This window comes from Triturus cristatus, chromosome 10 (assembly GCF_964204655.1).
Source record: "Triturus cristatus chromosome 10, aTriCri1.1, whole genome shotgun sequence".
Classification (NCBI taxonomy): domain Eukaryota; kingdom Metazoa; phylum Chordata; class Amphibia; order Caudata; family Salamandridae; genus Triturus; species Triturus cristatus.
In genome coordinates, this window is record NC_140593.1 from 720,397,347 (window position 1) to 720,536,380 (window position 139,034).

Sequence of the window (139,034 nt, forward strand, 5' to 3'; positions counted from 1 at the left end):
AGCTAAGACAGTAGCTATGAGGCCAGAGTAAGAGTCCAAGACCTTAACCATTAGGCCAGAGTAAGAGTTAAGACAGTAGCTATGAGGCCAGAGTAAGAGTTAAGACAGTAGCTATTAGGCCAGAGTAAGAGTTAAGACAGTAGCTATGAGGCCAGAGTAAGAGTTAAGACAGTAGCTATGAGGCCAGAGTAAGAGTTAAGACAGTAGCTATGAGGCCAGAGTAAGAGTTAAGACAGTAGCTATGAGGCCAGAGTAAGAGTCCAAGACCTTAACCATTAGGCCAGAGTAAGAATTAAGACAGTGGCTATGAGGCCAGAGTAAGAGTCCAAGACCTTAACCATTAGGCCAGAGTAAGAGTTAAGACAGTAGCTATGAGGCCAGAGTAGGAGTTAAGACAGTAGCTATGAGGCCAGAGTAAGAGTTAAGACAGTAGCTATGAGGCCAGAGTAAGAGTCCAAGACCTTAACCATTAGGCCAGAGTAAGAGTTAAGACAGCAGCTATGAGGCCAGAGTAAGAGTTAAGACAGTAGCTATGAGGCCAGAGTAAGAGTTAAGGCAGTAGCTATGAGGCCAGAGTAAGAGTTAAGACAGTAGCTATGCGGCCAGAGTAAGAGTTAAGACAGTAGCTATTAGGCCAGAGTAAGAGTTAAGACAGTAGCTATGAGGCCAGAGTAAGAGTTAAGACAGTAGCTATTAGGCCAGAGTAAGAGTCCAAAACCTTAACCATTAGGCCAGAGTAAGAGTTAAGACAGTAGCTATGAGGCCAGAGTAAGAGTTAAGACAGTAGCTATTAGGCCAGAGTAAGAGTCCAAAACCTTAACCATTAGGCCAGAGTAAGAGTTAAGACAGTAGCTATGAGGCCAGAGTAAGAGTTAAGACAGTAGCTATGAGGCCAGAGTAAGAGTCCAAGACCTTAACCATTAGGCCAGAGAAAGAGTTAAGACAGTAGCTATGAGGCCAGAGTAAGAGTTAAGACAGTAGCTATTAGGCCAGAGTAAGAGTTAAGACAGTAGCTATTAGGCCGGAGTAAGAGTTAAGACAGTAGCTATGAGGCCAGAGTAAGAGTTAAGACATTAACCATTAGGCCAGAGTAAGAGTTAAGACAGTAGCTATGAGGCCAGAGTAAGAGTTAAGACAGTAGCTATGAGGCCAGAGTAAGAGTTATGACAGTAGCTATGAGGCCGGAGTAAGAGTTAAGACAGTAGCTATGAGGCCGGAGTAAGAGCTAAGACAGTAGCTATGAGGCCAGAGTAAGAGTCCAAGACCTTAACCATTAGGCCAGAGTAAGAGTTAAGACAGTAGCTATGAGGCCAGAGTAAGAGTTAAGACAGTAGCTATGAGGCCAGAGTAAGAGTCCAAGACCTTAACCATTAGGCCAGAGTAAGAGTTAAGACAGTAGCTATGAGGCCAGAGTAAGAGTTAAGACAGTAGCTATGAGGCCAGAGTAAGAGTCCAAGACCTTAACCATTAGGCCAGAGTAAGAGTTAAGACAGTAGCTATGAGGCCAGAGTAAGAGTTAAGACAGTAGCTATGAGGCCAGAGTAAGAGTTATGACAGTAGCTATGAGGCCGGAGTAAGAGTTAAGACAGTAGCTATGAGGCCGGAGTAAGAGCTAAGACAGTAGCTATGAGGCCAGAGTAAGAGTCCAAGACCTTAACCATTAGGCCAGAGTAAGAGTTAAGACAGTAGCTATGAGGCCAGAGTAAGAGTTAAGACAGTAGCTATGAGGCCAGAGTAAGAGTCCAAGACCTTAACCATTAGGCCAGAGTAAGAGTTAAGACAGTAGCTATGAGGCCAGAGTAAGAGTTAAGACAGTAGCTATGAGGCCAGAGTAAGAGTCCAAGACCTTAACCATTAGGCCAGAGTAAGAGTTAAGACAGTAGCTATGAGGCCAGAGTAAGAGTTAAGACAGTAGCTATGAGGCCAGAGTAAGAGTTAAGACAGTAGCTATGAGGCCGGAGTAAGAGTTAAGACAGTAGCTATGAGGCCGGAGTAAGAGCTAAGACAGTAGCTATGAGGCCAGAGTAAGAGTCCAAGACCTTGACCATTAGGCCAGAGTAAGAGTTAAGACAGTAGCTATGAGGCCAGAGTAAGAGTTAAGACAGTATCTATTAGGCCAGAGTAAGAGTTAAGACAGTAGCTATGAGGCCAGAGTAAGAGTTAAGACAGTAGCTATTAGGCCAGAGTAAGAGTTAAGACAGTAGCTATGAGGCCAGAGTAAGAGTTAAGGCAGTAGCTATGAGGCCAGAGTAAGAGTTAAGACAGTAGCTATGCGGCCAGAGTAAGAGTTAAGACAGTAGCTATTAGGCCAGAGTAAGAGTTAAGACAGTAGCTATGAGGCCAGAGTAAGAGTTAAGACAGTAGATATGAGGCCAGAGTAAGAGTCCAAGACCTTAACGATTAGGCCAGAGTGAGAGTTAAGACAGTAGCTATGAGGCCAGAGTAAGAGTTAAGACAGTAGCTATTAGGCCAGAGTAAGAGTTAACACAGTAGCTATGAGGCCAGAGTAAGAGTTAAGACAGTAGCTATTAGGTCAGAGTAAGAGTCCAAGACCTTAACCATTAGGCCAGAGTAAGAGTTAAGACAGTAGCTATGAGGCCAGAGTAAGAGTTAAGACAGTAGCTATGAGGCCAGAGTAAGAGTCCAAGACCTTAACCATTAGGCCAGAGAAGGAGTTAAGACAGTAGCTATGAGGCCAGAGTAAGAGTCCAAGACCTTAACCATTAGGCCAGAGTAAGAGTTAAGACAGTAGTTATGAGGCCAGAGTAAGAGTTAAGACAGTAGCTATGAGGCCAGAGTAAGAGTCCAAGACCTTAACCATTAGGCCAGAGTAAGAGTTAAGACAGTAGCTATGAGGCCAGAGTAAGAGTTAAGACAGTACCTATGATGCCAGAGTAAGAGTTAAGACAGTAGCTATGAGGCCGGAGTAAGAGTTAAGACAGTAGCTATGAGGCCGGAGTAAGAGCTAAGACAGTACCTATGAGGCCAGAGTAAGAGTCCAAGACCTTAACCATTAGGCCAGAGTAAGAGTTAAGACAGTAGCTATGAGGCCAGAGTAAGAGTTAAGACAGTAGCTATTAGGCCAGAGTAAGAGTTAAGACAGTAGCTATGAGGCCAGAGTAAGAGTTAAGACAGTAGCTATGAGGCCAGCGTAAGAGTTAAGACAGTAGCTATGAGGCCAGAGTAAGAGTCCAAGACCTTAACCATTAGGCCAGAGTAAGAATTAAGACAGTGGCTATGAGGCCAGAGTAAGAGTCCAAGACATTAACCATTAGGCCAGAGTAAGAGTTAAGACAGTAGCTATGAGGCCAGAGTAGGAGTTAAGACAGTAGCTATGAGGCCAGAGTAAGAGATAAGACAGTAGCTATGAGGCCAGAGTAAGAGTCCAAGACCTTAACCATTAGGCCAGAGTAAGAGTTAAGACAGCAGCTATGAGGCCAGAGTAAGAGTTAAGACAGTAGCTATGAGGCCAGAGTAAGAGTTAAGGCAGTAGCTATGAGGCCAGAGTAAGAGTTAAGACAGTAGCTATGAGGCCAGAGTAAGAGTTAAGACAGTAGATATGAGGCCAGAGTAAGAGTCCAAGACCTTAACGATTAGGCCAGAGTGAGAGTTAAGACAGTAGCTATGAGGCCAGAGTAAGAGTTAAGACAGTAGCTATTAGGCCAGAGTAAATGTTAAGACAGTAGCTATGAGGCCAGAGTAAGAGTTAAGACAGTAGCTATTAGGCCAGAGTAAGAGTCCAAGACCTTAACCATTAGGCCAGAGTAAGAGTTAAGACAGTAGCTATGAGGCCAGAGTAAGAGTTAAGACAGTAGCTATGAGGCCAGAATAAGAGTCCAAGACCTTAACCATTAGGCCAGAGAAAGAGTTAAGACAGTAGCTATGAGGCCAGAGTAAGAATTAAGACAGTAGCTATTAGGCCAGAGTAAGAGTTAAGACAGTAGCTATTAGGCCGGAGTAAGAGTTAAGACAGTAGCTATGAGGCCAGAGTTAGAGTTAAGACCTTAACCATTAGGCCAGAGTAAGAGTTAAGACAGTAGCTATGAGGCCAGAGTAAGAGTTAAGGCAGTAGCTATGAGGCCAGAGTAAGAGTTAAGACAGTAGCTATGCGGCCAGAGTTAGAGTTAAGACAGTAGCTATTAGGCCAGAGTAAGAGTTAAGACAGTAGCTATGAGGCCAGAGTAAGAGTTAAGACAGTAGCTATTAGGCCAGAGTAAGAGTCCAAAACCTTAACCATTAGGCCAGAGTAAGAGTTAAGACAGTAGCTATGAGGCCAGAGTAAGAGTTAAGACAGTAGCTATTAGGCCAGAGTAAGAGTCCAAAACCTTAACCATTAGGCCAGAGTAAGAGTTAAGACAGTAGCTATGAGGCCAGAGTAAGAGTTAAGACAGTAGCTATGAGGCCAGAGTAAGAGTCCAAGACCTTAACCATTAGGCCAGAGAAAGAGTTAAGACAGTAGCTATGAGGCCAGAGTAAGAGTTAAGACAGTAGCTATTAGGCCAGAGTAAGAGTTAAGACAGTAGCTATTAGGCCGGAGTAAGAGTTAAGACAGTAGCTATGAGGCCAGAGTAAGAGTTAAGACATTAACCATTAGGCCAGAGTAAGAGTTAAGACAGTAGCTATGAGGCCAGAGTAAGAGTTAAGACAGTAGCTATGAGGCCAGAGTAAGAGTTAAGACAGTAGCTATGAGGCCGGAGTAAGAGTTAAGACAGTAGCTATGAGGCCGGAGTAAGAGCTAAGACAGTAGCTATGAGGCCAGAGTAAGAGTCCAAGACCTTAACCATTAGGCCAGAGTAAGAGTTAAGACAGTAGCTATGAGGCCAGAGTAAGAGTTAAGACAGTAGCTATGAGGCCAGAGTAAGAGTCCAAGACCTTAACCATTAGGCCAGAGTAAGAGTTAAGACAGTAGCTATGAGGCCAGAGTAAGAGTTAAGACAGTAGCTATGAGGCCAGAGTAAGAGTCCAAGACCTTAACCATTAGGCCAGAGTAAGAGTTAAGACAGTAGCTATGAGGCCAGAGTAAGAGTTAAGACAGTAGCTATGAGGCCAGAGTAAGAGTTAAGACAGTAGCTATGAGGCCGGAGTAAGAGTTAAGACAGTAGCTATGAGGCCGGAGTAAGAGCTAAGACAGTAGCTATGAGGCCAGAGTAAGAGTCCAAGACCTTAACCATTAGGCCAGAGTAAGAGTTAAGACAGTAGCTATGAGGCCAGAGTAAGAGTTAAGACAGTATCTATTAGGCCAGAGTAAGAGTTAAGACAGTAGCTATGAGGCCAGAGTAAGAGTTAAGACAGTAGCTATTAGGCCAGAGTAAGAGTTAAGACAGTAGCTATGAGGCCAGAGTAAGAGTTAAGGCAGTAGCTATGAGGCCAGAGTAAGAGTTAAGACAGTAGCTATGCGGCCAGAGTAAGAGTTAAGACAGTAGCTATTAGGCCAGAGTAAGAGTTAAGACAGTAGCTATGAGGCCAGAGTAAGAGTTAAGACAGTAGATATGAGGCCAGAGTAAGAGTCCAAGACCTTAACGATTAGGCCAGAGTGAGAGTTAAGACAGTAGCTATGAGGCCAGAGTAAGAGTTAAGACAGTAGCTATTAGGCCAGAGTAAGAGTTAACACAGTAGCTATGAGGCCAGAGTAAGAGTTAAGACAGTAGCTATTAGGCCAGAGTAAGAGTCCAAGACCTTAACCATTAGGCCAGAGTAAGAGTTAAGACAGTAGCTATGAGGCCAGAGTAAGAGTTAAGACAGTAGCTATGAGGCCAGAGTAAGAGTCCAAGACCTTAACCATTAGGCCAGAGAAGGAGTTAAGACAGTAGCTATGAGGCCAGAGTAAGAGTTAAGACAGTAGCTATTAGGCCAGAGTAAGAGTTAAGACAGTAGCTATTAGGCCGGAGTAAGAGTTAAGACAGTAGCTATGAGGCCAGAGTAAGAGTTAAGACCTTAACCATTAGGCCAGAGTAAGAGTTAAGACAGTAGCTATGAGGCCAGAGTAAGAGTTAAGACAGTAGCTATGAGGCCAGAGTAAGAGTTAAGACAGTAGCTATGAGGCCGGAGTAAGAGCTAAGACAGTAGCTATGAGGCCAGAGTAAGAGTTCAAGACCTTAACCATTAGGCCAGAGTAAGAGTTAAGACAGTAGCTATGAGGCCAGAGTAAGAGTTAAGACAGTAGCTATGAGGCCAGAGTAAGAGTCCAAGACCTTAACCATTAGGCCAGAGTAAGAGTTAAGACAGTAGCTATGAGGCCAGAGTAAGAGTTAAGACAGTAGCTATGAGGCCAGAGTAAAAGTTAAGACAGTAGCTATGAGGCCGGAGTAAGAGTTAAGACAGTAGCTATGAGGCCGGAGTAAGAGCTAAGACAGTAGCTATGAGGCCAGAGTAAGAGTCCAAGACCTTAACCATTAGGCCAGAGTAAGAGTTAAGACAGTAGCTATGAGGCCAGAGTAAGAGTTAAGACAGTAGCTATTAGGCCAGAGTAAGAGTTAAGACAGTAGCTATGAGGCCAGAGTAAGAGTTAAGACAGTAGCTATGAGGCCAGCGTAAGAGTTAAGACAGTAGCTATGAGGCCAGAGTAAGAGTCCAAGACCTTAACCATTAGGCCAGAGTAAGAATTAAGACAGTGGCTATGAGGCCAGAGTAAGAGTCCAAGACATTAACCATTAGGCCAGAGTAAGAGTTAAGACAGTAGCTATGAGGCCAGAGTAGGAGTTAAGACAGTAGCTATGAGGCCAGAGTAAGAGTTAAGACAGTAGCTATGAGGCCAGAGTAAGAGTCCAAGACCTTAACCATAAGGCCAGAGTAAGAGTTAAGACAGCAGCTATGAGGCCAGAGTAAGAGTTAAGACAGTAGCTATGAGGCCAGAGTAAGAGTTAAGGCAGTAGCTATGAGGCCAGAGTAAGAGTTAAGACAGTAGCTATGAGGCCAGAGTAAGAGTTAAGACAGTAGATATGAGGCCAGAGTAAGAGTCCAAGACCTTAACGATTAGGCCAGAGTGAGAGTTAAGACAGTAGCTATGAGGCCAGAGTAAGAGTTAAGACAGTAGCTATTAGGCCAGAGTAAATGTTAAGACAGTAGCTATGAGGCCAGAGTAAGAGTTAAGACAGTAGCTATTAGGCCAGAGTAAGAGTCCAAGACCTTAACCATTAGGCCAGAGTAAGAGTTAAGACAGTAGCTATGAGGCCAGAGTAAGAGTTAAGACAGTAGCTATGAGGCCAGAGTAAGAGTCCAAGACCTTAACCATTAGGCCAGAGAAAGAGTTAAGACAGTAGCTATGAGGCCAGAGTAAGAGATAAGACAGTAGCTATTAGGCCAGAGTAAGAGTTAAGACAGTAGCTATTAGGCCGGAGTAAGAGTTAAGACAGTAGCTATGAGGCCAGAGTTAGAGTTAAGACCTTAACCATTAGGCCAGAGTAAGAGTTAAGACAGTAGCTATGAGGCCAGAGTAAGAGTTAAGACAGTAGCTATGAGGCCAGAGTAAGAGTTATGACAGTAGCTATGAGGCCGGAGTAAGAGTTAAGACAGTAGCTATGAGGCCGGAGTAAGAGCTAAGACAGTAGCTATGAGGCCAGAGTAAGAGTCCAAGACATTAACCATTAGGCCAGAGTAAGAGTTAAGACAGTAGCTATGAGGCCAGAGTAAGAGTTAAGACAGTAGCTATGAGGCCAGAGTAAGAGTCCAAGACCTTAACCCTTAGGCCAGAGTAAGAGTTAAGACAGTAGCTATGAGGCCAGAGTAAGAGTTAAGACAGTAGCTATGAGGCCAGAGTAAGAGTTAAGACAGTAGCTATGAGGCCGGAGTAGGAGTTAAGACAGTAGCTATGAGGCCGGAGTAAGAGCTAAGACAGTAGCTATGAGGCCAGAGTAAGAGTCCAAGACCTTAACCATTAGGCCAGAGTAAGAGTTAAGACAGTAGCTATGAGGCCAGAGTAAGAGTTAAGACAGTAGCTATTAGGCCAGAGTAAGAGTTAAGACAGTAGCTATGAGGCCAGAGTAAGAGTTAAGACAGTAGCTATGAGGCCAGAGTAAGAGTTAAGAGAGTAGCTATGAGGCCAGAGTAAGAGTCCAAGACCTTAACCATTAGGCCAGAGTAAGAATTAAGACAGTGGCTATGAGGCCAGAGTAAGAGTGCAAGACCTTAAACATTAGGCCAGAGTAAGAGTTAAGACAGTAGCTATGAGGCCAGAGTAGGAGTTAAGACAGTAGCTATGAGGCCAGAGTAAGAGTTAAGACAGTAGCTATGAGGCCAGAGTAAGAGTCCAAGACCTTAACGATTAGGCCAGAGTAAGAGTTAAGACAGCAGCTATGAGGCCAGAGTAAGAGTTAAGACAGTAGCTATGAGGCCAGAGTAAGAGTTAAGACAGTAGCTATGAGGCCAGAGTAAGAGTCCAAGACCTTAACCATTAGGCCAGAGTAAGAGTTAAGACAATAGCTATGAGGCCAGAGTAAGAGTTAAGACAGTCGCTATTAGGCCAGAGTAAGAGTTAAGACAGTAGCTATGAGGCCAGAGTAAGAGTTAAGGCAGTAGCTATGAGGCCAGAGTAAGAGTTAAGACAGTAGCTATGTGGCCATAGTAAGAGTTAAGACAGTAGCTATGAGGCCAGAGTAAGAGTTAAGACAGTAGCTATGAGGCCAGAGTAAGAGTTAAGACAGTAGCTATGAGGCCGGAGTAAGAGTTAAGACAGTAGCTATGAGGCCGGAGTAAGAGCTAAGACAGTAGCTATGAGGCCAGAATAAGAGTCCAAGACCTTAACCATTAGGCCAGAGTAAGAGTTAAGACAGTAGCTATGAGGCCAGAGTAAGAGTTAAGACAGTAGCTATTAGGCCAGAGTAAGAGTTAAGACAGTAGCTATGAGGCCAGAGTAAGAGTTAAGACAGTAGCTATGAGGCCAGAGTAAGAGTTAAGACAGTAGCTATGAGGCCAGAGTAAGAGTCAAAGACCTTAACCATTAGGCCAGAGTAAGAATTAAGACAGTGGCTATGAGGCCAGAGTAAGAGTCCAAGACCTTAACCATTAGGCCAGAGTAAGAGTTAAGACAGTAGCTATGAGGCCAGAGTAGGAGTTAAGACAGTAGCTATGAGGCCAGAGTAGGAGTTAAGACAGTAGCTATGAGGCCAGAGTAAGAGTCCAAGACCTTAACCATTAGGCCAGAGTAAGAGTTAAGACAGCAGCTATGAGGCCAGAGTAAGAGTTAAGACAGTAGCTATGAGGCCAGAGTAAGAGTTAAGGCAGTAGCTATGAGGCCAGAGTAAGAGTTAAGACAGTAGCTATGCGGCCAGAGTAAGAGTTAAGACAGTAGCTATTAGGCCAGAGTAAGAGTTAAGACAGTAGCTATGAGGCCAGAGTAAGAGTTAAGACAGTAGCTATTAGGCCAGAGTAAGAGTCCAAAACCTTAACCATTAGGCCAGAGTAAGAGTTAAGACAGTAGCTATGAGGCCAGAGTAAGAGTTAAGACAGTAGCTATGAGGCCAGAGTAAGAGTCCAAGATCTTAACCATTAGGCCAGAGAAAGAGTTAAGACAGTAGCTATGAGGCCAGAGTAAGAGTTAAGACAGTATATATGAGGCCAGAGTAAGAGTCCAAGACCTTAACGATTAGGCCAGAGTGAGAGTTAAGACAGTAGCTATGAGGCCAGAGTAAGAGTTAAGACAGTAGCTATTAGGCCAGAGTAAGAGTTAAGACAGTAGCTATGAGGCCAGAGTAAGAGTTAAGACAGTAGCTATTAGGCCAGAGTAAGAGTCCAAAACCTTAACCATTAGGCCAGAGTAAGAGTTAAGACAGTAGCTATGAGGCCAGAGTAAGAGTTAAGAGACAGTAGCTATGAGGCCAGAGTAAGAGTCCAAGACCTTAACCATTAGGCCAGAGAAAGAGTTAAGACAGTAGCTATGAGGCCAGAGTAAGAGTTAAGACAGTAGCTATTAGGCCAGAGTAAGAGTTAAGACAGTAGCTATTAGGCCGGAGTAAGAGTTAAGACAGTAGCTATGAGGCCAGAGTAAGAGTTAAGACATTAACCATTAGGCCAGAGTAAGAGTTAAGACAGTAGCTATGAGGCCAGAGTAAGAGTTAAGACAGTAGCTATGAGGCCGGAGTAAGAGTTAAGACAGTAGCTATGAGGCCGGAGTAAGAGCTAAGACAGTAGCTATGAGGCCAGAGTAAGAGTCCAAGACCTTAACCATTAGGCCAGAGTAAGAGTTAAGACAGTAGCTATGAGGCCAGAGTAAGAGTTAAGACAGTAGCTATGAGGCCAGAGTAAGAGTCCAAGACCTTAACCATTAGGCCAGAGTAAGAGTTAAGACAGTAGCTATGAGGCCAGAGTAAGAGTTAAGACAGTAGCTATGAGGCCAGAGTAAGAGTTAAGACAGTAGCTATGAGGCCGGAGTAAGAGTTAAGACAGTAGCTATGAGGCCGTAGTAAGAGCTAAGACAGTAGCTATGAGGCCAGAGTAAGAGTCCAAGACCTTAACCATTAGGCCAGAGTAAGAGTTAAGACAGTAGCAATGAGGCCAGAGTAAGAGTTAAGACAGTAGCTATTAGGCCAGAGTAAGAGTTAAGACAGTAGCTATGAGGCCAGAGTAAGAGTTAAGACAGTAGCTATGAGGCCAGAGTAAGAGTTAAGACAGTAGCTATGAGGCCAGAGTAAGAGTTAAGACAGTAGCTATTAGGCCAGAGTAAGAGTTAACACAGTAGCTATGAGGCCAGAGTAAGAGTTAAGACAGTAGCTATTAGGCCAGAGTAAGAGTCCAAGACCTTAACCATTAGGCCAGAGTAAGAGTTAAGACAGTAGCTATGAGGCCAGAGTAAGAGTTAAGACAGTAGCTATGAGGCCAGAGTAAGAGTCCAAGACCTTAACCATTAGGCCAGAGAAGGAGTTAAGACAGTAGCTATGAGGCCAGAGTAAGAGTTAAGACAGTAGCTATTAGGCCAGAGTAAGAGTTAAGACAGTAGCTATTAGGCCGGAGTAAGAGTTAAGACAGTAGCTATGAGGCCAGAGTAAGAGTTAAGACCTTAACCATTAGGCCAGAGTAAGAGTTAAGACAGTAGCTATGAGGCCAGAGTAAGAGTTAAGACAGTAGCTATGAGGCCAGAGTAAGAGTTAAGACAGTAGCTATGAGGCCGGAGTAAGAGTTAAGACAGTAGCTATGAGGCCGGAGTAAGAGCTAAGACAGTAGCTATGAGGCCAGAGTAAGAGTCCAAGACCTTAACCATTAGGCCAGAGTAAGAGTTAAGACAGTAGCTATGAGGCCAGAGTAAGAGTTAAGACAGTAGCTATGAGGCCAGAGTAAGAGTCCAAGACCTTAACCATTAGGCCAGAGTAAGAGTTAAGACAGTAGCTATGAGGCCAGAGTAAGAGTTAAGACAGTAGCTATTAGGCCAGAGTAAGAGTTAAGACAGTAGCTATGATTCCAGAGTAAGAGTTAAGACAGTAGCTATGAGGCCAGCGTAAGAGTTAAGACAGTAGCTATGAGGCCAGAGTAAGAGTCCAAGACCTTAACAATTAGGCCAGAGTAAGAATTAAGACAGTGGCTATGAGGCCAGAGTAAGAGTCCAAGACATTAACCATTAGGCCAGAGTAAGAGTTAAGACAGTAGCTATGAGGCCAGAGTAGGAGTTAAGACAGTAGCTATGAGGCCAGAGTAAGAGTTAAGACAGTAGCTATGAGGCCAGAGTAAGAGTCCAAGACCTTAACCATTAGGCCAGAGTAAGAGTTAAGACAGCAGCTATGAGGCCAGAGTAAGAGTTAAGGCAGTAGCTATGAGGCCAGAGTAAGAGTTAAGGCAGTAGCTATGAGGCCAGAGTAAGAGTTAAGACAGTAGCTATGAGGCCAGAGTAAGAGTTAAGACAGTAGATATGAGGCCAGAGTAAGAGTCCAAGACCTTAACGATTAGGCCAGAGTGAGAGTTAAGACAGTAGCTATGAGGCCAGAGTAAGAGTTAAGACAGTAGCTATTAGGCCAGAGTAAATGTTAAGACAGTTGCTATGAGGCCAGAGTAAGAGTTAAGACAGTAGCTATTAGGCCAGAGTAAGAGTCCAAGACCTTAACCATTAGGCCAGAGTAAGAGTTAAGACAGTAGCTATGAGGCCAGAGTAAGAGTTAAGACAGTAGCTATGAGGCCAGAGTAAGAGTCCAAGACCTTAACCATTAGGCCAGAGAAAGAGTTAAGACAGTAGCTATGAGGCCAGAGTAAGAGTTAAGACAGTAGCTATTAGGCCAGAGTAAGAGTTAAGAGAGTAGCTATTAGGCCGGAGTAAGAGTTAAGACAGTAGCTATGAGGCCAGAGTAAGAGTTAAGACAGTAGCTATGAGGCCAGAGTAAGAGTTATGACAGTAGCTATGAGGCCGGAGTAAGAGTTAAGACAGTAGCTATGAGGCCGGAGTAAGAGCTAAGACAGTAGCTATGAGGCCAGAGTAAGAGTCCAAGACATTAACCATTAGGCCAGAGTAAGAGTTAAGACAGTAGCTATGAGGCCAGAGTAAGAGTTAAGACAGTAGCTATGAGGCCAGAGTAAGAGTCCAAGACCTTAACCATTAGGCCAGAGTAAGAGTTAAGACAGTAGCTATGAGGCCAGAGTAAGAGTTAAGACAGTAGCTATGAGGCCAGAGTAAGAGTTAAGACAGTAGCTATGAGGCCGGAGTAAGAGTTAAGACAGTAGCTATGAGGCCGGAGTAAGAGCTAAGACAGTAGCTATGAGGCCAGAGTAAGAGTCCAAGACCTTAACCATTAGGCCAGAGTAAGAGTTAAGACAGTAGCTATGAGGCCAGAGTAAGAGTTAAGACAGTAGCTATTAGGCCAGAGTAAGAGTTAAGACAGTAGCTATGAGGCCAGAGTAAGAGTTAAGACAGTAGCTATGAGGCCAGAGTAAGAGTTAAGACAGTAGCTATGAGGCCAGAGTAAGAGTCCAAGACCTTAACCATTAGGCCAGAGTAAGAATTAAGACAGTGGCTATGAGGCCAGAGTAAGAGTCCAAGACCTTAACCATTAGGCCAGAGTAAGAGTTAAGACAGTAGCTATGAGGCCAGAGTAGGAGTTAAGACAGTAGCTATGAGGCCAGAGTAAGAGTTAAGACAGTAGCTATGAGGCCAGAGTAAGAGTCCAAGACCTTAACCATTAGGCCAGAGTAAGAGTTAAGACAGCAGCTATGAGGCCAGAGTAAGAGTTAAGACAGTAGCTATGAGGCCAGAGTAAGAGTTAAGACAGTAGCTATGAGGCCAGAGTAAGAGTCCAAGACCTTAACCATTAGGCCAGAGTAAGAGTTAAGACAATAGCTATGCGGCCAGAGTAAGAGTTAAGACAGTAGCTATTAGGCCAGAGTAAGAGTTAAGACAGTAGCTATGAGGCCAGAGTAAGAGTTAAGGCAGTAGCTATGAGGCCAGAGTAAGAGTTAAGACAGTAGCTATGTGGCCATAGTAAGAGTTAAGACAGTAGCTATGAGGCCAGAGTAAGAGTTAAGACAGTAGCTATGAGGCCAGAGTAAGAGTTAAGACAGTAGCTATGAGGCCGGAGTAAGAGTTAAGACAGTAGCTATGAGGCCGGAGTAAGAGCTAAGACAGTAGCTATGAGGCCAGAATAAGAGTCCAAGACCTTAACCATTAGGCCAGAGTAAGAGTTAAGACAGTAGCTATGAGGCCAGAGTAAGAGTTAAGACAGTAGCTATTAGGCCAGAGTAAGAGTTAAGACAGTAGCTATGAGGCCAGAGTAAGAGTTAAGACAGTAGCTATGAGGCCAGAGTAAGAGTTAAGACAGTAGCTATGAGGCCAGAGTAAGAGTCAAAGACCTTAACCATTAGGCCAGAGTAAGAATTAAGACAGTGGCTATGAGGCCAGAGTAAGAGTCCAAGACCTTAACCATTAGGCCAGAGTAAGAGTTAAGACAGTAGCTATGAGGCCAGAGTAGGAGTTAAGACAGTAGCTATGAGGCCAGAGTAAGAGTTAAGACAGTAGCTATGAGGCCAGAGTAAGAGTCCAAGACCTTAACCATTAGGCCAGAGTAAGAGTTAAGACAGCAGCTATGAGGCCAGAGTAAGAGTTAAGACAGTAGCTATGAGGCCAGAGTAAGAGTTAAGGCAGTAGCTATGAGGCCAGAGTAAGAGTTAAGACAGTAGCTATGCGGCCAGAGTAAGAGTTAAGACAGTAGCTATTAGGCCAGAGTAAGAGTTAAGACAGTAGCTATGAGGCCAGAGTAAGAGTTAAGACAGTAGCTATTAGGCCAGAGTAAGAGTCCAAAACCTTAACCATTAGGCCAGAGTAAGAGTTAAGACAGTAGCTATGAGGCCAGAGTAAGAGTTAAGACAGTAGCTATGAGGCCAGAGTAAGAGTCAAAGACCTTAACCATTAGGCCAGAGAAAGAGTTAAGACAGTAGCTATGAGGCCAGAGTAAGAGTTAAGACAGTATATATGAGGCCAGAGTAAGAGTCCAAGACCTTAACGATTAGGCCAGAGTGAGAGTTAAGACAGTAGCTATGAGGCCAGAGTAAGAGTTAAGACAGTAGCTATTAGGCCAGAGTAAGAGTTAAGACAGTAGCTATGAGGCCAGAGTAAGAGTTAAGACAGTAGCTATTAGGCCAGAGTAAGAGTCCAAAACCTTAACCATTAGGCCAGAGTAAGAGTTAAGACAGTAGCTATGAGGCCAGAGTAAGAGTTAAGAGACAGTAGCTATGAGGCCAGAGTAAGAGTCCAAGACCTTAACCATTAGGCCAGAGAAAGAGTTAAGACAGTAGCTATGAGGCCAGAGTAAGAGTTAAGACAGTAGCTATTAGGCCAGAGTAAGAGTTAAGACAGTAGCTATTAGGCCGGAGTAAGAGTTAAGACAGTAGCTATGAGGCCAGAGTAAGAGTTAAGACATTAACCATTAGGCCAGAGTAAGAGTTAAGACAGTAGCTATGAGGCCAGAGTAAGAGTTAAGACAGTAGCTATGAGGCCAGAGTAAGAGTTAAGACAGTAGCTATGAGGCCGGAGTAAGAGTTAAGACAGTAGCTATGAGGCCGGAGTAAGAGCTAAGACAGTAGCTATGAGGCCAGAGTAAGAGTCCAAGACCTTAACCATTAGGCCAGAGTAAGAGTTAAGACAGTAGCTATGAGGCCAGAGTAAGAGTTAAGACAGTAGCTATGAGGCCAGAGTAAGAGTCCAAGACCTTAACCATTAGGCCAGAGTAAGAGTTAAGACAGTAGCTATGAGGCCAGAGTAAGAGTTAAGACAGTAGCTATGAGGCCAGAGTAAGAGTTAAGACAGTAGCTATGAGGCCGGAGTAAGAGTTAAGACAGTAGCTATGAGGCCGTAGTAAGAGCTAAGACAGTAGCTATGAGGCCAGAGTAAGAGTCCAAGACCTTAACCATTAGGCCAGAGTAAAAGTTAAGACAGTAGCTATGAGGCCAGAGTAAGAGTTAAGACAGTAGCTATTAGGCCAGAGTAAGAGTTAAGACAGTAGCTATGAGGCCAGAGTAAGAGTTAAGACAGTAGCTATGAGGCCAGAGTAAGAGTTAAGACAGTAGCTATGAGGCCAGAGTAAGAGTCCAAGACCTTAACCATTAGGCCAGAGTAAGAATTAAGACAGTGGCTATGAGGCCAGAGTAAGAGTCCAAGACCTTAACTATTAGGCCAGAGTAAGAGTTAAGACAGTAGCTATGAGGCCAGAGTAGGAGTTAAGACAGTAGCTATGAGGCCAGAGTAAGAGTTAAGACAGTAGCTATGAGGCCAGAGTAAGAGTCCAAGACCCTAACCATTAGGCCAGAGTAAGAGTTAAGACAGCAGCTATGAGGCCAGAGTAAGAGTTAAGACAGTAGCTATGAGGCCAGAGTAAGAGTTAAGACAGTAGCTATGAGGCCAGAGTAAGAATTAAGACAATAGCTATGAGGCCAGAGTAAGAGTTAAGACAGTAGCTATTAGGCCAGAGTAAGAGTTAAGACAGTAGCTATGTGGCCATAGTAAGAGTTAAGACAGTAGCTATGAGGCCAGAGTAAGAGTTAAGACAGTAGCTATGAGGCCAGAGTAAGAGTTAAGACAGTAGCTATGAGGCCGGAGTAAGAGTTAAGACAGTAGCTATGAGGCCGGAGTAAGAGCTAAGACAGTAGCTATGAGGCCAGAGTAAGAGTCCAAGACCTTAACCATTAGGCCAGAGTAAGAGTTAAGACAGTAGCTATGAGGCCAGAGTAAGAGTTAAGACAGTAGCTATTAGGCCAGAGTAAGAGTTAAGACAGTAGCTATGAGGCCAGAGTAAGAGTTAAGACAGTAGCTATGAGGCCAGAGTAAGAGTTAAGACAGTAGCTATGAGGCCAGAGTAAGAGTCCAAGACCTTAACCATTAGGCCAGAGTAAGAATTAAGACAGTGGCTATGAGGCCAGAGTAAGAGTCCAAGACCTTAACCATTAGGCCAGAGTAAGAGTTAAGACAGTAGCTATGAGGCCAGAGTAGGAGTTAAGACAGTAGCTATGAGGCCAGAGTAAGAGTTAAGACAGTAGCTATGAGGCCAGAGTAAGAGTCCAAGACCTTAACCATTAGGCCAGAGTAAGAGTTAAGACAGCAGCTATGAGGCCAGAGTAAGAGTTAAGACAGTAGCTATGAGGCCAGAGTAAGAGTTAAGGCAGTAGCTATGAGGCCAGAGTAAGAGTTAAGACAGTAGCTATGCGGCCAGAGTAAGAGTTAAGACAGTAGCTATTAGGCCAGAGTAAGAGTTAAGACAGTAGCTATGAGGCCAGAGTAAGAGTTAAGACAGTAGCTATTAGGCCAGAGTAAGAGTCCAAAACCTTAACCATTAGGCCAGAGTAAGAGTTAAGACAGTAGCTATGAGGCCAGAGTAAGAGTTAAGACAGTAGCTATGAGGCCAGAGTAAGAGTCCAAGACCTTAACCATTAGGCCAGAGAAAGAGTTAAGACAGTAGCTATGAGGCCAGAGTAAGAGTTAAGACAGTATATATGAGGCCAGAGTAAGAGTCCAAGACCTTAACGATTAGGCCAGAGTGAGAGTTAAGACAGTAGCTATGAGGCCAGAGTAAGAGTTAAGACAGTAGCTATTAGGCCAGAGTAAGACAGTAGCTATGAGGCCAGAGTAAGAGTTAAGACAGTAGCTATTAGGCCAGAGTAGGAGTCCAAAATCTTAACCATTAGGCCAGAGTAAGAGTTAAGACAGTAGCTATGAGGCCAGAGTAAGAGTTAAGACAGTAGCTATGAGGCCAGAGTAAGAGTCCAAGACCTTAACCATTAGGCCAGAGTAAGAGTTAAGACAGCAGCTATGAGGCCAGAGTAAGAGTTAAGACAGTAGCTATGAGGCTAGAGTAAGAGTTAAGGCAGTAGCTATGAGGCCAGAGTAAGAGTTAAGACAGTAGCTATGCGGCCAGAGTAAGAGTTAAGACAGTAGCTATTAGGCCAGAGTAAGAGTTAAGACAGTAGCTATGAGGCCAGAGTAAGAGTTAAGACAGTAGCTATTAGGCCAGAGTAAGAGTCCAAAACCTTAACCATTATACCAGAGTAAGAGTTAAGACAGTAGCTATGAGGCCAGAGTAAGAGTTAAGACAGTAGCTATGAGGCCAGAGTAAGAGTCCAAGACCTTAACCATTAGGCCAGAGAAAGAGTTAAGACAGTAGCTATGAGGCCAGAGTAAGAGTTAAGACAGTATATATGAGGCCAGAGTAAGAGTCCAAGACCTTAACGATTAGGCCAGAGTGAGAGTTAAGACAGTAGCTATGAGGCCAGAGTAAGAGTTAAGACAGTAGCTATTAGGCCAGAGTAAGACAGTAGCTATGAGGCCAGAGTAAGAGTTAAGACAGTAGCTATTAGGCCAGAGTAAGAGTCCAAAACCTTAACCATTAGGCCAGAGTAAGAGTTAAGACAGTAGCTATGAGGCCAGAGTAAGAGTTAAGACAGTAGCTATGAGGCCAGAGTAAGAGTCCAAGACCTTAACCATTAGGCCAGAGAAAGAGTTAAGACAGTAGCTATGAGGCCAGAGTAAGAGTTAAGACAGTAGCTATTAGGCCAGAGTAAGAGTTAAGACAGTAGCTATTAGGCCGGAGTAAGAGTTAAGAAAGTAGCTATGAGGCCAGAGTAAGAGTTAAGACCTTAACCATTAGGCCAGAGTAAGAATTAAGACAGTGGCTATGAGGCCAGAGTAAGAGTCCAAGACCTTAACCATTAGGCCAGAGTAAGAGTTAAGACAGTAGCTATGAGGCCAGAGTAGGAGTTAAGACAGTAGCTATGAGGCCAGAGTAAGAGTTAAGACAGTAGCTATGAGGCCAGAGTAAGAGTCCAAGACCTTAACCATTAGGCCAGAGTAAGAGTTAAGACAGCAGCTATGAGGCCAGAGTAAGAGTTAAGACAGTAGCTATGAGGCCAGAGTAAGAGTTAAGGCAGTAGCTATGAGGCCAGAGTAAGAGTTAAGACAGTAGCTATTAGGCCAGAGTAAGAGTTAAGACAGTAGCTATGAGGCCAGAGTAAGAGTTAAGACAGTAGCTATTAGGCCAGAGTAAGAGTCCAAAACCTTAACCATTAGGCCAGAGTAAGAGTTAAGACAGTAGCTATGAGGCCAGAGTAAGAGTTAAGACAGTAGCTATGAGGCCAGAGTAAGAGTCCAAGACCTTAACCATTAGGCCAGAGAAAGAGTTAAGACAGTAGCTATGAGGCCAGAGTAAGAGTTAAGACAGTATATATGAGGCCAGAGTAAGAGTCCAAGACCTTAACGATTAGGCCAGAGTGAGAGTTAAGACAGTAGCTATGAGGCCAGAGTAAGAGTTAAGACAGTAGCTATTAGGCCAGAGTAAGACAGTAGCTATGAGGCCAGAGTAAGAGTTAAGACAGTAGCTATTAGGCCAGAGTAAGAGTCCAAAACCTTAACCATTAGGCCAGAGTAAGAGTTAAGACAGTAGCTATGAGGCCAGAGTAAGAGTTAAGACAGTAGCTATGAGGCCAGAGTAAGAGTCCAAGACCTTAACCATTAGGCCAGAGAAAGAGTTAAGACAGTAGCTATGAGGCCAGAGTAAGAGTTAAGACAGTAGCTATTAGGCCAGAGTAAGAGTTAAGACAGTAGCTATTAGGCCGGAGTAAGAGTTAGGAAAGTAGCTATGAGGCCAGAGTAAGAGTTAAGACATTAACCATTAGGCCAGAGTAAGAGTTAAGACAGTAGCTATGAGGCCAGAGTAAGAGTTAAGACAGTAGCTATGAGGCCAGAGTAAGAGTTAAGACAGTAGCTATGAGGCCGGAGTAAGAGTTAAGACAGTAGCTATGAGGCCGGAGTAAGAGCTAAGACAGTAGCTATGAGGCCAGAGTAAGAGTCCAAGACCTTAACCATTAGGCCAGAGTAAGAGTTAAGACAGTAGCTATGAGGCCAGAGTAAGAGTTAAGACAGTAGCTATGAGGCCAGAGTAAGAGTTAAGACAGTAGCTATGAGGCCGGAGTAAGAGTTAAGACAGTAGCTATGAGGCCGTAGTAAGAGCTAAGACAGTAGCTATGAGGCCAGAGTAAGAGTCCAAGACCTTAACCATTAGGCCAGAGTAAGAGTTAAGACAGTAGCTATGAGGCCAGAGTAAGAGTTAAGACAGTAGCTATTAGGCCAGAGTAAGAGTTAAGACAGTAGCTATGAGGCCAGAGTAAGAGTTAAGACAGTAGCTATGAGGCCAGAGTAAGAGTTAAGACAGTAGCTATGAGGCCAGAGTAAGAGTCCAAGACCTTAACCATTAGGCCAGAGTAAGAATTAAGACAGTGGCTATGAGGCCAGAGTAAGAGTCCAAGACCTTAACTATTAGGCCAGAGTAAGAGTTAAGACAGTAGCTATGAGGCCGGAGTAAGAGTTAAGACAGTAGCTATGAGGCCAGAGTAAGAGTTAAGACAGTAGCTATGAGGCCAGAGTAAGAGTCCAAGACCCTAACCATTAGGCCAGAGTAAGAGTTAAGACAGTAGCTATGAGGCCAGAGTAAGAGTTAAGACAGTAGCTATGAGGCCAGAGTAAGAGTTAAGACAGTAGCTATGAGGCCAGAGTAAGAGTTAAGACAGTAGCTATGAGGCCAGAGTAAGAGTTAAGACAGTAGCTATGAGGCCAGAGTAAGAGTCCAAGACCTTAACCATTAGGCCAGAGTAAGAATTAAGACAGTGGCTATGAGGCCAGAGTAAGAGTCCAAGACCTTAACTATTAGGCCAGAGTAAGAGTTAAGACAGTAGCTATGAGGCCAGAGTAGGAGTTAAGACAGTAGCTATGAGGCCAGAGTAAGAGTTAAGACAGTAGCTATGAGGCCAGAGTAAGAGTCCAAGACCCTAACCATTAGGCCAGAGTAAGAGTTAAGACAGCAGCTATGAGGCCAGAGTAAGAGTTAAGACAGTAGCTATGAGGCCAGAGTAAGAGTTAAGACAGTAGCTATGAGGCCAGAGTAAGAGTTAAGACAGTAGCTATGAGGCCAGAGTAAGAGTCCAAGACCTTAACCATTAGGCCAGAGTAAGAGTTAAGACAGTAGCTATGAGGCCAGAGTAAGTGTTAAGACAGTAGCTATTAGGCCAAAGTAAGAGTTAAGACAGTAGCTATGAGGCCAGAGTAAGAGTTAAGGCAGTAGCTTATAGGCCAGAGTAAGAGTTAAGACAGTAGCTATGAGGCCAGAGTAAGAGTTAAGACAGTAGCTATGAGGCCAGAGTAAGAGTCCAAGACCTTAACCATTAGGCCAGAGTAAGAGTTAAGACAGTAGCTATGAGGCCAGAGTAAGAGTTAAGACAGTAGCTATTAGGCCAGAGTAAGAGTTAAGACAGTAGCTATGAGGCCAGAGTAAGAGTTAAGGCAGTAGCTATGAGGCCAGAGTAAGAGTTAAGACAGTAGCTATGAGGCCATAGTAAGAGTTAAGACAGTAGCGATGAGGCCAGAGTAAGAGTCCAAGACCTTAACCATTAGGCCAGAGTAAGAGTTAAGACAGCAGCTATGAGGCCAGAGTAAGAGTTAAGACAGTAGCTATGAGGCCAGAGTAAGAGTTAAGACAGTAGCTATGAGGCCAGAGTAAGAGTCCAAGACCTTAACCATTAGGCCAGAGTAAGAGTTAAGACAGTAGCTATGAGGCCAGAGTAAGAGTTAAAACAGTAGCTATTAGGCCAGAGTAAGAGTTAAGACAGTAGCTATGAGGCCAGAGTAAGAGTTAAGGCAGTAGCTATGAGGCCAGAGTAAGAGTTAAGACAGTAGCTATGAGGCCATAGTAAGAGTTAAGACAGTAGCTATGAGGCCAGAGTAAGAGTTAAGACAGTAGCTATGAGGCCAGAGTAAGAGTTAAGACAGTAGCTATGAGGCCGGAGTAAGAGTTAAGACAGTAGCTATGATGCCAGAGTAAGATTTAAGACAGTAGCTATGAGGCCAGAGTGAGAGTTAAGACAGTAGCTATTAGGCCAGAGTAAGAGTTAAGACAGTAGCTATGAGGCCAGAGTAAGAGTTAAGACAGTAGCTATTAGGCCAGAGTAAGAGTTAAGACAGTAGCTATGAGGCCAGAGTAAGAGTTAAGGCAGTAGCTATGAGGCCAGAGTAAGAATTAAGACAGTAGCTATGCGGCCAGAGTAAGAGTTAAGACAGTAGCTATTAGGCCAGAGTAAGAGTTAAGACAGTAGCTATGAGGCCAGAGTAAGAGTTAAGACAGTAGATATGAGGCCAGAGTAAGAGTCTAAGACCTTAACGATTAGGCCAGAGTGAGAGTTAAAACAGTAGCTATGAGGCCAGAGTAAGAGTTAAGACAGTAGCTATTAGGCCAGAGTAAGAGTTAAGACAGTAGCTATGAGGCCAGAGTAAGAGTTAAGACAGTAGCTATTAGGCCAGAGTAAGAGTCCAAGACCTTAACCATTAGGCCAGAGTAAGAGTTAAGACAGTAGCTATGAGGCCAGAGTAAGAGTTAAGACAGTAGCTATGAGGCCAGAGTAAGAGTCCAAGACCTTAACCATTAAGCCAGAGAAAGAGTTAAGACAGTAGCTATGAGGCCAGAGTAAGAGTTAAGACAGTAGCTATTAGGCCAGAGTAAGAGTTAAGACAGTAGCTATTAGGCCGGAGTAAGAGTTAAGACAGTAGCTATGAGGCCAGAGTAAGAGTCCAAGACCTTAACCATTAGGCCAGAGTATGAGTTAAGACAGTAGCTTTGAGGCTAGAGTAAGAGTCCAAGACCTTAACCATTAGGCCAGAGTAAGAGTTAAGACAGTAGCTATGAGGCCAGAGTAAGAGTCCAAAACCTTAACCATTAGACCAGAGTAAGAGTTAAGACAGTAGCTATTAGGCCAGAGTAAGAGTTAAGACAGTAGCTATTAGGCCAGAGTAAGAGTTAAGACAGTAGCTATGAGGCCAGAGTAAGAGTCCAAGACCTTAACCATTAGGCCAGAGTAAGTGTTAAGACAGTAGATATGAGGCCAGAGTAAGAGTTAAGACAGTAGCTATGAGGCCAGAGTAAGAGTTAAGACAGTAGCTATGAGGCCATAGTAAAAGTCCAAGACCTTAACCATTAGGCCAGAGTAAGAGTTGAGACAGTAGCTATGAGGCCAGAGTAAGAGTTAAGACAGTAGCTATGAGGCCAGAGTAAGAGTTAAGGCAGTAGCTATGAGGCCAGAGTAAGAGTTAAGACAGTAGCTATGAGGCCAGAGTAAGAGTTAAGACAGTAGCTATTAGGCCAGAGTAAGAGTCCAAGACCTTAACCATTAGGCCAGAGTAAGAGTTAAGACAGTAGCTATGAGGCCAGAGTAAGAGTTAAGACAGTAGCTATGAGGCCAGAGTAAGAGTCCAAGACCTTAAACATTAGGCCAGAGTAAACGTTAAGACAGTAGCTATGAGGCCAAAGTAAGAGTTTAGACAGTAGCTATTAGGCCAGAGTAAGAGTTAAGACAGTAGCTATGAGGCCAGAGTAAGAGTTAAGACAGTAGCTATGAGGCCAGTGTAAGAGTTAAGACAGTAGCTATGAGGCCAGAGAGAGAGTTAAGACAGTAGCTATGAGGCCAGAGTAAGAGTCCAAGACCTTAACCATTAGGCCAGAGTGAGAGTTAAGACAGTAGCTATGAGGCCAGAGTAAGAGTTAAGACAGTAGCTATGAGGCCAGAGTAAGAGTTAAGACAGTAGCTATGAGGCAGGAGTAAGAGTTAAGACAGTAGCTATGAGGCCGGAGTAAGAGCTAAGACAGTAGCTATGAGGCCAGAGTAAGAGTCCAAGACCTTAACCATTAGGCCAGAGTAAGAGTTAAGACAGTAGCTATGAGGCCAGAGTAAGAGTTAAGACAGTAGCTATTAGGCCAGAGTAAGAGTTAAGACAGTAGCTATGAGGCCAGAGTAAGAGTTAAGACAGTAGCTATGAGGCCAGAGTAGGAGTTAAGACAGTAGCTATGAGGCCAGAGTAAGAGTTAGGACAGTAGCTATGAGGCCAGAGTAAGAGTCCAAGACCTTAACCATTAGGCCAGAGTAAGAGTTAAGACAGCAGCTATGAGGCCAGAGTAAGAGTTAAGACAGTAGCTATGAGGCCAGAGTAAGAGTTAAGACAGTAGCTATGAGGCCAGAGTAAGAGTCCAAGACCTTAACCATTAGGCCAGAGTAAGAGTTAAGACAATAGCTATGAGGCCAGAGTAAGAGTTAAGACAGTAGCTATTAGGCCAGAGTAAGAGTTAAGACAGTAGCTATGAGGCCAGAGTAAGAGTTAAGGCAGTAGCTATGAGGCCAGAGTAAGAGTTAAGACAGTAGCTATGTGGCCATAGTAAGAGTTAAGACAGTAGCTATGAGGCCAGAGTAAGAGTTAAGACAGTAGCTATGAGGCCAGAGTAAGAGTTAAGACAGTAGCTATGAGGCCGGAGTAAGAGTTAAGACAGTAGCTATGAGGCCGGAGTAAGAGCTAAGACAGTAGCTATGAGGCCAGAGTAAGAGTCCAAGACCTTAACCATTAGGCCAGAGTAAGAGTTAAGACAGTAGCTATGAGGCCAGAGTAAGAGTTAAGGCAGTAGCTATGAGGCCAGAGTAAGAGTTAAGACAGTAGCTATGTGGCCTTAGTAAGAGTTAAGACAGTAGCTATGAGGCCAGAGTAAGAGTTAAGACAGTAGCTATGAGGCCAGAGTAAGAGTTAAGACAGTAGCTATGAGGCCGGAGTAAGAGTTAAGACAGTAGCTATGAGGCCGGAGTAAGAGCTAAGACAGTAGCTATGAGGCCAGAGTAAGAGTCCAAGACCTTAACCATTAGGCCAGAGTAAGAGTTAAGACAGTAGCTATGAGGCCAGAGTAAGAGTTAAGACAGTAGCTATTAGGCCAGAGTAAGAGTTAAGACAGTAGCTATGAGGCCAGAGTAAGAGTTAAGACAGTAGCTATGAGGCCAGAGTAAGAGTTAAGACAGTAGCTATGAGGCCAGAGTAAGAGTTAAGACAGTAGCTATGAGGCCAGAGTAAGAGTCCAAGACCTTAACCATTAGGCCAGAGTAAGAATTAAGACAGTGGCTATGAGGCCAGAGTAAGAGTCCAAGACCTTAACCATTAGGCCAGAGTAAGAGTTAAGACAGTAGCTATGAGGCCAGAGTAGGAGTTAAGACAGTAGCTATGAGGCCAGAGTAAGAGTTAAGACAGTAGCTATGAGGCCAGAGTAAGAGTCCAAGACCTTAACCATTAGGCCAGAGTAAGAGTTAAGACAGCAGCTATGAGGCCAGAGTAAGAGTTAAGACAGTAGCTATGAGGCCAGAGTAAGAGTTAAGGCAGTAGCTATGAGGCCAGAGTAAGAGTTAAGACAGTAGCTATGCGGCCAGAGTAAGAGTTAAGACAGTAGCTATTAGGCCAGAGTAAGAGTTAAGACAGTAGCTATGAGGCCAGAGTAAGAGTTAAGACAGTAGCTATTAGGCCAGAGTAAGAGTCCAAAACCTTAACCATTAGGCCAGAGTAAGAGTTAAGACAGTAGCTATGAGGCCAGAGTAAGAGTTAAGACAGTAGCTATGAGGCCAGAGTAAGAGTTAAGACAGTAGCTATGAGGCCGGAGTAAGAGTTAAGACAGTAGCTATGAGGCCGGAGTAAGAGCTAAGACAGTAGCTATGAGGCCAGAGTAAGAGTCCAAGACCTTAACCATTAGGCCAGAGTAAGAGTTAAGACAGTAGCTATGAGGCCAGAGTAAGAGTTAAGACAGTAGCTATGAGGCCAGAGTAAGAGTCCAAGACCTTAACCATTAGGCCAGAGTAAGAGTTAAGACAGTAGCTATGAGGCCAGAGTAAGAGTTAAGACAGTAGCTATGAGGCCAGAGTAAGAGTTAAGACAGTAGCTATGAGGCCGGAGTAAGAGTTAAGACAGTAGCTATGAGGCCGTAGTAAGAGCTAAGACAGTAGCTATGAGGCCAGAGTAAGAGTCCAAGACCTTAACCATTAGGCCAGAGTAAGAGTTAAGACAGTAGCAATGAGGCCAGAGTAAGAGTTAGGACAGTAGCTATTAGGCCAGAGTAAGAGTTAAGACAGTAGCTATGAGGCCAGAGTAAGAGTTAAGACAGTAGCTATGAGGCCAGAGTAAGAGTTAAGACAGTAGCTATTAGGCCAGAGTAAGAGTTAACACAGTAGCTATGAGGCCAGAGTAAGAGTTAAGACAGTAGCTATTAGGCCAGAGTAAGAGTCCAAGACCTTAACCATTAGGCCAGAGTAAGAGTTAAGACAGTAGCTATGAGGCCAGAGTAAGAGTTAAGACAGTAGCTATGAGGCCAGAGTAAGAGTCCAAGACCTTAACCATTAGGCCAGAGAAGGAGTTAAGACAGTAGCTATGAGGCCAGAGTAAGAGTTAAGACAGTAGCTATTAGGCCAGAGTAAGAGTTAAGACAGTAGCTATTAGGCCGGAGTAAGAGTTAAGACAGTAGCTATGAGGCCAGAGTAAGAGTTAAGACCTTAACCATTAGGCCAGAGTAAGAGTTAAGACAGTAGCTATGAGGCCAGAGTAAGAGTTAAGACAGTAGCTATGAGGCCAGAGTAAGAGTTAAGACAGTAGCTATGAGGCCGGAGTAAGAGTTAAGACAGTAGCTATGAGGCCGGAGTAAGAGCTAAGACAGTAGCTATGAGGCCAGAGTAAGAGTCCAAGACCTTAACCATTAGGCCAGAGTAAGAGTTAAGACAGTAGCTATGAGGCCAGAGTAAGAGTTAAGACAGTAGCTATGAGGCCAGAGTAAGAGTCCAAGACCTTAACCATTAGGCCAGAGTAAGAGTTAAGACAGTAGCTATGAGGCCAGAGTAAGAGTTAAGACAGTAGCTATTAGGCCAGAGTAAGAGTTAAGACAGTAGCTATGATGCCAGAGTAAGAGTTAAGACAGTAGCTATGAGGCCAGCGTAAGAGTTAAGACAGTAGCTATGAGGCCAGAGTAAGAGTCCAAGACCTTAACCATTAGGCCAGAGTAAGAATTAAGACAGTGGCTATGAGGCCAGAGAAAGAGTCCAAGACATTAACCATTAGGCCAGAGTAAGAGTTAAGACAGTAGCTATGAGGCCAGAGTAGGAGTTAAGACAGTAGCTATGAGGCCAGAGTAAGAGTTAAGACAGTAGCTATGAGGCCAGAGTAAGAGTCCAAGACCTTAACCATTAGGCCAGAGTAAGAGTTAAGACAGCAGCTATGAGGCCAGAGTAAGAGTTAAGACAGTAGCTATGAGGCCAGAGTAAGAGTTAAGGCAGTAGCTATGAGGCCAGAGTAAGAGTTAAGACAGTAGCTATGAGGCCAGAGTAAGAGTTAAGACAGTAGATATGAGGCCAGAGTAAGAGTCCAAGACCTTAACGATTAGGCCAGAGTGAGAGTTAAGACAGTAGCTATTAGGCCAGAGTAAATGTTAAGACAGTAGCTATGAGGCCAGAGTAAGAGTTAAGACAGTAGCTATTAGGCCAGAGTAAGAGTCCAAGACCTTAACCATTAGGCCAGAGTAAGAGTTAAGACAGTAGCTATGAGGCCAGAGTAAGAGTTAAGACAGTAGCTATGAGGCCAGAGTAAGAGTCCAAGACCTTAACTATTAGGCCAGAGAAAGAGTTAAGACAGTAGCTATGAGGCCAGAGTAAGAGTTAAGACAGTAGCTATTAGGCCAGAGTAAGAGTTAAGACAGTAGCTATTAGGCCGGAGTAAGAGTTAAGACAGTAGCTATGAGGCCAGAGTTAAAGTTAAGACCTTAACCATTAGGCCAGAGTAAGAGTTAAGACAGTAGCTATGAGGCCAGAGTAAGAGTTAAGACAGTAGCTATGAGGCCAGAGTAAGAGTTATGACAGTAGCTATGAGGCCGGAGTAAGAGTTAAGACAGTAGCTATGAGGCCGGAGTAAGAGCTAAGACAGTAGCTATGAGGCCAGAGTAAGAGTCCAAGACATTAACCATTAGGCCAGAGTAAGAGTTAAGACAGTAGCTATGAGGCCAGAGTAAGAGTTAAGACAGTAGCTATGAGGCCAGAGTAAGAGTCCAAGACCTTAACCATTAGGCCAGAGTAAGAGTTAAGACAGTAGCTATGAGGCCAGAGTAAGAGTTAAGACAGTAGCTATGAGGCCAGAGTAAGAGTTAAGACAGTAGCTATAAGGCCGGAGTAAGAGTTAAGACAGTAGCTATGAGGCCGGAGTAAGAGCTAAGACAGTAGCTATGAGGCCAGAGTAAGAGTCCAAGACCTTAACCATTAGGCCAGAGTAAGAGTTAAGACAGTAGCTATGAGGCCAGAGTAAGAGTTAAGACAGTAGCTATTAGGCCAGAGTAAGAGTTAAGACAGTAGCTATGAGGCCAGAGTAAGAGTTAAGACAGTAGCTATGAGGCCAGAGTAAGAGTTAAGACAGTAGCTATGAGGCCAGAGTAAGAGTCCAAGACCTTAACCATTAGGCCAGAGTAAGAATTAAGACAGTGGCTATGAGGCCAGAGTAAGAGTCCAAGACCTTAACCATTAGGCCAGAGTAAGAGTTAAGACAGTAGCTATGAGGCCAGAGTAGGAGTTAAGACAGTAGCTATGAGGCCAGAGTAAGAGTTAAGACAGTAGCTATGAGGCCAGAGTAAGAGTTAAGACAGTAGCTATGAGGCCAGAGTAAGAGTCCAAGACCTTAACCATTAGGCCAGAGTAAGAGTTAAGACAATAGCTATGAGGCCAGAGTAAGAGTTAAGACAGTAGCTATGAGGCCAGAGTAAGAGTTAAGACAGTAGCTATGAGGCCAGAGTAAGAGTCCAAGACCTTAACCATTAGGCCAGAGTAAGAGTTAAGACAATAGCTATGAGGCCAGAGTAAGAGTTAAGACAGTAGCTATTAGGCCAGAGTAAGAGTTAAGACAGTAGCTATGAGGCCAGAGTAAGAGTTAAGGCAGTAGCTATGAGGCCAGAGTAAGAGTTAAGACAGTAGCTATGTGGCCATAGTAAGAGTTAAGACAGTAGCTATGAGGCCAGAGTAAGAGTTAAGACAGTAGCTATGAGGCAAGAGTAAGAGTTAAGACAGTAGCTATGAGGCCGGAGTAAGAGTTAAGACAGTAGCTATGAGGCCGGAGTAAGAGCTAAGACAATAGCTATGAGGCCAGAATAAGAGTCCAAGACCTTAACCATTAGGCCAGAGTAAGAGTTAAGACAGTAGCTATGAGGCCAGAGTAAGAGTTAAGACAGTAGCTATTAGGCCAGAGTAAGAGTTAAGACAGTAGCTATGAGGCCAGAGTAAGAGTTAAGACAGTAGCTATGAGGCCAGAGTAAGAGTTAAGACAGTAGCTATGAGGCCAGAGTAAGAGTCCAAGACCTTAACCATTAGGCCAGAGTAAGAGTTAAGACAGTAGCTATGAGGCCAGAGTAGGAGTTAAGACAGTAGCTATGAGGCCAGAGTAAGAGTTAAGACAGTAGCTATGAGGCCAGAGTAAGAGTCCAAGACCTTAACCATTAGGCCAGAGTAAGAGTTAAGACAGCAGCTATGAGGCCAGAGTAAGAGTTAAGACAGTAGCTATGAGGCCAGAGTAAGAGTTAAGGCAGTAGCTATGAGGCCAGAGTAAGAGTTAAGACAGTAGCTATGCGGCCAGAGTAAGAGTTAAGACAGTAGCTATTAGGCCAGAGTAAGAGTTAAGACAGTAGCTATGAGGCCAGAGTAAGAGTTAAGACAGTAGCTATTAGGCCAGAGTAAGAGTCCAAAACCTTAACCATTAGGCCAGAGTAAGAGTTAAGACAGTAGCTATGAGGCCAGAGTAAGAGTTAAGACAGTAGCTATGAGGCCAGAGTAAGAGTCAAAGACCTTAACCATTAGGCCAGAGAAAGAGTTAAGACAGTAGCTATGAGGCCAGAGTAAGAGTTAAGACAGTATATATGAGGCCAGAGTAAGAGTCCAAGACCTTAACGATTAGGCCAGAGTGAGAGTTAAGACAGTAGCTATGAGGCCAGAGTAAGAGTTAAGACAGTAGCTATTAGGCCAGAGTAAGAGTTAAGACAGTAGCTATGAGGCCAGAGTAAGAGTTAAGACAGTAGCTATTAGGCCAGAGTAAGAGTCCAAAACCTTAACCATTAGGCCAGAGTAAGAGTTAAGACAGTAGCTATGAGGCCAGAGTAAGAGTTAAGAGACAGTAGCTATGAGGCCAGAGTAAGAGTCCAAGACCTTAACCATTAGGCCAGAGAAAGAGTTAAGACAGTAGCTATGAGGCCAGAGTAAGAGTTAAGACAGTAGCTATTAGGCCAGAGTAAGAGTTAAGACAGTAGCTATTAGGCCGGAGTAAGAGTTAAGACAGTAGCTATGAGGCCAGAGTAAGAGTTAAGACATTAACCATTAGGCCAGAGTAAGAGTTAAGACAGTAGCTATGAGGCCAGAGTAAGAGTTAAGACAGTAGCTATGAGGCCAGAGTAAGAGTTAAGACAGTAGCTATGAGGCCGGAGTAAGAGTTAAGACAGTAGCTATGAGGCCGGAGTAAGAGCTAAGACAGTAGCTATGAGGCCAGAGTAAGAGTCCAAGACCTTAACCATTAGGCCAGAGTAAGAGTTAAGACAGTAGCTATGAGGCCAGAGTAAGAGTTAAGACAGTAGCTATGAGGCCAGAGTAAGAGTCCAAGACCTTAACCATTAGGCCAGAGTAAGAGTTAAGACAGTAGCTATGAGGCCAGAGTAAGAGTTAAGACAGTAGCTATGAGGCCAGAGTAAGAGTTAAGACAGTAGCTATGAGGCCGGAGTAAGAGTTAAGACAGTAGCTATGAGGCCGTAGTAAGAGCTAAGACAGTAGCTATGAGGCCAGAGTAAGAGTCCAAGACCTTAACCATTAGGCCAGAGTAAGAGTTAAGACAGTAGCTATGAGGCCAGAGTAAGAGTTAAGACAGTAGCTATTAGGCCAGAGTAAGAGTTAAGACAGTAGCTATGAGGCCAGAGTAAGAGTTAAGACAGTAGCTATGAGGCCAGAGTAAGAGTTAAGACAGTAGCTATGAGGCCAGAGTAAGAGTTAAGACAGTAGCTATGAGGCCAGAGTAAGAGTCCAAGACCTTAACCATTAGGCCAGAGTAAGAATTAAGACAGTGGCTATGAGGCCAGAGTAAGAGTCCAAGACCTTAACTATTAGGCCAGAGTAAGAGTTAAGACAGTAGCTATGAGGCCAGAGTAGGAGTTAAGACAGTAGCTATGAGGCCAGAGTAAGAGTTAAGACAGTAGCTATGAGGCCAGAGTAAGAGTCCAAGACCCTAACCATTAGGCCAGAGTAAGAGTTAAGACAGCAGCTATGAGGCCAGAGTAAGAGTTAAGACAGTAGCTATGAGGCCAGAGTAAGAGTTAAGACAGTAGCTATGAGGCCAGAGTAAGAGTTAAGACAATAGCTATGAGGCCAGAGTAAGAGTTAAGACAGTAGCTATTAGGCCAGAGTAAGAGTTAAGACAGTAGCTATGTGGCCATAGTAAGAGTTAAGACAGTAGCTATGAGGCCAGAGTAAGAGTTAAGACAGTAGCTATGAGGCCAGAGTAAGAGTTAAGACAGTAGCTATGAGGCCGGAGTAAGAGTTAAGACAGTAGCTATGAGGCCGGAGTAAGAGCTAAGACAGTAGCTATGAGGCCAGAGTAAGAGTCCAAGACCTTAACCATTAGGCCAGAGTAAGAGTTAAGACAGTAGCTATGAGGCCAGAGTAAGAGTTAAGACAGTAGCTATTAGGCCAGAGTAAGAGTTAAGACAGTAGCTATGAGGCCAGAGTAAGAGTTAAGACAGTAGCTATGAGGCCAGAGTAAGAGTTAAGACAGTAGCTATGAGGCCAGAGTAAGAGTTAAGACAGTAGCTATGAGGCCAGAGTAAGGGTCCAAGACCTTAACCATTAGGCCAGAGTAAGAATTAAGACAGTGGCTATGAGGCCAGAGTAAGAGTCCAAGACCTTAACCATTAGGCCAGAGTAAGAGTTAAGACAGTAGCTATGAGGCCAGAGTAGGAGTTAAGACAGTAGCTATGAGGCCAGAGTAAGAGTTAAGACAGTAGCTATGAGGCCAGAGTAAGAGTCCAAGACCTTAACCATTAGGCCAGAGTAAGAGTTAAGACAGCAGCTATGAGGCCAGAGTAAGAGTTAAGACAGTAGCTATGAGGCCAGAGTAAGAGTTAAGGCAGTAGCTATGAGGCCAGAGTAAGAGTTAAGACAGTAGCTATGCGGCCAGAGTAAGAGTTAAGACAGTAGCTATTAGGCCAGAGTAAGAGTTAAGACAGTAGCTATGAGGCCAGAGTAAGAGTTAAGACAGTAGCTATTAGGCCAGAGTAAGAGTCCAAAACCTTAACCATTAGGCCAGAGTAAGAGTTAAGACAGTAGCTATGAGGCCAGAGTAAGAGTTAAGACAGTAGCTATGAGGCCAGAGTAAGAGTCCAAGACCTTAACCATTAGGCCAGAGAAAGAGTTAAGACAGTAGCTATGAGGCCAGAGTAAGAGTTAAGACAGTATATATGAGGCCAGAGTAAGAGTCCAAGACCTTAACGATTAGGCCAGAGTGAGAGTTAAGACAGTAGCTATGAGGCCAGAGTAAGAGATAAGACAGTAGCTATTAGGCCAGAGTAAGACAGTAGCTATGAGGCCAGAGTAAGAGTTAAGACAGTAGCTATTAGGCCAGAGTAGGAGTCCAAAACCTTAACCATTAGGCCAGAGTAAGAGTTAAGACAGTAGCTATGAGGCCAGAGTAAGAGTTAAGACAGTAGCTATGAGGCCAGAGTAAGAGTCCAAGACCTTAACCATTAGGCCAGAGTAAGAGTTAAGACAGCAGCTATGAGGCCAGAGTAAGAGTTAAGACAGTAGCTATGAGGCTAGAGTAAGAGTTAAGGCAGTAGCTATGAGGCCAGAGTAAGAGTTAAGACAGTAGCTATGCGGCCAGAGTAAGAGTTAAGACAGTAGCTATTAGGCCAGAGTAAGAGTTAAGACAGTAGCTATGAGGCCAGAGTAAGAGTTAAGACAGTAGCTATTAGGCCAGAGTAAGAGTCCAAAACCTTAACCATTATACCAGAGTAAGAGTTAAGACAGTAGCTATGAGGCCAGAGTAAGAGTTAAGACAGTAGCTATGAGGCCAGAGTAAGAGTCCAAGACCTTAACCATTAGGCCAGAGAAAGAGTTAAGACAGTAGCTATGAGGCCAGAGTAAGAGTTAAGACAGTATATATGAGGCCAGAGTAAGAGTCCAAGACCTTAACGATTAGGCCAGAGTGAGAGTTAAGACAGTAGCTATGAGGCCAGAGTAAGAGTTAAGACAGTAGCTATTAGGCCAGAGTAAGACAGTAGCTATGAGGCCAGAGTAAGAGTTAAGACAGTAGCTATTAGGCCAGAGTAAGAGTCCAAAACCTTAACCATTAGGCCAGAGTAAGAGTTAAGACAGTAGCTATGAGGCCAGAGTAAGAGTTAAGAGACAGTAGCTATGAGGCCAGAGTAAGAGTCCAAGACCTTAACCATTAGGCCAGAGAAAGAGTTAAGACAGTAGCTATGAGGCCAGAGTAAGAGTTAAGACAGTAGCTATTAGGCCAGAGTAAGAGTTAAGACAGTAGCTATTAGGCCGGAGTAAGAGTTAAGACAGTAGCTATGAGGCCAGAGTAAGAGTTAAGACATTAACCATTAGGCCAGAGTAAGAGTTAAGACAGTAGCTATGAGGCCAGAGTAAGAGTTAAGACAGTAGCTATGAGGCCAGAGTAAGAGTTAAGACAGTAGCTATGAGGCCGGAGTAAGAGTTAAGACAGTAGCTATGAGGCCGGAGTAAGAGCTAAGACAGTAGCTATGAGGCCAGAGTAAGAGTCCAAGACCTTAACCATTAGGCCAGAGTAAGAGTTAAGACAGTAGCTATGAGGCCAGAGTAAGAGTTAAGACAGTAGCTATGAGGCCAGAGTAAGAGTCCAAGACCTTAACCATTAGGCCAGAGTAAGAGTTAAGACAGTAGCTATGAGGCCAGAGTAAGAGTTAAGACAGTAGTTATGAGGCCAGAGTAAGAGTTAAGACAGTAGCTATGAGGCCGGAGTAAGAGTTAAGACAGTAGCTATGAGGCCGTAGTAAGAGCTAAGACAGTAGCTATGAGGCCAGAGTAAGAGTCCAAGACCTTAACCATTAGGCCAGAGTAAGAGTTAAGACAGTAGCTATGAGGCCAGAGTAAGAGTTAAGACAGTAGCTATTAGGCCAGAGTAAGAGTTAAGACAGTAGCTATGAGGCCAGAGTAAGAGTTAAGACAGTAGCTATGAGGCCAGAGTAAGAGTTAAGACAGTAGCTATGAGGCCAGAGTAAGAGTCCAAGACCTTAACCATTAGGCCAGAGTAAGAATTAAGACAGTGGCTATGAGGCCAGAGTAAGAGTCCAAGACCTTAACCATTAGGCCAGAGTAAGAGTTAAGACAGTAGCTATGAGGCCAGAGTAGGAGTTAAGACAGTAGCTATGAGGCCAGAGTAAGAGTTAAGACAGTAGCTATGAGGCCAGAGTAAGAGTCCAAGACCTTAACCATTAGGCCAGAGTAAGAGTTAAGACAGCAGCTATGAGGCCAGAGTAAGAGTTAAGACAGTAGCTATGAGGCCAGAGTAAGAGTTAAGACAGTAGCTATGAGGCCAGAGTAAGAGTCCAAGACCTTAACCATTAGGCCAGAGTAAGAGTTAAGACAATAGCTATGAGGCCAGAGTAAGAGTTAAGACAGTAGCTATTAGGCCAGAGTAAGAGTTAAGACAGTAGCTATGAGGCCAGAGTAAGAGTTAAGGCAGTAGCTATGAGGCCAGAGTAAGAGTTAAGACAGTAGCTATGTGGCCATAGTAAGAGTTAAGACAGTAGCTATGAGGCCAGAGTAAGAGTTAAGACAGTAGCTATGAGGCAAGAGTAAGAGTTAAGACAGTAGCTATGAGGCCGGAGTAAGAGTTAAGACAGTAGCTATGAGGCCGGAGTAAGAGCTAAGACAATAGCTATGAGGCCAGAATAAGAGTCCAAGACCTTAACCATTAGGCCAGAGTAAGAGTTAAGACAGTAGCTATGAGGCCAGAGTAAGAGTTAAGACAGTAGCTATTAGGCCAGAGTAAGAGTTAAGACAGTAGCTATGAGGCCAGAGTAAGAGTTAAGACAGTAGCTATGAGGCCAGAGTAAGAGTTAAGACAGTAGCTATGAGGCCAGAGTAAGAGTCAAAGACCTTAACCATTAGGCCAGAGTAAGAATTAAGACAGTGGCTATGAGGCCAGAGTAAGAGTCCAAGACCTTAACCATTAGGCCAGAGTAAGAGTTAAGACAGTAGCTATGAGGCCAGAGTAGGAGTTAAGACAGTAGCTATGAGGCCAGAGTAAGAGTTAAGACAGTAGCTATGAGGCCAGAGTAAGAGTCCAAGACCTTAACCATTAGGCCAGAGTAAGAGTTAAGACAGCAGCTATGAGGCCAGAGTAAGAGTTAAGACAGTAGCTATGAGGCCAGAGTAAGAGTTAAGGCAGTAGCTATGAGGCCAGAGTAAGAGTTAAGACAGTAGCTATGCGGCCAGAGTAAGAGTTAAGACAGTAGCTATTAGGCCAGAGTAAGAGTTAAGACAGTAGCTATGAGGCCAGAGTAAGAGTTAAGACAGTAGCTATTAGGCCAGAGTAAGAGTCCAAAACCTTAACCATTAGGCCAGAGTAAGAGTTAAGACAGTAGCTATGAGGCCAGAGTAAGAGTTAAGACAGTAGCTATGAGGCCAGAGTAAGAGTCAAAGACCTTAACCATTAGGCCAGAGAAAGAGTTAAGACAGTAGCTATGAGGCCAGAGTAAGAGTTAAGACAGTATATATGAGGCCAGAGTAAGAGTCCAAGACCTTAACGATTAGGCCAGAGTGAGAGTTAAGACAGTAGCTATGAGGCCAGAGTAAGAGTTAAGACAGTAGCTATTAGGCCAGAGTAAGAGTTAAGACAGTAGCTATGAGGCCAGAGTAAGAGTTAAGACAGTAGCTATTAGGCCAGAGTAAGAGTCCAAAACCTTAACCATTAGGCCAGAGTAAGAGTTAAGACAGTAGCTATGAGGCCAGAGTAAGAGTTAAGAGACAGTAGCTATGAGGCCAGAGTAAGAGTCCAAGACCTTAACCATTAGGCCAGAGAAAGAGTTAAGACAGTAGCTATGAGGCCAGAGTAAGAGTTAAGACAGTAGCTATTAGGCCAGAGTAAGAGTTAAGACAGTAGCTATTAGGCCGGAGTAAGAGTTAAGACAGTAGCTATGAGGCCAGAGTAAGAGTTAAGACATTAACCATTAGGCCAGAGTAAGAGTTAAGACAGTAGCTATGAGGCCAGAGTAAGAGTTAAGACAGTAGCTATGAGGCCAGAGTAAGAGTTAAGACAGTAGCTATGAGGCCGGAGTAAGAGTTAAGACAGTAGCTATGAGGCCGGAGTAAGAGCTAAGACAGTAGCTATGAGGCCAGAGTAAGAGTCCAAGACCTTAACCATTAGGCCAGAGTAAGAGTTAAGACAGTAGCTATGAGGCCAGAGTAAGAGTTAAGACAGTAGCTATGAGGCCAGAGTAAGAGTCCAAGACCTTAACCATTAGGCCAGAGTAAGAGTTAAGACAGTAGCTATGAGGCCAGAGTAAGAGTTAAGACAGTAGCTATGAGGCCAGAGTAAGAGTTAAGACAGTAGCTATGAGGCCGGAGTAAGAGTTAAGACAGTAGCTATGAGGCCGTAGTAAGAGCTAAGACAGTAGCTATGAGGCCAGAGTAAGAGTCCAAGACCTTAACCATTAGGCCAGAGTAAAAGTTAAGACAGTAGCTATGAGGCCAGAGTAAGAGTTAAGACAGTAGCTATTAGGCCAGAGTAAGAGTTAAGACAGTAGCTATGAGGCCAGAGTAAGAGTTAAGACAGTAGCTATGAGGCCAGAGTAAGAGTTAAGACAGTAGCTATGAGGCCAGAGTAAGAGTCCAAGACCTTAACCATTAGGCCAGAGTAAGAATTAAGACAGTGGCTATGAGGCCAGAGTAAGAGTCCAAGACCTTAACTATTAGGCCAGAGTAAGAGTTAAGACAGTAGCTATGAGGCCAGAGTAGGAGTTAAGACAGTAGCTATGAGGCCAGAGTAAGAGTTAAGACAGTAGCTATGAGGCCAGAGTAAGAGTCCAAGACCCTAACCATTAGGCCAGAGTAAGAGTTAAGACAGCAGCTATGAGGCCAGAGTAAGAGTTAAGACAGTAGCTATGAGGCCAGAGTAAGAGTTAAGACAGTAGCTATGAGGCCAGAGTAAGAGTTAAGACAATAGCTATGAGGCCAGAGTAAGAGTTAAGACAGTAGCTATTAGGCCAGAGTAAGAGTTAAGACAGTAGCTATGTGGCCATAGTAAGAGTTAAGACAGTAGCTATGAGGCCAGAGTAAGAGTTAAGACAGTAGCTATGAGGCCAGAGTAAGAGTTAAGACAGTAGCTATGAGGCCGGAGTAAGAGTTAAGACAGTAGCTATGAGGCCGGAGTAAGAGCTAAGACAGTAGCTATGAGGCCAGAGTAAGAGTCCAAGACCTTAACCATTAGGCCAGAGTAAGAGTTAAGACAGTAGCTATGAGGCCAGAGTAAGAGTTAAGACAGTAGCTATTAGGCCAGAGTAAGAGTTAAGACAGTAGCTATGAGGCCAGAGTAAGAGTTAAGACAGTAGCTATGAGGCCAGAGTAAGAGTTAAGACAGTAGCTATGAGGCCAGAGTAAGAGTCCAAGACCTTAACCATTAGGCCAGAGTAAGAATTAAGACAGTGGCTATGAGGCCAGAGTAAGAGTCCAAGACCTTAACCATTAGGCCAGAGTAAGAGTTAAGACAGTAGCTATGAGGCCAGAGTAGGAGTTAAGACAGTAGCTATGAGGCCAGAGTAAGAGTTAAGACAGTAGCTATGAGGCCAGAGTAAGAGTCCAAGACCTTAACCATTAGGCCAGAGTAAGAGTTAAGACAGCAGCTATGAGGCCAGAGTAAGAGTTAAGACAGTAGCTATGAGGCCAGAGTAAGAGTTAAGGCAGTAGCTATGAGGCCAGAGTAAGAGTTAAGACAGTAGCTATGCGGCCAGAGTAAGAGTTAAGACAGTAGCTATTAGGCCAGAGTAAGAGTTAAGACAGTAGCTATGAGGCCAGAGTAAGAGTTAAGACAGTAGCTATTAGGCCAGAGTAAGAGTCCAAAACCTTAACCATTAGGCCAGAGTAAGAGTTAAGACAGTAGCTATGAGGCCAGAGTAAGAGTTAAGACAGTAGCTATGAGGCCAGAGTAAGAGTCCAAGACCTTAACCATTAGGCCAGAGAAAGAGTTAAGACAGTAGCTATGAGGCCAGAGTAAGAGTTAAGACAGTATATATGAGGCCAGAGTAAGAGTCCAAGACCTTAACGATTAGGCCAGAGTGAGAGTTAAGACAGTAGCTATGAGGCCAGAGTAAGAGTTAAGACAGTAGCTATTAGGCCAGAGTAAGACAGTAGCTATGAGGCCAGAGTAAGAGTTAAGACAGTAGCTATTAGGCCAGAGTAGGAGTCCAAAATCTTAACCATTAGGCCAGAGTAAGAGTTAAGACAGTAGCTATGAGGCCAGAGTAAGAGTTAAGACAGTAGCTATGAGGCCAGAGTAAGAGTCCAAGACCTTAACCATTAGGCCAGAGTAAGAGTTAAGACAGCAGCTATGAGGCCAGAGTAAGAGTTAAGACAGTAGCTATGAGGCTAGAGTAAGAGTTAAGGCAGTAGCTATGAGGCCAGAGTAAGAGTTAAGACAGTAGCTATGCGGCCAGAGTAAGAGTTAAGACAGTAGCTATTAGGCCAGAGTAAGAGTTAAGACAGTAGCTATGAGGCCAGAGTAAGAGTTAAGACAGTAGCTATTAGGCCAGAGTAAGAGTCCAAAACCTTAACCATTATACCAGAGTAAGAGTTAAGACAGTAGCTATGAGGCCAGAGTAAGAGTTAAGACAGTAGCTATGAGGCCAGAGTAAGAGTCCAAGACCTTAACCATTAGGCCAGAGAAAGAGTTAAGACAGTAGCTATGAGGCCAGAGTAAGAGTTAAGACAGTATATATGAGGCCAGAGTAAGAGTCCAAGACCTTAACGATTAGGCCAGAGTGAGAGTTAAGACAGTAGCTATGAGGCCAGAGTAAGAGTTAAGACAGTAGCTATTAGGCCAGAGTAAGACAGTAGCTATGAGGCCAGAGTAAGAGTTAAGACAGTAGCTATTAGGCCAGAGTAAGAGTCCAAAACCTTAACCATTAGGCCAGAGTAAGAGTTAAGACAGTAGCTATGAGGCCAGAGTAAGAGTTAAGACAGTAGCTATGAGGCCAGAGTAAGAGTCCAAGACCTTAACCATTAGGCCAGAGAAAGAGTTAAGACAGTAGCTATGAGGCCAGAGTAAGAGTTAAGACAGTAGCTATTAGGCCAGAGTAAGAGTTAAGACAGTAGCTATTAGGCCGGAGTAAGAGTTAAGAAAGTAGCTATGAGGCCAGAGTAAGAGTTAAGACCTTAACCATTAGGCCAGAGTAAGAATTAAGACAGTGGCTATGAGGCCAGAGTAAGAGTCCAAGACCTTAACCATTAGGCCAGAGTAAGAGTTAAGACAGTAGCTATGAGGCCAGAGTAGGAGTTAAGACAGTAGCTATGAGGCCAGAGTAAGAGTTAAGACAGTAGCTATGAGGCCAGAGTAAGAGTCCAAGACCTTAACCATTAGGCCAGAGTAAGAGTTAAGACAGCAGCTATGAGGCCAGAGTAAGAGTTAAGACAGTAGCTATGAGGCCAGAGTAAGAGTTAAGGCAGTAGCTATGAGGCCAGAGTAAGAGTTAAGACAGTAGCTATTAGGCCAGAGTAAGAGTTAAGACAGTAGCTATGAGGCCAGAGTAAGAGTTAAGACAGTAGCTATTAGGCCAGAGTAAGAGTCCAAAACCTTAACCATTAGTCCAGAGTAAGAGTTAAGACAGTAGCTATGAGGCCAGAGTAAGAGTTAAGACAGTAGCTATGAGGCCAGAGTAAGAGTCCAAGACCTTAACCATTAGGCCAGAGAAAGAGTTAAGACAGTAGCTATGAGGCCAGAGTAAGAGTTAAGACAGTATATATGAGGCCAGAGTAAGAGTCCAAGACCTTAACGATTAGGCCAGAGTGAGAGTTAAGACAGTAGCTATGAGGCCAGAGTAAGAGTTAAGACAGTAGCTATTAGGCCAGAGTAAGACAGTAGCTATGAGGCCAGAGTAAGAGTTAAGACAGTAGCTATTAGGCCAGAGTAAGAGTCCAAAACCTTAACCATTAGGCCAGAGTAAGAGTTAAGACAGTAGCTATGAGGCCAGAGTAAGAGTTAAGACAGTAGCTATGAGGCCAGAGTAAGAGTCCAAGACCTTAACCATTAGGCCAGAGAAAGAGTTAAGACAGTAGCTATGAGGCCAGAGTAAGAGTTAAGACAGTAGCTATTAGGCCAGAGTAAGAGTTAAGACAGTAGCTATTAGGCCGGAGTAAGAGTTAGGAAAGTAGCTATGAGGCCAGAGTAAGAGTTAAGACATTAACCATTAGGCCAGAGTAAGAGTTAAGACAGTAGCTATGAGGCCAGAGTAAGAGTTAAGACAGTAGCTATGAGGCCAGAGTAAGAGTTAAGACAGTAGCTATGAGGCCGGAGTAAGAGTTAAGACAGTAGCTATGAGGCCGGAGTAAGAGCTAAGACAGTAGCTATGAGGCCAGAGTAAGAGTCCAAGACCTTAACCATTAGGCCAGAGTAAGAGTTAAGACAGTAGCTATGAGGCCAGAGTAAGAGTTAAGACAGTAGCTATGAGGCCAGAGTAAGAGTTAAGACAGTAGCTATGAGGCCGGAGTAAGAGTTAAGACAGTAGCTATGAGGCCGTAGTAAGAGCTAAGACAGTAGCTATGAGGCCAGAGTAAGAGTCCAAGACCTTAACCATTAGGCCAGAGTAAGAGTTAAGACAGTAGCTATGAGGCCAGAGTAAGAGTTAAGACAGTAGCTATTAGGCCAGAGTAAGAGTTAAGACAGTAGCTATGAGGCCAGAGTAAGAGTTAAGACAGTAGCTATGAGGCCAGAGTAAGAGTTAAGACAGTAGCTATGAGGCCAGAGTAAGAGTCCAAGACCTTAACCATTAGGCCAGAGTAAGAATTAAGACAGTGGCTATGAGGCCAGAGTAAGAGTCCAAGACCTTAACTATTAGGCCAGAGTAAGAGTTAAGACAGTAGCTATGAGGCCGGAGTAAGAGTTAAGACAGTAGCTATGAGGCCAGAGTAAGAGTTAAGACAGTAGCTATGAGGCCAGAGTAAGAGTCCAAGACCCTAACCATTAGGCCAGAGTAAGAGTTAAGACAGTAGCTATGAGGCCAGAGTAAGAGTTAAGACAGTAGCTATGAGGCCAGAGTAAGAGTTAAGACAGTAGCTATGAGGCCAGAGTAAGAGTTAAGACAGTAGCTATGAGGCCAGAGTAAGAGTCCAAGACCTTAACCATTAGGCCAGAGTAAGAATTAAGACAGTGGCTATGAGGCCAGAGTAAGAGTCCAAGACCTTAACTATTAGGCCAGAGTAAGAGTTAAGACAGTAGCTATGAGGCCAGAGTAGGAGTTAAGACAGTAGCTATGAGGCCAGAGTAAGAGTTAAGACAGTAGCTATGAGGCCAGAGTAAGAGTCCAAGACCCTAACCATTAGGCCAGAGTAAGAGTTAAGACAGCAGCTATGAGGCCAGAGTAAGAGTTAAGACAGTAGCTATGAGGCCAGAGTAAGAGTTAAGACAGTAGCTATGAGGCCAGAGTAAGAGTTAAGACAGTAGCTATGAGGCCAGAGTAAGAGTCCAAGACCTTAACCATTAGGCCAGAGTAAGAGTTAAGACAGTAGCTATGAGGCCAGAGTAAGTGTTAAGACAGTAGCTATTAGGCCAGAGTAAGAGTTAAGACAGTAGCTATGAGGCCAGAGTAAGAGTTAAGGCAGTAGCTTATAGGCCAGAGTAAGAGTTAAGACAGTAGCTATGAGGCCAGAGTAAGAGTTAAGACAGTAGCTATGAGGCCAGAGTAAGAGTCCAAGACCTTAACCATTAGGCCAGAGTAAGAGTTAAGACAGTAGCTATGAGGCCAGAGTAAGAGTTAAGACAGTAGCTATTAGGCCAGAGTAAGAGTTAAGACAGTAGCTATGAGGCCAGAGTAAGAGTTAAGGCAGTAGCTATGAGGCCAGAGTAAGAGTTAAGACAGTAGCTATGAGGCCATAGTAAGAGTTAAGACAGTAGCGATGAGGCCAGAGTAAGAGTCCAAGACCTTAACCATTAGGCCAGAGTAAGAGTTAAGACAGCAGCTATGAGGCCAGAGTAAGAGTTAAGACAGTAGCTATGAGGCCAGAGTAAGAGTTAAGACAGTAGCTATGAGGCCAGAGTAAGAGTCCAAGACCTTAACCATTAGGCCAGAGTAAGAGTTAAGACAGTAGCTATGAGGCCAGAGTAAGAGTTAAAACAGTAGCTATTAGGCCAGAGTAAGAGTTAAGACAGTAGCTATGAGGCCAGAGTAAGAGTTAAGGCAGTAGCTATGAGGCCAGAGTAAGAGTTAAGACAGTAGCTATGAGGCCATAGTAAGAGTTAAGACAGTAGCTATGAGGCCAGAGTAAGAGTTAAGACAGTAGCTATGAGGCCAGAGTAAGAGTTAAGACAGTAGCTATGAGGCCGGAGTAAGAGTTAAGACAGTAGCTATGATGCCAGAGTAAGATTTAAGACAGTAGCTATGAGGCCAGAGTGAGAGTTAAGACAGTAGCTATTAGGCCAGAGTAAGAGTTAAGACAGTAGCTATGAGGCCACAGTAAGAGTTAAGACAGTAGCTATTAGGCCAGAGTAAGAGTTAAGACAGTAGCTATGAGGCCAGAGTAAGAGTTAAGGCAGTAGCTATGAGGCCAGAGTAAGAATTAAGACAGTAGCTATGCGGCCAGAGTAAGAGTTAAGACAGTAGCTATTAGGCCAGAGTAAGAGTTAAGACAGTAGCTATGAGGCCAGAGTAAGAGTTAAGACAGTAGATATGAGGCCAGAGTAAGAGTCTAAGACCTTAACGATTAGGCCAGAGTGAGAGTTAAAACAGTAGCTATGAGGCCAGAGTAAGAGTTAAGACAGTAGCTATTAGGCCAGAGTAAGAGTTAAGACAGTAGCTATGAGGCCAGAGTAAGAGTTAAGACAGTAGCTATGAGGCCAGAGTAAGAGTCCAAGACCTTAACCATTAAGCCAGAGAAAGAGTTAAGACAGTAGCTATGAGGCCAGAGTAAGAGTTAAGACAGTAGCTATTAGGCCAGAGTAAGAGTTAAGACAGTAGCTATTAGGCCGGAGTAAGAGTTAAGACAGTAGCTATGAGGCCAGAGTAAGAGTCCAAGACCTTAACCATTAGGCCAGAGTATGAGTTAAGACAGTAGCTTTGAGGCTAGAGTAAGAGTCCAAGACCTTAACCATTAGGCCAGAGTAAGAGTTAAGACAGTAGCTATGAGGCCAGAGTAAGAGTCCAAAACCTTAACCATTAGACCAGAGTAAGAGTTAAGACAGTAGCTATTAGGCCAGAGTAAGAGTTAAGACAGTAGCTATTAGGCCAGAGTAAGAGTTAAGACAGTAGCTATGAGGCCAGAGTAAGAGTCCAAGACCTTAACCATTAGGCCAGAGTAAGTGTTAAGACAGTAGATATGAGGCCAGAGTAAGAGTTAAGACAGTAGCTATGAGGCCAGAGTAAGAGTTAAGACAGTAGCTATGAGGCCATAGTAAAAGTCCAAGACCTTAACCATTAGGCCAGAGTAAGAGTTGAGACAGTAGCTATGAGGCCAGAGTAAGAGTTAAGACAGTAGCTATGAGGCCAGAGTAAGAGTTAAGGCAGTAGCTATGAGGCCAGAGTAAGAGTTAAGACAGTAGCTATGAGGCCAGAGTAAGAGTTAAGACAGTAGCTATTAGGCCAGAGTAAGAGTCCAAGACCTTAACCATTAGGCCAGAGTAAGAGTTAAGACAGTAGCTATGAGGCCAGAGTAAGAGTTAAGACAGTAGCTATGAGGCCAGAGTAAGAGTCCAAGACCTTAAACATTAGGCCAGAGTAAACGTTAAGACAGTAGCTATGAGGCCAAAGTAAGAGTTTAGACAGTAGCTATTAGGCCAGAGTAAGAGTTAAGACAGTAGCTATGAGGCCAGAGTAAGAGTTAAGACAGTAGCTATGAGGCCAGTGTAAGAGTTAAGACAGTAGCTATGAGGCCAGAGAGAGAGTTAAGACAGTAGCTATGAGGCCAGAGTAAGAGTCCAAGACCTTAACCATTAGGCCAGAGTGAGAGTTAAGACAGTAGCTATGAGGCCAGAGTAAGAGTTAAGACAGTAGCTATGAGGCCAGAGTAAGAGTTAAGACAGTAGCTATGAGGCAGGAGTAAGAGTTAAGACAGTAGCTATGAGGCCGGAGTAAGAGCTAAGACAGTAGCTATGAGGCCAGAGTAAGAGTCCAAGACCTTAACCATTAGGCCAGAGTAAGAGTTAAGACAGTAGCTATGAGGCCAGAGTAAGAGTTAAGACAGTAGCTATTAGGCCAGAGTAAGAGTTAAGACAGTAGCTATGAGGCCAGAGTAAGAGTTAAGACAGTAGCTATGAGGCCAGAGTAGGAGTTAAGACAGTAGCTATGAGGCCAGAGTAAGAGTTAGGACAGTAGCTATGAGGCCAGAGTAAGAGTCCAAGACCTTAACCATTAGGCCAGAGTAAGAGTTAAGACAGCAGCTATGAGGCCAGAGTAAGAGTTAAGACAGTAGCTATGAGGCCAGAGTAAGAGTTAAGACAGTAGCTATGAGGCCAGAGTAAGAGTCCAAGACCTTAACCATTAGGCCAGAGTAAGAGTTAAGACAATAGCTATGAGGCCAGAGTAAGAGTTAAGACAGTAGCTATTAGGCCAGAGTAAGAGTTAAGACAGTAGCTATGAGGCCAGAGTAAGAGTTAAGGCAGTAGCTATGAGGCCAGAGTAAGAGTTAAGACAGTAGCTATGTGGCCATAGTAAGAGTTAAGACAGTAGCTATGAGGCCAGAGTAAGAGTTAAGACAGTAGCTATGAGGCCAGAGTAAGAGTTAAGACAGTAGCTATGAGGCCGGAGTAAGAGTTAAGACAGTAGCTATGAGGCCGGAGTAAGAGCTAAGACAGTAGCTATGAGGCCAGAGTAAGAGTCCAAGACCTTAACCATTAGGCCAGAGTAAGAGTTAAGACAGTAGCTATGAGGCCAGAGTAAGAGTTAAGGCAGTAGCTATGAGGCCAGAGTAAGAGTTAAGACAGTAGCTATGTGGCCTTAGTAAGAGTTAAGACAGTAGCTATGAGGCCAGAGTAAGAGTTAAGACAGTAGCTATGAGGCCAGAGTAAGAGTTAAGACAGTAGCTATGAGGCCGGAGTAAGAGTTAAGACAGTAGCTATGAGGCCGGAGTAAGAGCTAAGACAGTAGCTATGAGGCCAGAGTAAGAGTCCAAGACCTTAACCATTAGGCCAGAGTAAGAGTTAAGACAGTAGCTATGAGGCCAGAGTAAGAGTTAAGACAGTAGCTATTAGGCCAGAGTAAGAGTTAAGACAGTAGCTATGAGGCCAGAGTAAGAGTTAAGACAGTAGCTATGAGGCCAGAGTAAGAGTTAAGACAGTAGCTATGAGGCCAGAGTAAGAGTTAAGACAGTAGCTATGAGGCCAGAGTAAGAGTCCAAGACCTTAACCATTAGGCCAGAGTAAGAATTAAGACAGTGGCTATGAGGCCAGAGTAAGAGTCCAAGACCTTAACCATTAGGCCAGAGTAAGAGTTAAGACAGTAGCTATGAGGCCAGAGTAGGAGTTAAGACAGTAGCTATGAGGCCAGAGTAAGAGTTAAGACAGTAGCTATGAGGCCAGAGTAAGAGTCCAAGACCTTAACCATTAGGCCAGAGTAAGAGTTAAGACAGCAGCTATGAGGCCAGAGTAAGAGTTAAGACAGTAGCTATGAGGCCAGAGTAAGAGTTAAGGCAGTAGCTATGAGGCCAGAGTAAGAGTTAAGACAGTAGCTATGCGGCCAGAGTAAGAGTTAAGACAGTAGCTATTAGGCCAGAGTAAGAGTTAAGACAGTAGCTATGAGGCCAGAGTAAGAGTTAAGACAGTAGCTATTAGGCCAGAGTAAGAGTCCAAAACCTTAACCATTAGGCCAGAGTAAGAGTTAAGACAGTAGCTATGAGGCCAGAGTAAGAGTTAAGACAGTAGCTATTAGGCCAGAGTAAGAGTCCAAAACCTTAACCATTAGGCCAGAGTAAGAGTTAAGACAGTAGCTATGAGGCCAGAGTAAGACTTAAGACAGTAGCTATGAGGCCAGAGTAAGAGTCCAAGACCTTAACCATTAGGCCAGAGTAAGAGTTAAGACAGTAGCTATGAGGCCAGAGTAAGAGTTAAGACAGTAGCTATGAGGCCGGAGTAAGAGTTAAGACAGTAGCTATGAGGCCGGAGTAAGAGCTAAGACAGTAGCTATGCGGCCAGAGTAAGAGTTAAGACAGTAGCTATTAGGCCAGAGTAAGAGTTAAGACAGTAGCTATGAGGCCAGAGTAAGAGTTAAGACAGTAGCTATTAGGCCAGAGTAAGAGTCCAAAACCTTAACCATTAGGCCAGAGTAAGAGTTAAGACAGTAGCTATGAGGCCAGAGTAAGAGTTAAGACAGTAGCTATGAGGCCAGAGTAAGAGTCCAAGATCTTAACCATTAGGCCAGAGAAAGAGTTAAGACAGTAGCTATGAGGCCAGAGTAAGAGTTAAGACAGTATATATGAGGCCAGAGTAAGAGTCCAAGACCTAAACGATTAGGCCAGAGTGAGAGTTAAGACAGTAGCTATGAGGCCAGAGTAAGAGTTAAGACAGTAGCTATTAGGCCAGAGTAAGAGTTAAGACAGTAGCTATGAGGCCAGAGTAAGAGTTAAGACAGTAGCTATTAGGCCAGAGTAAGAGTCCAAAACCTTAACCATTAGGCCAGAGTAAGAGTTAAGACAGTAGCTATGAGGCCAGAGTAAGAGTTAAGAGACAGTAGCTATGAGGCCAGAGTAAGAGTCCAAGACCTTAACCATTAGGCCAGAGAAAGAGTTAAGACAGTAGCTATGAGGCCAGAGTAAGAGTTAAGACAGTAGCTATTAGGCCAGAGTAAGAGTTAAGACAGTAGCTATTAGGCCGGAGTAAGAGTTAAGACAGTAGCTATGAGGCCAGAGTAAGAGTTAAGACATTAACCATTAGGCCAGAGTAAGAGTTAAGACAGTAGCTATGAGGCCAGAGTAAGAGTTAAGACAGTAGCTATGAGGCCAGAGTAAGAGTTAAGACAGTAGCTATGAGGCCGGAGTAAGAGTTAAGACAGTAGCTATGAGGCCGGAGTAAGAGCTAAGACAGTAGCTATGAGGCCAGAGTAAGAGTCCAAGACCTTAACCATTAGGCCAGAGTAAGAGTTAAGACAGTAGCTATGAGGCCAGAGTAAGAGTTAAGACAGTAGCTATGAGGCCAGAGTAAGAGTCCAAGACCTTAACCATTAGGCCAGAGTAAGAGTTAAGACAGTAGCTATGAGGCCAGAGTAAGAGTTAAGACAGTAGCTATGAGGCCAGAGTAAGAGTTAAGACAGTAGCTATGAGGCCGGAGTAAGAGTTAAGACAGTAGCTATGAGGCCGTAGTAAGAGCTAAGACAGTAGCTATGAGGCCAGAGTAAGAGTCCAAGACCTTAACCATTAGGCCAGAGTAAGAGTTAAGACAGTAGCAATGAGGCCAGAGTAAGAGTTAGGACAGTAGCTATTAGGCCAGAGTAAGAGTTAAGACAGTAGCTATGAGGCCAGAGTAAGAGTTAAGACAGTAGCTATGAGGCCAGAGTAAGAGTTAAGACAGTAGCTATTAGGCCAGAGTAAGAGTTAACACAGTAGCTATGAGGCCAGAGTAAGAGTTAAGACAGTAGCTATTAGGCCAGAGTAAGAGTCCAAGACCTTAACCATTAGGCCAGAGTAAGAGTTAAGACAGTAGCTATGAGGCCAGAGTAAGAGTTAAGACAGTAGCTATGAGGCCAGAGTAAGAGTCCAAGACCTTAACCATTAGGCCAGAGAAGGAGTTAAGACAGTAGCTATGAGGCCAGAGTAAGAGTTAAGACAGTAGCTATTAGGCCAGAGTAAGAGTTAAGACAGTAGCTATTAGGCCGGAGTAAGAGTTAAGACAGTAGCTATGAGGCCAGAGTAAGAGTTAAGACCTTAACCATTAGGCCAGAGTAAGAGTTAAGACAGTAGCTATGAGGCCAGAGTAAGAGTTAAGACAGTAGCTATGAGGCCAGAGTAAGAGTTAAGACAGTAGCTATGAGGCCGGAGTAAGAGTTAAGACAGTAGCTATGAGGCCGGAGTAAGAGCTAAGACAGTAGCTATGAGGCCAGAGTAAGAGTCCAAGACCTTAACCATTAGGCCAGAGTAAGAGTTAAGACAGTAGCTATGAGGCCAGAGTAAGAGTTAAGACAGTAGCTATGAGGCCAGAGTAAGAGTCCAAGACCTTAACCATTAGGCCAGAGTAAGAGTTAAGACAGTAGCTATGAGGCCAGAGTAAGAGTTAAGACAGTAGCTATTAGGCCAGAGTAAGAGTTAAGACAGTAGCTATGATGCCAGAGTAAGAGTTAAGACAGTAGCTATGAGGCCAGCGTAAGAGTTAAGACAGTAGCTATGAGGCCAGAGTAAGAGTCCAAGACCTTAACCATTAGGCCAGAGTAAGAATTAAGACAGTGGCTATGAGGCCAGAGAAAGAGTCCAAGACATTAACCATTAGGCCAGAGTAAGAGTTAAGACAGTAGCTATGAGGCCAGAGTAGGAGTTAAGACAGTAGCTATGAGGCCAGAGTAAGAGTTAAGACAGTAGCTATGAGGCCAGAGTAAGAGTCCAAGACCTTAACCATTAGGCCAGAGTAAGAGTTAAGACAGCAGCTATGAGGCCAGAGTAAGAGTTAAGACAGTAGCTATGAGGCCAGAGTAAGAGTTAAGGCAGTAGCTATGAGGCCAGAGTAAGAGTTAAGACAGTAGCTATGAGGCCAGAGTAAGAGTTAAGACAGTAGATATGAGGCCAGAGTAAGAGTCCAAGACCTTAACGATTAGGCCAGAGTGAGAGTTAAGACAGTAGCTATTAGGCCAGAGTAAATGTTAAGACAGTAGCTATGAGGCCAGAGTAAGAGTTAAGACAGTAGCTATTAGGCCAGAGTAAGAGTCCAAGACCTTAACCATTAGGCCAGAGTAAGAGTTAAGACAGTAGCTATGAGGCCAGAGTAAGAGTTAAGACAGTAGCTATGAGGCCAGAGTAAGAGTCCAAGACCTTAACTATTAGGCCAGAGAAAGAGTTAAGACAGTAGCTATGAGGCCAGAGTAAGAGTTAAGACAGTAGCTATTAGGCCAGAGTAAGAGTTAAGACAGTAGCTATTAGGCCGGAGTAAGAGTTAAGACAGTAGCTATGAGGCCAGAGTTAAAGTTAAGACCTTAACCATTAGGCCAGAGTAAGAGTTAAGACAGTAGCTATGAGGCCAGAGTAAGAGTTAAGACAGTAGCTATGAGGCCAGAGTAAGAGTTATGACAGTAGCTATGAGGCCGGAGTAAGAGTTAAGACAGTAGCTATGAGGCCGGAGTAAGAGCTAAGACAGTAGCTATGAGGCCAGAGTAAGAGTCCAAGACATTAACCATTAGGCCAGAGTAAGAGTTAAGACAGTAGCTATGAGGCCAGAGTAAGAGTTAAGACAGTAGCTATGAGGCCAGAGTAAGAGTCCAAGACCTTAACCATTAGGCCAGAGTAAGAGTTAAGACAGTAGCTATGAGGCCAGAGTAAGAGTTAAGACAGTAGCTATGAGGCCAGAGTAAGAGTTAAGACAGTAGCTATAAGGCCGGAGTAAGAGTTAAGACAGTAGCTATGAGGCCGGAGTAAGAGCTAAGACAGTAGCTATGAGGCCAGAGTAAGAGTCCAAGACCTTAACCATTAGGCCAGAGTAAGAGTTAAGACAGTAGCTATGAGGCCAGAGTAAGAGTTAAGACAGTAGCTATTAGGCCAGAGTAAGAGTTAAGACAGTAGCTATGAGGCCAGAGTAAGAGTTAAGACAGTAGCTATGAGGCCAGAGTAAGAGTTAAGACAGTAGCTATGAGGCCAGAGTAAGAGTCCAAGACCTTAACCATTAGGCCAGAGTAAGAATTAAGACAGTGGCTATGAGGCCAGAGTAAGAGTCCAAGACCTTAACCATTAGGCCAGAGTAAGAGTTAAGACAGTAGCTATGAGGCCAGAGTAGGAGTTAAGACAGTAGCTATGAGGCCAGAGTAAGAGTTAAGACAGTAGCTATGAGGCCAGAGTAAGAGTTAAGACAGTAGCTATGAGGCCAGAGTAAGAGTCCAAGACCTTAACCATTAGGCCAGAGTAAGAGTTAAGACAATAGCTATGAGGCCAGAGTAAGAGTTAAGACAGTAGCTATGAGGCCAGAGTAAGAGTTAAGACAGTAGCTATGAGGCCAGAGTAAGAGTCCAAGACCTTAACCATTAGGCCAGAGTAAGAGTTAAGACAATAGCTATGAGGCCAGAGTAAGAGTTAAGACAGTAGCTATTAGGCCAGAGTAAGAGTTAAGACAGTAGCTATGAGGCCAGAGTAAGAGTTAAGGCAGTAGCTATGAGGCCAGAGTAAGAGTTAAGACAGTAGCTATGTGGCCATAGTAAGAGTTAAGACAGTAGCTATGAGGCCAGAGTAAGAGTTAAGACAGTAGCTATGAGGCAAGAGTAAGAGTTAAGACAGTAGCTATGAGGCCGGAGTAAGAGTTAAGACAGTAGCTATGAGGCCGGAGTAAGAGCTAAGACAATAGCTATGAGGCCAGAATAAGAGTCCAAGACCTTAACCATTAGGCCAGAGTAAGAGTTAAGACAGTAGCTATGAGGCCAGAGTAAGAGTTAAGACAGTAGCTATTAGGCCAGAGTAAGAGTTAAGACAGTAGCTATGAGGCCAGAGTAAGAGTTAAGACAGTAGCTATGAGGCCAGAGTAAGAGTTAAGACAGTAGCTATGAGGCCAGAGTAAGAGTCCAAGACCTTAACCATTAGGCCAGAGTAAGAGTTAAGACAGTAGCTATGAGGCCAGAGTAGGAGTTAAGACAGTAGCTATGAGGCCAGAGTAAGAGTTAAGACAGTAGCTATGAGGCCAGAGTAAGAGTCCAAGACCTTAACCATTAGGCCAGAGTAAGAGTTAAGACAGCAGCTATGAGGCCAGAGTAAGAGTTAAGACAGTAGCTATGAGGCCAGAGTAAGAGTTAAGGCAGTAGCTATGAGGCCAGAGTAAGAGTTAAGACAGTAGCTATGCGGCCAGAGTAAGAGTTAAGACAGTAGCTATTAGGCCAGAGTAAGAGTTAAGACAGTAGCTATGAGGCCAGAGTAAGAGTTAAGACAGTAGCTATTAGGCCAGAGTAAGAGTCCAAAACCTTAACCATTAGGCCAGAGTAAGAGTTAAGACAGTAGCTATGAGGCCAGAGTAAGAGTTAAGACAGTAGCTATGAGGCCAGAGTAAGAGTCAAAGACCTTAACCATTAGGCCAGAGAAAGAGTTAAGACAGTAGCTATGAGGCCAGAGTAAGAGTTAAGACAGTATATATGAGGCCAGAGTAAGAGTCCAAGACCTTAACGATTAGGCCAGAGTGAGAGTTAAGACAGTAGCTATGAGGCCAGAGTAAGAGTTAAGACAGTAGCTATTAGGCCAGAGTAAGAGTTAAGACAGTAGCTATGAGGCCAGAGTAAGAGTTAAGACAGTAGCTATTAGGCCAGAGTAAGAGTCCAAAACCTTAACCATTAGGCCAGAGTAAGAGTTAAGACAGTAGCTATGAGGCCAGAGTAAGAGTTAAGAGACAGTAGCTATGAGGCCAGAGTAAGAGTCCAAGACCTTAACCATTAGGCCAGAGAAAGAGTTAAGACAGTAGCTATGAGGCCAGAGTAAGAGTTAAGACAGTAGCTATTAGGCCAGAGTAAGAGTTAAGACAGTAGCTATTAGGCCGGAGTAAGAGTTAAGACAGTAGCTATGAGGCCAGAGTAAGAGTTAAGACATTAACCATTAGGCCAGAGTAAGAGTTAAGACAGTAGCTATGAGGCCAGAGTAAGAGTTAAGACAGTAGCTATGAGGCCAGAGTAAGAGTTAAGACAGTAGCTATGAGGCCGGAGTAAGAGTTAAGACAGTAGCTATGAGGCCGGAGTAAGAGCTAAGACAGTAGCTATGAGGCCAGAGTAAGAGTCCAAGACCTTAACCATTAGGCCAGAGTAAGAGTTAAGACAGTAGCTATGAGGCCAGAGTAAGAGTTAAGACAGTAGCTATGAGGCCAGAGTAAGAGTCCAAGACCTTAACCATTAGGCCAGAGTAAGAGTTAAGACAGTAGCTATGAGGCCAGAGTAAGAGTTAAGACAGTAGCTATGAGGCCAGAGTAAGAGTTAAGACAGTAGCTATGAGGCCGGAGTAAGAGTTAAGACAGTAGCTATGAGGCCGTAGTAAGAGCTAAGACAGTAGCTATGAGGCCAGAGTAAGAGTCCAAGACCTTAACCATTAGGCCAGAGTAAGAGTTAAGACAGTAGCTATGAGGCCAGAGTAAGAGTTAAGACAGTAGCTATTAGGCCAGAGTAAGAGTTAAGACAGTAGCTATGAGGCCAGAGTAAGAGTTAAGACAGTAGCTATGAGGCCAGAGTAAGAGTTAAGACAGTAGCTATGAGGCCAGAGTAAGAGTTAAGACAGTAGCTATGAGGCCAGAGTAAGAGTCCAAGACCTTAACCATTAGGCCAGAGTAAGAATTAAGACAGTGGCTATGAGGCCAGAGTAAGAGTCCAAGACCTTAACTATTAGGCCAGAGTAAGAGTTAAGACAGTAGCTATGAGGCCAGAGTAGGAGTTAAGACAGTAGCTATGAGGCCAGAGTAAGAGTTAAGACAGTAGCTATGAGGCCAGAGTAAGAGTCCAAGACCCTAACCATTAGGCCAGAGTAAGAGTTAAGACAGCAGCTATGAGGCCAGAGTAAGAGTTAAGACAGTAGCTATGAGGCCAGAGTAAGAGTTAAGACAGTAGCTATGAGGCCAGAGTAAGAGTTAAGACAATAGCTATGAGGCCAGAGTAAGAGTTAAGACAGTAGCTATTAGGCCAGAGTAAGAGTTAAGACAGTAGCTATGTGGCCATAGTAAGAGTTAAGACAGTAGCTATGAGGCCAGAGTAAGAGTTAAGACAGTAGCTATGAGGCCAGAGTAAGAGTTAAGACAGTAGCTATGAGGCCGGAGTAAGAGTTAAGACAGTAGCTATGAGGCCGGAGTAAGAGCTAAGACAGTAGCTATGAGGCCAGAGTAAGAGTCCAAGACCTTAACCATTAGGCCAGAGTAAGAGTTAAGACAGTAGCTATGAGGCCAGAGTAAGAGTTAAGACAGTAGCTATTAGGCCAGAGTAAGAGTTAAGACAGTAGCTATGAGGCCAGAGTAAGAGTTAAGACAGTAGCTATGAGGCCAGAGTAAGAGTTAAGACAGTAGCTATGAGGCCAGAGTAAGAGTTAAGACAGTAGCTATGAGGCCAGAGTAAGGGTCCAAGACCTTAACCATTAGGCCAGAGTAAGAATTAAGACAGTGGCTATGAGGCCAGAGTAAGAGTCCAAGACCTTAACCATTAGGCCAGAGTAAGAGTTAAGACAGTAGCTATGAGGCCAGAGTAGGAGTTAAGACAGTAGCTATGAGGCCAGAGTAAGAGTTAAGACAGTAGCTATGAGGCCAGAGTAAGAGTCCAAGACCTTAACCATTAGGCCAGAGTAAGAGTTAAGACAGCAGCTATGAGGCCAGAGTAAGAGTTAAGACAGTAGCTATGAGGCCAGAGTAAGAGTTAAGGCAGTAGCTATGAGGCCAGAGTAAGAGTTAAGACAGTAGCTATGCGGCCAGAGTAAGAGTTAAGACAGTAGCTATTAGGCCAGAGTAAGAGTTAAGACAGTAGCTATGAGGCCAGAGTAAGAGTTAAGACAGTAGCTATTAGGCCAGAGTAAGAGTCCAAAACCTTAACCATTAGGCCAGAGTAAGAGTTAAGACAGTAGCTATGAGGCCAGAGTAAGAGTTAAGACAGTAGCTATGAGGCCAGAGTAAGAGTCCAAGACCTTAACCATTAGGCCAGAGAAAGAGTTAAGACAGTAGCTATGAGGCCAGAGTAAGAGTTAAGACAGTATATATGAGGCCAGAGTAAGAGTCCAAGACCTTAACGATTAGGCCAGAGTGAGAGTTAAGACAGTAGCTATGAGGCCAGAGTAAGAGATAAGACAGTAGCTATTAGGCCAGAGTAAGACAGTAGCTATGAGGCCAGAGTAAGAGTTAAGACAGTAGCTATTAGGCCAGAGTAGGAGTCCAAAACCTTAACCATTAGGCCAGAGTAAGAGTTAAGACAGTAGCTATGAGGCCAGAGTAAGAGTTAAGACAGTAGCTATGAGGCCAGAGTAAGAGTCCAAGACCTTAACCATTAGGCCAGAGTAAGAGTTAAGACAGCAGCTATGAGGCCAGAGTAAGAGTTAAGACAGTAGCTATGAGGCTAGAGTAAGAGTTAAGGCAGTAGCTATGAGGCCAGAGTAAGAGTTAAGACAGTAGCTATGCGGCCAGAGTAAGAGTTAAGACAGTAGCTATTAGGCCAGAGTAAGAGTTAAGACAGTAGCTATGAGGCCAGAGTAAGAGTTAAGACAGTAGCTATTAGGCCAGAGTAAGAGTCCAAAACCTTAACCATTATACCAGAGTAAGAGTTAAGACAGTAGCTATGAGGCCAGAGTAAGAGTTAAGACAGTAGCTATGAGGCCAGAGTAAGAGTCCAAGACCTTAACCATTAGGCCAGAGAAAGAGTTAAGACAGTAGCTATGAGGCCAGAGTAAGAGTTAAGACAGTATATATGAGGCCAGAGTAAGAGTCCAAGACCTTAACGATTAGGCCAGAGTGAGAGTTAAGACAGTAGCTATGAGGCCAGAGTAAGAGTTAAGACAGTAGCTATTAGGCCAGAGTAAGACAGTAGCTATGAGGCCAGAGTAAGAGTTAAGACAGTAGCTATTAGGCCAGAGTAAGAGTCCAAAACCTTAACCATTAGGCCAGAGTAAGAGTTAAGACAGTAGCTATGAGGCCAGAGTAAGAGTTAAGAGACAGTAGCTATGAGGCCAGAGTAAGAGTCCAAGACCTTAACCATTAGGCCAGAGAAAGAGTTAAGACAGTAGCTATGAGGCCAGAGTAAGAGTTAAGACAGTAGCTATTAGGCCAGAGTAAGAGTTAAGACAGTAGCTATTAGGCCGGAGTAAGAGTTAAGACAGTAGCTATGAGGCCAGAGTAAGAGTTAAGACATTAACCATTAGGCCAGAGTAAGAGTTAAGACAGTAGCTATGAGGCCAGAGTAAGAGTTAAGACAGTAGCTATGAGGCCAGAGTAAGAGTTAAGACAGTAGCTATGAGGCCGGAGTAAGAGTTAAGACAGTAGCTATGAGGCCGGAGTAAGAGCTAAGACAGTAGCTATGAGGCCAGAGTAAGAGTCCAAGACCTTAACCATTAGGCCAGAGTAAGAGTTAAGACAGTAGCTATGAGGCCAGAGTAAGAGTTAAGACAGTAGCTATGAGGCCAGAGTAAGAGTCCAAGACCTTAACCATTAGGCCAGAGTAAGAGTTAAGACAGTAGCTATGAGGCCAGAGTAAGAGTTAAGACAGTAGTTATGAGGCCAGAGTAAGAGTTAAGACAGTAGCTATGAGGCCGGAGTAAGAGTTAAGACAGTAGCTATGAGGCCGTAGTAAGAGCTAAGACAGTAGCTATGAGGCCAGAGTAAGAGTCCAAGACCTTAACCATTAGGCCAGAGTAAGAGTTAAGACAGTAGCTATGAGGCCAGAGTAAGAGTTAAGACAGTAGCTATTAGGCCAGAGTAAGAGTTAAGACAGTAGCTATGAGGCCAGAGTAAGAGTTAAGACAGTAGCTATGAGGCCAGAGTAAGAGTTAAGACAGTAGCTATGAGGCCAGAGTAAGAGTCCAAGACCTTAACCATTAGGCCAGAGTAAGAATTAAGACAGTGGCTATGAGGCCAGAGTAAGAGTCCAAGACCTTAACCATTAGGCCAGAGTAAGAGTTAAGACAGTAGCTATGAGGCCAGAGTAGGAGTTAAGACAGTAGCTATGAGGCCAGAGTAAGAGTTAAGACAGTAGCTATGAGGCCAGAGTAAGAGTCCAAGACCTTAACCATTAGGCCAGAGTAAGAGTTAAGACAGCAGCTATGAGGCCAGAGTAAGAGTTAAGACAGTAGCTATGAGGCCAGAGTAAGAGTTAAGACAGTAGCTATGAGGCCAGAGTAAGAGTCCAAGACCTTAACCATTAGGCCAGAGTAAGAGTTAAGACAATAGCTATGAGGCCAGAGTAAGAGTTAAGACAGTAGCTATTAGGCCAGAGTAAGAGTTAAGACAGTAGCTATGAGGCCAGAGTAAGAGTTAAGGCAGTAGCTATGAGGCCAGAGTAAGAGTTAAGACAGTAGCTATGTGGCCATAGTAAGAGTTAAGACAGTAGCTATGAGGCCAGAGTAAGAGTTAAGACAGTAGCTATGAGGCAAGAGTAAGAGTTAAGACAGTAGCTATGAGGCCGGAGTAAGAGTTAAGACAGTAGCTATGAGGCCGGAGTAAGAGCTAAGACAATAGCTATGAGGCCAGAATAAGAGTCCAAGACCTTAACCATTAGGCCAGAGTAAGAGTTAAGACAGTAGCTATGAGGCCAGAGTAAGAGTTAAGACAGTAGCTATTAGGCCAGAGTAAGAGTTAAGACAGTAGCTATGAGGCCAGAGTAAGAGTTAAGACAGTAGCTATGAGGCCAGAGTAAGAGTTAAGACAGTAGCTATGAGGCCAGAGTAAGAGTCAAAGACCTTAACCATTAGGCCAGAGTAAGAATTAAGACAGTGGCTATGAGGCCAGAGTAAGAGTCCAAGACCTTAACCATTAGGCCAGAGTAAGAGTTAAGACAGTAGCTATGAGGCCAGAGTAGGAGTTAAGACAGTAGCTATGAGGCCAGAGTAAGAGTTAAGACAGTAGCTATGAGGCCAGAGTAAGAGTCCAAGACCTTAACCATTAGGCCAGAGTAAGAGTTAAGACAGCAGCTATGAGGCCAGAGTAAGAGTTAAGACAGTAGCTATGAGGCCAGAGTAAGAGTTAAGGCAGTAGCTATGAGGCCAGAGTAAGAGTTAAGACAGTAGCTATGCGGCCAGAGTAAGAGTTAAGACAGTAGCTATTAGGCCAGAGTAAGAGTTAAGACAGTAGCTATGAGGCCAGAGTAAGAGTTAAGACAGTAGCTATTAGGCCAGAGTAAGAGTCCAAAACCTTAACCATTAGGCCAGAGTAAGAGTTAAGACAGTAGCTATGAGGCCAGAGTAAGAGTTAAGACAGTAGCTATGAGGCCAGAGTAAGAGTCAAAGACCTTAACCATTAGGCCAGAGAAAGAGTTAAGACAGTAGCTATGAGGCCAGAGTAAGAGTTAAGACAGTATATATGAGGCCAGAGTAAGAGTCCAAGACCTTAACGATTAGGCCAGAGTGAGAGTTAAGACAGTAGCTATGAGGCCAGAGTAAGAGTTAAGACAGTAGCTATTAGGCCAGAGTAAGAGTTAAGACAGTAGCTATGAGGCCAGAGTAAGAGTTAAGACAGTAGCTATTAGGCCAGAGTAAGAGTCCAAAACCTTAACCATTAGGCCAGAGTAAGAGTTAAGACAGTAGCTATGAGGCCAGAGTAAGAGTTAAGAGACAGTAGCTATGAGGCCAGAGTAAGAGTCCAAGACCTTAACCATTAGGCCAGAGAAAGAGTTAAGACAGTAGCTATGAGGCCAGAGTAAGAGTTAAGACAGTAGCTATTAGGCCAGAGTAAGAGTTAAGACAGTAGCTATTAGGCCGGAGTAAGAGTTAAGACAGTAGCTATGAGGCCAGAGTAAGAGTTAAGACATTAACCATTAGGCCAGAGTAAGAGTTAAGACAGTAGCTATGAGGCCAGAGTAAGAGTTAAGACAGTAGCTATGAGGCCAGAGTAAGAGTTAAGACAGTAGCTATGAGGCCGGAGTAAGAGTTAAGACAGTAGCTATGAGGCCGGAGTAAGAGCTAAGACAGTAGCTATGAGGCCAGAGTAAGAGTCCAAGACCTTAACCATTAGGCCAGAGTAAGAGTTAAGACAGTAGCTATGAGGCCAGAGTAAGAGTTAAGACAGTAGCTATGAGGCCAGAGTAAGAGTCCAAGACCTTAACCATTAGGCCAGAGTAAGAGTTAAGACAGTAGCTATGAGGCCAGAGTAAGAGTTAAGACAGTAGCTATGAGGCCAGAGTAAGAGTTAAGACAGTAGCTATGAGGCCGGAGTAAGAGTTAAGACAGTAGCTATGAGGCCGTAGTAAGAGCTAAGACAGTAGCTATGAGGCCAGAGTAAGAGTCCAAGACCTTAACCATTAGGCCAGAGTAAGAGTTAAGACAGTAGCTATGAGGCCAGAGTAAGAGTTAAGACAGTAGCTATTAGGCCAGAGTAAGAGTTAAGACAGTAGCTATGAGGCCAGAGTAAGAGTTAAGACAGTAGCTATGAGGCCAGAGTAAGAGTTAAGACAGTAGCTATGAGGCCAGAGTAAGAGTTAAGACAGTAGCTATGAGGCCAGAGTAAGAGTCCAAGACCTTAACCATTAGGCCAGAGTAAGAATTAAGACAGTGGCTATGAGGCCAGAGTAAGAGTCCAAGACCTTAACTATTAGGCCAGAGTAAGAGTTAAGACAGTAGCTATGAGGCCAGAGTAGGAGTTAAGACAGTAGCTATGAGGCCAGAGTAAGAGTTAAGACAGTAGCTATGAGGCCAGAGTAAGAGTCCAAGACCCTAACCATTAGGCCAGAGTAAGAGTTAAGACAGCAGCTATGAGGCCAGAGTAAGAGTTAAGACAGTAGCTATGAGGCCAGAGTAAGAGTTAAGACAGTAGCTATGAGGCCAGAGTAAGAGTTAAGACAATAGCTATGAGGCCAGAGTAAGAGTTAAGACAGTAGCTATTAGGCCAGAGTAAGAGTTAAGACAGTAGCTATGTGGCCATAGTAAGAGTTAAGACAGTAGCTATGAGGCCAGAGTAAGAGTTAAGACAGTAGCTATGAGGCCAGAGTAAGAGTTAAGACAGTAGCTATGAGGCCGGAGTAAGAGTTAAGACAGTAGCTATGAGGCCGGAGTAAGAGCTAAGACAGTAGCTATGAGGCCAGAGTAAGAGTCCAAGACCTTAACCATTAGGCCAGAGTAAGAGTTAAGACAGTAGCTATGAGGCCAGAGTAAGAGTTAAGACAGTAGCTATTAGGCCAGAGTAAGAGTTAAGACAGTAGCTATGAGGCCAGAGTAAGAGTTAAGACAGTAGCTATGAGGCCAGAGTAAGAGTTAAGACAGTAGCTATGAGGCCAGAGTAAGAGTTAAGACAGTAGCTATGAGGCCAGAGTAAGGGTCCAAGACCTTAACCATTAGGCCAGAGTAAGAATTAAGACAGTGGCTATGAGGCCAGAGTAAGAGTCCAAGACCTTAACCATTAGGCCAGAGTAAGAGTTAAGACAGTAGCTATGAGGCCAGAGTAGGAGTTAAGACAGTAGCTATGAGGCCAGAGTAAGAGTTAAGACAGTAGCTATGAGGCCAGAGTAAGAGTCCAAGACCTTAACCATTAGGCCAGAGTAAGAGTTAAGACAGCAGCTATGAGGCCAGAGTAAGAGTTAAGACAGTAGCTATGAGGCCAGAGTAAGAGTTAAGGCAGTAGCTATGAGGCCAGAGTAAGAGTTAAGACAGTAGCTATGCGGCCAGAGTAAGAGTTAAGACAGTAGCTATTAGGCCAGAGTAAGAGTTAAGACAGTAGCTATGAGGCCAGAGTAAGAGTTAAGACAGTAGCTATTAGGCCAGAGTAAGAGTCCAAAACCTTAACCATTAGGCCAGAGTAAGAGTTAAGACAGTAGCTATGAGGCCAGAGTAAGAGTTAAGACAGTAGCTATGAGGCCAGAGTAAGAGTCCAAGACCTTAACCATTAGGCCAGAGAAAGAGTTAAGACAGTAGCTATGAGGCCAGAGTAAGAGTTAAGACAGTATATATGAGGCCAGAGTAAGAGTCCAAGACCTTAACGATTAGGCCAGAGTGAGAGTTAAGACAGTAGCTATGAGGCCAGAGTAAGAGTTAAGACAGTAGCTATTAGGCCAGAGTAAGACAGTAGCTATGAGGCCAGAGTAAGAGTTAAGACAGTAGCTATTAGGCCAGAGTAGGAGTCCAAAACCTTAACCATTAGGCCAGAGTAAGAGTTAAGACAGTAGCTATGAGGCCAGAGTAAGAGTTAAGACAGTAGCTATGAGGCCAGAGTAAGAGTCCAAGACCTTAACCATTAGGCCAGAGTAAGAGTTAAGACAGCAGCTATGAGGCCAGAGTAAGAGTTAAGACAGTAGCTATGAGGCTAGAGTAAGAGTTAAGGCAGTAGCTATGAGGCCAGAGTAAGAGTTAAGACAGTAGCTATGCGGCCAGAGTAAGAGTTAAGACAGTAGCTATTAGGCCAGAGTAAGAGTTAAGACAGTAGCTATGAGGCCAGAGTAAGAGTTAAGACAGTAGCTATTAGGCCAGAGTAAGAGTCCAAAACCTTAACCATTATACCAGAGTAAGAGTTAAGACAGTAGCTATGAGGCCAGAGTAAGAGTTAAGACAGTAGCTATGAGGCCAGAGTAAGAGTCCAAGACCTTAACCATTAGGCCAGAGAAAGAGTTAAGACAGTAGCTATGAGGCCAGAGTAAGAGTTAAGACAGTATATATGAGGCCAGAGTAAGAGTCCAAGACCTTAACGATTAGGCCAGAGTGAGAGTTAAGACAGTAGCTATGAGGCCAGAGTAAGAGTTAAGACAGTAGCTATTAGGCCAGAGTAAGACAGTAGCTATGAGGCCAGAGTAAGAGTTAAGACAGTAGCTATTAGGCCAGAGTAAGAGTCCAAAACCTTAACCATTAGGCCAGAGTAAGAGTTAAGACAGTAGCTATGAGGCCAGAGTAAGAGTTAAGAGACAGTAGCTATGAGGCCAGAGTAAGAGTCCAAGACCTTAACCATTAGGCCAGAGAAAGAGTTAAGACAGTAGCTATGAGGCCAGAGTAAGAGTTAAGACAGTAGCTATTAGGCCAGAGTAAGAGTTAAGACAGTAGCTATTAGGCCGGAGTAAGAGTTAAGACAGTAGCTATGAGGCCAGAGTAAGAGTTAAGACATTAACCATTAGGCCAGAGTAAGAGTTAAGACAGTAGCTATGAGGCCAGAGTAAGAGTTAAGACAGTAGCTATGAGGCCAGAGTAAGAGTTAAGACAGTAGCTATGAGGCCGGAGTAAGAGTTAAGACAGTAGCTATGAGGCCGGAGTAAGAGCTAAGACAGTAGCTATGAGGCCAGAGTAAGAGTCCAAGACCTTAACCATTAGGCCAGAGTAAGAGTTAAGACAGTAGCTATGAGGCCAGAGTAAGAGTTAAGACAGTAGCTATGAGGCCAGAGTAAGAGTCCAAGACCTTAACCATTAGGCCAGAGTAAGAGTTAAGACAGTAGCTATGAGGCCAGAGTAAGAGTTAAGACAGTAGTTATGAGGCCAGAGTAAGAGTTAAGACAGTAGCTATGAGGCCGGAGTAAGAGTTAAGACAGTAGCTATGAGGCCGTAGTAAGAGCTAAGACAGTAGCTATGAGGCCAGAGTAAGAGTCCAAGACCTTAACCATTAGGCCAGAGTAAGAGTTAAGACAGTAGCAATGAGGCCAGAGTAAGAGTTAAGACAGTAGCTATTAGGCCAGAGTAAGAGTTAAGACAGTAGCTATGAGGCCAGAGTAAGAGTTAAGACAGTAGCTATGAGGCCAGAGTAAGAGTTAAGACAGTAGCTATGAGGCCAGAGTAAGAGTTAAGACAGTAGCTATTAGGCCAGAGTAAGAGTTAACACAGTAGCTATGAGGCCAGAGTAAGAGTTAAGACAGTAGCTATTAGGCCAGAGTAAGAGTCCAAGACCTTAACCATTAGGCCAGAGTAAGAGTTAAGACAGTAGCTATGAGGCCAGAGTAAGAGTTAAGACAGTAGCTATGAGGCCAGAGTAAGAGTCCAAGACCTTAACCATTAGGCCAGAGAAGGAGTTAAGACAGTAGCTATGAGGGCAGAGTAAGAGTTAAGACAGTAGCTATTAGGCCAGAGTAAGAGTTAAGACAGTAGCTATTAGGCCGGAGTAAGAGTTAAGACAGTAGCTATGAGGCCAGAGTAAGAGTTAAGACCTTAACCATTAGGCCAGAGTAAGAGTTAAGACAGTAGCTATGAGGCCAGAGTAAGAGTTAAGACAGTAGCTATGAGGCCAGAGTAAGAGTTAAGACAGTAGCTATGAGGCCGGAGTAAGAGTTAAGACAGTAGCTATGAGGCCGGAGTAAGAGCTAAGACAGTAGCTATGAGGCCAGAGTAAGAGTCCAAGACCTTAACCATTAGGCCAGAGTAAGAGTTAAGACAGTAGCTATGAGGCCAGAGTAAGAGTTAAGACAGTAGCTATGAGGCCAGAGTAAGAGTCCAAGACCTTAACCATTAGGCCAGAGTAAGAGTTAAGACAGTAGCTATGAGGCCAGAGTAAGAGTTAAGACAGTAGCTATTAGGCCAGAGTAAGAGTTAAGACAGTAGCTATGATGCCAGAGTAAGAGTTAAGACAGTAGCTATGAGGCCAGCGTAAGAGTTAAGACAGTAGCTATGAGGCCAGAGTAAGAGTCCAAGACCTTAACCATTAGGCCAGAGTAAGAATTAAGACAGTGGCTATGAGGCCAGAGAAAGAGTCCAAGACATTAACCATTAGGCCAGAGTAAGAGTTAAGACAGTAGCTATGAGGCCAGAGTAGGAGTTAAGACAGTAGCTATGAGGCCAGAGTAAGAGTTAAGACAGTAGCTATGAGGCCAGAGTAAGAGTCCAAGACCTTAACCATTAGGCCAGAGTAAGAGTTAAGACAGCAGCTATGAGGCCAGAGTAAGAGTTAAGACAGTAGCTATGAGGCCAGAGTAAGAGTTAAGGCAGTAGCTATGAGGCCAGAGTAAGAGTTAAGACAGTAGCTATGAGGCCAGAGTAAGAGTAAAGACAGTAGATATGAGGCCAGAGTAAGAGTCCAAGACCTTAACGATTAGGCCAGAGTGAGAGTTAAGACAGTAGCTATGAGGCCAGAGTAAGAGTTAAGACAGTAGCTATTAGGCCAGAGTAAATGTTAAGACAGTAGCTATGAGGCCAGAGTAAGAGTTAAGACAGTAGCTATTAGGCCAGAGTAAGAGTCCAAGACCTTAACCATTAGGCCAGAGTAAGAGTTAAGACAGTAGCTATGAGGCCAGAGTAAGAGTTAAGACAGTAGCTATGAGGCCAGAGTAAGAGTCCAAGACCTTAACTATTAGGCCAGAGAAAGAGTTAAGACAGTAGCTATGAGGCCAGAGTAAGAGTTAAGACAGTAGCTATTAGGCCAGAGTAAGAGTTAAGACAGTAGCTATTAGGCCGGAGTAAGAGTTAAGACAGTAGCTATGAGGCCAGAGTTAAAGTTAAGACCTTAACCATTAGGCCAGAGTAAGAGTTAAGACAGTAGCTATGAGGCCAGAGTAAGAGTTAAGACAGTAGCTATGAGGCCAGAGTAAGAGTTATGACAGTAGCTATGAGGCCGGAGTAAGAGTTAAGACAGTAGCTATGAGGCCGGAGTAAGAGCTAAGACAGTAGCTATGAGGCCAGAGTAAGAGTCCAAGACATTAACCATTAGGCCAGAGTAAGAGTTAAGACAGTAGCTATGAGGCCAGAGTAAGAGTTAAGACAGTAGCTATGAGGCCAGAGTAAGAGTCCAAGACCTTAACCATTAGGCCAGAGTAAGAGTTAAGACAGTAGCTATGAGGCCAGAGTAAGAGTTAAGACAGTAGCTATGAGGCCAGAGTAAGAGTTAAGACAGTAGCTATGAGGCCGGAGTAAGAGTTAAGACAGTAGCTATGAGGCCGGAGTAAGAGCTAAGACAGTAGCTATGAGGCCAGAGTAAGAGTCCAAGACCTTAACCATTAGGCCAGAGTAAGAGTTAAGACAGTAGCTATGAGGCCAGAGTAAGAGTTAAGACAGTAGCTATTAGGCCAGAGTAAGAGTTAAGACAGTAGCTATGAGGCCAGAGTAAGAGTTAAGACAGTAGCTATGAGGCCAGAGTAAGAGTTAAGACAGTAGCTATGAGGCCAGAGTAAGAGTCCAAGACCTTAACCATTAGGCCAGAGTAAGAATTAAGACAGTGGCTATGAGGCCAGAGTAAGAGTCCAAGACCTTAACCATTAGGCCAGAGTAAGAGTTAAGACAGTAGCTATGAGGCCAGAGTAGGAGTTAAGACAGTAGCTATGAGGCCAGAGTAAGAGTTAAGACAGTAGCTATGAGGCCAGAGTAAGAGTCCAAGACCTTAACCATTAGGCCAGAGTAAGAGTTAAGACAGCAGCTATGAGGCCAGAGTAAGAGTTAAGACAGTAGCTATGAGGTGAGAGTAAGAGTTAAGACAGTAGCTATGAGGCCAGAGTAAGAGTCCAAGACCTTAACCATTAGGCCAGAGTAAGAGTTAAGACAATAGCTATGAGGCCAGAGTAAGAGTTAAGACAGTAGCTATTAGGCCAGAGTAAGAGTTAAGACAGTAGCTATGAGGCCAGAGTAAGAGTTAAGGCAGTAGCTATGAGGCCAGAGTAAGAGTTAAGACAGTAGCTATGTGGCCATAGTAAGAGTTAAGACAGTAGCTATGAGGCCAGAGTAAGAGTTAAGACAGTAGCTATGAGGCAAGAGTAAGAGTTAAGACAGTAGCTATGAGGCCGGAGTAAGAGTTAAGACAGAAGCTATGAGGCCGGAGTAAGAGCTAAGACAATAGCTATGAGGCCAGAATAAGAGTCCAAGACCTTAACCATTAGGCCAGAGTAAGAGTTAAGACAGTAGCTATGAGGCCAGAGTAAGAGTTAAGACAGTAGCTATTAGGCCAGAGTAAGAGTTAAGACAGTAGCTATGAGGCCAGAGTAAGAGTTAAGACAGTAGCTATGAGGCCAGAGTAAGAGTTAAGACAGTAGCTATGAGGCCAGAGTAAGAGTCAAAGACCTTAACCATTAGGCCAGAGTAAGAATTAAGACAGTGGCTATGAGGCCAGAGTAAGAGTCCAAGACCTTAACCATTAGGCCAGAGTAAGAGTTAAGACAGTAGCTATGAGGCCAGAGTAGGAGTTAAGACAGTAGCTATGAGGCCAGAGTAAGAGTTAAGACAGTAGCTATGAGGCCAGAGTAAGAGTCCAAGACCTTAACCATTAGGCCAGAGTAAGAGTTAAGACAGCAGCTATGAGGCCAGAGTAAGAGTTAAGACAGTAGCTATGAGGCCAGAGTAAGAGTTAAGGCAGTAGCTATGAGGCCAGAGTAAGAGTTAAGACAGTAGCTATGCGGCCAGAGTAAGAGTTAAGACAGTAGCTATTAGGCCAGAGTAAGAGTTAAGACAGTAGCTATGAGGCCAGAGTAAGAGTTAAGACAGTAGCTATTAGGCCAGAGTAAGAGTCCAAAACCTTAACCATTAGGCCAGAGTAAGAGTTAAGACAGTAGCTATGAGGCCAGAGTAAGAGTTAAGACAGTAGCTATGAGGCCAGAGTAAGAGTCAAAGACCTTAACCATTAGGCCAGAGAAAGAGTTAAGACAGTAGCTATGAGGCCAGAGTAAGAGTTAAGACAGTATATATGAGGCCAGAGTAAGAGTCCAAGACCTTAACGATTAGGCCAGAGTGAGAGTTAAGACAGTAGCTATGAGGCCAGAGTAAGAGTTAAGACAGTAGCTATTAGGCCAGAGTAAGAGTTAAGACAGTAGCTATAAGGCCAGAGTAAGAGTTAAGACAGTAGCTATTAGGCCAGAGTAAGAGTCCAAAACCTTAACCATTAGGCCAGAGTAAGAGTTAAGACAGTAGCTATGAGGCCAGAGTAAGAGTTAAGAGACAGTAGCTATGAGGCCAGAGTAAGAGTCCAAGACCTTAACCATTAGGCCAGAGAAAGAGTTAAGACAGTAGCTATGAGGCCAGAGTAAGAGTTAAGACAGTAGCTATTAGGCCAGAGTAAGAGTTAAGACAGTAGCTATTAGGCCGGAGTAAGAGTTAAGACAGTAGCTATGAGGCCAGAGTAAGAGTTAAGACATTAACCATTAGGCCAGAGTAAGAGTTAAGACAGTAGCTATGAGGCCAGAGTAAGAGTTAAGACAGTAGCTATGAGGCCAGAGTAAGAGTTAAGACAGTAGCTATGAGGCCGGAGTAAGAGTTAAGACAGTAGCTATGAGGCCGGAGTAAGAGCTAAGACAGTAGCTATGAGGCCAGAGTAAGAGTCCAAGACCTTAACCATTAGGCCAGAGTAAGAGTTAAGACAGTAGCTATGAGGCCAGAGTAAGAGTTAAGACAGTAGCTATGAGGCCAGAGTAAGAGTCCAAGACCTTAACCATTAGGCCAGAGTAAGAGTTAAGACAGTAGCTATGAGGCCAGAGTAAGAGTTAAGACAGTAGCTATGAGGCCAGAGTAAGAGTTAAGACAGTAGCTATGAGGCCGGAGTAAGAGTTAAGACAGTAGCTATGAGGCCGTAGTAAGAGCTAAGACAGTAGCTATGAGGCCAGAGTAAGAGTCCAAGACCTTAACCATTAGGCCAGAGTAAGAGTTAAGACAGTAGCTATGAGGCCAGAGTAAGAGTTAAGACAGTAGCTATTAGGCCAGAGTAAGAGTTAAGACAGTAGCTATGAGGCCAGAGTAAGAGTTAAGACAGTAGCTATGAGGCCAGAGTAAGAGTTAAGACAGTAGCTATGAGGCCAGAGTAAGAGTTAAGACAGTAGCTATGAGGCCAGAGTAAGAGTCCAAGACCTTAACCATTAGGCCAGAGTAAGAATTAAGACAGTGGCTATGAGGCCAGAGTAAGAGTCCAAGACCTTAACTATTAGGCCAGAGTAAGAGTTAAGACAGTAGCTATGAGGCCAGAGTAGGAGTTAAGACAGTAGCTATGAGGCCAGAGTAAGAGTTAAGACAGTAGCTATGAGGCCAGAGTAAGAGTCCAAGACCCTAACCATTAGGCCAGAGTAAGAGTTAAGACAGCAGCTATGAGGCCAGAGTAAGAGTTAAGACAGTAGCTATGAGGCCAGAGTAAGAGTTAAGACAGTAGCTATGAGGCCAGAGTAAGAGTTAAGACAATAGCTATGAGGCCAGAGTAAGAGTTAAGACAGTAGCTATTAGGCCAGAGTAAGAGTTAAGACAGTAGCTATGTGGCCATAGTAAGAGTTAAGACAGTAGCTATGAGGCCAGAGTAAGAGTTAAGACAGTAGCTATGAGGCCAGAGTAAGAGTTAAGACAGTAGCTATGAGGCCGGAGTAAGAGTTAAGACAGTAGCTATGAGGCCGGAGTAAGAGCTAAGACAGTAGCTATGAGGCCAGAGTAAGAGTCCAAGACCTTAACCATTAGGCCAGAGTAAGAGTTAAGACAGTAGCTATGAGGCCAGAGTAAGAGTTAAGACAGTAGCTATTAGGCCAGAGTAAGAGTTAAGACAGTAGCTATGAGGCCAGAGTAAGAGTTAAGACAGTAGCTATGAGGCCAGAGTAAGAGTTAAGACAGTAGCTATGAGGCCAGAGTAAGAGTTAAGACAGTAGCTATGAGGCCAGAGTAAGGGTCCAAGACCTTAACCATTAGGCCAGAGTAAGAATTAAGACAGTGGCTATGAGGCCAGAGTAAGAGTCCAAGACCTTAACCATTAGGCCAGAGTAAGAGTTAAGACAGTAGCTATGAGGCCAGAGTAGGAGTTAAGACAGTAGCTATGAGGCCAGAGTAAGAGTTAAGACAGTAGCTATGAGGCCAGAGTAAGAGTCCAAGACCTTAACCATTAGGCCAGAGTAAGAGTTAAGACAGCAGCTATGAGGCCAGAGTAAGAGTTAAGACAGTAGCTATGAGGCCAGAGTAAGAGTTAAGGCAGTAGCTATGAGGCCAGAGTAAGAGTTAAGACAGTAGCTATGCGGCCAGAGTAAGAGTTAAGACAGTAGCTATTAGGCCAGAGTAAGAGTTAAGACAGTAGCTATGAGGCCAGAGTAAGAGTTAAGACAGTAGCTATTAGGCCAGAGTAAGAGTCCAAAACCTTAACCATTAGGCCAGAGTAAGAGTTAAGACAGTAGCTATGAGGCCAGAGTAAGAGTTAAGACAGTAGCTATGAGGCCAGAGTAAGAGTCCAAGACCTTAACCATTAGGCCAGAGAAAGAGTTAAGACAGTAGCTATGAGGCCAGAGTAAGAGTTAAGACAGTATATATGAGGCCAGAGTAAGAGTCCAAGACCTTAACGATTAGGCCAGAGTGAGAGTTAAGACAGTAGCTATGAGGCCAGAGTAAGAGTTAAGACAGTAGCTATTAGGCCAGAGTAAGACAGTAGCTATGAGGCCAGAGTAAGAGTTAAGACAGTAGCTATTAGGCCAGAGTAGGAGTCCAAAACCTTAACCATTAGGCCAGAGTAAGAGTTAAGACAGTAGCTATGAGGCCAGAGTAAGAGTTAAGACAGTAGCTATGAGGCCAGAGTAAGAGTCCAAGACCTTAACCATTAGGCCAGAGTAAGAGTTAAGACAGCAGCTATGAGGCCAGAGTAAGAGTTAAGACAGTAGCTATGAGGCTAGAGTAAGAGTTAAGGCAGTAGCTATGAGGCCAGAGTAAGAGTTAAGACAGTAGCTATGCGGCCAGAGTAAGAGTTAAGACAGTAGCTATTAGGCCAGAGTAAGAGTTAAGACAGTAGCTATGAGGCCAGAGTAAGAGTTAAGACAGTAGCTATTAGGCCAGAGTAAGAGTCCAAAACCTTAACCATTATACCAGAGTAAGAGTTAAGACAGTAGCTATGAGGCCAGAGTAAGAGTTAAGACAGTAGCTATGAGGCCAGAGTAAGAGTCCAAGACCTTAACCATTAGGCCAGAGAAAGAGTTAAGACAGTAGCTATGAGGCCAGAGTAAGAGTTAAGACAGTATATATGAGGCCAGAGTAAGAGTCCAAGACCTTAACGATTAGGCCAGAGTGAGAGTTAAGACAGTAGCTATGAGGCCAGAGTAAGAGTTAAGACAGTAGCTATTAGGCCAGAGTAAGACAGTAGCTATGAGGCCAGAGTAAGAGTTAAGACAGTAGCTATTAGGCCAGAGTAAGAGTCCAAAACCTTAACCATTAGGCCAGAGTAAGAGTTAAGACAGTAGCTATGAGGCCAGAGTAAGAGTTAAGACAGTAGCTATGAGGCCAGAGTAAGAGTCCAAGACCTTAACCATTAGGCCAGAGAAAGAGTTAAGACAGTAGCTATGAGGCCAGAGTAAGAGTTAAGACAGTAGCTATTAGGCCAGAGTAAGAGTTAAGACAGTAGCTATTAGGCCGGAGTAAGAGTTAAGAAAGTAGCTATGAGGCCAGAGTAAGAGTTAAGACCTTAACCATTAGGCCAGAGTAAGAATTAAGACAGTGGCTATGAGGCCAGAGTAAGAGTCCAAGACCTTAACCATTAGGCCAGAGTAAGAGTTAAGACAGTAGCTATGAGGCCAGAGTAGGAGTTAAGACAGTAGCTATGAGGCCAGAGTAAGAGTTAAGACAGTAGCTATGAGGCCAGAGTAAGAGTCCAAGACCTTAACCATTAGGCCAGAGTAAGAGTTAAGACAGCAGCTATGAGGCCAGAGTAAGAGTTAAGACAGTAGCTATGAGGCCAGAGTAAGAGTTAAGGCAGTAGCTATGAGGCCAGAGTAAGAGTTAAGACAGTAGCTATGAGGCCAGAGTAAGAGTTAAGACAGTAGATATGAGGCCAGAGTAAGAGTCCAAGACCTTAACAATTAGGCCAGAGTGAGAGTTAAGACAGTAGCTATGAGGCCAGAGTAAGAGTTAAGACAGTAGCTATGAGGCCGGAGTAAGAGTTAAGACAGTAGCTATGAGGCCGTAGTAAGAGCTAAGACAGTAGCTATGAGGCCAGAGTAAGAGTCCAAGACCTTAACCATTAGGCCAGAGTAAGAGTTAAGACAGTAGCTATGAGGCCAGAGTAAGAGTTAAGACAGTAGCTATTAGGCCAGAGTAAGAGTTAAGACAGTAGCTATGAGGCCAGAGTAAGAGTTAAGACAGTAGCTATGAGGCCAGAGTAAGAGTTAAGACAGTAGCTATGAGGCCAGAGTAAGAGTTAAGACAGTAGCTATGAGGCCAGAGTAAGAGTCCAAGACCTTAACCATTAGGCCAGAGTAAGAATTAAGACAGTGGCTATGAGGCCAGAGTAAGAGTCCAAGACCTTAACTATTAGGCCAGAGTAAGAGTTAAGACAGTAGCTATGAGGCCGGAGTAAGAGTTAAGACAGTAGCTATGAGGCCAGAGTAAGAGTTAAGACAGTAGCTATGAGGCCAGAGTAAGAGTCCAAGACCCTAACCATTAGGCCAGAGTAAGAGTTAAGACAGTAGCTATGAGGCCAGAGTAAGAGTTAAGACAGTAGCTATTAGGCCAGAGTAAGAGTTAAGACAGTAGCTATGAGGCCAGAGTAAGAGTTAAGACAGTAGCTATGAGGCCAGAGTAAGAGTTAAGACAGTAGCTATGAGGCCAGAGTAAGAGTTAAGACAGTAGCTATGAGGCCAGAGTAAGAGTCCAAGACCTTAACCATTAGGCCAGAGTAAGAATTAAGACAGTGGCTATGAGGCCAGAGTAAGAGTCCAAGACCTTAACTATTAGGCCAGAGTAAGAGTTAAGACAGTAGCTATGAGGCCAGAGTAGGAGTTAAGACAGTAGCTATGAGGCCAGAGTAAGAGTTAAGACAGTAGCTATGAGGCCAGAGTAAGAGTCCAAGACCCTAACCATTAGGCCAGAGTAAGAGTTAAGACAGCAGCTATGAGGCCAGAGTAAGAGTTAAGACAGTAGCTATGAGGCCAGAGTAAGAGTTAAGACAGTAGCTATGAGGCCAGAGTAAGAGTTAAGACAGTAGCTATGAGGCCAGAGTAAGAGTCCAAGACCTTAACCATTAGGCCAGAGTAAGAGTTAAGACAGTAGCTATGAGGCCAGAGTAAGTGTTAAGACAGTAGCTATTAGGCCAGAGTAAGAGTTAAGACAGTAGCTATGAGGCCAGAGTAAGAGTTAAGGCAGTAGCTATGAGGCCAGAGTAAGAGTTAAGACAGTAGCTATGAGGCCAGAGTAAGAGTTAAGACAGTAGCTATGAGGCCAGAGTAAGAGTCCAAGACCTTAACCATTAGGCCAGAGTAAGAGTTAAGACAGTAGCTATGAGGCCAGAGTAAGAGTTAAGACAGTAGCTATTAGGCCAGAGTAAGAGTTAAGACAGTAGCTATGAGGCCAGAGTAAGAGTTAAGGCAGTAGCTATGAGGCCAGAGTAAGAGTTAAGACAGTAGCTATGAGGCCATAGTAAGAGTTAAGACAGTAGCGATGAGGCCAGAGTAAGAGTCCAAGACCTTAACCATTAGGCCAGAGTAAGAGTTAAGACAGCAGCTATGAGGCCAGAGTAAGAGTTAAGACAGTAGCTATGAGGCCAGAGTAAGAGTTAAGACAGTAGCTATGAGGCCAGAGTAAGAGTCCAAGACCTTAACCATTAGGCCAGAGTAAGAGTTAAGACAGTAGCTATGAGGCCAGAGTAAGAGTTAAAACAGTAGCTATTAGGCCAGAGTAAGAGTTAAGACAGTAGCTATGAGGCCAGAGTAAGAGTTAAGGCAGTAGCTATGAGGCCAGAGTAAGAGTTAAGACAGTAGCTATGAGGCCATAGTAAGAGTTAAGACAGTAGCTATGAGGCCAGAGTAAGAGTTAAGACAGTAGCTATGAGGCCAGAGTAAGAGTTAAGACAGTAGCTATGAGGCCGGAGTAAGAGTTAAGACAGTAGCTATGATGCCAGAGTAAGATTTAAGACAGTAGCTATGAGGCCAGAGTGAGAGTTAAGACAGTAGCTATTAGGCCAGAGTAAGAGTTAAGACAGTAGCTATGAGGCCAGAGTAAGAGTTAAGACAGTAGCTATTAGGCCAGAGTAAGAGTTAAGACAGTAGCTATGAGGCCAGAGTAAGAGTTAAGGCAGTAGCTATGAGGCCAGAGTAAGAATTAAGACAGTAGCTATGCGGCCAGAGTAAGAGTTAAGACAGTAGCTATTAGGCCAGAGTAAGAGTTAAGACAGTAGCTATGAGGCCAGAGTAAGAGTTAAGACAGTAGATATGAGGCCAGAGTAAGAGTCTAAGACCTTAACGATTAGGCCAGAGTGAGAGTTAAAACAGTAGCTATGAGGCCAGAGTAAGAGTTAAGACAGTAGCTATTAGGCCAGAGTAAGAGTTAAGACAGTAGCTATGAGGCCAGAGTAAGAGTTAAGACAGTAGCTATTAGGCCAGAGTAAGAGTCCAAGACCTTAACCATTAGGCCAGAGTAAGAGTTAAGACAGTAGCTATGAGGCCAGAGTAAGAGTTAAGACAGTAGCTATGAGGCCAGAGTAAGAGTCCAAGACCTTAACCATTAAGCCAGAGAAAGAGTTAAGACAGTAGCTATGAGGCCAGAGTAAGAGTTAAGACAGTAGCTATTAGGCCAGAGTAAGAGTTAAGACAGTAGCTATTAGGCCGGAGTAAGAGTTAAGACAGTAGCTATGAGGCCAGAGTAAGAGTCCAAGACCTTAACCATTAGGCCAGAGTATGAGTTAAGACAGTAGCTTTGAGGCTAGAGTAAGAGTCCAAGACCTTAACCATTAGGCCAGAGTAAGAGTTAAGACAGTAGCTATGAGGCCAGAGTAAGAGTCCAAAACCTTAACCATTAGACCAGAGTAAGAGTTAAGACAGTAGCTATTAGGCCAGAGTAAGAGTTAAGACAGTAGCTATTAGGCCAGAGTAAGAGTTAAGACAGTAGCTATGAGGCCAGAGTAAGAGTCCAAGACCTTAACCATTAGGCCAGAGTAAGTGTTAAGACAGTAGATATGAGGCCAGAGTAAGAGTTAAGACAGTAGCTATGAGGCCAGAGTAAGAGTTAAGACAGTAGCTATGAGGCCATAGTAAAAGTCCAAGACCTTAACCATTAGGCCAGAGTAAGAGTTGAGACAGTAGCTATGAGGCCAGAGTAAGAGTTAAGACAGTAGCTATGAGGCCAGAGTAAGAGTTAAGGCAGTAGCTATGAGGCCAGAGTAAGAGTTAAGACAGTAGCTATGAGGCCAGAGTAAGAGTTAAGACAGTAGCTATTAGGCCAGAGTAAGAGTCCAAGACCTTAACCATTAGGCCAGAGTAAGAGTTAAGACAGTAGCTATGAGGCCAGAGTAAGAGTTAAGACAGTAGCTATGAGGCCAGAGTAAGAGTTAAGACAGTAGCTATGAGGCCAGAGTAAGAGTTAAGACAGTAGCTATGAGGCCAGAGTAAGAGTTAAGACAGTAGCTATGAGGCCAGAGTAAGAGTCCAAGACCTTAACCATTAGGCCAGAGTAAGAATTAAGACAGTGGCTATGAGGCCAGAGTAAGAGTCCAAGACCTTAACCATTAGGCCAGAGTAAGAGTTAAGACAGTAGCTATGAGGCCAGAGTAGGAGTTAAGACAGTAGCTATGAGGCCAGAGTAAGAGTTAAGACAGTAGCTATGAGGCCAGAGTAAGAGTCCAAGACCTTAACCATTAGGCCAGAGTAAGAGTTAAGACAGCAGCTATGAGGCCAGAGTAAGAGTTAAGACAGTAGCTATGAGGCCAGAGTAAGAGTTAAGGCAGTAGCTATGAGGCCAGAGTAAGAGTTAAGACAGTAGCTATGCGGCCAGAGTAAGAGTTAAGACAGTAGCTATTAGGCCAGAGTAAGAGTTAAGACAGTAGCTATGAGGCCAGAGTAAGAGTTAAGACAGTAGCTATTAGGCCAGAGTAAGAGTCCAAAACCTTAACCATTAGGCCAGAGTAAGAGTTAAGACAGTAGCTATGAGGCCAGAGTAAGAGTTAAGACAGTAGCTATTAGGCCAGAGTAAGAGTCCAAAACCTTAACCATTAGGCCAGAGTAAGAGTTAAGACAGTAGCTATGAGGCCAGAGTAAGAGTCCAAGACCTTAACCATTAGGCCAGAGTAAGAGTTAAGACAGTAGCTATGAGGCCAGAGTAAGAGTTAAGACTGTAGCTATGAGGCCGGAGTAAGAGTTAAGACAGTAGCTATGAGGCCGGAGTAAGAGCTAAGACAGTAGCTATGAGGCCAGAGTAAGAGTCCAAGACCTTAACCATTAGGCCAGAGTAAGAGTTAAGACAGTAGCTATGAGGCCAGAGTAAGAGTTAAGACAGTAGCTATTAGGCCAGAGTAAGAGTTAAGACAGTAGCTATGAGGCCATAGTAAGAGTCCAAGACCCTAACCATTAGGCCAGAGTAAGAGTTAAGACAGCAGCTATGAGGCCAGAGTAAGAGTTAAGACAGTAGCTATGAGGCCAGAGTAAGAGTTAAGACAGTAGCTATGAGGCCAGAGTAAGAGTTAAGACAGTAGCTATGAGGCCAGAGTAAGAGTCCAAGACCTTAACCATTAGGCCAGAGTAAGAGTTAAGACAGTAGCTATGAGGCCAGAGTAAGAGTTAAGACAGTAGCTATTAGGCCAGAGTAAGAGTTAAGACAGTAGCTATGAGGCCAGAGTAAGAGTTAAGGCAGTAGCTATGAGGCCAGAGTAAGAGTTAAGACAGTAGCTATGAGGCCAGAGTAAGAGTTAAGACAGTAGCTATGAGGCCAGAGTAAGAGTTAAGACAGTAGCTATGAGGCCAGAGTAAGAGTCCAAGACCTTAACCATTAGGCCAGAGTAAGAGTTAAGACAGTAGCTATGAGGCCAGAGTAAGAGTTAAGACAGTAGCTATTAGGCCAGAGTAAGAGTTAAGACAGTAGCTATGAGGCCAGAGTAAGAGTTAAGGCAGTAGCTATGAGGCCAGAGTAAGAGTTAAGACAGCAGCTATGAGGCCATAGTAAGAGTTAAGACAGTAGCGATGAGGCCAGAGTAAGAGTCCAAGACCTTAACCATTAGGCCAGAGTAAGAGTTAAGACAGTAGCTATGAGGCCAGAGTAAGAGTTAAGACAGTAGCTATGAGGCCAGAGTAAGAGTCCAAGACCTTAACCATTAGGCCAGAGTAAGAGTTAAGACAGTAGCTATGAGGCCAGAGTAAGAGTTAAGACAGTAGCTATGAGGCCGGAGTAAGAGTTAAGACAGTAGCTATGAGGCAAGAGTAAGAGCTAAGACAGTAGCTATGAGGCCAGAGTAAGAGTCCAAGACCTTAACCATTAGGCCAGAGTAAGAGTTAAGACAGTAGCTATGAGGCCAGAGTAAGAGTTAAGACAGTATCTATTAGGCCAGAGTAAGAGTTAAGACAGTAGCTATGAGGCCAGAGTAAGAGTTAAGACAGTAGCTATGAGGCCAGAGTAAGAGTTAAGACAGTAGCTATAAGGCCAGAGTAAGAGTTAAGACAGTAGCTATGAGGCCATAGTAAGAGTTAAGACAGTAGCTATGAGGCCAGAGTAAGAGTTAAGACAGTAGCTATGAGGCCGGAGTAAGAGTTAAGACAGTAGCTATGATGCCAGAGTAAGATTTAAGACAGTAGCTATGAGGCCAGAGTGAGAGTTAAGACAGTAGCTATTATGCCAGAGTAAGAGTTAAGACAGTAGCTATGAGGCCAGAGTAAGAGTTAAGACAGTAGCTATTAGGCCAGAGTAAGAGTTAAGACAGTAGCTATGAGGCCAGAGTAAGAGTTAAGGCAGTAGCTATGAGGCCAGAGTAAGAGTTAAGACAGTAGCTATGCGGCCAGAGTAAGAGTTAAGACAGTAGCTATTAGGCCAGAGTAAGAGTTAAGACAGTAGCTATGAGGCCAGAGTAAGAGTTAAGACAGTAGATATGAGGCCAGAGTAAGAGTCCAAGACCTTAACGATTAGGCCAGAGTGAGAGTTAAGACAGTAGCTATGAGGCCAGAGTAAGAGTTAAGACAGTAGCTATTAGGCCAGAGTAAGAGTTAAGACAGTAGCTATGAGGCCAGAGTAAGAGTTAAGACAGTAGCTATTAGGCCAGAGTAAGAGTCCAAGACCTTAACCATTAGGCCAGAGTAAGAGTTAAGACAGTAGCTATGAGGCCAGAGTAAGAGTTAAGACAGTAGCTATGAGGCCAGAGTAAGAGTCCAAGACCTTAACCATTAGGCCAGAGAATGAGTTAAGACAGTAGCTATGAGGCCAGAGTAAGAGTTAAGACAGTAGCTATTAGGCCAGAGTAAGAGTTAAGACAGTAGCTATTAGGCCGGAGTAAGAGTTAAGACAGTAGCTATGAGGCCAGAGTAAGAGTTAAGACCTTAACCATTAGGCCAGAGTAAGAGTTAAGACAGTAGCTATGAGGCCAGAGTAAGAGTTAAGACAGTAGCTATGAGGCCAGAGTAAGAGTTAAGACAGTAGCTATGAGGCCGGAGTAAGAGTTAAGACAGTAGCTATGAGGCCAGAGTAAGAGTCCAAGACCTTAACCATTAGGCCAGAGTAAGAGTTAAGACAGTAGCTATGAGGCCAGAGTAAGAGTTAAGACAGTAGCTATGAGGCCAGAGTAAGAGTCCAAGACCTTAACCATTAGGCCAGAGTAAGAGTTAAGACAGTAGCTATGAGGCCAGAGTAAGAGTTAAGACAGTAGCTATGAGGCCAGAGTAAGAGTTAAGACAGTAGCTATGAGGCCGGAGTAAGAGTTAAGACAGTAGCTATGAGGCCGGAGTAAGAGCTAAGACAGTAGCTATGAGGCCAGAGTAAGAGTCCAAGACCTTAACCATTAGGCCAGAGTAAGAGTTAAGACAGTAGCTATGAGGCCAGAGTAAGAGTTAAGACAGTAGCTATTAGGCCAGAGTAAGAGTTAAGACAGTAGCTATGAGGCCAGAGTAAGAGTTAAGACAGTAGCTATGAGGCCAGCGTAAGAGTTAAGACAGTAGCTATGAGGCCAGAGTAAGAGTCCAAGACCTTAACCATTAGGCCAGAGTAAGAATTAAGACAGTGGCTATGAGGCCAGAGTAAGAGTCCAAGACATTAACCATTAGGCCAGAGTAAGAGTTAAGACAGTAGCTATGAGGCCAGAGTAGGAGTTAAGACAGTAGCTATGAGGCCAGAGTAAGAGTTAAGACAGTAGCTATGAGGCCAGAGTAAGAGTCCAAGACCTTAACCATTAGGCCAGAGTAAGAGTTAAGACAGCAGCTATGAGGCCAGAGTAAGAGTTAAGACAGTAGCTATGAGGCCAGAGTAAGAGTTAAGACAGTAGCTATGAGGCCAGAGTAAGAGTTAAGACAGTAGATATGAGGCCAGAGTAAGAGTCCAAGACCTTAACGATTAGGCCAGAGTGAGAGTTAAGACAGTAGCTATGAGGCCAGAGTAAGAGTTAAGACAGTAGCTATTAGGCCAGAGTAAATGTTAAGACAGTAGCTATGAGGCCAGAGTAAGAGTTAAGACAGTAGCTATTAGGCCAGAGTAAGAGTCCAAGACCTTAACCATTAGGCCAGAGTAAGAGTTAAGACAGTAGCTATGAGGCCAGAGTAAGAGTTAAGACAGTAGCTATGAGGCCAGAGTAAGAGTCCAAGACCTTAACCATTAGGCCAGAGAAAGAGTTAAGACAGTAGCTATGAGGCCAGAGTAAGAGTTAAGACAGTAGCTATTAGGCCAGAGTAAGAGTTAAGACAGTAGCTATTAGGCCGGAGTAAGAGTTAAGACAGTAGCTATGAGGCCAGAGTTAGAGTTAAGACCTTAACCATTAGGCCAGAGTAAGAGTTAAGACAGTAGCTATGAGGCCAGAGTAAGAGTTAAGACAGTAGCTATGAGGCCAGAGTAAGAGTTATGACAGTAGCTATGAGGCCGGAGTAAGAGTTAAGACAGTAGCTATGAGGCCGGAGTAAGAGCTAAGACAGTAGCTATGAGGCCAGAGTAAGAGTCCAAGACATTAACCATTAGGCCAGAGTAAGAGTTAAGACAGTAGCTATGAGGCCAGAGTAAGAGTTAAGACAGTAGCTATGAGGCCAGAGTAAGAGTCCAAGACCTTAACCATTAGGCCAGAGTAAGAGTTAAGACAGTAGCTATGAGGCCAGAGTAAGAGTTAAGACAGTAGCTATGAGGCCAGAGTAAGAGTTAAGACAGTAGCTATGAGGCCGGAGTAAGAGTTAAGACAGTAGCTATGAGGCCGGAGTAAGAGCTAAGACAGTAGCTATGAGGCCAGAGTAAGAGTCCAAGACCTTAACCATTAGGCCAGAGTAAGAGTTAAGACAGTAGCTATGAGGCCAGAGTAAGAGTTAAGACAGTAGCTATTAGGCCAGAGTAAGAGTTAAGACAGTAGCTATGAGGCCAGAGTAAGAGTTAAGACAGTAGCTATGAGGCCGGAGTAAGAGCTAAGACAGTAGCTATGAGGCCAGAGTAAGAGTCCAAGACCTTAACCATTAGGCCAGAGTAAGAGTTAAGACAGTAGCTATGAGGCCAGAGTAAGAGTTAAGACAGTAGCTATTAGGCCAGAGTAAGAGTTAAGACAGTAGCTATGAGGCCAGAGTAAGAGTTAAGACAGTAGCTATGAGGCCAGCGTAAGAGTTAAGACAGTAGCTATGAGGCCAGAGTAAGAGTCCAAGACCTTAACCATTAGGCCAGAGTAAGAATTAAGACAGTGGCTATGAGGCCAGAGTAAGAGTCCAAGACATTAACCATTAGGCCAGAGTAAGAGTTAAGACAGTAGCTATGAGGCCAGAGTAGGAGTTAAGACAGTAGCTATGAGGCCAGAGTAAGAGTTAAGACAGTAGCTATGAGGCCAGAGTAAGAGTCCAAGACCTTAACCATTAGGCCAGAGTAAGAATTAAGACAGTGGCTATGAGGCCAGAGTAAGAGTCCAAGACCTTAACCATTAGGCCAGAGTAAGAGTTAAGACAGTAGCTATGAGGCCAGAGTAGGAGTTAAGACAGTAGCTATGAGGCCAGAGTAAGAGTTAAGACAGTAGCTATGAGGCCAGAGTAAGAGTCCAAGACCTTAACCATTAGGCCAGAGTAAGAGTTAAGACAGCAGCTATGAGGCCAGAGTAAGAGTTAAGACAGTAGCTATGAGGCCTGAGTAAGAATTAAGACAGTAGCTATGAGGCCAGAGTAAGAGTCCAAGACCTTAACCATTAGGCCAGAGTAAGAGTTAAGACAATAGCTATGAGGCCAGAGTAAGAGTTAAGACAGTAGCTATTAGGCCAGAGTAAGAGTTAAGACAGTAGCTATGAGGCCAGAGTAAGAGTTAAGGCAGTAGCTATGAGGCCAGAGTAAGAGTTAAGACAGTAGCTATGTGGCCATAGTAAGAGTTAAGACAGTAGCTATGAGGCCAGAGTAAGAGTTAAGACAGTAGCTATGAGGCCAGAATAAGAGTCCAAGACCTTAACCATTAGGCCAGAGTAAGAGTTAAGACAGTAGCTATGAGGCCAGAGTAAGAGTTAAGACAGTAGCTATTAGGCCAGAGTAAGAGTTAAGACAGTAGCTATGAGGCCAGAGTAAGAGTTAAGACAGTAGCTATGAGGCCAGAGTAAGAGTTAAGACAGTAGCTATGAGGCCAGAGTAAGAGTCCAAGACCTTAACCATTAGGCCAGAGTAAGAATTAAGACAGTGGCTATGAGGCCAGAGTAAGAGTCCAAGACCTTAACCATTAGGCCAGAGTAAGAGTTAAGACAGTAGCTATGAGGCCAGAGTAGGAGTTAAGACAGTAGCTATGAGGCCAGAGTAAGAGTTAAGACAGTAGCTATGAGGCCAGAGTAAGAGTCCAAGACCTTAACCATTAGGCCAGAGTAAGAGTTAAGACAGCAGCTATGAGGCCAGAGTAAGAGTTAAGACAGTAGCTATGAGGCCAGAGTAAGAGTTAAGGCAGTAGCTATGAGGCCAGAGTAAGAGTTAAGACAGTAGCTATGCGGCCAGAGTAAGAGTTAAGACAGTAGCTATTAGGCCAGAGTAAGAGTTAAGACAGTAGCTATGAGGCCAGAGTAAGAGTTAAGACAGTAGCTATTAGGCCAGAGTAAGAGTCCAAAACCTTAACCATTAGGCCAGAGTAAGAGTTAAGACAGTAGCTATGAGGCCAGAGTAAGAGTTAAGACAGTAGCTATGAGGCCAGAGTAAGAGTCCAAGACCTTAACCATTAGGCCAGAGAAAGAGTTAAGACAGTAGCTATGAGGCCAGAGTAAGAGTTAAGACAGTATATATGAGGCCAGAGTAAGAGTCCAAGACCTTAACGATTAGGCCAGAGTGAGAGTTAAGACAGTAGCTATGAGGCCAGAGTAAGAGTTAAGACAGTAGCTATTAGGCCAGAGTAAGAGTTAAGACAGTAGCTATGAGGCCAGAGTAAGAGTTAAGACAGTAGCTATTAGGCCAGAGTAAGAGTCCAAAACCTTAACCATTAGGCCAGAGTAAGAGTTAAGAAAGTAGCTATGAAGCCAGAGTAAGAGTTAAGAGACAGTAGCTATGAGGCCAGAGTAAGAGTCCAAGACCTTAACCATTAGGCCAGAGAAAGAGTTAAGACAGTAGCTATGAGGCCAGAGTAAGAGTTAAGACAGTAGCTATTAGGCCAGAGTAAGAGTTAAGACAGTAGCTATTAGGCCGGAGTAAGAGTTAAGACAGTAGCTATGAGGCCAGAGTAAGAGTTAAGACATTAACCATTAGGCCAGAGTAAGAGTTAAGACAGTAGCTATGAGGCCAGAGTAAGAGTTAAGACAGTAGCTATGAGGCCGGAGTAAGAGTTAAGACAGTAGCTATGAGGCCGGAGTAAGAGCTAAGACAGTAGCTATGAGGCCAGAGTAAGAGTCCAAGACCTTAACCATTAAGCCAGAGTAAGAGTTAAGACAGTAGCTATGAGGCCAGAGTAAGAGTTAAGACAGTAGCTATGAGGCCAGAGTAAGAGTTAAGACAGTAGCTATGAGGCCGGAGTAAGAGTTAAGACAGTAGCTATGAGGCCGTAGTAAGAGCTAAGACAGTAGCTCTGAGGCCAGAGTAAGAGTCCAAGACCTTAACCATTAGGCCAGAGTAAGAGTTAAGACAGTAGCTATGAGGCCAGAGTAAGAGTTAAGACAGTAGCTATTAGGCCAGAGTAAGAGTTAAGACAGTAGCTATGAGGCCAGAGTAAGAGTTAAGACAGTAGCTATGAGGCCAGAGTAAGAGTTAAGACAGTAGCTATGAGGCCAGAGTAAGAGTTAAGACAGTAGCTATGAGGCCAGAGTAAGAGTCCAAGACCTTAACCATTAGGCCAGAGTAAGAATTAAGACAGTGGCTATGAGGCCAGAGTAAGAGTCCAAGACCTTAACTATTAGGCCAGAGTAAGAGTTAAGACAGTAGCTATGAGGCCAGAGTAGGAGTTAAGACAGTAGCTATGAGGCCAGAGTAAGAGTTAAGACAGTAGCTATGAGGCCAGAGTAAGAGTCCAAGACCCTAACCATTAGGCCAGAGTAAGAGTTAAGACAGCAGCTATGAGGCCAGAGTAAGAGTTAAGACAGTAGCTATGAGGCCAGAGTAAGAGTTAAGACAGTAGCTATGAGGCCAGAGTAAGAGTTAAGACAATAGCTATGAGGCCAGAGTAAGAGTTAAGACAGTAGCTATTAGGCCAGAGTAAGAGTTAAGACAGTAGCTATGTGGCCATAGTAAGAGTTAAGACAGTAGCTATGAGGCCAGAGTAAGAGTTAAGACAGTAGCTATGAGGCCAGAGTAAGAGTTAAGACAGTAGCTATGAGGCCGGAGTAAGAGTTAAGACAGTAGCTATGAGGCCAGAGTAAGAGTTAAGACAGTAGCTATGAGGCCAGAGTAAGAGTCCAAGACCTTAACCATTAGGCCAGAGTAAGAGTTAAGACAGCAGCTATGAGGCCAGAGTAAGAGTTAAGACAGTAGCTATGAGGCCAGAGTAAGAGTTAAGGCAGTAGCTATGAGGCCAGAGTAAGAGTTAAGACAGTAGCTATGCGGCCAGAGTAAGAGTTAAGACAATAGCTATTAGGCCAGAGTAAGAGTTAAGACAGTAGCTATGAGGCCAGAGTAAGAGTTAAGACAGTAGCTATTAGGCCAGAGTAAGAGTCCAAAACCTTAACCATTAGGCCAGAGTAAGAGTTAAGACAGTAGCTATGAGGCCAGAGTAAGAGTTAAGACAGTAGCTATGAGGCCAGAGTAAGAGTCCAAGACCTTAACCATTAGGCCAGAGAAAGAGTTAAGACAGTAGCTATGATGCCAGAGTAAGAGTTAAGACAGTATATATGAGGCCAGAGTAAGAGTCCAAGACCTTAACGATTAGGCCAGAGTGAGAGTTAAGACAGTAGCTATGAGGCCAGAGTAAGAGTTAAGACAGTAGCTATTAGGCCAGAGTAAGACAGTAGCTATGAGGCCAGAGTAAGAGTTAAGACAGTAGCTATTAGGCCAGAGTAAGAGTCCAAAACCTTAACCATTAGGCCAGAGTAAGAGTTAAGACAGTAGCTATGAGGCCAGAGTAAGAGTTAAGACAGTAGCTATGAGGCCAGAGTAAGAGTCCAAGACCTTAACCATTAGGCCAGAGAAAGAGTTAAGACAGTAGCTATGAGGCCAGAGTAAGAGTTAAGACAGTAGCTATTAGGCCAGAGTAAGAGTTAAGACAGAAGCTATTAGGCCGGAGTAAGAGTTAAGAAAGTAGCTATGAGGCCAGAGTAAGAGTTAAGACATTAACCATTAGGCCAGAGTAAGAGTTAAGACAGTAGCTATGAGGCCAGAGTAAGAGTTAAGACAGTAGCTATGAGGCCAGAGTAAGAGTTAAGACAGTAGCTATGAGGCCGGAGTAAGAGTTAAGACAGTAGCTATGAGGCCGGAGTAAGAGCTAAGACAGTAGCTATGAGGCCAGAGTAAGAGTCCAAGACCTTAACCATTAGGCCAGAGTAAGAGTTAAGACAGTAGCTATGAGGCCAGAGTAAGAGTTAAGACAGTAGCTATGAGGCCAGAGTAAGAGTCCAAGACCTTAACCATTAGGCCAGAGTAAGAGTTAAGACAGTAGCTATGAGGCCAGAGTAAGAGTTAAGACAGTAGCTATGAGGCCGGAGTAAGAGTTAAGACAGTAGCTATGAAGCCGTAGTAAGAGCTAAGACAGTAGCTATGAGGCCAGAGTAAGAGTCCAAGACCTTAACCATTAGGCCAGAGTAAGAGTTAAGACAGTAGCTATGAGGCCAGAGTAAGAGTTAAGACAGTAGCTATTAGGCCAGAGTAAGAGTTAAGACAGTAGCTATGAGGCCAGAGTAAGAGTTAAGACAGTAGCTATGAGGCCAGAGTAAGAGTTAAGACAGTAGCTATGAGGCCAGAGTAAGAGTTAAGACAGTAGCTATGAGGCCAGAGTAAGAGTCCAAGACCTTAACCATTAGGCAAGAGTAAGAATTAAGACAGTGGCTATGAGGCCAGAGTAAGAGTCCAAGACCTTAACTATTAGGCCAGAGCAAGAGTTAAGACAGTAGCTATGAGGCCAGAGTAGGAGTTAAGACAATAGCTATGAGGCCAGAGTAAGGGTTAAGACAGTAGCTATGAGGCCAGAGTAAGAGTCCAAGACCCTAACCATTAGGCCAGAGTAAGAGTTAAGACAGCAGCTATGAGGCCAGAGTAAGAGTTAAGACAGTAGCTATGAGGCCAGAGTAAGAGTTAAGACAGTAGCTATGAGGCCAGAGTAAGAGTTAAGACAGTAGCTATGAGGCCAGAGTAAGAGTCCAAGACCTTAACCATTAGGCCAGAGTAAGAGTTAAGACAGTAGCTATGAGGCCAGAGTAAGTGTTAAGACAGTAGCTATTAGGCCAGAGTAAGAGTTAAGACAGTAGCTATGAGGCCAGAGTAAGAGTTAAGGCAGTAGCTATGAGGCCAGAGTAAGAGTTAAGACAGTAGCTATGAGGCCAGAATAAGAGTTAAGACAGTAGCTATGAGGCCAGAGTAAGAGTTAAGACAGTAGCTATGAGGCCAGAGCAAGAGTCCAAGACCTTAACCATTAGGCCAGAGTAAGAGTTAAGACAGTAGCTATGAGGCCAGAGTAAGAGTTAAGACAGTAGCTATTAGGCCAGAGTAAGAGTTAAGACAGTAGCTATGAGGCCAGAGTAAGAGTTAAGGCAGTAGCTATGAGGCCAGAGTAAGAGTTAAGACAGTAGCTATGAGGCCATAGTAAGAGTTAAGACAGTAGCGATGAGGCCAGAGTAAGAGTCCAAGACCTTAACCATTAGGCCAGAGTAAGAGTTAAGACAGCAGCTATGAGGCCAGAGTAAGAGTTAAGACAGTAGCTATGAGGCCAGAGTAAGAGTTAAGACAGTAGCTATGAGGCCAGAGTAAGAGTTAAGACAGTAGCTATGAGGCCAGAGTAAGAGTCCAAGACCTTAACCATTAGGCCAGAGTAAGAGTTAAGACAGTAGCTATGAGGCCAGAGTAAGAGTTAAAACAGTAGCTATTAGGCCAGAGTAAGAGTTAAGACAGTAGCTATGAGGCCAGAGTAAGAGTTAAGGCAGTAGCTATGAGGCCAGAGTAAGAGTTAAGACAGTAGCTATGAGGCCATAGTAAGAGTTAAGACAGTAGCTATGAGGCCAGAGTAAGAGTTAAGACAGTAGCTATGAGGCCAGAGTAAGAGTTAAGACAGTAGCTATGAGGCCGGAGTAAGAGTTAAGACAGTAGCTATGATGCCAGAGTAAGATTTAAGACAGTAGCTATGAGGCCAGAGTGAGAGTTAAGACAGTAGCTATTAGGCCAGAGTAAGAGTTAAGACAGTAGCTATGAGGCCAGAGTAAGAGTTAAGACAGTAGCTATTAGGCCAGAGTAAGAGTTAAGACAGTAGCTATGAGGCCAGAGTAAGAGTTAAGGCAGTAGCTATGAGGCCAGAGTAAGAATTAAGACAGTAGCTATGCGGCCAGAGTAAGAGTTAAGACAGTAGCTATTAGGCCAGAGTAAGAGTTAAGACAGTAGCTATGAGGCCAGAGTAAGAGTTAAGACAGTAGATATGAGGCCAGAGTAAGAGTCTAAGACCTTAACGATTAGGCTAGAGTGAGAGTTAAAACAGTAGCTATGAGGCCAGAGTAAGAGTTAAGACAGTAGCTATTAGGCCAGAGTAAGAGTTAAGACAGTAGCTATGAGGCCAGAGTAAGAGTTAAGACAGTAGCTATTAGGCCAGAGTAAGAGTCCAAGACCTTAACCATTAGGCCAGAGTAAGAGTTAAGACAGTAGCTATGAGGCCAGAGTAAGAGTTAAGACAGTAGCTATGAGGCCAGAGTAAGAGTCCAAGACCTTAACCATTAAGCCAGAGAAAGAGTTAAGACAGTAGCTATGAGGCCAGAGTAAGAGTTAAGACAGTAGCTATTAGGCCAGAGTAAGAGTTAAGACAGTAGCTATTAGGCCGGAGTAAGAGTTAAGACAGTAGCTATGAGGCCAGAGTAAGAGTCCAAGACCTTAACCATTAGGCCAGAGTATGAGTTAAGACAGTAGCTTTGAGGCCAGAGTAAGAGTCCAAGACCTTAACCATTAGGCCAGAGTAAGAGTTAAGACAGTAGCTATGAGGCCAGAGTAAGAGTCCAAAACCTTAACCATTAGACCAGAGTAAGAGTTAAGACAGTAGCTATTAGGCCAGAGTAAGAGTTAAGACAGTAGCTATGAGGCCAGAGTAAGAGTCCAAGACCTTAACCATTAGGCCAGAGTAAGTGTTAAGACAGTAGATATGAGGCCAGAGTAAGAGTTAAGACAGTAGCTATGAGGCCAGAGTAAGAGTTAAGACAGTAGCTATGAGGCCATAGTAAAAGTCCAAGACCTTAACCATTAGGCCAGAGTAAGAGTTGAGACAGTAGCTATGAGGCCAGAGTAAGAGTTAAGACAGTAGCTATGAGGCCAGAGTAAGAGTTAAGGCAGAAGCTATGAGGCCATAGTAAGAGTTAAGACAGTAGCTATGAGGCCAGAGTAAGAGTTAAGACAGTAGCTATTAGGCCAGAGTAAGAGTCCAAGACCTTAACCATTAGGCCAGAGTAAGAGTTAAGACAGTAGCTATGAGGCCAGAGTAAGAGTTAAGACAGTAGCTATGAGGCCAGAGTAAGAGTCCAAGACCTTAACCATTAGGCCAGAGTAAAAGTTAAGACAGTAGCTATGAGGCCAAAGTAAGAGTTAAGACAGTAGCTATTAGGCCAGAGTAAGAGTTAAGACAGTAGCTATGAGGCCAGAGTAAGAGTTAAGACAGTAGCTATGAGGCCGGAGTAAGAGCTAAGACAGTAGCTATGAGGCCAGAGTAAGAGTCCAAGACCTTAACCATTAGGCCAGAGTAAGAGTTAAGACAGTAGCTATGAGGCCAGAGTAAGAGTTAAGACAGTAGCTATTAGGCCAGAGTAAGAGTTAAGACAGTAGCTATGAGGCCAGAGTAAGAGTTAAGACAGTAGCTATGAGGCCAGCGTAAGAGTTAAGACAGTAGCTATGAGGCCAGAGTAAGAGTCCAAGACCTTAACCATTAGGCCAGAGTAAGAATTAAGACAGTGGCTATGAGGCCAGAGTAAGAGTCCAAGACATTAACCATTAGGCCAGAGTAAGAGTTAAGACAGTAGCTATGAGGCCAGAGTAGGAGTTAAGACAGTAGCTATGAGGCCAGAGTAAGAGTTAAGACAGTAGCTATGAGGCCAGAGTAAGAGTCCAAGACCTTAACCATTAGGCCAGAGTAAGAGTTAAGACAGCAGCTATGAGGCCAGAGTAAGAGTTAAGACAGTAGCTATGAGGCCAGAGTAAGAGTTAAGGCAGTAGCTATGAGGCCAGAGTAAGAGTTAAGACAGTAGCTATGAGGCCAGAGTAAGAGTTAAGACAGTAGATATGAGGCCAGAGTAAGAGTCCAAGACCTTAACGATTAGGCCAGAGTGAGAGTTAAGACAGTAGCTATGAGGCCAGAGTAAGAGTTAAGACAGTAGCTATTAGGCCAGAGTAAATGTTAAGACAGTAGCTATGAGGCCAGAGTAAGAGTTAAGACAGTAGCTATTAGGCCAGAGTAAGAGTCCAAGACCTTAACCATTAGGCCAGAGTAAGAGTTAAGACAGTAGCTATGAGGCCAGAGTAAGAGTTAAGACAGTAGCTATGAGGCCAGAGTAAGAGTCCAAGACCTTAACCATTAGGCCAGAGAAAGAGTTAAGACAGTAGCTATGAGGCCAGAGTAAGAGTTAAGACAGTAGCTATTAGGCCAGAGTAAGAGTTAAGACAGTAGCTATTAGGCCGGAGTAAGAGTTAAGACAGTAGCTATGAGGCCAGAGTTAGAGTTAAGACCTTAACCATTAGGCCAGAGTAAGAGTTAAGACAGTAGCTATGAGGCCAGAGTAAGAGTTAAGACAGTAGCTATGAGGCCAGAGTAAGAGTTATGACAGTAGCTATGAGGCCGGAGTAAGAGTTAAGACAGTAGCTATGAGGCCGGAGTAAGAGCTAAGACAGTAGCTATGAGGCCAGAGTAAGAGTCCAAGACATTAACCATTAGGCCAGAGTAAGAGTTAAGACAGTAGCTATGAGGCCAGAGTAAGAGTTAAGACAGTAGCTATGAGGCCAGAGTAAGAGTCCAAGACCTTAACCATTAGGCCAGAGTAAGAGTTAAGACAGTAGCTATGAGGCCAGAGTAAGAGTTAAGACAGTAGCTATGAGGCCAGAGTAAGAGTTAAGACAGTAGCTATGAGGCCGAAGTAAGAGTTAAGACAGTAGCTATGAGGCCGGAGTAAGAGCTAAGACAGTAGCTATGAGGCCAGAGTAAGAGTCCAAGACCTTAACCATTAGGCCAGAGTAAGAGTTAAGACAGTAGCTATGAGGCCAGAGTAAGAGTTAAGACAGTAGCTATTAGGCCAGAGTAAGAGTTAAGACAGTAGCTATGAGGCCAGAGAAAGAGTTAAGACAGTAGCTATGAGGCCAGAGTAAGAGTTAAGACAGTAGCTATGAGGCCAGAGTAAGAGTCCAAGACCTTAACCATTAGGCCAGAGTAAGAATTAAGACAGTGGCTATGAGGCCAGAGTAAGAGTCCAAGACCTTAACCATTAGGCCAGAGTAAGAGTTAAGACAGTAGCTATGAGGCCAGAGTAGGAGTTAAGACAGTAGCTATGAGGCCAGAGTAAGAGTTAAGACAGTAGCTATGAGGCCAGAGTAAGAGTCCAAGACCTTAACCATTAGGCCAGAGTAAGAGTTAAGACAGCAGCTATGAGGCCAGAGTAAGAGTTAAGACAGTAGCTATTAGGCCAGAGTAAGAGTTAAGACAGTAGCTATGAGGCCAGAGTAAGAGTCCAAGACCTTAACCATTAGGCCAGAGTAAGAGTTAAGACAATAGCTATGAGGCCAGAGTAAGAGTTAAGACAGTAGCTATTAGGCCAGAGTAAGAGTTAAGACAGTAGCTATGAGGCCAGAGTAAGAGTTAAGGCAGTAGCTATGAGGCCAGAGTAAGAGTTAAGACAGTAGCTATGTGGCCATAGTAAGAGTTAAGACAGTAGCTATGAGGCCAGAGTAAGAGTTAAGACAGTAGCTATGAGGCCAGAGTAAGAGTTAAGACAGTAGCTATGAGGCCGGAGTAAGAGTTAAGACAGTAGCTATGAGGCCGGAGTAAGAGCTAAGTCAGTAGCTATGAGGCCAGAATAAGAGTCCAAGACCTTAACCATTAGGCCAGAGTAAGAGTTAAGACAGTAGCTATGAGGCCAGAGTAAGAGTTAAGACAGTAGCTATTAGGCCAGAGTAAGAGTTAAGACAGTAGCTATGAGGCCAGAGTAAGAGTTAAGACAGTAGCTATGAGGCCAGAGTAAGAGTTAAGACAGTAGCTATGAGGCCAGAGTAAGAGTCCAAGACCTTAACCATTAGGCCAGAGTAAGAATTAAGACAGTGGCTATGAGGCCAGAGTAAGAGTCCAAGACCTTAACCATTAGGCCAGAGTAAGAGTTAAGACAGTAGCTATGAGGCCAGAGTAGGAGTTAAGACAGTAGCTATGAGGCCAGAGTAAGAGTTAAGACAGTAGCTATGAGGCCAGAGTAAGAGTCCAAGACCTTAACCATTAGGCCAGAGTAAGAGTTAAGACAGCAGCTATGAGGCCAGAGTAAGAGTTAAGACAGTAGCTATGAGGCCAGAGTAAGAGTTAAGGCAGTAGCTATGAGGCCAGAGTAAGAGTTAAGACAGTAGCTATGCGGCCAGAGTAAGAGTTAAGACAGTAGCTATTAGGCCAGAGTAAGAGTTAAGACAGTAGCTATGAGGCCAGAGTAAGAGTTAAGACAGTAGCTATTAGGCCAGAGTAAGAGTCCAAAACCTTAACCATTAGGCCAGAGTAAGAGTTAAGACAGTAGCTATGAGGCCAGAGTAAGAGTTAAGACAGTAGCTATGAGGCCAGAGTAAGAGTCCAAGACCTTAACCATTAGGCCAGAGAAAGAGTTAAGACAGTAGCTATGAGGCCAGAGTAAGAGTTAAGACAGTATATATGAGGCCAGAGTAAGAGTCCAAGACCTTAACGATTAGGCCAGAGTGAGAGTTAAGACAGTAGCTATGAGGCCAGAGTAAGAGTTAAGACAGTAGCTATTAGGCCAGAGTAAGAGTTAAGACAGTAGCTATGAGGCCAGAGTAAGAGTTAAGACAGTAGCTATTAGGCCAGAGTAAGAGTCCAAAACCTTAACCATTAGGCCAGAGTAAGAGTTAAGAAAGTAGCTATGAGGCCAGAGTAAGAGTTAAGAGACAGTAGCTATGAGGCCAGAGTAAGAGTCCAAGACCTTAACCATTAGGCCAGAGAAAGAGTTAAGACAGTAGCTATGAGGCCAGAGTAAGAGTTAAGACAGTAGCTATTAGGCCAGAGTAAGAGTTAAGACAGTAGCTATTAGGCCGGAGTAAGAGTTAAGACAGTAGCTATGAGGCCAGAGTAAGAGTTAAGACATTAACCATTAGGCCAGAGTAAGAGTTAAGACAGTAGCTATGAGGCCAGAGTAAGAGTTAAGACAGTAGCTATGAGGCCGGAGTAAGAGTTAAGACAGTAGCTATGAGGCCGGAGTAAGAGCTAAGACAGTAGCTATGAGGCCAGAGTAAGAGTCCAAGACCTTAACCATTAAGCCAGAGTAAGAGTTAAGACAGTAGCTATGAGGCCAGAGTAAGAGTTAAGACAGTAGCTATGAGGCCAGAGTAAGAGTTAAGACAGTAGCTATGAGGCCGGAGTAAGAGTTAAGACAGTAGCTATGAGGCCGTAGTAAGAGCTAAGACAGTAGCTCTGAGGCCAGAGTAAGAGTCCAAGACCTTAACCATTAGGCCAGAGTAAGAGTTAAGACAGTAGCTATGAGGCCAGAGTAAGAGTTAAGACAGTAGCTATTAGGCCAGAGTAAGAGTTAAGACAGTAGCTATGAGGCCAGAGTAAGAGTTAAGACAGTAGCTATGAGGCCAGAGTAAGAGTTAAGACAGTAGCTATGAGGCCAGAGTAAGAGTTAAGACAGTAGCTATGAGGCCAGAGTAAGAGTCCAAGACCTTAACCATTAGGCCAGAGTAAGAATTAAGACAGTGGCTATGAGGCCAGAGTAAGAGTCCAAGACCTTAACTATTAGGCCAGAGTAAGAGTTAAGACAGTAGCTATGAGGCCAGAGTAGGAGTTAAGACAGTAGCTATGAGGCCAGAGTAAGAGTTAAGACAGTAGCTATGAGGCCAGAGTAAGAGTCCAAGACCCTAACCATTAGGCCAGAGTAAGAGTTAAGACAGCAGCTATGAGGCCAGAGTAAGAGTTAAGACAGTAGCTATGAGGCCAGAGTAAGAGTTAAGACAGTAGCTATGAGGCCAGAGTAAGAGTTAAGACAATAGCTATGAGGCCAGAGTAAGAGTTAAGACAGTAGCTATTAGGCCAGAGTAAGAGTTAAGACAGTAGCTATGTGGCCATAGTAAGAGTTAAGACAGTAGCTGTGAGGCCAGAGTAAGAGTTAAGACAGTAGCTATGAGGCCAGAGTAAGAGTTAAGACAGTAGCTATGAGGCCGGAGTAAGAGTTAAGACAGTAGCTATGAGGCCAGAGTAAGAGTTAAGACAGTAGCTATGAGGCCAGAGTAAGAGTCCAAGACCTTAACCATTAGGCCAGAGTAAGAGTTAAGACAGCACCTATGAGGCCAGAGTAAGAGTTAAGACAGTAGCTATGAGGCCAGAGTAAGAGTTAAGGCAGTAGCTATGAGGCCAGAGTAAGAGTTAAGACAGTAGCTATGCGGCCAGAGTAAGAGTTAAGACAGTAGCTATTAGGCCAGAGTAAGAGTTAAGACAGTAGCTATGAGGCCAGAGTAAGAGTTAAGACAGTAGCTATTAGGCCAGAGTAAGAGTCCAAAACCTTAACCATTAGGCCAGAGTAAGAGTTAAGACAGTAGCTATGAGGCCAGAGTAAGAGTTAAGACAGTAGCTATGAGGCCAGAGTAAGAGTCCAAGACCTTAACCATTAGGCCAGAGAAAGAGTTAAGACAGTAGCTATGAGGCCAGAGTAAGAGTTAAGACAGTATGTATGAGGCCAGAGTAAGAGTCCAAGACCTTAACGATTAGGCCAGAGTGAGAGTTAAGACAGTAGCTATGAGGCCAGAGTAAGAGTTAAGACAGTAGCTATTAGGCCAGAGTAAGACAGTAGCTATGAGGCCAGAGTAAGAGTTAAGACAGTAGCTATTAGGCCAGAGTAAGAGTCCAAAACCTTAACCATTAGGCCAGAGTAAGAGTTAAGACAGTAGCTATGAGGCCAGAGTAAGAGTTAAGACAGTAGCTATGAGGCCAGAGTAAGAGTCCAAGACCTTAACCATTAGGCCAGAGAAAGAGTTAAGACAGTAGCTATGAGGCCAGAGTAAGAGTTAAGACAGTAGCTATTAGGCCAGAGTAAGAGTTAAGACAGAAGCTATTAGGCCGGAGTAAGAGTTAAGAAAGTAGCTATGAGGCCAGAGTAAGAGTTAAGACATTAACCATTAGGCCAGAGTAAGAGTTAAGACAGTAGCTATGAGGCCAGAGTAAGAGTTAAGACAGTAGCTATGAGGCCAGAGTAAGAGTTAAGACAGTAGCTATGAGGCCGGAGTAAGAGTTAAGACAGTAGCTATGAGGCCGGAGTAAGAGCTAAGACAGTAGCTATGAGGCCAGAGTAAGAGTCCAAGACCTTAACCATTAGGCCAGAGTAAGAGTTAAGACAGTAGCTATGAGGCCAGAGTAAGAGTTAAGACAGTAGCTATGAGGCCAGAGTAAGAGTCCAAGACCTTAACCATTAGGCCAGAGTAAGAGTTAAGACAGTAGCTATGAGGCCAGAGTAAGAGTTAAGACAGTAGCTATGAGGCCGGAGTAAGAGTTAAGACAGTAGCTATGAAGCCGTAGTAAGAGCTAAGACAGTAGCTATGAGGCCAGAGTAAGAGTCCAAGACCTTAACCATTAGGCCAGAGTAAGAGTTAAGACAGTAGCTATGAGGCCAGAGTAAGAGTTAAGACAGTAGCTATTAGGCCAGAGTAAGAGTTAAGACAGTAGCTATGAGGCCAGAGAAAGAGTTAAGACAGTAGCTATGAGGCCAGAGTAAGAGTTAAGACAGTAGCTATGAGGCCAGAGTAAGAGTTAAGACAGTAGCTATGAGGCCAGAGTAAGAGTCCAAGACCTTAACCATTAGGCCAGAGTAAGAATTAAGACAGTGGCTATGAGGCCAGAGTAAGAGTCCAAGACCTTAACTATTAGGCCAGAGCAAGAGTTAAGACAGTAGCTATGAGGCCAGAGTAGGAGTTAAGACAATAGCTATGAGGCCAGAGTAAGAGTTAAGACAGTAGCTATGAGGCCAGAGTAAGAGTCCAAGACCCTAACCATTAGGCCAGAGTAAGAGTTAAGACAGCAGCTATGAGGCCAGAGTAAGAGTTAAGACAGTAGCTATGAGGCCAGAGTAAGAGTTAAGACAGTAGCTATGAGGCCAGAGTAAGAGTTAAGACAGTAGCTATGAGGCCAGAGTAAGAGTCCAAGACCTTAACCATTAGGCCAGAGTAAGAGTTAAGACAGTAGCTATGAGGCCAGAGTAAGTGTTAAGACAGTAGCTATTAGGCCAGAGTAAGAGTTAAGACAGTAGCTATGAGGCCAGAGTAAGAGTTAAGGCAGTAGCTATGAGGCCAGAGTAAGAGTTAAGACAGTAGCTATGAGGCCAGAATAAGAGTTAAGACAGTAGCTATGAGGCCAGAGTAAGAGTTAAGACAGTAGCTATGAGGCCAGAGCAAGAGTCCAAGACCTTAACCATTAGGCCAGAGTAAGAGTTAAGACAGTAGCTATGAGGCCAGAGTAAGAGTTAAGACAGTAGCTATTAGGCCAGAGTAAGAGTTAAGACAGTAGCTATGAGGCCAGAGTAAGAGTTAAGGCAGTAGCTATGAGGCCAGAGTAAGAGTTAAGACAGTAGCTATGAGGCCATAGTAAGAGTTAAGACAGTAGCGATGAGGCCAGAGTAAGAGTCCAAGACCTTAACCATTAGGCCAGAGTAAGAGTTAAGACAGCAGCTATGAGGCCAGAGTAAGAGTTAAGACAGTAGCTATGAGGCCAGAGTAAGAGTTAAGACAGTAGCTATGAGGCCAGAGTAAGAGTTAAGACAGTAGCTATGAGGCCAGAGTAAGAGTCCAAGACCTTAACCATTAGGCCAGAGTAAGAGTTAAGACAGTAGCTATGAGGCCAGAGTAAGAGTTAAAACAGTAGCTATTAGGCCAGAGTAAGAGTTAAGACAGTAGCTATGAGGCCAGAGTAAGAGTTAAGGCAGTAGCTATGAGGCCAGAGTAAGAGTTAAGACAGTAGCTATGAGGCCATAGTAAGAGTTAAGACAGTAGCTATGAGGCCAGAGTAAGAGTTAAGACAGTAGCTATGAGGCCAGAGTAAGAGTTAAGACAGTAGCTATGAGGCCAGAGTAAGAGTTAAGACAGTAGCTATGAGGCCAGAGTAAGAGTTAAGGCAGTAGCTATGAGGCCAGAGTAAGAGTTAAGACAGTAGCTATGAGGCCATAGTAAGAGTTAAGACAGTAGCTATGAGGCCAGAGTAAGAGTTAAGACAGTAGCTATGAGGCCAGAGTAAGAGTTAAGACAGTAGCTATGAGGCCAGAGTAAGAGTTAAGACAGTAGCTATTAGGCCAGAGTAATAGTTAAGACAGTAGCTATGAGGCCAGAGTAAGAGTTAAGACAGTAGCTATTAGGCCAGAGTAAGAGTCCAAGACCTTAACCATTAGGCCAGAGTAAGAGTTAAGACAGTAGCTATGAGGCCAGAGTAAGAGTTAAGACAGTAGCTATGAGGCCAGAGTAAGAGTCCAAGACCTTAACCATTAAGCCAGAGAAAGAGTTAAGACAGTAGCTATGAGGCCAGAGTAAGAGTTAAGACAGTAGCTATTAGGCCAGAGTAAGAGTTAAGACAGTAGCTATTAGGCCGGAGTAAGAGTTAAGACAGTAGCTATGAGGCCAGAGTAAGAGTCCAAGACCTTAACCATTAGGCCAGAGTATGAGTTAAGACAGTAGCTTTGGGGCCAGAGTAAGAGTCCAAGACCTTAACCATTAGGCCAGAGTAAGAGTTAAGACAGTAGCTATGAGGCCAGAGTAAGAGTCCAAAACCTTAACCATTAGACCAGAGTAAGAGTTAAGACAGTAGCTATTAGGCCAGAGTAAGAGTTAAGACAGTAGCTATTAGGCCAGAGTAAGAGTTAAGACAGTAGCTATGAGGCCAGAGTAAGAGTCCAAGACCTTAACCATTAGGCCAGAGTAAGTGATAAGACAGTAGATATGAGGCCAGAGTAAGAGTTAAGACAGTAGCTATGAGGCCAGAGTAAGAGTTAAGACAGTAGCTATGAGGCCATAGTAAAAGTCCAAGACCTTAACCATTAGGCCAGAGTAAGAGTTGAGACAGTAGCTATGAGGCCAGAGTAAGAGTTAAGACAGTAGCTATGAGGCCAGAGTAAGAGTTAAGGCAGAAGCTATGAGGCCATAGTAAGAGTTAAGACAGTAGCTATGAGGCCAGAGTAAGAGTTAAGACAGTAGCTATTAGGCCAGAGTAAGAGTCCAAGACCTTAACCATTAGGCCAGAGTAAGAGTTAAGACAGTAGCTATGAGGCCAGAGTAAGAGTTAAGACAGTAGCTATGAGGCCAGAGTAAGAGTCCAAGACCTTAACCATTAGGCCAGAGTAAAAGTTAAGACAGTAGCTATGAGGCCAAAGTAAGAGTTAAGACAGTAGCTATTAGGCCAGAGTAAGAGTTAAGACAGTAGCTATGAGGCCAGAGTAAGAGTTAAGACAGTAGCTATAAGGCCAGTGTAAGAGTTAAGACAGTAGCTATGAGGCCAGAGTAAGAGTTAAGACAGTAGCTATGAGGCCAGAGTAAGAGTCCAAGACCTTAACCATTAGGCCAGAGTGAGAGTTAAGACAGTAGCTATGAGGCCAGAGTAAGAGTTAAGACAGTAGCTATGAGGCCAGAGTAAGAGTTAAGACAGTAGCTATGAGGCAGGAGTAAGAGTTAAGACAGTAGCTATGAGGCCGGAGTAAGAGCTAAGACAGTAGCTATGAGGCCAGAGTAAGAGTCCAAGACCTTAACCATTAGGCCAGAGTAAGAGTTAAGACAGTAGCTATGAGGCCAGAGTAAGAGTTAAGACAGTAGCTATTAGGCCAGAGTAAGAGTTAAGACAGAAGCTATGAGGCCAGAGTAAGAGTTAAGACAGTAGCTATGAGGCCAGAGTAAGAGTTAAGACAGTAGCTATGAGGCCATAGTAAGAGTTAAGACAGTTGCTATGAGGCCAGAGTAAGAGTCCAAGACCTTAACCATTAGGCCAGAGTAAGAATTAAGACAGTGGCTATGAGGCCAGAGTAAGAGTCCAAGACCTTAACCATTAGGCCAGAGTAAGAGTTAAGACAGTAGCTATGAGGCCAGAGTAGGAGTTAAGACAGTAGCTATGAGGCCAGAGTAAGAGTTAAGACAGTAGCTATGAGGCCAGAGCAAGAGTCCAAGACCTTAACCATTAGGCCAGAGTAAGAGTTAAGACAGCAGCTATGAGGCCAGAGTAAGAGTTAAGACAGTAGCTATGAGGCCAGAGTAAGAGTTAAGACAGTAGCTATGAGGCCAGAGTAAGAGTCCAAGACCTTAACCATTAGGCCAGAGTAAGAGTTAAGACAATAGCTATGAGGCCAGAGTAAGAGTTAAGACAGTAGCTATTAGGCCAGAGTAAGAGTTAAGACAGTAGCTATGAGGCCAGAGTAAGAGTTAAGGCAGTAGCTATGAGGCCAGAGTAAGAGTTAAGACAGTAGCTATGTGGCCATAGTAAGAGTTAAGACAGTAGCTATGAGGCCAGAGTAAGAGTTAAGACAGTAGCTATGAGGCCAGAGTAAGAGTTAAGACAGTAGCTATGAGGCCGGAGTAAGAGTTAAGACAGTAGCTATGAGGCCGGAGTAAGAGTCCAAGACCTTAACCATTAGGCCAGAGTAAGAGTTAAGACAGCAGCTATGAGGCCAGAGTAAGAGTTAAGACAGTAGCTATGAGGCCAGAGTAAGAGTTAAGACAGTAGCTATGAGGCCAGAGTAAGAGTTAAGGCAGTAGCTATGAGGCCAGAGTAAGAGTTAAGACAGTAGCTATGTGGCCATAGTAAGAGTTAAGACAGTAGCTATGAGGCCAGAGTAAGAGTTAAGACAGTAGCTATGAGGCCAGAGTAAGAGTTAAGACAGTAGCTATGAGGCAGGAGTAAGAGTTAAGACAGTAGCTATGAGGCCAGAGTAAGAGTTAAGACAGTAGCTATGAGGCCGGAGTAAGAGTTAAGACAGTAGCTATGAGGCCGGAGTAAGAAGTAAGACAGTAGCTATTAGGCCAGAGTAAGAGTTAAGACAGTAGCTATGAGGCCAGAGTAAGAGTTAAGACAGTAGCTATTAGGCCAGAGTAAGAGTCCAAAACCTTAACCATTAGGCCAGAGTAAGAGTTAAGACAGTAGCTATGAGGCCAGAGTAAGAGTTAAGACAGTAGCTATTAGGCCAGAGTAAGAGTCCAAAACCTTAACCATTAGGCCAGAGTAAGAGTTAAGACAGTAGCTATGAGGCCAGAGTAAGAGTTAAGACAGTAGCTATGAGGCCAGAGTAAGAGTCCAAGACCTTAACCATTAGGCCAGAGTAAGAGTTAAGACAATAGCTATGAGGCCAGAGTAAGAGTTAAGACAGTAGCTATTAGGCCAGAGTAAGAGTTAAGACAGTAGCTATGAGGCCAGAGTAAGAGTTAAGGCAGTAGCTATGAGGCCAGAGTAAGAGTTAAGACAGTAGCTATGTGGCCATAGTAAGAGTTAAGACAGTAGCTATGAGGCCAGAGTAAGAGTTAAGACAGTAGCTATGAGGCCAGAGTAAGAGTTAAGACAGTAGCTATGAGGCCGGAGTAAGAGTTAAGACAGTAGCTATGAGGCCGGAGTAAGAGCTAAGACAGTAGCTATGAGGCCAGAGTAAGAGTCCAAGACCTTAACCATTAGGCCAGAGTAAGAGTTAAGAAAGTAGCTATGAGGCCAGAGTAAGAGTTAAGACAGTAGCTATTAGGCCAGAGTAAGAGTTAAGACAGTAGCTATGAGGCCAGAGTAAGAGTTAAGACAGTAGCTATGAGGCCAGAGTAAGAGTTAAGACAGTAGCTATGAGGCCAGAGTAAGAGTTAAGACAGTAGCTATGAGGCCAGAGTAAGAGTCCAAGACCTTAACCATTAGGCCAGAGTAAGAATTAAGACAGTGGCTATGAGGCCAGAGTAAGAGTCCAAGACCTTAACCATTAGGCCAGAGTAAGAGTTAAGACAGTAGCTACGAGGCCAGAGTAGGAGTTAAGACAGTAGCTATGAGGCCAGAGTAAGAGTTAAGACAGTAGCTATGAGGCCAGAGTAAGAGTCCAAGACCTTAACCATTAGGCCAGAGTAAGAGTTAAGACAGCAGCTATGAGGCCAGAGTAAGAGTTAAGACAGTAGCTATGAGGCCAGAGTAAGAGTTAAGGCAGTAGCTATGAGGCCAGAGTAAGAGTTAAGACAGTAGCTATGCGGCCAGAGTAAGAGTTAAGACAGTAGCTATTAGGCCAGAGTAAGAGTTAAGACAGTAGCTATGAGGCCAGAGTAAGAGTTAAGACAGTAGCTATTAGGCCAGAGTAAGAGTCCAAAACCTTAACCATTAGGCCAGAGTAAGAGTTAAGACAGTAGCTATGAGGCCAGAGTAAGAGTTAAGACAGTAGCTATTAGGCCAGAGTAAGAGTCCAAAACCTTAACCATTAGGCCAGAGTAAGAGTTAAGACAGTAGCTATGAGGCCAGAGTAAGAGTTAAGACAGTAGCTATGAGGCCAGAGTAAGAGTCCAAGACCTTAACCATTAGGCCAGAGAAAGAGTTAAGACAGTAGCTATGAGGCCAGAGTAAGAGTTAAGACAGTAGCTATTAGGCCAGAGTAAGAGTTAAGACAGTAGCTATGAGGCCAGAGTAAGAGTTAAGACAGTAGCTATTAGGCCAGAGTAAGAGTCCAAAACCTTAACCATTAGGCCAGAGTAAGAGTTAAGACAGTAGCTATGAGGCCAGAGTAAGAGTTAAGACAGTAGCTATTAGGCCAGAGTAAGAGTCCAAAACCTTAACCATTAGGCCAGAGTAAGAGTTAAGACAGTAGCTATGAGGCCAGAGTAAGAGTTAAGACAGTAGCTATGAGGCCAGAGTAAGAGTCCAAGACCTTAACCATTAGGCCAGAGAAAGAGTTAAGACAGTAGCTATGAGGCCAGAGTAAGAGTTAAGACAGTAGCTATTAGGCCAGAGTAAGAGTTAAGACAGTAGCTATTAGGCCGGAGTAAGAGTTAAGACAGTAGCTATAAGGCCAGAGTAAGAGTTAAGACATTAACCATTAGGCCAGAGTAAGAGTTAAGACAGTAGCTATGAGGCCAGAGTAAGAGTTAAGACATTAGCTATGAGGCCAGAGTAAGAGTTAAGACAGTAGCTATGAGGCCGGAGTAAGAGTTAAGACAGTAGCTATGAGGCCGGAGTAAGAGCTAAGACAGTAGCTATGAGGCCTGAGTAAGAGTCCAAGACCTTAACCATTAGGCCAGAGTAAGAGTTAAGACAGTAGCTATGAGGCCAGAGTAAGAGTTAAGACAGTAGCTATGAGGCCAGAGTAAGAGTTAAGACAGTAGCTATGAGGCCAGAGTAAGAGTCCAAGACCTTAACCATTAGGACAGAGTAAGAGTTAAGACAGTAGCTATGAGGCCAGAGTAAGAGTTAAGACAGTAGCTATTAGGCCAGAGTAAGAGTTAAGACAGTAGCTATGAGGCCAGAGTAAGAGTTAAGGCAGTAGCTATGAGGCCAGAGTAAGAGTTAAGACAGCAGCTATGAGGCCATAGTAAGAGTTAAGACAGTAGCGATGAGGCCAGAGTAAGAGTCCAAGACCTTAACCATTAGGCCAGAGTAAGAGTTAAGACAGAAGCTATGAGGCCAGAGTAAGAGTTAAGACAGTAGCTATGAGGCCAGAGTAAGAGTTAAGACAGTAGCTATGAGGCCAGAGTAAGAGTTAAGACAGTAGCTATGAGGCCAGAGTAAGAGTCCAAGACCTTAACCATTAGGCCAGAGTAAGAGTTAAGACAGTAGCTATGAGGCCAGAGTAAGAGTTAAGACAGTAGCTATTAGGCCAGAGTAAGAGTTAAGACAGTAGCTATGAGGCCAGAGTAAGAGTTAAGGCAGTAGCTATGAGGCCAGAGTAAGAGTTAAGACAGTAGCTATGAGGCCATAGTAAGAGTTAAGACAGTAGCTATGAGGCCAGAGTAAGAGTTAAGACAGTAGGTATGAGGCCAGAGTAAGAGTTAAGACAGTAGCTATGAGGCCGGAGTAAGAGTTAAGACAGTAGCTATGATCCCAGAGTAAGATTTAAGACAGTAGCTATGAGGCAGGAGTAAGAGTTAAGACAGTAGCTATGAGGCCGGAGTAAGAGCTAAGACAGTAGCTATGAGGCCAGAGTAAGAGTCCAAGACCTTAACCATTAGGCCAGAGTAAGAGTTAAGACAGTAGCTATGAGGCCAGAGTAAGAGTTAAGACAGTAGCTATTAGGCCAGAGTAAGAGTTAAGACAGTAGCTATGAGGCCAGAGTAAGAGTTAAGACAGTAGCTATGAGGCCAGAGTAAGAGTTAAGACAGTAGCTATGAGGCCATAGTAAGAGTTAAGACAGTTGCTATGAGGCCAGAGTAAGAGTCCAAGACCTTAACCATTAGGCCAGAGTAAGAATTAAGACAGTGACAATGAGGCCAGAGTAAGAGTCCAAGACCTTAACCATTAGGCCAGAGTAAGAGTTAAGACAGTAGCTATGAGGCCAGAGTAGGAGTTAAGACAGTAGCTATGAGGCCAGAGTAAGAATTAAGACAGTAGCTATGAGGCCAGAGTAAGAGTCCAAGACCTTAACCATTAGGCCAGAGTAAGAGTTAAGACAGCAGCTATGAGGCCAGAGTAAGAGTTAAGACAGTAGCTATGAGGCCAGAGTAAGAGTTAAGACAGTAGCTATGAGGCCAGAGTAAGAGTCCAAGACCTTAACCATTAGGCCAGAGTAAGAGTTAAGACAATAGCTATGAGGCCAGAGTAAGAGTTAAGACAGTAGCTATTAGGCCAGAGTAAGAGTTAAGACAGTAGCTATGAGGCCAGAGTAAGAGTTAAGGCAGTAGCTATGAGGCCAGAGTAAGAGTTAAGACAGTAGCTATGTGGCCATAGTAAGAGTTAAGACAGTAGCTATGAGGCCAGAGTAAGAGTTAAGACAGTAGCTATGAGGCCAGAGTAAGAGTTAAGACAGTAGCTATGAGGCAGGAGTAAGAGTTAAGACAGTAGCTATGAGGCCAGAGTAAGAGTTAAGACAGTAGCTATGAGGCCGGAGTAAGAGTTAAGACAGTAGCTATGAGGCCGGAGTAAGAGCTAAGACAGTAGCTATGAGGCCAGAGTAAGAGTCCAAGACCTTAACCATTAGGCCAGAGTAAGAGTTAAGACAGTAGCTATGAGGCCAGAGTAAGAGTTAAGACAGTAGCTATGAGGCCAGAGTAAGAGTCCAAGACCTTAACCATTAGTCCAGAGTAAGAGTTAAGACAGTAGCTATGAGGCCAGAGTAAGAGTTAAGACAGTAGCTATGAGGCCAGAGTAAGAGTTAAGACAGTAGCTATGAGGCCGGAGTAAGAGCTAAGACAGTAGCTATGAGGCCAGAGTAAGAGTCCAAGACCTTAACCATTAGGCCAGAGTAAGAGTTAAGACAGTAGCTATGAGGCCAGAGTAAGAGTTAAGACAGTAGCTATTAAGCCAGAGTAAGAGTTAGGACAGTAGCTATGAGGCCATAGTAAGAGTCCAAGACCCTAACCATTAGGCCAGAGTAAGAGTTAAGACAGCAGCTATGAGGCCAGAGTAAGAGTTAAGACAGTAGCTATGAGGCCAGAGTAAGAGTTAAGACAGTAGCTATGAGGCCAGAGTAAGAGTTAAGACAGTAGCTATGAGGCCAGAGTAAGAGTCCAAGACCTTAACCATTAGGCCAGAGTAAGAGTTAAGACAGTAGCTATGAGGCCAGAGTAAGAGTTAAGACAGTAGCTATTAGGCCTGAGTAAGAGTTAAGACAGTAGCTATGAGGCCAGAGTAAGAGTTAAGGCAGTAGCTATGAGGCCAGAGTAAGAGTTAAGACAGTAGCTATGAGGCCAGAGTAAGAGTTAAGACAGTAGCTATGAGGCCAGAGTAAGAGTTAAGACAGTAGCTATGAGGCCAGAGTAAGAGTCCAAGACCTTAACCATTAGGCCAGAGTAAGAGTTAAGACAGTAGCTATGAGGCCAGAGTAAGAGTTAAGACAGTAGCTATTAGGCCAGAGTAAGAGTTAAGACAGTAGCTATGAGGCCAGAGTAAGAGTTAAGGCAGTAGCTATGAGGCCAGAGTAAGAGTTAAGACAGCAGCTATGAGGCCATAGTAAGAGTTAAGACAGTAGCGATGAGGCCAGAGTAAGAGTCCAAGACCTTAACCATTAGGCCAGAGTAAGAGTTAAGACAGCAGCTATGAGGCCAGAGTAAGAGTTAAGACAGTAGCTATGAGGCCAGAGTAAGAGTTAAGACAGTAGCTATGAGGCCAGAGTAAGAGTCCAAGACCTTAACAATTAGGCCAGAGTAAGAGTTAAGACAGTAGCTATGAGGCCAGAGTAAGAGTTAAGACAGTAGCTATTAGGCCAGAGTAAGAGTTAAGACAGTAGCTATGAGGCCAGAGTAAGAGTTAAGGCAGTAGCTATGAGGCCAGAGTAAGAGTTAAGACAGTAGCTATGAGGCCATAGTAAGAGTTAAGACAGTAGCTATGAGGCCAGAGTAAGAGTTAAAACAGTAGTTATGAGGCCAGAGTAAGAGTTAAGACAGTAGCTATGAGGCCGGAGTAAGAGTTAAGACAGTAGCTATGATGCCAGAGTAAGATTTAAGACAGTAGCTATGAGGCAGGAGTAAGAGTTAAGACAGTAGCTATGAGGCCGGAGTAAGAGCTAAGACAGTAGCTATGAGGCCAGAGTAAGAGTCCAAGACCTTAACCATTAGGCCAGAGTAAGAGTTAAGACAGTAGCTATGAGGCCAGAGTAAGAGTTAAGACAGTAGCTATTAGGCCAGAGTAAGAGTTAAGACAGTAGCTATGAGGCCAGAGTAAGAGTTAAGACAGTAGCTATGAGGCCAGAGTAAGAGTTAAGACAGTAGCTATGAGGCCATAGTAAGAGTTAAGACAGTTGCTATGAGGCCAGAGTAAGAGTCCAAGACCTTAACCATTAGGCCAGAGTAAGAATTAAGACAGTGGCTATGAGGCCAGAGTAAGAGTCCAAGACCTTAACCATTAGGCCAGAGTAAGAGTTAAGACAGTAGCTATGAGGCCAGAGTAGGAGTTAAGACAGTAGCTATGAGGCCAGAGTAAGAGTTAAGACAGTAGCTATGAGGCCAGAGTAAGAGTCCAAGACCTTAACCATTAGGCCAGAGTAAGAGTTAAGACAGCAGCTATGAGGCCAGAGTAAGAGTTAAGACAGTAGCTATGAGGCCAGAGTAAGAGTTAAGACAGTAGCTATGAGGCCAGAGTAAGAGTCCAAGACCTTAACCATTAGGCCAGAGCAAGAGTTAAGACAATAGCTATGAGGCCAGAGTAAGAGTTAAGACAGTAGCTATTAGGCCAGAGCAAGAGTTAAGACAGTAGCTATGAGGCCAGAGTAAGAGTTAAGGCAGTAGCTATGAGGCCAGAGTAAGAGTTAAGACAGTAGCTATGAGGCCAGAGTAAGAGTTAAGACAGTAGCTATGAGGCAGGAGTAAGAGTTAAGACAGTAGCTATGAGGCCGGAGTAAGAGCTAAGACAGTAGCTATGAGGCCAGAGTAAGAGTCCAAGACCTTAACCATTAGGCCAGAGTAAGAGTTAAGACAGTAGCTATGAGGCCAGAGTAAGAGTTAAGACAGTAGCTATTAGGCCAGAGTAAGAGTTAAGACAGTAGCTATGAGGCCAGAGTAAGAGTTAAGACAGTAGCTATGAGGCCAGAGTAAGAGTTAAGACAGTAGCTATGAGGCCAGAGTAAGAGTTAAGACAGTAGCTATGAGGCCAGAGTAAGAGTCCAAGACCTTAACCATTAGGCCAGAGTAAGAATTAAGACAGTGGCTATGAGGCCAGAGTAAGAGTCCAAGACCTTAACCATTAGGCCAGAGTAAGAGTTAAGACAGTAGCTATGAGGCCAGAGTAGGAGTTAAGACATTAGCTATGAGGCCAGAGTAAGAGTTAAGACAGTAGCTATGAGGCCAGAGTAAGAGTCCAAGACCTTAACCATTAGGCCAGAGTAAGAGTTAAGACAGCAGCTATGAGGCCAGAGTAAGAGTTAAGACAGTAGCTATGAGGCCAGAGTAAGAGTTAAGGCAGTAGCTATGAGGCCAGAGTAAGAGTTAAGACTGTAGCTATGCGGCCAGAGTAAGAGTTAAGACAGTAGCTATTAGGCCAGAGTAAGAGTTAAGACAGTAGCTATGAGGCCAGAGTAAGAGTTAAGACAGTAGCTATTAGGCCAGAGTAAGAGTCCAAAACCTTAACCATTAGGCCAGAGTAAGAGTTAAGACAGTAGCTATGAGGCCAGAGTAAGAGTTAAGACAGTAGCTATTAGGCCAGAGTAAGAGTCCAAAACCTTAACCATTAGGCCAGAGTAAGAGTTAAGACAGTAGCTATGAGGCCAGAGTAAGAGTTAAGACAGTAGCTATGAGGCCAGAGTAAGAGTCCAAGACCTTAACCATTAGGCCAGAGAAAGAGTTAAGACAGTAGCTATGAGGCCAGAGTAAGAGTTAAGACAGTAGCTATTAGGCCAGAGTAAGAGTTAAGACAGTAGCTATTAGGCCGGAGTAAGAGTTAAGACAGTAGCTATGAGGCCAGAGTAAGAGTTAAGACATTAACCATTAGGCCAGAGTAAGAGTTAAGACAGTAGCTATGAGGCCAGAGTAAGAGTTAAGACAGTAGCTATGAGGCCAGAGTAAGAGTTAAGACAGTAGCTATGAGGCCGGAGTAAGAGTTAAGACAGTAGCTATGAGGCCGGAGTAAGAGCTAAGACAGTAGCTATGAGGCCAGAGTAAGAGTCCAAGACCTTAACCATTAGGCCAGAGTAAGAGTTAAGACAGTAGCTATGAGGCCAGAGTAAGAGTTAAGACAGTAGCTATGAGGCCAGAGTAAGAGTCCAAGACCTTAACCATTAGGCCAGAGTAAGAGTTAAGACAGTAGCTATGAGGCCAGAGTAAGAGTTAAGACAGTAGCTATGAGGCCAGAGTAAGAGTTAAGACAGTAGCTATGAGGCCGGAGTAAGAGTTAAGACAGTAGCTATTAGGCCAGAGTAAGAGTCCAAAACCTTAACCATTAGGCCAGAGTAAGAGTTAAGACAGTAGCTATGAGGCCAGAGTAAGAGTTAAGACAGTAGCTATTAGGCCAGAGTAAGAGTCCAAAACCTTAACCATTAGGCTAGAGTAAGAGTTAAGACAGTAGCTATGAGGCCAGAGTAAGAGTTAAGACAGTAGCTATGAGGCCAGAGTAAGAGTCCAAGACCTTAACCATTAGGCCAGAGAAAGAGTTAAGACAGTAGCTATGAGGCCAGAGTAAGAGTTAAGACAGTAGCTATTAGGCCAGAGTAAGAGTTAAGACAGTAGCTATTAGGCCGGAGTAAGAGTTAAGACAGTAGCTATGAGGCCAGAGTAAGAGTTAAGACATTAACCATTAGGCCAGAGTAAGAGTTAAGACAGTAGCTATGAGGCCAGAGTAAGAGTTAAGACAGTAGCTATGAGGCCAGAGTAAGAGTTAAGACAGTAGCTATGAGGCCGGAGTAAGAGTTAAGACAGTAGCTATGAGGCCGGAGTAAGAGCTAAGACAGTAGCTATGAGGCCAGAGTAAGAGTCCAAGACCTTAACCATTAGGCCAGAGTAAGAGTTAAGACAGTAGCTATGAGGCCAGAGTAAGAGTTAAGACAGTAGCTATGAGGCCAGAGTAAGAGTCCAAGACCTTAACCATTAGGCCAGAGTAAGAGTTAAGACAGTAGCTATGAGGCCAGAGTAAGAGTTAAGACAGTAGCTATGAGGCCAGAGTAAGAGTTAAGACAGTAGCTATGAGGCCGGAGTAAGAGTTAAGACAGTAGCTATGAGGCCGGAGTAAGAGCTAAGACAGTAGCTATGAGGCCAGAGTAAGAGTCCAAGACCTTAACCATTAGGCCAGAGTAAGAGTTAAGACAGTAGCTATGAGGCCAGAGTAAGAGTTAAGACAGTAGCTATTAAGCCAGAGTAAGAGTTAAGACAGTAGCTATGAGGCCATAGTAAGAGTCCAAGACCCTAACCATTAGGCCAGAGTAAGAGTTAAGACAGCAGCTATGAGGCCAGAGTAAGAGTTAAGACAGTAGCTATGAGGCCAGAGTAAGAGTTAAGACAGTAGCTATGAGGCCAGAGTAAGAGTTAAGGCAGTAGCTATGAGGCCAGAGTAAGAGTTAAGACAGCAGCTATGAGGCCATAGTAAGAGTTAAGACAGTAGCGATGAGGCCAGAGTAAGAGTCCAAGACCTTAACCATTAGGCCAGAGTAAGAGTTAAGACAGTAGCTATGAGGCCAGAGTAAGAGTTAAGACAGTAGCTATTAGGCCTGAGTAAGAGTTAAGACAGTAGCTATGAGGCCAGAGTAAGAGTTAAGGCAGTAGCTATGAGGCCAGAGTAAGAGTTAAGACAGTAGCTATGAGGCCAGAGTAAGAGTTAAGACAGTAGCTATGAGGCCAGAGTAAGAGTTAAGGCAGTAGCTATGAGGCCAGAGTAAGAGTTAAGACAGCAGCTATGAGGCCATAGTAAGAGTTAAGACAGTAGCGATGAGGCCAGAGTAAGAGTCCAAGACCTTAACCATTAGGCCAGAGTAAGAGTTAAGACAGTAGCTATGAGGCCAGAGTAAGAGTTAAGGCAGTAGCTATGAGGCCAGAGTAAGAGTTAAGACAGTAGCTATGAGGCCAGAGTAAGAGTTAAGACAGTAGCTATGAGGCCAGAGTAAGAGTTAAGGCAGTAGCTATGAGGCCAGAGTAAGAGTTAAGACAGCAGCTATGAGGCCATAGTAAGAGTTAAGACAGTAGCGATGAGGCAAGAGTAAGAGTCCAAGACCTTAACCATTAGGCCAGAGTAAGAGTTAAGACAGTAGCTATGAGGCCAGAGTAAGAGTTAAGACAGTAGCTATTAGGCCTGAGTAAGAGTTAAGACAGTAGCTATGAGGCCAGAGTAAGAGTTAAGGCAGTAGCTATGAGGCCAGAGTAAGAGTTAAGACAGTAGCTATGAGGCCAGAGTAAGAGTTAAGACAGTAGCTATGAGGCCAGAGTAAGAGTTAAGACAGTAGCTATGAGGCCAGAGTAAGAGTCCAAGACCTTAACCATTAGGCCAGAGTAAGAGTTAAGACAGTAGCTATGAGGCCAGTGTAAGAGTTAAGACAGTAGCTATTAGGCCAGAGTAAGAGTTAAGACAGTAGCTATGAGGCCAGAGTAAGAGTTAAGGCAGTAGCTATGAGGCCAGAGTAAGAGTTAAGACAGCAGCTATGAGGCCATAGTAAGAGTTAAGACAGTAGCGATGAGGCCAGAGTAAGAGTCCAAGACCTTAACCATTAGGCCAGAGTAAGAGTTAAGACAGCAGCTATGAGGCCAGAGTAAGAGTTAAGACAGTAGCTATGAGGCCAGAGTAAGAGTTAAGACAGTAGCTATGAGGCCAGAGTAAGAGTCCAAGACCTTAAGCATTAGGCCAGAGTAAGAGTTAAGACAGTAGCTATGAGGCCAGAGTAAGAGTTAAGACAGTAGCTATTAGGCCAGAGTAAGAGTTAAGACAGTAGCTATGAGGCCAGAGTAAGAGTTAAGGCAGTAGCTATGAGGCCAGAGTAAGAGTTAAGACAGTAGCTATGAGGCCATAGTAAGAGTTAAGACAGTAGCTATGAGGCCAGAGTAAGAGTTAAGACAGTAGCTATGAGGCCAGAGTAAGAGTTAAGACAGTAGCTATGAGGCCGGAGTAGGAGTTAAGACAGTAGCTATGATGCCAGAGTAAGATTTAAGACAGTAGCTATGAGGCCAGAGTGAGAGTTAAGACAGTAGCTATTAGGCCAGAGTAAGAGTTAAGACAGTAACTATGAGGCCAGAGTAAGAGTTAAGACAGTAGCTATTAGGCCAGAGTAAGAGTTAAGACAGTAGCTATGAGGCCGGAGTAGGAGTTAAGACAGTAGCTATGATGCCAGAGTAAGATTTAAGACAGTAGCTATGAGGCCAGAGTAAGAGTTAAGACAGTAGCTATGAGGCCAGAGTAAGAGTTAAGGCAGTAGCTATGAGGCCAGAGTAAGAGTTAAGACAGTAGCTATGCGGCCAGAGTAAGAGTTAAGACAGTAGCTATGAGGCCATAGTAAGAGTTAAGACAGTAGCTATGAGGCCAGAGTAAGAGTTAAGACAGTAGCTATGAGGCCAGAGTAAGAGTTAAGACAGTAGCTATGAGGCCGGAGTAGGAGTTAAGACAGTAGCTATGATGCCAGAGTAAGATTTAAGACAGTAGCTATGAGGCCAGAGTGAGAGTTAAGACAGTAGCTATTAGGCCAGAGTAAGAGTTAAGACAGTAACTATGAGGCCAGAGTAAGAGTTAAGACAGTAGCTATTAGGCCAGAGTAAGAGTTAAGACAGTAGCTATGAGGCCAGAGTAAGAGTTAAGGCAGTAGCTATGAGGCCAGAGTAAGAGTTAAGACAGTAGCTATGCGGCCAGAGTAAGAGTTAAGACAGTAGCTATTAGGCCAGAGTAAGAGTTAAGACAGTAGCTATGAGGCCAGAGTAAGAGTTAAGACAGTAGATATGAGGCCAGAGTAAGAGTCCAAGACCTTAACGATTAGGCCAGAGTGAGAGTTAAGACAGTAGCTATGAGGCCAGAGTAAGAGTTAAGACAGTAGCTATTAGGCCAGAGTAAGAGTTAAGACAGTAGCTATGAGGCCAGAGTAAGAGTCCAAGACCTTAACCATTAGGCCAGAGTAAGAGTTAAGACAGCAGCTATGAGGCCAGAGTAAGAGTTAAGACCTTAACCATTAGGCCAGAGTAAGAGTTAAGACAGTAGCTATGAGGCCAGAGTAGGAGTTAAGACAGTAGCTATGAGGCCAGAGTAAGAGTTAAGACAGTAGCTATGAGGCCAGAGTAAGAGTCCAAGACCTTAACCATTAGGCCAGAGTAAGAGTTAAGACAGCAGCTATGAGGCCAGAGTAAGAGTTAAGACAGCAGCTATGAGGCCAGAGTAAGAGTTAAGACAGTAGCTATGAGGCCAGAGTAAGAGTCCAAGACCTTAACCATTAGGCCAGAGTAAGAGTTAAGACAATAGCTATGAGGCCAGAGTAAGAGTTAAGACAGTAGCTATTAGGCCAGAGTAAGAGTTAAGACAGTAGCTATGAGGCCAGAGTAAGAGTTAAGGCAGTAGCTATGAGGCCAGAGTAAGAGTTAAGACAGTAGCTATGTGGCCATAGTAAGAGTTAAGACAGTAGCTATGAGGCCAGAGTAAGAGTTAAGACAGTAGCTATGAGGCCAGAGTAAGAGTTAAGACAGTAGCTATGAGGCCGGAGTAAGAGTTAAGACAGTAGCTATGAGGCCGGAGTAAGAGCTAAGACAGTAGCTATGAGGCCAGAGTAAGAGTCCAAGACCTTAACCATTAGGCCAGAGTAAGAGTTAAGACAGTAGCTATGAGGCCAGAGTAAGAGTTAAGACAGTAGCTATTAGGCCAGAGTAAGAGTTAAGACAGTAGCTATGAGGCCAGAGTAAGAGTTAAGACAGTAGCTATGAGGCCAGAGTAAGAGTTAAGACAGTAGCTATGAGGCCAGAGTAAGAGTTAAGACAGTAGCTATGAGGCCAGAGTAAGAGTCCAAGACCTTAACCATTAGGCCAGAGTAAGAATTAAGACAGTGGCTATGAGGCCAGAGTAAGAGTCCAAGACCTTAACCATTAGGCCAGAGTAAGAGTTAAGACAGTAGCTATGAGGCCAGAGTAGGAGTTAAGACATTAGCTATGAGGCCAGAGTAAGAGTTAAGACAGTAGCTATGAGGCCAGAGTAAGAGTCCAAGACCTTAACCATTAGGCCAGAGTAAGAGTTAAGACAGCAGCTATGAGGCCAGAGTAAGAGTTAAGACAGTAGCTATGAGGCCAGAGTAAGAGTTAAGGCAGTAGCTATGAGGCCCAGAGTAAGAGTTAAGACAGTAGCTATGCGGCCAGAGTAAGAGTTAAGACAGTAGCTATTAGGCCAGAGTAAGAGTTAAGACAGTAGCTATGAGGCCAGAGTAAGAGTTAAGACAGTAGCTATTAGGCCAGAGTAAGAGTCCAAAACCTTAACCATTAGGCCAGAGTAAGAGTTAAGACAGTAGCTATGAGGCCAGAGTAAGAGTTAAGACAGTAGCTATTAGGCCAGAGTAAGAGTCCAAAACCTTAACCATTAGGCCAGAGTAAGAGTTAAGACAGTAGCTATGAGGCCAGAGTAAGAGTTAAGACAGTAGCTATGAGGCCAGAGTAAGAGTCCAAGACCTTAACCATTAGGCCAGAGAAAGAGTTAAGACAGTAGCTATGAGGCCAGAGTAAGAGTTAAGACAGTAGCTATTAGGCCAGAGTAAGAGTTAAGACAGTAGCTATTAGGCCGGAGTAAGAGTTAAGACAGTAGCTATGAGGCCAGAGTAAGAGTTAAGACATTAACCATTAGGCCAGAGTAAGAGTTAAGACAGTAGCTATGAGGCCAGAGTAAGAGTTAAGACAGTAGCTATGAGGCCAGAGTAAGAGTTAAGACAGTAGCTATGAGGCCGGAGTAAGAGTTAAGACAGTAGCTATGAGGCCGGAGTAAGAGCTAAGACAGTAGCTATGAGGCCAGAGTAAGAGTCCAAGACCTTAACCATTAGGCCAGAGTAAGAGTTAAGACAGTAGCTATGAGGCCAGAGTAAGAGTTAAGACAGTAGCTATGAGGCCAGAGTAAGAGTCCAAGACCTTAACCATTAGGCCAGAGTAAGAGTTAAGACAGTAGCTATGAGGCCAGAGTAAGAGTTAAGACAGTAGCTATGAGGCCAGAGTAAGAGTTAAGACAGTAGCTATGAGGCCGGAGTAAGAGTTAAGACAGTAGCTATTAGGCCAGAGTAAGAGTCCAAAACCTTAACCATTAGGCCCGAGTAAGAGTTAAGACAGTAGCTATGAGGCCAGAGTAAGAGTTAAGACAGTAGCTATTAGGCCAGAGTAAGAGTCCAAAACCTTAACCATTAGGCCAGAGTAAGAGTTAAGACAGTAGCTATGAGGCCAGAGTAAGAGTTAAGACAGTAGCTATGAGGCCAGAGTAAGAGTCCAAGACCTTAACCATTAGGCCAGAGAAAGAGTTAAGACAGTAGCTATGAGGCCAGAGTAAGAGTTAAGACAGTAGCTATTAGGCCAGAGTAAGAGTTAAGACAGTAGCTATTAGGCCGGAGTAAGAGTTAAGACAGTAGCTATGAGGCCAGAGTAAGAGTTAAGACATTAACCATTAGGCCAGAGTAAGAGTTAAGACAGTAGCTATGAGGCCAGAGTAAGAGTTAAGACAGTAGCTATGAGGCCAGAGTAAGAGTTAAGACAGTAGCTATGAGGCCGGAGTAAGAGCTAAGACAGTAGCTATGAGGCCAGAGTAAGAGTCCAAGACCTTAACCATTAGGCCAGAGTAAGAGTTAAGACAGTAGCTATGAGGCCAGAGTAAGAGTTAAGACAGTAGCTATGAGGCCAGAGTAAGAGTCCAAGACCTTAACCATTAGGCCAGAGTAAGAGTTAAGACAGTAGCTATGAGGCCAGAGTAAGAGTTAAGACAGTAGCTATGAGGCCAGAGTAAGAGTTAAGACAGTAGCTATGAGGCCAGAGTAAGAGTTAAGACAGTAGCTATGAGGCCAGAGTAAGAGTTAAGGCAGTAGCTATGAGGCCAGAGTAAGAGTTAAGACAGCAGCTATGAGGCCATAGTAAGAGTTAAGACAGTAGCGATGAGGCCAGAGTAAGAGTCCAAGACCTTAACCATTAGGCCAGAGTAAGAGTTAAGACAGTAGCTATGAGGCCAGAGTAAGAGTTAAGACAGTAGCTATTAGGCCTGAGTAAGAGTTAAGACAGTAGCTATGAGGCCAGAGTAAGAGTTAAGGCAGTAGCTATGAGGCCAGAGTAAGAGTTAAGACAGTAGCTATGAGGCCAGAGTAAGAGTTAAGACAGTAGCTATGAGGCCAGAGTAAGAGTTAAGGCAGTAGCTATGAGGCCAGAGTAAGAGTTAAGACAGCAGCTATGAGGCCATAGTAAGAGTTAAGACAGTAGCGATGAGGCCAGAGTAAGAGTCCAAGACCTTAACCATTAGGCCAGAGTAAGAGTTAAGACAGTAGCTATGAGGCCAGAGTAAGAGTTAAGGCAGTAGCTATGAGGCCAGAGTAAGAGTTAAGACAGTAGCTATGAGGCCAGAGTAAGAGTTAAGACAGTAGCTATGAGGCCAGAGTAAGAGTTAAGGCAGTAGCTATGAGGCCAGAGTAAGAGTTAAGACAGCAGCTATGAGGCCATAGTAAGAGTTAAGACAGTAGCGATGAGGCCAGAGTAAGAGTCCAAGACCTTAACCATTAGGCCAGAGTAAGAGTTAAGACAGTAGCTATGAGGCCAGAGTAAGAGTTAAGACAGTAGCTATTAGGCCTGAGTAAGAGTTAAGACAGTAGCTATGAGGCCAGAGTAAGAGTTAAGGCAGTAGCTATGAGGCCAGAGTAAGAGTTAAGACAGTAGCTATGAGGCCAGAGTAAGAGTTAAGACAGTAGCTATGAGGCCAGAGTAAGAGTTAAGACAGTAGCTATGAGGCCAGAGTAAGAGTCCAAGACCTTAACCATTAGGCCAGAGTAAGAGTTAAGACAGTAGCTATGAGGCCAGTGTAAGAGTTAAGACAGTAGCTATTAGGCCAGAGTAAGAGTTAAGACAGTAGCTATGAGGCCAGAGTAAGAGTTAAGGCAGTAGCTATGAGGCCAGAGTAAGAGTTAAGACAGCAGCTATGAGGCCATAGTAAGAGTTAAGACAGTAGCGATGAGGCCAGAGTAAGAGTCCAAGACCTTAACCATTAGGCCAGAGTAAGAGTTAAGACAGCAGCTATGAGGCCAGAGTAAGAGTTAAGACAGTAGCTATGAGGCCAGAGTAAGAGTTAAGACAGTAGCTATGAGGCCAGAGTAAGAGTCCAAGACCTTAACCATTAGGCCAGAGTAAGAGTTAAGACAGTAGCTATGAGGCCAGAGTAAGAGTTAAGACAGTAGCTATTAGGCCAGAGTAAGAGTTAAGACAGTAGCTATGAGGCCAGAGTAAGAGTTAAGGCAGTAGCTATGAGGCCAGAGTAAGAGTTAAGACAGTAGCTATGAGGCCATAGTAAGAGTTAAGACAGTAGCTATGAGGCCAGAGTAAGAGTTAAGACAGTAGCTATGAGGCCAGAGTAAGAGTTAAGACAGTAGCTATGAGGCCGGAGTAGGAGTTAAGACAGTAGCTATGATGCCAGAGTAAGATTTAAGACAGTAGCTATGAGGCCAGAGTGAGAGTTAAGACAGTAGCTATTAGGCCAGAGTAAGAGTTAAGACAGTAACTATGAGGCCAGAGTAAGAGTTAAGACAGTAGCTATTAGGCCAGAGTAAGAGTTAAGACAGTAGCTATGAGGCCGGAGTAGGAGTTAAGACAGTAGCTATGATGCCAGAGTAAGATTTAAGACAGTAGCTATGAGGCCAGAGTAAGAGTTAAGACAGTAGCTATGAGGCCAGAGTAAGAGTTAAGGCAGTAGCTATGAGGCCAGAGTAAGAGTTAAGACAGTAGCTATGCGGCCAGAGTAAGAGTTAAGACAGTAGCTATGAGGCCATAGTAAGAGTTAAGACAGTAGCTATGAGGCCAGAGTAAGAGTTAAGACAGTAGCTATGAGGCCAGAGTAAGAGTTAAGACAGTAGCTATGAGGCCGGAGTAGGAGTTAAGACAGTAGCTATGATGCCAGAGTAAGATTTAAGACAGTAGCTATGAGGCCAGAGTGAGAGTTAAGACAGTAGCTATTAGGCCAGAGTAAGAGTTAAGACAGTAACTATGAGGCCAGAGTAAGAGTTAAGACAGTAGCTATTAGGCCAGAGTAAGAGTTAAGACAGTAGCTATGAGGCCAGAGTAAGAGTTAAGGCAGTAGCTATGAGGCCAGAGTAAGAGTTAAGACAGTAGCTATGCGGCCAGAGTAAGAGTTAAGACAGTAGCTATTAGGCCAGAGTAAGAGTTAAGACAGTAGCTATGAGGCCAGAGTAAGAGTTAAGACAGTAGATATGAGGCCAGAGTAAGAGTCCAAGACCTTAACGATTAGGCCAGAGTGAGAGTTAAGACAGTAGCTATGAGGCCAGAGTAAGAGTTAAGACAGTAGCTATTAGGCCAGAGTAAGAGTTAAGACAGTAGCTATGAGGCCAGAGTAAGAGTTAAGACAGTAGCTATTAGGCCAGAGTAAGAGTCCAAGACCTTAACCATTAGGCCAGAGTAAGAGTTAAGACAGTAGCTATGAGGCCAGAGTAAGAGTTAAGACAGTAGCTATGAGGCCTGAGTAAGAGTCCAAGACCTTAACCATTAGGCCAGAGAAAGAGTTAAGACAGTAGCTATGAGGCCAGAGTAAGAGTTAAGACAGTAGCTATTAGGCCAGAGTAAGAGTTAAGACAGTAGCTATTAGGCCGGAGTAAGAGTTAAGACAGTAGCTATGAGGCCAGAGTAAGAGTTAAGACCTTAACCATTAGGCCAGAGTAAGAGTTAAGACAGTAGCTATGAGGCCAGAGTAAGAGTTAAGACAGTAGCTATGAGGCCAGAGTAAGAGTTAAGACAGTAGCTATGAGGCCGGATTAAGAGTTAAGACAGGAGCTATGAGGCCGGAGTAAGAGCTAAGACAGTAGCTATGAGGCCAGAGTAAGAGTCCAAGACCTTAACCATTAGGCCAGAGTAAGAGTTAAGACAGTAGCTATGAGGCCAGAGTAAGAGTTAAGACAGTAGCTATGAGGCCAGAGTAAGAGTCCAAAACCTTAACCATTAGGCCAGAGTAAGAGTTAAGACAGTAGCTTTGAGGCCAGAGTAAGAGTTAAGACAGTAGCTATGAGGCCAGAGTAAGAGTTAATACAGTAGCTATGAGGCCGGAGTAAGAGTTAAGACAGTAGCTATGAGGCCGGAGAAAGAGCTAAGACAGTAGCTATGGTTAAGACAGTAGCTATGAGGCCAGAGTAAGAGTCCAAGACCTTAACCATTAGGCCAGAGTAAGAGTTAAGACAGTAGCTATGAGGCCAGAGTAAGAGTTAAGACAGTAGCTATTAGGCCAGAGTAAGAGTTAAGACAGTAGCTATGAGGCCAGAGTAAGAGTTAAGACAGTAGCTATGAGGCCAGAGTAAGAGTTAAGACAGTAGTTATGAGGCCAGAGTAAGAGTCCAAGACCTTAACCATTAGGCCAGAGCAAGAATTAAGACAGTGGCTATGAGGCCAGAGTAAGAGTCCAAGACCTTAACCATTAGGCCAGAGTAAGAGTTAAGACAGTAGCTATGAGGCCAGAGTTAGAGTTAAGACAGTAGCTATGAGGCCAGAGTAAGAGTCCAAGACCTTAACCATTAGGCCAGAGTAAGAGTTAAGACAGCAGCTATGAGGCCAGAGTAAGAGTTAAGACAGTAGCTATGAGGCCAGAGTAAGAGTTAAGGCAGTAGCTATGAGGCCAGAGTAAGAGTTAAGACAGTAGCTATGCGGCCAGAGTAAGAGTTAAGACAGTAGCTATTAGGCCAGAGTAAGAGTTAAGACAGTAGCTATGAGGCCAGAGTAAGAGTTAAGACAGTAGATATGAGGCCAGAGTAAGAGTCCAAGACCTTAACTATTAGGCCAGAGTGAGAGTTAAGACAGTAGCTATGAGGCCAGAGTAAGAGTTAAGATAGTAGCTATTAGGCCAGAGTAAGAGTTAAGACAGTAGCTATGAGGCCAGAGTAAGAGTTAAGACAGTAGCTATTATGCCAGAGTAAGAGTCCAAGACCTTAACCATTAGGCCAGAGTAAGAATTAAGACAGTGGCTATGAGGCCAGAGTAAGAGTCCAAGACCTTAACTATTAGGCCAGAGTAAGAGTTAAGACAGTAGCTATGAGGCCAGAGTAGGAGTTAAGACAGTAGCTATGAGGCCAGAGTAAGAGTTAAGACAGTAGCTATGAGGCCATAGTAAGAGTCCAAGACCCTAACCATAAGGCCAGAGTAAGAGTTAAGACAGCAGCTATGAGGCCAGAGTAAGAGTTAAGACAGTAGCTATGAGGCCAGAGTAAGAGTTAAGACAGTAGCTATGAGGCCAGAGTAAGAGTTAAGACAGTAGCTATGAGGCCAGAGTAAGAGTCCAAGACCTTAACCATTAGGCCGGAGTAAGAGTTAAGACAGTAGCTATGAGGCCAGAGTAAGAGTTAAGACAGTAGCTATTAGGCCAGAGTAAGAGTTAAGACAGTAGCTATGAGGCCAGAGTAAGAGTTAAGGCAGTAGCTATGAGGCCAGAGTAAGAGTTAAGACAGTAGCTATGAGGCCAGAGTAAGAGTTAAGACAGTAGCTATGAGGCCAGAGTAAGAGTCCAAGACCTTAACCATTAGGCCAGAGTAAGAGTTAAGACAGTAGCTATGAGGCCAGAGTGAGAGTTAAGACAGTAGCTATTAGGCCAGAGTAAGAGTTAAGACAGTAGCTATGAGGCCAGACTAAGAGTTAAGGCAGTAGCTATGAGGCCAGAGTAAGAGTTAAGACAGTAGCTATGAGGCCAGAGTAAGAGTTAAGACAGTAGCTATGAGGCCAGAGTAAGAGTCCAAGACCTTAACCATTAGGCCAGAGTAAGAGTTAAGACAGTAGCTATGAGGCCAGAGTAAGAGTTAAGACAGTAGCGATGAGGCCAGAGTAAGAGTCCAAGACCTTAACCATTAGGCCAGAGTAAGAGTTAAGACAGTAGCTATGAGGCCAGAGTAAGAGTTAAGACAGTAGCTATTAGGCCGGAGTAAGAGTTAAGACAGTAGCTATGAGGCCGGAGTAAGAGCTAAGACAGTAGCTATTAGGCCAGAGTAAGAGTCCAAGACCTTAACCATTAGGCCAGAGGAAGAGTTAAGACAGTAGCTATGAGGCCAGAGTAAGAGTTAAGACAGTAGCTATTAGGCCAGAGTAAGAGTTAAGACAGTAGCTATGAGGCCAGAGTAAGAGTTAAGGCAGTAGCTATGAGGCCAGAGTAAGAGTTAAGACAGTAGCTATGAGGCCAGAGTAAGAGTTAAGACAGTAGCTATGAGGCCAGAGTAAGAGTTAAGACAGTAGCAATGAGGCCAGAGTAAGAGTTAAGACAGTAGCTATGAGGCCGGAGTAAGAGTTAAGACAGTAGCTATGATGCCAGAGTAATATTTAAGACAGTAGCTATGAGGCCAGAGTGAGAGTTAAGACAGTAGCTATTAGGCCAGAGTAAGAGTTAAGACAGTAGCTATGAGGCCAGAGTAAGAGTTAAGACAGTAGCTATTAGGCCAGAGTAAGAGTTAAGACAGTAGCTATGAGGCCAGAGTAAGAGTTAAGGCAGTAGCTATGAGGCCAGAGTAAGAGTTAAGACAGTAGCTATGCGGCCAGAGTAAGAGTTAAGACAGTAGCTATTAGGCCAGAGTAAGAGTTAAGACAGTAGCTATGAGGCCAGAGTAAGAGTTAAGACAGTAGATATGAGGCCAGAGTAAGAGTCCAAGACCTTAACGATTAGGCCAGAGTGAGAGTTAAGACAGTAGCTATGAGGCCAGAGTAAGAGTTAAGACAGTAGCTATTAGGCCAGAGTAAGAGTTAAGACAGTAGCTATGAGGCCAGAGTAAGAGTTAAGACAGTAGCTATTAGGCCAGAGTAAGAGTCCAAGACCTTAACCGTTAGGCCAGAGTAAGAGTTAAGACAGTAGCTATGAGGCCAGAGTAAGAGTTAAGACAGTAGCTATGAGGCCAGAGTAAGAGTCCAAGACCTTAACCATTAGGTCAGAGAAAGAGTTAAGACAGTAGCTATGAGGCCAGAGTAAGAGTTAAGACAGTAGCTATTAGGCCAGAGTAAGAGTTAAGACAGTAGCTATTAGGCCGGAGTAAGAGTTAAGACAGTAGCTATGAGGCCAGAGTAAGAGTTAAGACCTTAACCATTAGGCCAGAGTAAGAGTTAAGACAGTAGCTATGAGGCCAGAGTAAGAGTTAAGACAGTAGCTATGAGGCCAGAGTAAGAGCTAAGACAGTAGCTATGAGGCCAGAGTAAGAGTCCAAGACCTTAACCATTAGGCCAGAGTAAGAGTTAAGACAGTAGCTATGAGGCCAGAGTAAGAGTTAAGACAGTAGCTATTAGGCCAGAGTAAGAGTTAAGACAGTAGCTATGAGGCCAGAGTAAGAGTTAAGACAGTAGCTATGAGGCCAGAGTAAGAGTTAAGACAGTAGTTATGAGGCCAGAGTAAGAGTCCAAGACCTTAACCATTAGGCCAGAGTAAGAATTAAGACAGTGGTTATGAGGCCAGAGTAAGAGTCCAAGACCTTAACCATTAGGCCAGAGTAAGAGTTAAGACAGTAGCTATGAGGCCAGAGTAGGAGTTAAGACAGTAGCTATGAGGCCAGAGTAAGAGTTAAGACAGTAGCTATGAGGCCAGAGTAAGAGTCCAAGACCTTAACCATTAGGCCAGAGTAAGAATTAAGACAGCAGCTATGAGGCCAGAGTAAGAGTTAAGACAGTAGCTATGAGGCCAGAGTAAGAGTTAAGGCAGTAGCTATGAGGCCAGAGTAAGAGTTAAGACAGTAGCTATGCGGCCAGAGTAAGAGTTAAGACAGTAGCTATTAGGCCAGAGTAAGAGTTAAGACAGTAGCTATGAGGCCAGAGTAAGAGTTAAGACAGTAGATATGAGGCCAGAGTAAGAGTCCAAGACCTTAACTATTAGGCCAGAGTGAGAGTTAAGACAGTAGCTATGAGGCCAGAGTAAGAGTTAAGACAGTAGCTATTAGGCCAGAGTAAGAGTTAAGACAGTAGCTATGAGGCCAGAGTAAGAGTTAAGACAGTAGCTATTAGGCCAGAGTAAGAGTTAAGACAGTAGCTATGAGGCCAGAGTAAGAGTTAAGACAGTAGCTATTAGGCCAGAGTAAGAGTCCAAGACCTTAACCATTAGGCTAGAGGAAGAGTTAAGACAGTAGCTATGAGGCCAGAGTAAGAGTTAAGACAGTAGCTATTAGGCCAGAGTAAGAGTTAAGACAGTAGCTATGAGGCCAGAGTAAGAGTTAAGACAGTAGCTATTAGGCCAGAGTAAGAGTCCAATACCTTAACCATTAGGCCAGAGTAAGAATTAAGACAGTGGCTATGAGGCCAGAGTAAGAGTCCAAGACCTTAACTATTAGGCCAGAGTTAGAGTTAAGACAGTAGCTATGAGGCCAGAGTAGGAGTTAAGACAGTAGCTATGAGGCCAGAGTAAGAGTTAAGACAGTAGCTATGAGGCCATAGTAAGAGTCCAAGACCCTAACCATTAGGCCAGAGTAAGAGTTAAGACAGCAGCTATGAGGCCAGAGTAAGAGTTAAGACAGTAGCTATGAGGCCAGAGTAAGAGTTAAGACAGTAGCTATGAGGCCAGAGTAAGAGTTAAGACAGTAGCTATGAGGCCAGAGTAAGAGTCCAAGACCTTAACCATTAGGCCAGAGTAAGAGTTAAGACAGTAGCTATGAGGCCAGAGTAAGAGTTAAGACAGTAGCTATTAGGCCAGAGTAAGAGTTAAGACAGTAGCTATGAGGCCAGAGTAAGAGTTAAGGCAGTAGCTATGAGGCCAGAGTAAGAGTTAAGACAGTAGCTATGAGGCCAGAGAAAGAGTTAAGACAGTAGCTATGAGGCCAGAGTAAGAGTTAAGACAGTAGCTATGAGGCCAGAGTAAGAGTCCAAGACCTTAACCATTAGGCCAGAGTAAGAGTTAAGACAGTAGCTATGAGGCCAGAGTAAGAGTTAAGACAGTAGCTATTAGGCCAGAGTAAGAGTTAAGACAGTAGCTATGAGGCCAGAGTAAGAGTTAAGGCAGTAGCTATGAGGCCAGAGTAAGAGTTAAGACAGTAGCTATAAGGCCATAGTAAGAGTTAAGACAGTAGCGATGAGGCCAGAGTAAGAGTCCAAGACCTTAACCATTAGGCCAGAGTAAGAGTTAAGACAGCAGCTATGAGGCCAGAGTAAGAGTTAAGACAGTAGCTATGAGGCCAGAGTAAGAGTTAAGACAGTAGCTATGAGGCCAGAGTAAGAGTTAAGACAGTAGCTATGAGGCCAGAGTAAGAGTCCAAGACCTTAACCATTAGGCCAGAGTAAGAGTTAAGACAGTAGCTATGAGGCCAGAGTAAGAGTTAAGACAGTAGCTATTAGGCCAGAGTAAGAGTTAAGACAGTAGCTATGAGGCCAGAGTAAGAGTTAAGGCAGTAGCTATGAGGCCAGAGTAAGAGTTAAGACAGTAGCTATGAGGCCAGAGTAAGAGTTAAGACAGTAGCTATGAGGCCAGAGTAAGAGTTAAGACAGTAGCTATGAGGCCAGAGTAAGAGTTAAGACAGTAGCTATGAGGCCGGAGTAAGAGTTAAGACAGTAGCTATGATGCCAGAGTAATATTTAAGACAGTAGCTATGAGGCCAGAGTGAGAGTTAAGACAGTAGCTATTAGGCCAGAGTAAGAGTTAAGACAGTAGCTATGAGGCCAGAGTAAGAGTTAAGACAGTAGCTATTAGGCCAGAGTAAGAGTTAAGACAGTAGCTATGAGGCCAGAGTAAGAGTTAAGGCAGTAGCTATGAGGCCAGAGTAAGAGTTAAGACAGTAGCTATGCGGCCAGAGTAAGAGTTAAGACAGTAGCTATTAGGCCAGAGTAAGAGTTAAGACAGTAGCTATGAGGCCAGAGTAAGAGTTAAGACAGTAGATATGAGGCCAGAGTAAGAGTCCAAGACCTTAACGATTAGGCCAGAGTGAGAGTTAAGACAGTAGCTATGAGGCCAGAGTAAGAGTTAAGACAGTAGCTATTAGGCCAGAGTAAGAGTTAAGACAGTAGCTATGAGGCCAGAGTAAGAGTTAAGACAGTAGCTATTAGGCCAGAGTAAGAGTCCAAGACCTTAACCATTAGGCCAGAGTAAGAGTTAAGACAGTAGCTATGAGGCCAGAGTAAGAGTTAAGACAGTAGCTATGAGGCCAGAGTAAGAGTCCAAGACCTTAACCATTAGGCCAGAGAAAGAGTTAAGACAGTAGCTATGAGGCCAGAGTAAGAGTTAAGACAGTAGCTATTAGGCCAGAGTAAGAGTTAAGACAGTAGCTATTAGGCCGGAGTAAGAGTTAAGACAGTAGCTATGAGGCCAGAGTAAGAGTTAAGACCTTAACCATTAGGCCAGAATAAGAGTTAAGACAGTAGCTATGAGGCCAGAGTAAGAGTTAAGACAGTAGCTATGAAGCCAGAGTAAGAGTTAAGACAGTAGCTATGAGGCCGGAGTAAGAGTTAAGACAGTAGCTATGAGGCCGGAGTAAGAGCTAAGACAGTAGCTATGAGGCCAGAGTAAGAGTCCAAGACCTTAACCATTAGGCCAGAGTAAGAGTTAAGACAGTAGCTATGAGGCCAGAGTAAGAGTTAAGACAGTAGCTATGAGGCCAGAGTAAGAGTCCAAAACCTTAACCATTAGGCCAGAGTAAGAGTTAAGACAGTAGCTATGAGGCCAGAGTAAGAGTTAAGACAGTAGCTATGAGGCCGGAGTAAGAGTTAAGACAGTAGCTATGAGGCCGGAGTAAGAGCTAAGATAGTAGCTATGAGGCCAGAGTAAGAGTCCAAGACCTTAACCATTAGGCCAGAGTAAGAGTTAAGACAGTAGCTATGAGGCCAGAGTAAGAGTTAAGACAGTAGCTATTAGGCCAGAGTAAGAGTTAAGACAGTAGCTATGAGGCCAGAGTAAGAGTTAAGACAGTAGCTATGAGGCCAGAGTAAGAGTTAAGACAGTAGTTATGAGGCCAGAGTAAGAGTCCAAGACCTTAACCATTAGGCCAGAGTAAGAATTAAGACAGTGGCTATGAGGCCAGAGTAAGAGTCCAAGACCTTAACCATTAGGCCAGAGTAAGAGTTAAGACAGTAGCTATGAGGCCAGAGTAGGAGTTAAGACAGTAGCTATGAGGCCAGAGTAAGAGTTAAGACAGTAGCTATGAGGCCAGAGTAAGAGTCCAAGACCTTAACCATTAGGCCAGAGTAAGAGTTAAGACAGCAGCTATGAGGCCAGAGTAAGAGTTAAGACAGTAGCTATGAGGCCAGAGTAAGAGTTAAGGCAGTAGCTATGAGGCCAGAGTAAGAGTTAAGACAGTAGCTATGCGGCCAGAGTAAGAGTTAAGACAGTAGCTATTAGGCCAGAGTAAGAGTTAAGACAGTAGCTATGAGGCCAGAGTAAGAGTTAAGACAGTAGATATGAGGCCAGAGTAAGAGTCCAAGACCTTAACTATTAGGCCAGAGTGAGAGTTAAGACAGTAGCTATGAGGCCAGAGTAAGAGTTAAGACAGTAGCTATTAGGCCAGAGTAAGAGTTAAGACAGTAGCTATGAGGCCAGAGTAAGAGTTTAGACAGTAGCTATTAGGCCAGAGTAAGAGTTAGACAGTAGCTATGAGGCCAGAGTAAGAGTTAAGACAGTAGCTATTAGGCCAGAGTAAGAGTCCAAGACCTTAACCATTAGGCCAGAGGAAGAGTTAAGACAGTAGCTATGAGGCCAGAGTAAGAGTTAACACAGTAGCTATGAGGCCAGAGTAAGAGTCCAAGACCTTAACCATTAGGCCAGAGAAAGAGTTAAGACAGTAGCTATGAGGCCAGAGTAATAGTTAAGACAGTAGCTATTAGGCCAGAGTAAGAGTTAAGACAGTAGCTATTAGGCCGGAGTAAGAGTTAAGACAGTAGCTATGAGGCCAGAGTAAGAGTTAAGACCTTAACCATTAGGCCAGAGTAAGAGTTAAGACAGTAGCTATGAGGCCAGAGTAAGAGTTAAGACAGTAGCTATGAGGCCACAGTAAGAGTTAAGACAGTAGCTATGAGGCCGGAGTGAGAGTTAAGACAGTAGCTATGAGGCCGGAGTAAGAGCTAAGACAGTAGCTATGAGGCCAGAGTAAGAGTCCAAGACCTTAACCATTAGGCCAGAGTAAGAGTTAAGACATTAGCTATGAGGCCAGAGTAAGAGTTAAGACAGTAGCTATGAGGCCAGAGTGAGAGTCCAAGACCTTAACCATTAGGCCAGAGTAAGAGTTAAGACAGTAGCTATGAGGCCAGAGTAAGAGTTAAGACAGTAGCTATGAGGCCGAAGTAAGAGCTAAGACAGTAGCTATGAGGCCAGAGTAAGAGTCCAAGACCTTAACCATTAGGCCAGAGTAAGAGTTAAGACAGTAGCTATGAGGCCAGAGTAAGAGTTAAGACAGTAGCTATTAGGCCAGAGTAAGAGTTAAGACAGTAGCTATGAGGCCAGAGTAAGAGTTAAGACAGTAGCTATGAGGCCAGAGTAAGAGTTAAGACAGTAGCTATGAGGCCAGAATAAGAGTCCAAGACCTTAACCATTAGGCCAGAGTAAGAATTAAGACAGTGGCTATGAGGCCAGAGTAAGAGTCCAAGACCTTAACCATTAGGCCAGAGTAAGAGTTAAGACAGTAGCTATGAGGCCAGAGTAGGAGTTAAGACAGTAGCTATGAGGCCAGAGTAAGAGTTAAGACAGTAGCTATGAGGCCAGAGTAAGAGTCCAAGACCTTAACCATTAGGCCAGAGTAAGAGTTAAGACAGCAGCTATGAGGCCAGAGTAAGAGTTAAGACAGTAGCTATGAGGCCAGAGTAAGAGTTAAGACAGTAGCTATGAGGCCAGAGTAAGAGTTAAGACAGTAGCTATGAGGCCAGAGTAAGAGTCCAAGACCTTAACCATTAGGCCAGAGTAAGAGTTAAGACAGTAGCTATGAGGCCAGAGTAAGAGTTAAGACAGTAGCTATTAGGCTAGAGTAAGAGTTAAGACAGTAGCTATGAGGCCAGAGTAAGAGTTAAGGCAGTAGCTATGAGGCCAGAGTAAGAGTTAAGACAGTAGCTATGCGGCCATAGTAAGAGTTAAGACAGTAGCTATGAGGCCAGAGTAAGAGTTAAGACAGTAGCTATGAGGCCAGAGTAAGAGTTAAGACAGTAGGTATGAGGCCAGAGTAAGACTTAAGACAGTAGCTATGATGCCAGAGTAAGATTTAAGACAGTAGCTATGAGGCCAGAGTGAGAGTTAAGACAGTAGCTATTAGGCCAGAGTAAGAGTTAAGACAGTAGCTATTAGGCCAGAGTAAGAGTTAAGACAGTAGCTATGAGGCCAGAGTAATAGTTAAGACAGTAGCTATTAGGCCAGAGTAAGAGTTAAGACAGTAGCTATTAGGCCGGAGTAAGAGTTAAGACAGTAGCTATGAGGCCAGAGTAAGAGTTAAGACCTTAACCATTAGGCCAGAGTAAGAGTTAAGACAGTAGCTATGAGGCCAGAGTAAGAGTTAAGACAGTAGCTATGAGGCCAGAGTAAGAGTTAAGACAGTAGCTATGAGGCCGGAGTAAGAGTTAAGACAGTAGCTATGAGGCCGGAGTAAGAGCTAAGACAGTAGCTATGAGGCCAGAGTAAGAGTCCAAGACCTTAACCATTAGGCCAGAGTAAGAGTTAAGACAGTAGCTATGAGGCCAGAGTAAGAGTTAAGACAGTAGCTATGAGGCCAGAGTAAGAGTCCAAGACCTTAACCATTAGGCCAGAGTAAGAGTTAAGACAGTAGCTATGAGGCCAGAGTAAGAGTTAAGACAGTAGCTATGAGGCCAGAGTAAGAGTTAAGACAGTAGCTATGAGGCCGGAGTAAGAGTTAAGACAGTAGCTATGAGGCCGAAGTAAGAGCTAAGACAGTAGCTATGAGGCCAGAGTAAGAGTCCAAGACCTTAACCATTAGGCCAGAGTAAGAGTTAAGACAGTAGCTATGAGGCCAGAGTAAGAGTTAAGTCAGTAGCTATTAGGCCAGAGTAAGAGTTAAGACAGTAGCTATGAGGCCAGAGTAAGAGTTAAGACAGTAGCTATGAGGCCAGAGTAAGAGTTAAGACAGTAGCTATGAGGCCAGAATAAGAGTCCAAGACCTTAACCATTAGGCCAGAGTAAGAATTAAGACAGTGGCTATGAGGCCAGAGTAAGAGTCCAAGACCTTAACCATTAGGCCAGAGTAAGAGTTAAGACAGTAGCTATGAGGCCAGAGTAGGAGTTAAGACAGTAGCTATGAGGCCAGAGTAAGAGTTAAGACAGTAGCTATGAGGCCAGAGTAAGAGTCCAAGACCTTAACCATTAGACCAGAGTAAGAGTTAAGACAGCAGCTATGAGGCCAGAGTAAGAGTTAAGACAGTAGCTATGAGGCCAGAGTAAGAGTTAAGACAGTAGCTATGAGGCCAGAGTAAGAGTTAAGACAGTAGCTATGAGGCCAGAGTAAGAGTCCAAGACCTTAACCATTAGGCCAGAGTAAGAGTTAAGACAGTAGCTATGAGGCCAGAGTAAGAGTTAAGACAGTAGCTATTAGGCTAGAGTAAGAGTTAAGACAGTAGCTATGAGGCCAGAGTAAGAGTTAAGGCAGTAGCTATGAGGCCAGAGTAAGAGTTAAGACAGTAGCTATGCGGCCATAGTAAGAGTTAAGACAATAGCTATGAGGCCAGAGTAAGAGTTAAGACAGTAGCTATGAGGCCAGAGTAAGAGTTAAGACAGTAGCTATGAGGCCAGAGTAAGACTTAAGACAGTAGCTATGATGCCAGAGTAAGATTTAAGACAGTAGCTATGAGGCCAGAGTGAGAGTTAAGACAGTAGCTATTAGGCCAGAGTAAGAGTTAAGACAGTAGCTATGAGGCCAGAGTAAGAGTCCAAGACCTTAACCATTAGGCCAGAGTAAGAGTTAAGACAGTAGCTGTGAGGCCAGAGTAAGAGTTAAGACAGTGGCTATGAGGCCAGAGTAAGAGTCTAAGACCTTAACCATTAGGCCAGAGTAAGAGTTAAGACAGTAGCTATGAGGCCAGAGTAGGAGTTAAGACAGTAGCTATGAGGCCAGAGTAAGAGTTAAGACAGTAGCTATGAAGCCAGAGTAAGAGTCTAAGACCTTAACCATTAGGCCAGAGTAAGAGTTAAGACAGCAGCTATGAGGCCAGAGTAAGAGTTAAGACAGTAGCTTTGAGGCCAGAGTAAGAGTTAAGACAGTAGCTATGAGGCCAGATTAAGAGTTAAGACAGTAGCTATGATGCCAGAGTAAGATTTAAGACAGTAGCTATGAGGCCAGAGTGAGAGTTAAGACAGTAGCTATTAGGCCAGAGTAAGAGTTAAGACAGTAGCTATGAGGCCAGAGTAAGAGTTAAGACAGTAGCTATTAGGCCAGAGTAAGAGTTAAGACAGTAGCTATGAGGCCAGAGTAAGAGTCCAAGACCTTAACCATTAGGCCAGAGTAAAAGTTAAGACAGTAGCTATGAGGCCAAAGTAAGAGTTAAGACAGTAGCTATTAGGCCAGAGTAAGAGTTAAGACAGTAGCTATGAGGCCAGAGTAAGAGTTAAGACAGTAGCTATGAGGCCAGTGTAAGAGTTAAGACAGTAGCTATGAGGCCAGAGTAAGAGTTAAGACAGTAGCTATGAGGCCAGAGTAAGAGCCCAAGACCTTAACCATTAGGCCAGAGTAAGAGTTAAGACAGTAGCTATGAGGCCAGAGTAAGAGTTAAGACAGTAGCTATGAGGCCAGAGTAAGAGTTAAGACAGTAGCTATGAGGCCAGAGTAAGAGTTAAGACAGTAGCTATGAGGCCGGAGTAAGAGCTAAGACAGTAGCTATGAGGCCAGAGTAAGAGTCCAAGACCTTAACCATTAGGCCAGAGTAAGAGTTAAGACAGTAGCTATGAGGCCAGAGTAAGAGTTAAGACAGTAGCTATTAGGCCAGAGTAAGAGTTAAGACAGTAGCTATGAGGCCAGAGTAAGAGTTAAGACAGTAGCTATGAGGCCAGAGTAAGAGTTAAGACAGTAGTTATGAGGCCAGAGTAAGAGTTAAGACAGTAGCTATGAGGCCAGAGTAAGAGTTAAGACAGTAGCTATTAGGCCAGAGTAAGAGTTAAGACAGTAGCTATGAGGCCAGAGTAAGAGTTAAGGCAGTAGCTATGAGGCCAGAGTAAGAGTTAAGACAGTAGCTATGAGGCCATAGTAAGAGTTAAGACAGTAGCTATGAGGCCAGAGTAAGAGTTAAGACAGTAGCTATGAGGCCGGAGTAAGAGTTAAGACAGTAGCTATGATGCCAGAGTAATATTTAAGACAGTAGCTATGAGGCCAGAGTGAGAGTTAAGACAGTAGCTATTAGGCCAGAGTAAGAGTTAAGACAGTAGCTATGAGGCCAGAGTAAGAGTTAAGACAGTAGCTATTAGGCCAGAGTAAGAGTTAAGACAGTAGCTATGAGGCCAGAGTAAGAGTTAAGGCAGTAGCTATGAGTCCAGAGTAGGAGTTAAGACAGTAGCTATGAGGCCAGAGTAAGAGTTAAGACAGTAGCTATGAAGCCAGAGTAAGAGTCTAAGACCTTAACCATTAGGCCAGAGTAAGAGTTAAGACAGCAGCTATGAGGCCAGAGTAAGAGTTAAGACAGTAGCTTTGAGGCCAGAGTAGGAGTTAAGACAGTAGCTATGAGGCCAGAGTAAGAGTTAAGACAGTAGCTATGAAGCCAGAGTAAGAGTCTAAGACCTTAACCATTAGGCCAGAGTAAGAGTTAAGACAGCAGCTATGAGGCCAGAGTAAGAGTTAAGACAGTAGCTTTGAGGCCAGAGTAAGAGTTAAGACAGTAGCTATGAGGCCAGATTAAGAGTTAAGACAGTAGCTATGATGCCAGAGTAAGATTTAAGACAGTAGCTATGAGGCCAGAGTGAGAGTTAAGACAGTAGCTATTAGGCCAGAGTAAGAGTTAAGACAGTAGCTATGAGGCCAGAGTAAGAGTTAAGACAGTAGCTATTAGGCCAGAGTAAGAGTTAAGACAGTAGCTATGAGGCCAGAGTAAGAGTCCAAGACCTTAACCATTAGGCCAGAGTAAAAGTTAAGACAGTAGCTATGAGGCCAAAGTAAGAGTTAAGACAGTAGCTATTAGGCCAGAGTAAGAGTTAAGACAGTAGCTATGAGGCCAGAGTAAGAGTTAAGACAGTAGCTATGAGGCCAGTGTAAGAGTTAAGACAGTAGCTATGAGGCCAGAGTAAGAGTTAAGACAGTAGCTATGAGGCCAGAGTAAGAGCCCAAGACCTTAACCATTAGGCCAGAGTAAGAGTTAAGACAGTAGCTATGAGGCCAGAGTAAGAGTTAAGACAGTAGCTATGAGGCCAGAGTAAGAGTTAAGACAGTAGCTATGAGGCCAGAGTAAGAGTTAAGACAGTAGCTATGAGGCCGGAGTAAGAGCTAAGACAGTAGCTATGAGGCCAGAGTAAGAGTCCAAGACCTTAACCATTAGGCCAGAGTAAGAGTTAAGACAGTAGCTATGAGGCCAGAGTAAGAGTTAAGACAGTAGCTATTAGGCCAGAGTAAGAGTTAAGACAGTAGCTATGAGGCCAGAGTAAGAGTTAAGACAGTAGCTATGAGGCCAGAGTAAGAGTTAAGACAGTAGTTATGAGGCCAGAGTAAGAGTTAAGACAGTAGCTATGAGGCCAGAGTAAGAGTTAAGACAGTAGCTATTAGGCCAGAGTAAGAGTTAAGACAGTAGCTATGAGGCCAGAGTAAGAGTTAAGGCAGTAGCTATGAGGCCAGAGTAAGAGTTAAGACAGTAGCTATGAGGCCATAGTAAGAGTTAAGACAGTAGCTATGAGGCCAGAGTAAGAGTTAAGACAGTAGCTATGAGGCCAGAGTAAGAGTTAAGACAGTAGCTATGAGGCCGGAGTAAGAGTTAAGACAGTAGCTATGATGCCAGAGTAATATTTAAGACAGTAGCTATGAGGCCAGAGTGAGAGTTAAGACAGTAGCTATTAGGCCAGAGTAAGAGTTAAGACAGTAGCTATGAGGCCAGAGTAAGAGTTAAGACAGTAGCTATTAGGCCAGAGTAAGAGTTAAGACAGTAGCTATGAGGCCAGAGTAAGAGTTAAGGCAGTAGCTATGAGTCCAGAGTAAGAGTTAAGACAGTAGCTATGCGGCCAGAGTAAGAGTTAAGACAGTAGCTATTAGGCCAGAGTAAGAGTTAAGACAGTAGCTATGAGGCCAGAGTAAGAGTTAAGACAGTAGATATGAGGCCAGAGTAAGAGTCCAAGACCTTAACGATTAGGCCAGAGTGAGAGTTAAGACATTAGCTATGAGGCCAGAGTAAGAGTTAAGACAGTAGCTATTAGGCCAGAGTAAGAGTTAAGACAGTAGCTATGAGGCCAGAGTAAGAGTTAAGACAGTAGCTATTAGGCCAAAGTAAGAGTCCAAGACCTTAACCGTTAGGCCAGAGTAAGAGTTAAGACAGTAGCTATGAGGCCAGAGTAAGAGTTAAGACAGTAGCTATGAGGCCAGAGTAAGAGTCCAAGACCTTAACCATTAGGCCAGAGAAAGAGTTAAGACAGTAGCTATGAGGCCAGAGTAAGAGTTAAGACAGTAGCTATTAGGCCAGAGTAAGAGTTAAGACAGTAGCTATTAGGCCGGAGTAAGAGTTAAGACAGTAGCTATGAGGCCAGAGTAAGAGTTAAGACCTTAACCATTAGGCCAGAGTAAGAGTTAAGACAGTAGCTATGAGGCCAGAGTAAGAGTTAAGACAGTAGCTATGAGGCTGGAGTAAGAGTTAAGACAGTAGCTATGAGGCCGGAGTAAGAGCTAAGACAGTAGCTATGAGGCCAGAGTAAGAGTCCAAGACCTTAACCATTAGGCCAGAGTAAGAGTTAAGACAGTAGCTATGAGGCCAGAGTAAGAGTTAAGACAGTAGCTATTAGGCCAGAGTAAGAGTTAAGACAGTAGCTATGAGGCCAGAGTAAGAGTTAAGACAGTAGCTATGAGGCCAGAGTAAGAGTTAAGACAGTAGTTATGAGGCCAGAGTAAGAGTCCAAGACCTTAACCATTAGGCCAGAGTAAGAATTAAGACAGTGGTTATGAGGCCAGAGTAAGAGTCCAAGACCTTAACCATTAGGCCAGAGTAAGAGTTAAGACAGTAGCTATGAGGCCAGAGTAGGAGTTAAGACAGTAGCTATGAGGCCAGAGTAAGAGTTAAGACAGTAGCTATGAGGCCAGAGTAAGAGTCCAAGACCTTAACCATTAGGCCAGAGTAAGAGTTAAGACAGCAGCTATGAGGCCAGAGTAAGAGTTAAGACAGTAGCTATGAGGCCAGAGTAAGAGTTAAGGCAGTAGCTATGAGGCCAGAGTAAGAGTTAAGACAGTAGCTATGCGGCCAGAGTAAGAGTTAAGACAGTAGCTATTAGGCCAGAGTAAGAGTTAAGACAGTAGCTATGAGGCCAGAGTAAGAGTTAAGACAGTAGATATGAGGCCAGAGTAAGAGTCCAAGACCTTAACTATTAGGCCAGAGTGAGAGTTAAGACAGTAGCTATGAGGCCAGAGTAAGAGTTAAGACAGTAGCTATTAGGCCAGAGTAAGAGTTAAGACAGTAGCTATGAGGCCAGAGTAAGAGTTAAGACAGTAGCTATTAGGCCAGAGTAAGAGTTAAGACAGTAGCTATGAGGCCAGAGTAAGAGTTAAGACAGTAGCTATTAGGCCAGAGTAAGAGTCCAAGACCTTAACCATTAGGCCAGAGGAAGAGTTAAGACAGTAGCTATGAGGCCAGAGTAAGAGTTAAGACAGTAGCTATTAGGCCAGAGTAAGAGTTAAGACAGTAGCTATGAGGCCAGAGTAAGAGTTAAGACAGTAGCTATTAGGCCAGAGTAAGAGTCCAATACCTTAACCATTAGGCCAGAGTAAGAATTAAGACAGTGGCTATGAGGCCAGAGTAAGAGTCCAAGACCTTAACTATTAGGCCAGAGTAATAGTTAAGACAGTAGCTATGAGGCCAGAGTAGGAGTTAAGACAGTAGCTATGAGGCCAGAGTAAGAGTTAAGACAGTAGCTATGAGGCCATAGTAAGAGTCCAAGACCCTAACCATTAGGCCAGAGTAAGAGTTAAGACAGCAGCTATGAGGCCAGAGTAAGAGTTAAGACAGTAGCTATGAGGCCAGAGTAAGAGTTAAGACAGTAGCTATGAGGCCAGAGTAAGAGTCCAAGACCTTAACCATTAGGCCAGAGTAAGAGTTAAGACAGTAGCTATGAGGCCAGAGTAAGAGTTAAGACAGTAGCTATTAGGCCAGAGTAAGAGTTAAGACAGTAGCTATGAGGCCAGAGTAAGAGTTAAGGCAGTAGCTATGAGGCCAGAGTAAGAGTTAAGACAGTAGCTATGAGGCCAGAGTAAGAGTTAAGACAGTAGCTATGAGGCCAGAGTAAGAGTTAAGACAGTAGCTATGAGGCCAGAGTAAGAGTCCAAGACCTTAACCATTAGGCCAGAGTAAGAGTTAAGACAGTAGCTATGAGGCCAGAGTAAGAGTTAAGACAGTAGCTATTAGGCCAGAGTAAGAGTTAAGACAGTAGCTATGAGGCCAGAGTAAGAGTTAAGGCAGTAGCTATGAGGCCAGAGTAAGAGTTAAGACAGTAGCTATGAGGCCATAGTAAGAGTTAAGACAGTAGCGATGAGGCCAGAGTAAGAGTCCAAGACCTTAACCATTAGGCCAGAGTAAGAGTTAAGACAGCAGCTATGAGGCCAGAGTAAGAGCTAAGACAGTAGCTATGAGGCCAGAGTAAGAGTTAAGGCAGTAGCTATGAGGCCAGAGTAAGAGTTAAGACAGTAGCTATGAGGCCATAGTAAGAGTTAAGACAGTAGCTATGAGGCCAGAGTAAGAGTTAAGACAGTAGCTATGAGGCCAGAGTAAGAGTTAAGACAGTAGCTATGAGGCCGGAGTAAGAGTTAAGACAGTAGCTATGATGCCAGAGTAATATTTAAGACAGTAGCTATGAGGCCAGAGTGAGAGTTAAGACAGTAGCTATTAGGCCAGAGTAAGAGTTAAGACAGTAGCTATGAGGCCAGAGTAAGAGTTAAGACAGTAGCTATTAGGCCAGAGTAAGAGTTAAGACAGTAGCTATGAGGCCAGAGTAAGAGTTAAGGCAGTAGCTATGAGGCCAGAGTAAGAGTTAAGACAGTAGCTATGCGGCCAGAGTAAGAGTTAAGACAGTAGCTATTAGGCCAGAGTAAGAGTTAAGACAGTAGCTATGAGGCCAGAGTAAGAGTTAAGACAGTAGATATGAGGCCAGAGTAAGAGTCCAAGACCTTAACGATTAGGCCAGAGTGAGAGTTAAGACAGTAGCTATGAGGCCAGAGTAAGAGTTAAGACAGTAGCTATTAGGCCAGAGTAAGAGTTAAGACAGTAGCTATGAGGCCAGAGTAAGAGTTAAGACAGTAGCTATTAGGCCAGAGTAAGAGTCCAAGACCTTAACCATTAGGCCAGAGTAAGAGTTAAGACAGTAGCTATGAGGCCAGAGTAAGAGTTAAGACAGTAGCTATGAGGCCAGAGTAAGAGTCCAAGACCTTAACCATTAGGCCAGAGAAAGAGTTAAGACAGTAGCTATGAGGCCAGAGTAAGAGTTAAGACAGTAGCTATTAGGCCAGAGTAAGAGTTAAGACAGTAGCTATTAGGCCGGAGTAAGAGTTAAGACAGAAGCTATGAGGCCAGAGTAAGAGTTAAGACCTTAACCATTAGGCCAGAGTAAGAGTTAAGACAGTAGCTATGAGGCCAGAGTAAGAGTTAAGACAGTAGCTATGAGGCCAGAGTAAGAGTTAAGACAGTAGCTATGAGGCCGGAGTAAGAGTTAAGACAGTAGCTATGAGGCCGGAGTAAGAGCTAAGACAGTAGCTATGAGGCCAGAGTAAGAGTCCAAGACCTTAACCATTAGGCCAGAGTAAGAGTTAAGACAGTAGCTATGAGGCCAGAGTAAGAGTTAAGACAGTAGCTATGAGGCCAGAGTAAGAGTCCAAAACCTTAACCATTAGGCCAGAGTAAGAGTTAAGACAGTAGCTATGAGGCCAGAGTAAGAGTTAAGACAGTAGCTATGAGGCCAGAGTAAGAGTTAAGACAGTAGCTATGAGGCCGGAGTAAGAGTTAAGACAGTAGCTATGAGGCCGGAGTAAGAGCTAAGACAGTAGCTATGAGGCCAGAGTAAGAGTCCAAGACCTTAACCATTAGGCCAGAGTAAGAGTTAAGACAGTAGCTATGAGGCCAGAGTAAGAGTCCAAGACCTTAACTATTAGGCCAGAGTGAGAGTTAAGACAGTAGCTATGAGGCCAGAGTAAGAGTTAAGACAGTAGCTATTAGGCCAGAGTAAGAGTTAAGACAGTAGCTATGAGGCCAGAGTAAGAGTTAAGACAGTAGCTATGAGGCCAGAGTAAGAGTTAAGACAGTAGTTATGAGGCCAGAGTAAGAGTCCAAGACCTTAACCATTAGGCCAGAGTAAGAATCAGGACAGTGGCTATGAGGCCAGAGTAAGAGTCCAAGACCTTAACCATTAGGCCAGAGTAAGAGTTAAGACAGTAGCTATGAGGCCAGAGTAGGAGTTAAGACAGTAGCTATGAGGCCAGAGTAAGAGTTAAGACAGTAGCTATGAGGCCAGAGTAAGAGTCCAAGACCTTAACCATTAGGCCAGAGTAAGAGTTAAGACAGCAGCTATGATGCCAGAGTAAGAGTTAAGTCTGTAGCTATGAGGCCAGAGTAAGAGTTAAGGCAGTAGCTATGAGGCCAGAGTAAGAGTTAAGACAGTAGCTATGCGGCCAGAGTAAGAGTTAAGACAGTAGCTATTAGGCCAGAGTAAGAGTTAAGACAGTAGCTATGAGGCCAGAGTAAGAGTTAAGACAGTAGATATGAGGCCAGAGTAAGAGTCCAAGACCTTAACTATTAGGCCAGAGTGAGAGTTAAGACAGTAGCTATGAGGCCAGAGTAAGAGTTAAGACAGTAGCTATTAGGCCAGAGTAAGAGTTAAGACAGTAGCTATGAGGCCAGAGTAAGAGTTTAGACAGTAGCTATTAGGCCAGAGTAAGAGTTAAGACAGTAGCTATGAGGCCAGAGTAAGAGTTAAGACAGTAGCTATTAGGCCAGAGTAAGAGTCCAAGACCTTAACCATTAGGCCAGAGGAAGAGTTAAGACAGTAGCTATGAGGCCAGAGTAAGAGTTAACACAGTAGCTATGAGGCCAGAGTAAGAGTCCAAGACCATAACCATTAGGCCAGAGAAAGAGTTAAGACAGTAGCTATGAGGCCAGAGTAATAGTTAAGACAGTAGCTATTAGGCCAGAGTAAGAGTTAAGACAGTAGCTATTAGGCCGGAGTAAGAGTTAAGACAGTAGCTATGAGGCCAGAGTAAGAGTTAAGACCTTAACCATTAGGCCAGAGTAAGAGTTAAGACAGTAGCTATGAGGCCAGAGTAAGAGTTAAGACAGTAGCTATGAGGCCACAGTAAGAGTTAAGACAGTAGCTATGAGGCCGGAGTAAGAGTTAAGACAGTAGCTATGAGGCCGGAGTAAGAGCTAAGACAGTAGCTATGAGGCCAGAGTAAGAGTCCAAGACCTTAACCATTAGGCCAGAGTAAGAGTTAAGACATTAGCTATGAGGCCAGAGTAAGAGTTAAGACAGTAGCTATGAGGCCAGAGTAAGAGTCCAAGACCTTAACCATTAGGCCAGAGTAAGAGTTAAGACAGTAGCTATGAGTCCAGAGTAAGAGTTAAGACAGTAGCTATGAGGCCAGAGTAAGAGTTAAGACAGTAGCTATGAGGCCAGAGTAAGAGTCCAAGACCTTAACCATTAGGCCAGAGTAAGAGTTAAGACAGTAGCTATGAGGCCAGAGTAAGAGTTAAGACAATAGCTATTAGGCCAGAGTAAGAGTTAAGACAGTAGCTATGAGGCCAGAGTAAGAGTTAAGACAGTAGCTATGAGGCCAGAGTAAGAGTTAAGACAGTAGCTATGAGGCCAGAATAAGAGTCCAAGACCTTAACCATTAGGCCAGAGTAAGAATTAAGACAGTGGCTATGAGGCCAGAGTAAGAGTCCAAGACCTTAACCATTAGGCCAGAGTAAGAGTTAAGACAGTAGCTATGAGGCCAGAGTAGGAGTTAAGACAGTAGCTATGAGGCCAGAGTAAGAGTTAAGACAGTAGCTATGAGGCCAGAGTAAGAGTCCAAGACCTTAACCATTAGGCCAGAGTAAGAGTTAAGACAGCAGCTATGAGGCCAGAGTAAGAGTTAAGACAGTAGCTATGAGGCCAGAGTAAGAGTTAAGACAGTAGCTATGAGGTCAGAGTAAGAGTTAAGACAGTAGCTATGAGGCCAGAGTAAGAGTCCAAGACCTTAACCATTAGGCCAGAGTAAGAGTTAAGACAGTAGCTATGAGGCCAGAGTAAGAGTTAAGACAGTAGCTATTAGGCTAGAGTAAGAGTTAAGACAGTAGCTATGAGGCCAGAGTAAGAGTTAAGGCAGTAGCTATGAGGCCAGAGTAAGAGTTAAGACAGTAGCTATGCGGCCATAGTAAGAGTTAAGACAGTAGCTATGAGGCCAGAGTAAGAGTTAAGACAGTAGCTATGAGGCCAGAGTAAGAGTTAAGCGAGAGCTATGAGGCCAGAGTAAGACTTAAGACAGTAGCTATGATGCCAGAGTAAGATTTAAGACAGTAGCTATGAGGCCAGAGTGAGAGTTAAGACAGTAGCTATTAGGCCAGAGTAAGAGTTAAGACAGTAGCTATTAGGCCAGAGTAAGAGTTAAGACAGTAGCTATGAGGCCAGAGTAAGAGTTAAGACAGTAGCTATTAGGCCAGAGTAAGAGTCCAAGACCTTAACCATTAGGCCAGAGGAAGAGTTAAGACAGTAGCTATGAGGCCAGAGTAAGAGTTAACACAGTAGCTATGAGGCCAGAGTAAGAGTCCAAGACCTTAACCATTAGGCCAGAGAAAGAGTTAAGACAGTAGCTATGAGGCCAGAGTAATAGTTAAGACAGTAGCTATTAGGCCAGAGTAAGAGTTAAGACAGTAGCTATTAGGCCGGAGTAAGAGTTAAGACAGTAGCTATGAGGCCAGAGTAAGAGTTAAGACCTTAACCATTAGGCCAGAGTAAGAGTTAAGACAGTAGCTATGAGGCCAGAGTAAGAGTTAAGACAGTAGCTATGAGGCCAGAGTAAGAGTTAAGACAGTAGCTATGAGGCCGGAGTAAGAGTTAAGACAGTAGCTATGAGGCCGGAGTAAGAGCTAAGACAGTAGCTATGAGGCCAGAGTAAGAGTCCAAGACCTTAACCATTAGGCCAGAGTAAGAGTTAAGACAGTAGCTATGAGGCCAGAGTAAGAGTCCAAGACCTTAACCATTAGGCCAGAGTAAGAGTTAAGACAGTAGCTATGAGGCCAGAGTAAGAGTTAAGACAGTAGCTATGAGGCCAGAGTAAGAGTTAAGACAGTAGCTATGAGGCCGGAGTAAGAGTTAAGACAGTAGCTATGAGGCCGAAGTAAGAGCTAAGACAGTAGCTATGAGGCCAGAGTAAGAGTCCAAGACCTTAACCATTAGGCCAGAGTAAGAGTTAAGACAGTAGTTATGAGGCCAGAGTAAGAGTTAAGACAGTAGCTATTAGGCCAGAGTAAGAGTTAAGACAGTAGCTATGAGGCCAGAGTAAGAGTTAAGACAGTAGCTATGAGGCCAGAGTAAGAGTTAAGACAGTAGCTATGAGGCCAGAATAAGAGTCCAAGACCTTAACCATTAGGCCAGAGTAAGAATTAAGACAGTGGCTATGAGGCCAGAGTAAGAGTCCAAGACCTTAACCATTAGGCCAGAGTAAGAGTTAAGACAGTAGCTATGAGGCTAGAGTAGGAGTTAAGACAGTAGCTATGAGGCCAGAGTAAGAGTTAAGACAGTAGCTATGAGGCCAGAGTAAGAGTCCAAGACCTTAACCATTAGGCCAGAGTAAGAGTTAAGACAGCAGCTATGAGGCCAGAGTAAGAGTTAAGACAGTAGCTATGAGGCCAGAGTAAGAGTTAAGACAGTAGCTATGAGGCCAGAGTAAGAGTTAAGACAGTAGCTATGAGGCCAGAGTAAGAGTACAAGACCTTAACCATTAGGCCAGAGTAAGAGTTAAGACAGTATCTATGAGGCCAGAGTAAGAGTTAAGACAGTAGCTATTAGGCTAGAGTAAGAGTTAAGACAGTAGCTATGAGGCCAGAGTAAGAGTTAAGGCAGTAGCTATGAGGCCAGAGTAAGAGTTAAGACAGTAGCTATGCGGCCATAGTAAGAGTTAAGACAGTAGCTATGAGGCCAGAGTAACAGTTAAGACAGTAGCTATGAGGCCAGAGTAAGAGTTAAGACAGTAGCTATGAGGCCAGAGTAAGACTTAAGACAGTAGCTATGATGCCAGAGTAAGATTTAAGACAGTAGCTATGAGGCCAGAGTGAGAGTTAAGACAGTAGCTATTAGGCCAGAGTAAGAGTTAAGACAGTAGCTATGAGGCCAGAGTAAGAGTCCAAGACCTTAACCATTAGGCCAGAGTAAGAGTTAAGACAGTAGCTGTGAGGCCAGAGTAAGAGTTAAGACAGTGGCTATGAGGCCAGAGTAAGAGTCCAAGACCTTAACCATTAGGCCAGAGTAAGAGTTAAGACAGTAGCTATGAGGCCAGAGTAGGAGTTAAACAGTAGCTATGAGGCCAGAGTAAGAGTTAAGACAGTAGCTATGAAGCCAGAGTAAGAGTCCAAGACCTTAACCATTAGGCCAGAGTAAGAGTTAAGACAGCAGCTATGAGGCCAGAGTAAGAGTTAAGACAGTAGCTTTGAGGCCAGAGTAAGAGTTAAGACAGTAGCTATGAGGCCAGATTAAGAGTTAAGACAGTAGCTATGATGCCAGAGTAAGATTTAAAACAGTAGCTATGAGGCCACAGTAAGAGTTAAGACAGTAGCTATGAGGCCGGAGTAAGAGTTAAGACAGTAGCTATGAGGCCGGGTAAGAGCTAAGACAGTAGCTATGAGGCCAGAGTAAGAGTCCAAGACCTTAACCATTAGGCCAGAGTAAGAGTTAAGACATTAGCTATGAGGCCAGAGTAAGAGTTAAGACAGTAGCTATGAGGCCAGAGTAAGAGTCCAAGACCTTAACCATTAGGCCAGAGTAAGAGTTAAGACAGTAGCTATGAGGCCAGAGTAAGAGTTAAGACAGTAGCTATGAGGCCAGAGTAAGAGTTAAGACAGTAGCTATGAGGCCGGAGTAAGAGTTAAGACAGTAGCTATGAGGCCGAAGTAAGAGCTAAGACAGTAGCTATGAGGCCAGAGTAAGAGTCCAAGACCTTAACCATTAGGCCAGAGTAAGAGTTAAGACAGTAGCTATGAGGCCAGAGTAAGAGTTAAGACAGTAGCTATTAGGCCAGAGTAAGAGTTAAGACAGTAGCTATGAGGCCAGAGTAAGAGTTAAGACAGTAGCTATGAGGCCAGAGTAAGAGTTAAGACAGTAGCTATGAGGCCAGAATAAGAGTCCAAGACCTTAACCATTAGGCCAGAGTAAGAATTAAGACAGTGGCTATGAGGCCAGAGTAAGAGTCCAAGACCTTAACCATTAGGCCAGAGTAAGAGTTAAGACAGTAGCTATGAGGCCAGAGTAGGAGTTAAGACAGTAGCTATGAGGCCAGAGTAAGAGTTAAGACAGTAGCTATTAGGCCAGAGTAAGAGTCCAAGACCTTAACCATTAGGCCAGAGTAAGAGTTAAGACAGCAGCTATGAGGCCAGAGTAAGAGTTAAGACAGTAGCTATGAGGCCAGAGTAAGAGTTAAGACAGTAGCTATGAGGCCAGAGTAAGAGTTAAGACAGTAGCTATGAGGCCAGAGTAAGAGTCCAAGACCTTAACCATTAGGCCAGAGTAAGAGTTAAGACAGTAGCTATGAGGCCAGAGTAAGAGTTAAGACAGTAGCTATTAGGCTAGAGTAAGAGTTAAGACAGTAGCTATGAGGCCAGAGTAAGAGTTAAGGCAGTAGCTATGAGGCCAGAGTAAGAGTTAAGACAGTAGCTATGTGGCCATAGTAAGAGTTAAGACAGTAGCTATGAGGCCAGAGTAAGAGTTAAGACAGTAGCTATGAGGCCAGAGTAAGAGTTAAGACAGTAGCTATGAGGCCAGAGTAAGACTTAAGACAGTAGCTATGATGCCAGAGTAAGATTTAAGACAGTAGCTATGAGGCCAGAGTGAGAGTTAAGACAGTAGCTATTAGGCCAGAGTAAGAGTTAAGACAGTAGCTATTAGGCCAGAGTAAGAGTTAAGACAGTAGCTATGAGGCCAGAGTAAGAGTTAAGACAGTAGCTATTAGGCCAGAGTAAGAGTCCAAGACCTTAACCATTAGGCCAGAGGAAGAGTTAAGACAGTAGCTATGAGGCCAGAGTAAGAGTTAACACAGTAGCTATGAGGCCAGAGTAAGAGTCCAAGACCTTAACCATTAGGCCAGAGAAAGAGTTAAGACAGTAGCTATGAGGCCAGAGTAATAGTTAAGACAGTAGCTATTAGGCCAGAGTAAGAGTTAAGACAGTAGCTATTAGGCCGGAGTAAGAGTTAAGACAGTAGCTATGAGGCCAGAGTAAGAGTTAAGACCTTAACCATTAGGCCAGAGTAAGAGTTAAGACAGTAGCTATGAGGCCAGAGTAAGAGTTAAGACAGTAGCTATGAGGCCAGAGTAAGAGTTAAGACAGTAGCTATGAGGCCGGAGTAAGAGTTAAGACAGTAGCTATGAGGCCGGAGTAAGAGCTAAGACAGTAGCTATGAGGCCAGAGTAAGAGTCCAAGACCTTAACCATTAGGCCAGAGTAAGAGTTAAGACAGTAGCTATGAGGCCAGAGTAAGAGTTAAGACAGTAGCTATGAGGCCAGAGTAAGAGTCCAAGACCTTAACCATTAGGCCAGAGTAAGAGTTAAGACAGTAGCTATGAGGCCAAAGTAAGAGTTAAGACAGTAGCTATGAGGCCAGAGTAAGAGTTAAGACAGTAGCTATGAGGCCGGAGTAAGAGTTAAGACAGTAGCTATGAGGCCGAAGTAAGAGCTAAGACAGTAGCTATGAGGCCAGAGTAAGAGTCCAAGACCTTAACCATTAGGCCAGAGTAAGAGTTAAGACAGTAGCTATGAGGCCAGAGTAAGAGTTAAGACAGTAGCTATTAGGCCAGAGTAAGAGTTAAGACAGTAGCTATGAGGCCAGAGTAAGAGTTAAGACAGTAGCTATGAGGCCAGAGTAAGAGTTAAGACAGTAGCTATGAGGCCAGAATAAGAGTCCAAGACCTTAACAATTAGGCCAGAGTAAGAATTAAGACAGTGGCTATGAGGCCAGAGTAAGAGTCCAAGACCTTAACCATTAGGCCAGAGTAAGAGTTAAGACAGTAGCTATGAGGCCAGAGTAGGAGTTAAGACAGTAGCTATGAGGCCAGAGTAAGAGTTAAGACAGTAGCTATGAGGCCAGAGTAAGAGTACAAGACCTTAACCATTAGGCCAGAGTAAGAGTTAAGACAGCAGCTATGAGGCCAGAGTAAGAGTTAAGACAGTAGCTATGAGGCCAGAGTAAGAGTTAAGACAGTAGCTATGAGGCCAGAGTAAGAGTTAAGACAGTAGCTAT